This window comes from Cydia strobilella, chromosome 24 (assembly GCF_947568885.1).
Source record: "Cydia strobilella chromosome 24, ilCydStro3.1, whole genome shotgun sequence".
Taxonomy (NCBI): Eukaryota; Metazoa; Arthropoda; class Insecta; order Lepidoptera; family Tortricidae; genus Cydia; species Cydia strobilella.
Window position 1 is genome coordinate 9,291,349 of NC_086064.1, and position 142,327 is coordinate 9,433,675.

General features: G+C 43.6%; 8 protein-coding genes across 9 annotated transcripts in view; 5 read left to right on the forward strand and 3 right to left on the reverse strand.

Moving 5' to 3' along the window:
- Positions 1-3,860: 3,860 nt before the first annotated feature.
- LOC134752016 (thioredoxin-related transmembrane protein 2 homolog) lies at positions 3,861-9,943 on the reverse strand. The gene is made up of 4 exons (XM_063687573.1): positions 9,606-9,943; positions 5,091-5,351; positions 4,753-4,887; positions 3,861-4,178 (listed from the first exon to the last, which is right to left on the reverse strand). The coding sequence occupies exons 1-4, from the start codon at positions 9,896-9,898 to the stop codon at positions 4,058-4,060; spliced, it is 810 nt and encodes a 269-aa protein (XP_063543643.1). The 5' UTR covers positions 9,899-9,943; the 3' UTR covers positions 3,861-4,057.
- Positions 9,944-11,475: 1,532 nt separating this feature from the next.
- LOC134752521 (uncharacterized) lies at positions 11,476-13,072 on the forward strand. Its single transcript, XM_063688215.1, has 2 exons — positions 11,476-11,610; positions 12,756-13,072. The coding sequence occupies exons 1-2, from the start codon at positions 11,541-11,543 to the stop codon at positions 13,070-13,072; spliced, it is 387 nt and encodes a 128-aa protein (XP_063544285.1). The 5' UTR covers positions 11,476-11,540.
- Positions 13,073-15,330: 2,258 nt separating this feature from the next.
- LOC134752522 (uncharacterized) lies at positions 15,331-17,788 on the forward strand. The gene is made up of 4 exons (XM_063688216.1): positions 15,331-15,397; positions 15,785-16,060; positions 16,244-16,708; positions 17,400-17,788. The coding sequence occupies exons 1-4, from the start codon at positions 15,331-15,333 to the stop codon at positions 17,777-17,779; spliced, it is 1,188 nt and encodes a 395-aa protein (XP_063544286.1). The 3' UTR covers positions 17,780-17,788.
- A 2,015-nt stretch (positions 17,789-19,803) lies between these two features.
- LOC134752002 (uncharacterized) lies at positions 19,804-28,092 on the forward strand. Of its 2 annotated transcripts, none has more exons than XM_063687553.1 (6): positions 19,804-19,975; positions 20,485-20,793; positions 21,541-21,966; positions 23,054-23,152; positions 25,041-25,367; positions 26,669-28,092. In XM_063687553.1, exons 1-6 carry the CDS (start codon positions 19,921-19,923, stop codon positions 26,851-26,853), a joined length of 1,401 nt encoding a protein of 466 aa, XP_063543623.1. In that variant the 5' UTR covers positions 19,804-19,920; the 3' UTR covers positions 26,854-28,092. The 2 variants fall into 2 exon arrangements, with proteins under 2 accessions (XP_063543623.1, XP_063543624.1); XM_063687554.1 differs by having other exon boundaries at positions 21,541-21,960.
- A 1,965-nt stretch (positions 28,093-30,057) lies between these two features.
- Positions 30,058-43,666, forward strand: LOC134752110 (zinc finger protein 724-like). The gene is made up of 3 exons (XM_063687672.1): positions 30,058-30,346; positions 31,705-31,896; positions 40,786-43,666. The coding sequence occupies exons 1-3, from the start codon at positions 30,289-30,291 to the stop codon at positions 41,523-41,525; spliced, it is 990 nt and encodes a 329-aa protein (XP_063543742.1). The 5' UTR covers positions 30,058-30,288; the 3' UTR covers positions 41,526-43,666.
- Positions 43,667-52,847: 9,181 nt separating this feature from the next.
- On the reverse strand, positions 52,848-62,147 carry LOC134752231 (uncharacterized). The gene is made up of 6 exons (XM_063687858.1): positions 61,967-62,147; positions 61,207-61,512; positions 58,321-58,701; positions 57,139-57,231; positions 56,100-56,423; positions 52,848-54,433 (listed from the first exon to the last, which is right to left on the reverse strand). The coding sequence occupies exons 1-6, from the start codon at positions 62,019-62,021 to the stop codon at positions 54,018-54,020; spliced, it is 1,575 nt and encodes a 524-aa protein (XP_063543928.1). The 5' UTR covers positions 62,022-62,147; the 3' UTR covers positions 52,848-54,017.
- A 208-nt stretch (positions 62,148-62,355) lies between these two features.
- Positions 62,356-67,506, forward strand: LOC134752472 (zinc finger protein 583-like). Its single transcript, XM_063688166.1, has 3 exons — positions 62,356-62,606; positions 64,816-65,025; positions 66,262-67,506. Exons 1-3 carry the CDS (start codon positions 62,546-62,548, stop codon positions 66,951-66,953), a joined length of 963 nt encoding a protein of 320 aa, XP_063544236.1. The 5' UTR covers positions 62,356-62,545; the 3' UTR covers positions 66,954-67,506.
- A 3,379-nt stretch (positions 67,507-70,885) lies between these two features.
- Positions 70,886-142,327, reverse strand: part of LOC134752025 (spectrin beta chain) — a 180,012-nt gene continuing 108,570 nt past the window's right edge. The window contains exons 59-85 of the mRNA XM_063687585.1: positions 141,522-141,634; positions 140,394-140,467; positions 138,965-139,091; positions 137,736-137,910; positions 136,702-136,803; positions 135,881-135,991; positions 134,359-134,533; positions 134,094-134,282; positions 131,446-131,573; positions 123,341-123,480; positions 119,319-119,467; positions 117,306-117,514; positions 109,151-109,312; positions 108,486-108,634; positions 104,508-104,694; positions 104,054-104,189; positions 103,794-103,934; positions 91,573-91,695; positions 90,655-90,763; positions 90,069-90,235; positions 89,341-89,561; positions 88,511-88,656; positions 84,314-84,392; positions 82,002-82,087; positions 81,112-81,438; positions 75,178-75,286; positions 70,886-74,505 (exon numbers count right to left, since the gene is read on the reverse strand). Coding sequence (XP_063543655.1) covers positions 74,394-74,505; positions 75,178-75,286; positions 81,112-81,438; positions 82,002-82,087; positions 84,314-84,392; positions 88,511-88,656; positions 89,341-89,561; positions 90,069-90,235; positions 90,655-90,763; positions 91,573-91,695; positions 103,794-103,934; positions 104,054-104,189; positions 104,508-104,694; positions 108,486-108,634; positions 109,151-109,312; positions 117,306-117,514; positions 119,319-119,467; positions 123,341-123,480; positions 131,446-131,573; positions 134,094-134,282; positions 134,359-134,533; positions 135,881-135,991; positions 136,702-136,803; positions 137,736-137,910; positions 138,965-139,091; positions 140,394-140,467; positions 141,522-141,634 — 3,946 coding nt within the window. The 3' untranslated portion in view covers positions 70,886-74,393. The remainder of the gene's footprint in view (positions 74,506-75,177; positions 75,287-81,111; positions 81,439-82,001; positions 82,088-84,313; positions 84,393-88,510; positions 88,657-89,340; positions 89,562-90,068; positions 90,236-90,654; positions 90,764-91,572; positions 91,696-103,793; positions 103,935-104,053; positions 104,190-104,507; positions 104,695-108,485; positions 108,635-109,150; positions 109,313-117,305; positions 117,515-119,318; positions 119,468-123,340; positions 123,481-131,445; positions 131,574-134,093; positions 134,283-134,358; positions 134,534-135,880; positions 135,992-136,701; positions 136,804-137,735; positions 137,911-138,964; positions 139,092-140,393; positions 140,468-141,521; positions 141,635-142,327) is intronic.

Genomic DNA, 142,327 nt, shown 5'->3' on the forward strand with positions numbered 1-142,327 from the left:
TTGGACCTTAAGGCCGTTCCATCGGTTTGCCGCTGTCTTTGTCACATTTCGCAAGAAAGAACGGGAAAGAACATACGCGCCAAGTGTCAATTTGGATCGAATTTTGTCGGTTTTTATTTATTTTAAAAACGTTACCTTACAACATCGAAATTCTAAAGCTATGAAATTACTATTTATGTTAAGATTGTTTTTTCTTCTTTTTTTGTTTATAGTATCACATAATTAATAACCGAGTAAAGTAGGATTGAAATTCCAAGTTAGAGGTTACTTTGGGAATTAATTGTATCGAGCGAAGTGTCATAATTCGTGTATCGGAAGCTATGTTGTTAAAGATAATATAGTCAAGAACTACATATATTTTTTCCACGTCTACGAATATTAACGCCTCTTAGAAAAACATGATCATATAAGGAGATTTTTCGCCTTCTGGCTCAGGGAACCGCCTTAATGTTAATAAAAGTCGTAATAGACAATTTTACTTTATGCTCTAGAGCATAATAAACAACTTTAACGACTAAATGTCAATTTTAAGAGCATGAGAAGTGAAATAGTAGATTGTTAACCAAGGGATGAAAGGCACTCATTTCTGCCGAGGTATTTTGGTGCTCGAACGCAGTGAGAGCGCCAATAGTCCGAGGCAGAAATGATGCCTTTCACCCGAGTTAAACACTCTACTTTTCATTTCGAATACGAGGAAAGTAAAATGCATGTGTTTTTTTTAAAACATGACAAGTATACATTTTTATAGTATTTCTTGAGGGTACTTTCAATTAACAATTCAGGCAAAAGTATCGTTATTTATGGAATGGAGAGTCAAATATTAGAATGGAAATTGTATAACAAATCCATTTAAACTCAAATTTCAATTGCGTATCGTAAAAAAATTAAAAAAATCGTACTTCGAACGTAAAATGCTCTAGTGCAGACACGTATCATTTTCTGCACACCTTTTAGAACAACAATGACCCTCTTTCAGAGCATGAGAAATGAAATAGTTATTTACGATAAGTGAAGTGCGGAATAGAGGAAATTCGAAACGAGCCTGCGGTATTTCCGGACCGATATGACCTTCAAACCTTCAAGAAAAGAGCGTACTCCCATCTTAAAGGCCGGCAACGCACTTACAACCCCTCTGGTGTTGCGGGTGTCCATGGGCGGCGATAATCGCTTACCATCAGGTGATCCGTCTGCTCGTTTGCCTCCTGTTTCATAAAAAAAAAAAAAAAAACGAGTGGCGATCAATTAAAACACGACCGCAGGGAGTGTTTTAAATCGACACGTGTTGCGAATTACCTATACGCACGTGTATCGCACAACGTTTTACAGTACATATGGCCCTTTATACTTTCGACATATGCACGAAAAGTGCTGTTTTACGCACTAGTGCGAGAAAGCAGCACCATGTGTACTGTAAATGCAATGTACAGTCGAAGGCAATGATATCGATCCAGATCCAGACAAATGGCTCAAAAATATGTGAACACGACTTTATTGTCTAAGGTGTAACAGCGTACACATATTTTTGAAACTTAGAGAATGTATACACGGTGTTACTTGAGCCACTGAAAACCTCAGACACCCCAACAGTTTTTATTTATTTTGAACTCATCTTTAGTATTTATTTTTTAATCCGATAAATATTTAAAAAAATAATTAGTTGTTTAGTTTTATCAACAATTCTATTCGACTGGTAATTCTACACAAGATGCTTCGTCGTTTTAGTGACATCAGACAATTGCTAGTTACCATCGTAAACACTGTTAACAGACCATTTGCATACCTTACTGCAACGAGATAAGGTTTACCAATGGCCAGTTAAGGGTGCTCATTGACAAACAACGTGTCAAATGCTAGTTATTGATATTGTTGCATTACAAACCTGCAGAATGGGCATGTAAAAATAATAAAAAATTACCCCCATTAAAACATAGCGCGATCGATTCTCCTATCGTTTCTGAACAAACTGTTTTTAGGTTTTCAGTGGGTCATGAAACACCGTGTATATATTTATGCCCTCGACTGTACTTACGACCAGGGACCGGACAACCCTTTCCGCGATAAAACCCTTTCAATGGGCGACACTTAAACACGGCTAACACATTGAAAGACTTTCCCTTTTGAACTGCAAGCCCATTCATACCCTTACCTTTGACTAACCCTTACCGAATAGCTAACCAAAAATAAGGCTAGCTCTTAATAAGGGTTTCCCCTATCTTTAAGCGCTTTTTATAAAGGTTTCCCTTTGCGTGAAAGAGACAGGATTGGTATATATCTACGGTAGTGTATAAAAAGGAAAGAAAATACGTGCCTAGTCAAAGAACGCCGCCGTCGCCGCCGACGATCGCTCGGATTCGAAGTAATGTGTGCTTTATGAACAAGGTAGACGACTTAAATTAGCACTCTTATATGCTAAAAGGGAGGCCCTTTATAAGGCTAACCCTTATAAGCAATATGCAAGGTGTTGGTGAGCGGATTATAAGGGTTTTGTAAAGGTATTTGGGCTACCGATTACTCAAATGTGGTAGCTTTATATAAGGGTTTTTAAAAGCAAAACAAAGGGTTTCGTCTGGCAAAGGGTATGGTGAGTTAAGCCTTATGCAATACCCTTATAAAACCCCGATAAGGGATAGCGGGCCGGTCCCTGCTTACGACGACTATTACATTACTCTATATTAAATATATGTATCTTCCTCGCGTTGTCCCGGAATTTTCCACGGCTCATGGGAGCCTAGGGCCCGCTCCGCAACTAATCCCAGGAATTGGCGTCGGCACTACTTTTTACGAAAGCGACTGCCATCTGACCTTCCAACCCAAAGGTTTAGGCCTTATTAGCATTAGTCCGGTTTCCTCACGATGTTTTCCTTCACCGAAAAGCGACTGGTAAATATCGAATGATATTTCGTACGTAAGTTTCGAAAGTCATTGGTACGAGCAGGGGTTTGAACTCGCGACCTCCGGATTGCAAGTCGCACGCTCTTACCGCTAGGCCACCAGCGCTTATTAAATATATGTATAATAAAATTAATAAATAAAGAATGCATTCGCTGGTGTATATAAAAATGGCACTTAAAATTAAACTTTCATTCTTTTAACTGACTTATATTAAGCTTAGAATAAATTTAAAAGTGGAGACATTACTGTCTTGGGTGAGACTTGAATTCACGGCCTCTGGATCGATACTCCAGCGCTCTGCTATCTGAGCCACCAAGACCTCATCCATAGCCAGCGAATCATTCCACCATATGGGTCTAGGTCAGATGCCGTGAGTTCAAGTCTCACCCAAGACAGTAATTTTTCCACTTTTAAATTTATTCTAGCATCGTTTCGCAGAAGTTTCTGCTTGTTAAAAATTAAAATGACTTTTATATAATAAGTCAGGTGAGATAATTTAAATCACTGGACAAAAAAAGAAGGTAGAGTTAGCCCAAGCTAACTAAAAAAAATAAAAAAAAACGTAACTTGGAAAGTACAGTGCTCTAGAGCGGAAACGTATCATTTTCTGCACTCTTTTTAGAACAACAACGACCCACTTTCAGAGCATGAGAAATGAATATACTTTTTCTGCTGTGGTCTAGGGAGCGTTCAAATAATACGGAACGCAATTTGGGGGAGGGGGGGGGGTCTTATAAAACGTTACGATGCGTTACAGGGGGGGGGGGTTCGAACAACCCGTTACGTAACATTGTTTTTTATTTGAATTTTAAACTAGGGAACGCATTCACACGCATATATTGTTTTATTATTTTCCGCAAACGCGATTAAAATAATAACAAAAGGTATTTTAGCGACTTTCCGGTATTTTGCGCAAGGTAATTGTAACTTTTAGGTAAAAAAATGATCACTAAGTGTTACGTAATGTTTAGGGGGAGGAGGGGGGGTCCAACTAAACGTTACTGTGCGTTACACGAAAAATCTTCAAAAATTGTGTTACGTAATATTTGAACGCTCCCCTAGTCACATCACATGCTGATTTTCAAAAAACTACTTTTTATCGATCGCTGCAGTGTTAGCTTGGTCCAACTCCAGCAGATACACACTATTCTGACAAGTTTTCTGTCTATTGTGTCTTCTTGTCTTTAATCTTGTCTTTGGGTTTGGCGGCGAGTTTCTCCTTGCACTGCTGGTACAGAGCGTCCATATCGAAGGCTGCTTTCACGTTGTCTTTGGAGAATAGAAATCTGTGAAGAGTTGAAAAATAAATATAAATAAATATTATAGGACATTATTTGATTAATTGACTAAGTCCCACGGTAAGCTCAAGGAGGCTTGTGTTATGGGTACTCAGAATTATAATAGTTTTTCTTTTAATTTAAGCTTTTTAATAAATCTTTCTTTGTACCATGTATGTTGTGAAAATAACTTAGTGTTTATTTATCTATCTATGAATACACTTTAAAAAACCGGCGAAATGCGAGTCGGACTCGCGCACGAAGGGTTCCGTACCATTACGGAAAAAAACAGCAAAAATATCACGTTTGTTGTATGGGAGCCTCATTTAAATATTTATATTATTCTGTTTTTAGTATTTGTTGTTATAGCGGCAACAGAAATACATCATCTGTGAAAATTTCAACTGTCTAGCTATCACGGTTCATGAGATACAGCCTGGTGACAGACGGACGGACAGCGGAGTCTTAGTAATAGGGTCCCGTTTTTATCCTCTGGGTACGGAACCCTAAAAAGCAGTACGATTGCATACTGACGATTAATCGGGGCATTTTATAAGATGATAAAGATTAGTTGATTACTCACTTCTGTAGCTTGCCCTGGGTGTCCGGGTGCGGGCGGCGCTGGGACTCCGCCCCCTCAGTGAACAACAGCACGGTGGGCAGCTGCCGACTGGTCGGCCCGTCTTGGATGCGGTACTTCGCTGCCGCCTCGGGGTATCTGCATATATAGTGTGTCAAAGGACTGTCTCATTTCAAACATAGACAGAGTCATACTATCTTTCACTAGACATATTGACCGGAATATAGACCGTGATTATCTTTTGAACTGTTTATGAGCTCCCGATATTTCGACGCAGTTACATGCATCTTGTTCACGGGTGATGCATGCAACCTTCATTTTATAATATAGAAGGATTTTACCTGCCAATATCCATCTTCCCAAACTTCAGATTCTCCAAGCTATAGCTCGCCGACAACTCAGCGAACACCGGAGCAAAGTTGACACAGGCCGGATGCCACGCCGCATACAAGCACACCAGCCAAGTATTCCCTTTGTGTCGGAGCTCCTCATCCAGTGTGGCGACTCCGCGGAAGTAGGTTATGTGCTCCGGGCCCATGTAGGTGGGTTCCGGGAGGAGGAGGGCAGTCAGGATGAGCAGAGCACCGTATGGTAGGCCATATCTGAAATGAAAGGAGAATCAAAATTAAAAAAATGTATTCTGCAAGTATTGTACAAGTCAATACAACATGTCACTGACAAACATGAAAAATACGTTGCTATGTATTGGTTGTTAGCTGTTGTATTTTTTTATTTGTATAAAACAGTATTTTTATGTATTTTTTTCCTTTTCCTCTACATATTATGTAAAAGTCGGTGTGACTTATTTGTTGTTGTAATTTTTATTTATTTTCTGGATTGTTCTGTGTACCTATGTCATTTCTGTATTTGAATATTTTGTGTGTATTGTGGCAAACAAATAAACAGTTTATCTATCTATCTATCTATTTATAAATACAACAGCCAATACCTGGTTAAACATTATTTTATTATAATCTTTAAATACATAACTATACTAAAATATCTCTATACATCAGTTTTCTTACCAAAACCCGGGTTATTTTCGTAGTCGACATCTAGCGTCAAATAGCGAATTTATCAGTACTGCTAGTTGACAATAGATGTCGCGACGAACGAAAAGTCTAATGCTCAACAATTTTCAGCTATTATCGTGACCACAGCTAGTGCAACCTGGCTGAAAAGTCAAAAAAAAAGGTAAAATAATGAAATTTAATCGCATTAGACCCGTTAATGATATTAATTATAATCAAGTGCATGGTAAAGAAACATCCTGAACCAATTAGAACTACAACCTTGCTTGCAATGTTAATTTAATTAACATTATGAAATAAAACTATGAAAACGGATTATATCGCGTATATTGAATTTATAATACATTCCGACGTTTCGAACCCTTTTACAGCGTTCGTGGTCAACGGGTGACTGAGGAAAAATTACAAAGTGCAAAAATACCCACATACTAAAATAATGAACAATCATAGACTATAAACTTTAAGGCTGGTTGTACATGCAAAATCGGTTCATAAGGCTAGTTATACACTACAATTATTTATATATATACCTATATATATACGCGATAAAAACTACTATTATTAATTATTATTTTTTATTCATTACATTTCACAGCATAACAGTGATCCAAAGCACTGTGAAACCAATAGACATTTCATACACATAGTACACAAATCTAAATTAACATATAACAGAAGAAGGCCGTTCATTCCTCGTCTCGCAGAACCTCAAGCATTCATAACACACGTCCAACCATCCACTCGCAAACACATCACAGTTTGGTGCTGATTCGAGGAGCGAGTTTAGCAGGTGCAAGGCTTGAACAAGCGGTGATTTACGGCGGGACACAGTTCGTACTGGTGGCAGCGCTAACAAATGGCGACAACGCGGTCGAAACAGAACTCTAGTCGGTGAGGGAACATATAGACGCAGCAACTGAGCTACTAGTTCGGGGCAGTCAGAATCCCCACGTAAAATTCTACTGGCTAAAGTACACAGTCTGTAATTTCGCCTCACCTCAAGTGAGTTAAAACCTAATGTACCCTGCAAAAAAATTGTAGGGTATAAAAATGGGTAATATCCGTACATTTTTTTGTAGAGGGAGCGTAGAAACGCCTTTTGCACTCGCTCTAGCAGCAGGATATAGGTTGTTTCATAGGGGTTCCAAACAACACAAGCCGCTTCAAGCTTTAATTAATTAACATTATACCACATCTTAAGTCATTATATTTGTAACCGTCAGCTCGTAAGATCTGTTATATAATCTGTGCCGTCAGCGATCATTAGCAACTTATTAGTGTCACAGGGCTGTGAAAATTTTGCATCATGTGATATGTGTATCTTGTAATGTTAACCAACTTTATAATGTACTAGCTTTTGCCCGCAACTTTGTCTGCGCGGAATCAGTAACAGCAGCTAGAGTAAGTTTAAATAAAATAAATGAAAAAAAAAAAAACGTTTATTTCAGATCTGCATTGATCCATAACGGTGTTAGTATAAAAAAAACTAAAAACTATGTTAAGTACTAAATTAATTAATAATATTACAACTAAAAAAAAAAATAGAAATAGCGGTCAATCAATTTGAGCACATTGCTTCATTGCTTGACATTAATTATCAGGAACTTTATTTATTAATAACTCTTTTTTTTTATGTAAATCTTTCTCATTTAAGTGAAGTTTTGTTATATCTTCTTGAGAAATAAAGATTCTTAAAGCTGAACTTCATTAAATCTCTCAATTTCACCCCCCTTTTCAGTATCTTTAGGGATGATTTCCGAAATAAAAACTATTCTGTCTATGCACTTCGCGATCAGAGGGCCTACCACGAAGACCGAAATTCGCAAATTGCGGGCATCTCTCTCTTTTACACCAATTATGGCGTAATTAGGGTGGCAGAGAAAGATGCTCGCAATTTGCGAAGTTCGGCGTAAGCCCTCAGGCATTCCGTCTCTTTACATAAAATTTCCCGGTCGGTCGGAAGGATCAAAACGTGATGAGTGCATACCGCGGACCTGTTTGAACTTGTTTTCAGCTTTTTAAGCAGTTATAGCCCGACCGAATATCGGTTCGGTATGAGCTGAACCGAATGTTCGTATTCGGCGAAGTCCATATTCGGTCACCTTGGCCGCTCCGATATATCTGATGGTAACTGTGTGTATAAACTCTTCATTGTAATAAAAAACCGGCCAAGTGCGAGTCGGACTCGCGCACAAAGGGTTCCGTACCATTAAGGAAAAAAGACAGCAAAAAAATCACGTTTGTTGTATGGGAGCCCCATTTAAATATTTATATTATTCTGTTTTTAGTATTTGTTGTTATAGCGGCAACAGAAATACATCATCTGTGAAAATTTCAACTGTCTAGCTGTCACGGTTCATGAGATACAGCCTGGTGACAGACAGACGGACAGCGGAGTCTTAGTAATAGGGTCCCGTTTTTACCCTTTGGGTACGGAACCCTAAAAAACACAAATATCAAATATGGCACAGATAATTATGGCAAATATAATTATTTATTTTCTTTCTTAGGTTAGGTTAGATTATTTATAATGTATAAAATATAAAAACACATACAATAACAATCGTCTAAGAGGCCACAGCTTAAAGATTATCCGAGTTCCCAGCACAAGCCATCCTAGGAAGCACTTTCTATCAAACCGCGTCCTACGCGAGTGGAATAAATTACCAGAAGCAGTGATATGTGCGCCTTCAGTGAACACCTTTAGAAACAGACTTGACAAACACTTACACACACACACACTTAAAACAACTAACAAAATGAACACTAATAGACCTAATAGCAAAGATAGATATAACTCCGTAATAGATGGATACAGTCTAAGGAAAAAACGTGCCTCGAAAATCAAGAAAATTTGATTCTCGTTCAGAGGGCGCTACTAGCTTTGGCCTACAGTCGTATAGATGGCGTTGACGGTTTCGTTTGTTATTTAACAATTTTAACGCATATCAGTGAAAGAACATGGGTCAAAATCATAAAAATAATTAATGAAAAAAAAAAAAAAAACATTTATCCATATTTAAATACATTTTATCGTATTTTTATAAATCTTCATTTTTAGTTTTAAAGTGTGTCGACAGATGGCAGTAAATTTACTGGGGTTACAAAATTTACTATGACAGTACCGCTCTAGTATAAGTTACTCTATGCTAATAGTAAAAAAATAATAATCGGCCAAGTGCGAGTCGGACTCGCGCACAAAGGGTTCCGTACCATTAAGGAAAAAAACAGCAAAAAAATCACGTTTGTTGTATGGGAGCCCCATTTAAATATTGATATTATTCTGTTTTTAGTATTTGTTGTTATAGCGGCAACAGAAATACATCATCTGTGGAAGTTTCAACTGTCTAGCTATCACGGTTCATGAGATACAGGCTGTTGACAGACGGACATCGGATCCCGTATTTACCCTTTGGGTACGGAACCCTAAAAAACAAGTGCAGTGATATACACGCATCTGCTTTCAGCTGCTAGTGTATCAAACAATATAATAATAATATAATAATACAAAATATATAAGGAGTTTGGTCCAAGCTTTAACCACTCTGTTGCTTATGAAGTGTCTATGAGGATTGTTGTGGGACCTGCGAGAGGAGATAGTTGTAAGCCTAGTCAAAACTAATTATCAGAAAAACATTGGTGATGTACTGTCCGCGCGCCAATTCCGTGCATTCGAAGGTCGAGGAAGTGCGCCCGTACGTACAAAATGACATCACTCGGACATGACGCCCAACATTCCTAACATTACTCAGCCGTGCATGGAATTCGCGCACGGACAGTATCTAGTGGTCACTCAAAAATAATGGGTCAATTACATATACATACCTCACATCAGCATATAACCACAAAATTAGGTTAGCAATCTTCGTATAAACGAACGAAGACGACAAATAATTGACCATCGTAACACTTCCCGCCTTCCGAGTCCGCAGCATCACGACGATAATTAGGAAAAATAGAATTTCCGTCTCTCGACTGTCTAACTCGCAATCTACATCGGGGAACAAAAAGTTGCAAATTACACCCGTCCTTTTAGCCGTCACGTATGAAATGCTTAGTAAAATGTTGACCCAGTAATATGGCTTTAGTAATTGACGCAAATCTTGCTTGAAAGACATGATTTTTTAGTTTAATTTGGATTAATTTTTGGGACACAGCCCGTCTATACGATGTACAATTTGACATTGACGTTTTGTTTTTATTTTTCGTTCGATGGAGCTGTTCAAGTTCCAGTTATAGCCCACTGTATTACTCCAACGCTTATGACGCCATCTAGTGACGAGTAGCAAAAAGCCATCTTAAACTAATCCATAATCCCCAATGGGGTTGGTATGGCAACTGTCAAAGGTTTGTAGAAATGGAGACATCATAGCTTGCCCTTTTTTCTATGAGATTTGGCTTAAAGGGCTGGCATCCAGGGCATTAAAAAAACAAAAAATTGCCACAATTCTAGGAGGGCAAGCCATGCTGTCGCCATCTGCTAATTATTTCGACTGGCCAACCCCATTTCATCTTTACTAAAATGACATTAAATAAATACATAATTAAAGTTCTAATTTAATCACCGAAGACGAGGCAGGGCCCTCCACACTCATGCGCGAAGCCGCGAACGCAAGTCTGGAGCCTAGTTCGCTAATCAGCAAACTAGGCTCCACACTCGCGTTCGCGGCTTCGCGTCGCGATTCGCGCATGAGTGTGGAGGGCCCTATAGACCTAGCATTACATAGATCAGCTATACACGTGCGTCCGTGAGGGACAAAACATACGCAATGCGACAATATGATTGGTCGAGTAGATTTGTAGCCCACCATAAACCATACTAAATTTACGGTGGGGAATTAAAAAAAATGTGAGACTGTGACACGGACAAACAATAACAGCGCTTTCTCTGTTACTCCTACTGTAAAATACATAAGACTATCCCGTTCGATCATTTCCCCCCACCCCTCACGTACGATCCAGTTTTAAGGCTTAACACACCGTCGCACCGCACCAAGGTCATTCTCTTTCTCGCTTTTACTTATGGGTGCGTCGCACAATGACCTTGGTGCGGTGCGATGATGTGTTACGGCCATTATACTAGATTCATGCAGTATGGCATAAAGACCCGGACGCGGACCCGGGTATGTCCTTAAACTACGTCCAAAAGAGAGGTATGGGCACTGTGAATGACATCTCGCTTTGTGTGGTGGGGCACAGGACAGCGGATGTCATTCCAGATCTAGAGCAGAGCCCAACTGGGGAGGTACCTCCACCTTACAGAAAACCGCAGCCAAATAACACTAGACCCTACTAATAGTGTTGTGTTCCTGCCGGTGAGTAAGGTTGCCAGAGCTCGAGGGAGAGGAGTGTTAGGGTCGGCAACGCGCATGTAACTCCTCTGGAGTTGCAGGCGTACATAGGCTACGGAGTCTGCTTAACATCAGGCGGGCCGTATGCTTGTTTGCCACCGACGTAGTATAAAAAAAAGGGCCCTCCACACTCATGCGCAAATCACGGCGCGAAGCCGCGAACGCAAGTGTGGAGCCTAGTTCGCTAATCAGCGAACTAAACTCCACACTCGCGTTCGCGGCCTCGCTCCGCGATTCGTGCATGAGTGTGGAGGGCCCTATGGTGTTAGCCTGTCCAGAAGGATGAATTAAAAAAAAATTTCTTGATACCCACAAACAAATAAACAATTACAATCATATGTACCATTACCATCGAAGGACGAGACGAGTTTAACTTTGTGATTTTCAGCTGCAATTGTTTTAAGGAAACATGCAGGCTCCTGACAATGGATGGGAGAAGACGCGGCGGCGCATATTCTGGGACTTCCTGGAGAACCCTCGTGAGTGAACCCACTCGACTTTTTATTTTAATTTTAATTCTATAAAACTTACACTTTTGGGGGTTAGCTTGCCGACCGCCATCTTGTTGATTCGGGTCGTGATAAATTTTTGTTTTTGCTCATTATTTATTGAATAATCCATTATATTCTGTAAAAGTATATGGAAATGACATCTAATATTATCAATAGTTAATTAATTACATGATATGATATTGTTTACTTATTATTATATTGTAACGCCTTGTACTTTAATTTGACGACCATTACGATATCTCTTAGGTATACCTATAAGTAGCCATATTGACATCTTTTTCGTAACCACGCTATTATCATCATCATCTACCTCGCGTTGTCCCGGCATTTTGCCACGGCTCATGGGAGCCTGGGGTCCGCTTGGCAACTAATCCCAAGAATTGGCGTAGGCACTAGTTTTTACGAAAGCGACTGCCATCTGACCTTCCAACCCAGAGGGGAAACTAGGCCTTGTTGGGATTAGTCCGGTTTCCCCGTAACCACGCTATTATGAAATAAATAAATCTAAATCTAAATCATTAACGTTGATTCTTTTTATTTGTATTAATTATTTTTATATGATTTTGACGCATGCTCTTTCACTGATATCATGATATGCGTTAAAATTGTTAAATAACAAACGAAACCGTCAACGCCATCTATTCGAGAGTAGGCCTATGGTGGTAAAACGTAGTGGCGCCATCCGTTCGGGAATCAAATTTTCTTGATTTCCGAGGCACGTTTTTTCCTTAGACTGTCATCCATACAATACGGAGTAACATATAGTCTTTGGTACAGGGAAAAATCTCAAAACTATAAATTTATTGGAAGAAAAGAACTTAAATTTGTACGCAACGAGGCCGACTCGCACCTCGCACTTGTCCGGTTTTTAGGGTTCCGTACCCAAAGGGTAAAAACGGGACCCTATTACTGAGACTCCGCTGTCCGTCTGTCTGTCTGTCACCAGGCTGTATCTCATGAACCGTGATAGCTAGACAGTTGAAATTTTTACAGATGATGTATTTCTGTTGCCGCTATAACAAATACTAAAAAAGTACGGAACCCTCGGTGCGCGAGTCCGACTCGCACTTGGCCTGTTTTTTTATGTTTTACTGATAATTAGTTTTCGCTAGGGTTCGAACTATCACCTATACCTGAAGAGGACCCCGCGTCGCCGGACACGGACACGGACAGCAGCTTGCCGGACCTGATCGTGGAGCCGGAGCCGGACCGGCATGACCACCCGCCGTCCTTCTACGTCGGTCTATCACCTATACCTGAAGCGGACCGCGCGTCGCCGGACACGGACACGGACACGGACAGCAGCTTGCCGGACCTGATCGTGGAGCCGGAGCCGGACCGGCACGACGACCCGCCGTCCTTCTACGTCGATCTAGAACGACGGATGAAGCGGTACTATCGCCAGCTCTTTCATCCAGGTAAGTCATGATAAAAAGTGTAATTACATTACTAACGTAACGCTTTCCTGTGAGCTGTAAATTGGCTACACGACATAATAGTACATTATGATATAAGTGTGCTAAGTTGGTCATTACACACGATGTATGTGTGTAATGACCTATGCACACGCGTTTCATACGACGTTGTTCAACACACTTGCGAGAAAAAAAAAGAAACTCATATTAATCAAATGTTAATAGTTTTTACAGTTAGTATTGTGTGTTTCATCTGTCATACTCGTACTGCCGGCCGGCCCTCGCTCGCCCCGGCCGCGGGCGGCGGGCGGGCTGCGGCCGGGGCGGGGTGCGGGGCGCGGGGTGAGGGGCGCGGGCGGCGGGCGGGCTGCGGCCGGGGCGGGGTGCTGGGCGCGGGCGGCGGGCGGGCTGCGGCCGGGGCGGGGTGCTGGCCGCGGGCGGCTGGCGGGCTGCGGCCGGGGCGGGGTGCGGGGCGCGGGGTGAGGGGCGCGGGCGGCGGGCGGGCTGCGGCCGGGGCGGGGTGCTGGGCGCGGGCGGCGGGCGGGCTGCGGCCGGGGCGGGGTGCGGGGCGCGGGGTTGAGGGGCGCGGGCGGCGGGCGGGCTGCGGCCGGGGCGCGGGGTGTGTTGAAAAAGAAATGTATAGATCTTTAAGACATATTACATGAAGGACACACCCTTTGGCGGACATATTTGTATGTAACAAAAATGATAAACAATAAAGAACTTTCTATTCTATTCTATGTAATTAAAAAAAAATTAGTTTAAAATCACTAGAAAAACACGCTTTAATAAATGCACGTAAAAACCAATTACGTGGCCTTTCTCACAAGTGCAAACACGACTATGATACGATATTCCATCATGGAATGCCAGTGCCTATCTTCCGGCTTCATCATCAGACCTTGAAACCTAATCGTGGTCAAAGTTCATTACAAGACTTTTCTAACAAATCCAAACACAGCTACGACGCGATGTTCCATCATGAAGTTCCAGTTTATATCTTCCGGCTCCATCATCAGATCAATTCGACAGTACCATATTATTGTATTGTCATCAGAACTACATACAGCTGCCAATTTTCATGACGCTACGATCCTTTGAAGATGGTTAAATTAGTTACCTTAGATTCCATTACATAGTTACTACCGTGTACAGGTCAACCTAATAAAAGCGTTTTAAAAAATAGCCTTTATTACTGAAGTTTTGTGTGTGTTTTGTGTTTTGGTTTGTTTGTCTTTGTTTGTTTTGTTAGTCTCTTTTCGGTGAAGGAAAACATCGTGAGGAAACCGGACTAATCCCAATAAGGCTTTACCCTCTGGGTTGGAAGGTCAGATGGCAGTCGCTTTCGTAAAAACTAGTGCCTTCGCCAATTCTTGGGATTAGTTGTCAAGCGGACCTTAGGCTCCCATGAGCCGTGGCAAAATGCCGGGACAACGCGAGGAAGATGATGACTGAAGTTTTGTAACATTTACTCTTATCTACTTAAAAATATACCTTATTTTACAATCTTTTATTTAATATTGTCTTCGGTTACCGCGATAGTTACTCATGAAATAAAACTATGAAAACGGATTATATCGCGTATATTGAATTTATAATACATCCCGACGTTTCGAACTCTTTACAGCGTTCGTGGTCAACGGGTGACTCGACTCGGGTTGACCACGAACGCTGTAAAGAGTTCGAAACGTCGGGATGTATTATAAATTCAATATACGCGATATAATCCGTTTTCATAGTTTTATTTCAATCTTTTATTTATTATTATTCACAACGACGGGACTTAATCGCGTAAAATAAGAAGTAGAAGTAGAAGATGTTGATGTCAACTTTAGCCAGTCTTCTCCGAGACCACGGGGACAACGCCGTCCTCGAAACGTCCGAGGTAAATTTAAAACTTATTTTACGCGATTAAGTCCCGTCGTTGTGAATAATAATGAGTAAAAATCGTGAGTTTAAATCTTTTATTTAACTTGCAATGTACCCATGTAAGTAAATGTGACGTTTTCAACCAAAAGGTACCACATTGTCGCGTGTTGATAAGATTGATTTCTAATTGGAGCTATATGGAAATAGCGCCTTACTGACAAGCGACAATAAGTACCCTTTTGGTTGTAAATGGCACAAATATGTATGTAGTTATGTAACTATGTATGTACAGGTCAAATTTTGCAAGTTAAATTTGATCCTCTTCCCGTATTCCGATTAAGCTGAAATTTTGCACACGTCACACGTAAATGCAATATTATGATACCATCGAACAGATCTGATGATGGAGACAGAAGGTGGCCATAGCAACTCTGTGATAAAACAACGCAACCTGTGCAACTTGTGTTTGGGTTGGTTAGAAATAACTAGATGAGTAATAAACTGAAATAGATATCATACACTAAAGAAAAAGTGACCAAGTCCACCGGTGGCCGAGGCGGGAATCGAACCCGCGTCTTTAGCTTTATGGGAGCCCCACATAAACATATATTTTATTCTGTTTTTCGTATTTTTGTTATAGCGGCAACAGAAATACATCATTTGTGAAAATTTCAACTGTCTACCTAATCTAGCTATCACGGTTCATGAGATACAGCCTGGTGACAGACGGACAGACAGACAGACAGCGGAGTCTTAGTAATAGGGTCCCATTTTTACCCTTTGGGTAAGGAACCCTAAACACGAAAAGAAGATGTGTTATTTGTTGATTATTTAACTTAGTATTTTACATGTTTCAGGTATGCACGACAGTGAAGATGACAAATCCGACTTTGAAGGAATCGACACAAGGAAAGATGCCGAAGAAGAATCTGCAATAATTGAAACTAAATCAGTTTCAGAAGATTCAACCCAAATTTGTCATAGAATATCGACTACAATTGCAGAAATACACGACTCGCCAAGAAGACGTCCGGTACAGTTTGATAATAGGAGCCCTGTGTTGATACCACGTGTGCCAGTGCGACGATTCGGTCGGTTATCTGGTCGGGCCATGAACGTTTTAGAAACTTCTGGTAAATAGAACACAGCACATTTTTATTCTGAATTTAGGCTGTTACCAGGAATTAACGTACGTTGGGTCTTGTAACAGTATATAGGAAAATTCCATTTTAAATTTAACTGTATGAAATGCCTGAAATAAAATCAATTTATTTTATTTTTATTTATTCTTTTGTAACATTTATTTTACTTTCCAGGTGAACGTATAAATCAAGTCCCGACACACATAGCTGAACAGTCAAATAACCAAGATAACTCAATCGTAGAACCAGATACAGACGGGCAAAGACTACTAACAGCCAGTGAACTTACAGTAATTAGAATCAATGAAACATCTAACACAGAGGTAGTAAACACTAGCGGAACTGGCCATCAAGAAGATGCTGTTGAAGAAGGAGAAACTGAAATAACCGACATACAAAAAGTATCTAGCGATTGTAATAAAGAGGGTATGGGCGTTGCAAGCAAAGAACGTAAATTTCCCTTCCTTATTCCCGATGAAGAGTTGTTCGAACCTTTAGCTCATAGTTCAGAGAAGTCCATCAATGAAGATTTGGAGCCTGTTGAGGAGATGAGAGAAGCTCGGGGATCTGGAGTTAATGTGTCCGGGCATGGAGAAACGGAGCAAACAAGTCCTGTGCTAGCATTTGAAACAAGGAAAAGTAAGTTAAATCATGATATATCCTTAAGTTAAGAAAATTAGTTTTAGTAAAGTAATCATATTACACACATTGTAATTCAGACTTACATATGGGGGCGCCTGAGTCGTCGTATATTTTTACAATTATTTTGGACTTTTTATTGTTTATATTCTTAATTATTTTGACTGATTTTTAGTGTTTACCTTCCTATTTATAGAAAGTGGTTTTATACACAATGAATTTTTACTGTTTTATTTTCTTTTGATTATTTATTAACGGACATTATTTTATTTTTTAGATTATTATTCTTTGTTAAATTTGATCCTTAATTATTGTTATTGATATTGTGTTGCGACGATCTTTTTGTGAATGCATTTTATTTTCACATGTATAGGTCCCTCCACACTCGAATCGCTAATCAGCGAAGTCGAATCCACACTCGCGTTCGCGGCTTCGCGCCGCGTAGTCTGAGCGGGCTTAATATTAATGTACATTTTCAATGAGAAATAAATGAATCTAATCTAATCTAAGCTTTGCGCGCTCTGTCATATATATACATATATATGGCGCCCTTCACACTATACTAATACACAGTGTACTAGATAATGTTCTGTGTCTGAGCACTAACCTTCTGGACGCTTCTGGCCTTCGGCCCTACGTGGAGCTCGGCTTATCTTCTAAACTGACTTCATATTAAGTTGTATATTTCCAGGTGCAGATAGACTTGAAAATGTTTCCTCTGACTCCACTGAAATCAACGCTTCCATTGAAGGAGAAAACGGAACGAGCGTAGAACATAACATTCAAAATCTACGTCGTGCTAGAATTTTAGATGAGTTTTGGTCCGTGTCGCCGATGGAGGTAAATATTGAAGATTTGCCAAAAAATAATTCAAACTCGAATAAAAGAAGAACAGATTCAAGAGATGAGGCACCGTCGAGAAAAAAGAAAAAGATGAAAGATGCAGCCACCCACATGACTAAAGAGGATAAACAACATTTTAAGAATGTTAGAAAGGGGCTATATCTAATAAATCCGCTCGTCTTCAAATTGTGTAGGTGTCGTCGAGCTCCGGAACATGTTTGTTCGTGATTCTTTTTCTATTAACCCTATGCATAGTGATGTATGCAGCCTACAAAGCACAAAATAACACTGATTTAGATTTTGATTGATTTTATTTATTCATATTAAGTTCTTGTCTTAATTATGTACCCAGAAGCTGGTAGATAGGTACTGAATATTTTTATTTTATTTTTAAATCAGTTTACTGAATATTTTTGTTGTTTTTTTAAATGAGTTTTGTTATTTTTGTTATTAATCGTTATAATTATTTTTTTATTAAATATATTACCAACTATGCAGTGTTATATTTCTTTACCCTAAACCGACAAGCGTGTATGAGGAATGTCATGAAAGTGAAGGAAGCGAAAGAGGTATGTCAGGATCGTAGCAAGTGGAAATCCATGGTCTCTGCCTACCCCTCCTAGGCGTGATTATATGTATGTATGTATATTTCTTTACTAAATATATTTTTAGTAGAATACATGTTTTTTGGACTAAGAAAAAAATCCGCCTCGGCCGATGTTGATTGTACCAAATAATAGTAGAGATGCCACGAATATTCGGCATCTATTCGGTATTCGGCCGAATGTTGCACCTACCTGAAAAGAAAAATTACACAATAAAAATAACCAATACTAGGTATATTTAATATTTCAAATGTATTCTTGGAAAGTTGTTAAATACGAAGACCTTTTTTTGAACATTTGTTGTTTATTTATTTATTTACATACAAGATATAAACAGTGGTATATATATACCACGTAAACGAAATTAATAATTAGCTTAACTCTAAAATAGGCCCTTGAGGCATTGTACCAAGGATGCTGGCGGCATTTCCTCGCTGTATCGCAAGTTTTTGTTGATTAGGTACTTACAAAATATTTTGTTTTTATCATTAGTTTTCATCATATATAAAAAAAAAAAAATTAGACTGGCTTTATAATTGAGGTCGTCGCCAAAAGGGCCCTCCACACTCGTGCACGAATCGCTGCGCAAAGCCGCGAACGCGAGTGTGGAGTCGATTTCGCTGATTAGCGAACTAGACTCCACACTCGCGTTCGCGGCTTCGCGCCGTGACTCGTGCATGAGTGTGGAGGCCCCTACAGAATATTAATTAATGTGAAACTATAGTTGGTCGAACCAAAAAACTATACTCATCCTTTTCTTTTGGGTGCTAGTAGTACTAGCCTAGTACTAGTGTAAGACAAAGATAGTATGATTCTCTCTGTCTATGTTTGAAATGAGACAGTCCTTTGACAAACTATATCTTAAATATTGTTGGAGGAAAACCACTTGAATTAGGTAAAAAGTTTGTTTATTCCGTGAATGACATATTTGGAGTGTTAGGAACAGTCAAAGCATGGAGACTATATAAAGGAGCCAAATCTCTATGTATGAAAAGTGTCCATCAAAAAACAGTAATTAGGCGGCGCCACCATACACCGAAATACTACCAAAAACAACCTACGTAATTTGATCGGATTATTTGTTGCCTTATATGGTTCATGTTATACTCATGTCCCAGAGCCTAACTAGCGCCACCGGAGAGATTAGGAACTATTATTTAAAGCTGGAAAGCGGTCACTTTTGCAACAATTCTGCCATAAGAGATTAGCATCCTTTCTTTACCATCCATAAGTCAAAGTATTCAAAAATACGTTGCTATACAAATACAAACAACCAGTCAATGCGTAATCTATAGGTCCCTCCACACTCATGCGCGAATCACGGCGCGAAGCAGCGAACGCGAGTGTGGAGCATAGTTCGCTAATCACTAATCAGCGAACTCGCGCATGAGTGTGGAGGGCCCTTATGATATAGAACATGTAGTTTACATAGGTTCCAACAAATATCACCATAAATTGAAAATTGGTGGTTAAATTGGTGGACCCCATGAAGTTATTAAAATCTAAATCCGTGGTGGACCCTAATTTATTTCTGATCAAATCGATTGTCTTGATCAGACCGTCTGGACTGGCCTTGTGGAACGTCAATCAACTGTCAGATCAGACTGTCACTACTGTCAGTCAGTCATGTCATAGCATAAATTTTAGGTCTGTGAGTTGCATAGTGAGCTGAAGGTTATGTTATCGTTAAAGTTTTATATTAATATTATAATATTGCCTTTTATGTTATTTATTGGCTTACAATAAGTTAATAATTAGGCCACCATGTCGCTAAAGGCGGCGCGCGTGAAGGAGGAGTCCGATACGATGGCAGACGCAGGTGAGTTTTACGATATTCGCTGAGTTGTTTTGTACAGTCGCCATCAGATATATCGGAGCGGCCGACGTTCTCAAAAATATCTGGACACGCACTAACGCCTTGACAATAAAGGCGTGTTCAGATATTTGTGAGCTCCTTGGCCGCTCCGATATATCTGATGGCGCCTGTACTTTTAGTGGTCTTATTTTCTTAGAAAGAATGTGCTTGTAGGTTTAAAAATTAGAAAAATAAATACCATTCACGAAACAAAAACAAATATGATCTTCTTTGTTGTAAAATTACGATTACTAATCTCTGATATGATCTTTAATCTTCAATATTTTCGCAGTTATTTAGATCAGTATGGTTTCACTCACTATTATTTTTAGGCGGACACTCGTGCCTGAGGAAGGGTTCCCGACGAATTCGAAACATGTCGCCAAAAACGACTAAAGATAAGTGTAGTGAAACCGTACTGATTTAAATACTTTGAAATATGTCTCACGATAGTTTAATTTCGATTGTTGCAGTTGTCATTAAGGAGGAGGAATTAGAACCAGATTGTGTGGAAGTTCCGTATGTAGCAATTGAAGCAGCTATTGTGGATGTAGAATTGGACCCACCAGTCCCACCAGAGGAGCTATACAGCAAAGACTTAAGCGAGCCAGCGGTGTACTTGGATGGGCAGGATGAGCTCCTGAAACCGGAGTGTGAGGACATGTCCTTGTGTTTGGAAGCAGATGTGATCAGTCAGTATGCTGAAAATATAAAGGACGAGCTTGTACTGGAACCAGAGTGTATTCAACGGGTCAACACAGGCTGTACCAGGCTATGCAAGGGTATGTTACAAACTTACGATTTATTATTTTTCACAACGACAGGACTTAATCTCGTAAAATAAGTTTTAAATTTACCTCCGACGTTTCGAGGACGGCGTTGTCCCCGTGGTCTCGGAGAAGAATCGACTGCCGTCCTCGAAATGTTGGAGGTAAATTTAAAACTTATTTTACGCGATTAAGTCCCATCGTTGTGAATAATAATGAGTAAAAATCGTGAAAGTTTAAATCAGTGTCTTACGATTTATGTTATTTAAATTTCGTTACTTTAGTGTGTCGTTTTAAAATAAAAGCTTAAGTGCGTTTGTATGGGAGTGACTTTTGAATGGATGGCCATGGCATGGCACAGTGGATGGCCTTCATAGTAACGGTTGGACATTTGGGATTTAAATAATGATATTTTTTGGAGGAAATATACTTAATATTGTTGTTCGGTAACTGATCTGTTATTAAACAGAAAGTATTTTTTCATGTATTTATATCATTCACTTGCGATACTGAATCGGCATGCATCTTAATGCATCATACAGTTAAAAAGCTTGTAGTGTTGAAGTAACATAGAATATACTAAACGCTGTTTTACATGTCCAACAGTTACTATGAAGGCCGCCCACTGTGTGATGGGTTCGTTGGCGAGCAGCTATATTTTTATTTTCCATTCCATATACAAAATTCATTACATTCAATCAAACTACATTTGTACTAAAATTGATCGCATGAACTTTTATATGGCATTTGATTTTGTTACAGAGAAATTTAATCCCATTTTGACCGACTGTTCGGTCCGAATAGAACGCTGTGCGGCCGCAGAAAAAGCGCTAAAGGAACAAATGGCAGAATTATATGGCAAAGAAACTAGAATGCACTCACAAATGAGAGACGGACAACTTTTTTGCGAAAAGTGTAAACGGAACGAAAAATACGAGTTCTGTGAAGCGTGTAAGACGAACATGAGAGCTCTAAACCAGTTAAGGAAGTTGCGCCGAGAACGAAGTGAAACAGCATATATTTGCAAACTACGTAAAAAAGGATTCACTTGCAAACAACGTGAAAAAACATTTACTTGCGATATATGTTGCAGAAAATTCCAAGAAAGACCCCATTTGTATCAGCACAAATTTCTTATTCATGGAAATGTAAAATTTCTTCAGAAGATAAATAATCCAACAGGTAAAGGTAATTATTGTTGTGTGCTTTATCGCGTATATCTTTACTTGAAAATAGTTGTATTGTAACTAGACTAAGGCCAGGATTACACTTGTAAGTTTTACTTACGTATGTAGAGACAAAGCTATTTGCTAGAATGAGATAACGATATTCATATCTCATTCTGTAGTACTGGCCTTGAACGGATTTTGCATGTACAACCAGCTTGTTATAATTTACGTAAATAAATCTCACAGAACTTTTGTAAGTTTCACTAACTGTAATTTTATTTTTAGGTGTAAACGCAGTCGTAAGTTACTTACATAAATTTTACGTTAGAAACTTACAAGTCTAAATCCGGCCTAAAGATTATAGTTTATTATGGTTCATTATTTTTGTATGTGGGTATTTTTGCACATTGTAGTTTTTCTTCAGTCACCCGTTGACCATGAGCGCTGTAAAGGGTTCGAAACGTCGGGATAAATTCAATATACGCGATATAATCTGTTTTCATAGTTTTATTGCATAGGTAAATATAATAAAAAATATAGGAAATTTCGAAATTTGAGGGCAGTATTGGGACAGAAATACGTGCACTGTGAAACAGAAACATATACCTGCGAAATATGTAAAAAATACTACACACAGTTAAGACGAAAGTGGAGGACCCGCGCGAAATCGCCTTTTCATACAAACGTAGTCCTCATTTTCCTCCCTGGATATTAACATTATTGAAAATATGTGGTATTTTCTAAAAAAAAGGGACCTTATTGTCGATGGCGCTTACGCCATTATAAATGATGCTCCGATATAAATACAATGCCGCGCGACGCTGTGCGGCGTAAGCGCCATCGACAATAAGGTCCCTTTTCATAGAAAATGCCCCATATTTTTAGACAATTTGTTGTAAGTATATCAACCACAGCTATGCCCCTACGTTTAATTTCTTTCGAATTTTTATTTATTATAAGAGTTAGAAGCATTTAAAAGTTTGTATGAAATCTGTATTTCGCACATAATTGATCGCACAGTATGAGGATTCCATACAAGTGATAGTCTTACCCCACATTAAAGTGAGCTTTTTAGCTGTAACAGATTCCTAAATAAACATTTTCAGAATTCTACAGCGGATACTTGTCTCGTGTGTATTCGGAGAAGACCATTTGCGGAAGCACCCCCAACTTGCTAAACATAAACACTACCAAGATCAGTACGGGTAAGTGTGACCGGCCTTTACATTGGGACCTGTTTACACATTTATTTATTACACATTGGGACCTGTTGGGATGTCAGCGAGAGATGAATGATGACGAAGATTAATGATACTTGATGAATGCCAGAGCTAAAACGATACAATTGATAAAAATACAACTAATAGGAATGTAGTGAGGTTGACTGTGACACTTTCCAATTCAAATCTGACTGACGGTTCCTTTCAGGATGCCAGCCCCTTTCGGGCTGTCATCAGAATCAGCCAGGAACCAATTCATTAAAGCAGCTGTTCGGGTCATTCAAATAACAGTCACTGTATCGCAGCCAAACACACTCAAGCATAGACAACTTCAATACTTGACATTCCATCAAACGCAGCCGTCATAAATTCATAATAGACGGGCTGCGACGTATTTATTACACATTGGGCCCTGTTTCCACCAGGGACCGGACAACCCTTTCCGCGATAAAACCCTTTCAATGGGCGACACTTAAACACGGCTAACACATTGAAAGACTTTCCCTTTTGAACTGCAAGCCCATTCATACCCTTACCTTTGACTAACCCTTACCGAAAAGCTAACCAAAAATAAGGCTAACTCTTAATAAGGGTTACCCTTATCTTTAAGCGCTTTTTATAAAGGTTTCTCTTTGCGTGAAAGAGACAGGATTAGTATATATCTACGGTAGTGTATGAAAAGGAAAGAAAATACGTGCCTAGTCAAAGAACGCCGCCGTCGCCGCCGACGATCGCTCGGATTCGAAGTAATGTGAGCTTTATGAACAAGGTAGACGACTTAAATTAGCACGCTTATATGCTAAAAGGGAAGCCCTTTATAAGGCTAACCCTTATAAGCAATATGCAAGGTGTTGGTGAGCGGATGATAAGGGTTTTGTAAGGGTATTTGGGCTACCGATTACTCAAATGTGGTAGCTTTATATAAGGGTTTTTAAAACCAAAACAAAGGGTTTCGTCTGGCAAAGGGTATGGTGAGTTAAGCCTTATGCAATACCCTTATAAAACCCCGATTAGGGATAGCGGGCCGGTCCCTGGTTTCCACATTTATTACTATTTCCGTTTACTATCTTTTTGCAAACAACTGACTGCGAATGCCGTAATTTCCTAAAGATTAAATGACTCGTTCATCAATCGTTTACATCAAGCAAAAAAATCTCTTAAATTTAGCGTATTATTTATTTAATCGTATGGCATGCATATTTAGGCAATCAGAGTACAGCTTTGAGGTTGTTAAGCCAGGTAACCACGTCGGGTGTCAGGGCAACCAGGTCCTCAGCTGGGCCACGATAGGAGTGAAGCGGGCAGCGCCGAAATATGTGCTCAGTGGTTTCTTCAGTGGTCTGGTTTGGTATTTAGCGAATGATATACCTACACAGTTCCTGATACAGCCTACCCCTATTTTTTTCAATTAGGTATGTCAATCGGGTCCTCTGAAAATCTTCAGTCAATTATCATAATTAGTTTAGGTATAGGTATAATTGTTAGGCTTAGGTACTAACCCTTTTGAAACTGTTTTTTACTAACAAAATGTATGTGTCACAGTTACATGAAATAAATGATTTAATTTCATTTCATAATCATAATATATTGTTGTTGTATTATATTTGTTCCTGAGTCATGGGTGTTTTGTATGTATTTAAGTATTTATATATTATATATATCGTTGTCTGAGTACCCACAACACAAGCCTCCTTGGGCTTACCGTGGGACTTAGTCAATCTGTGTAAGAATGTCCTATAATATTTATTTATAATAATTTATTTATAAAACCAATTTACACATAATTGATAAATAATTGGTAGTATTACCTACCAGTCAGTGGTGTTACACAGTAAGTGTAAACAATCTCACGTTGCCTTCCATTTCGTTTCAGAAAAATCGATTCCGATCAAATACAAGCCCGAGACCAGAAAAGTACAGCGGTCTAAAATTGTTGTCGACTCAGTAAACCCAAAAAAAATCGTACCTATCGACCACAAAAATGAGAAACAATCCTATTGCTGCAAAATGTGCAACAAGGCGATGATAGCAGACAAACTCTGTGATGATTGTGAGAAAGAAAAGGCTTTGAATCAATTAAGTAATTTGTATGTGACTAAGGTTAGAGTAAGAGATGATAAGTTTGTAGACAAGAAAATGATATCATGGATCGAGCGACCACCACGTTTGCCCAGAGGAAAGCGTCAGATGCGCCGCACAAGTGAGTATTGAGTACAAAACACTAATTTTTATTACAGTGGAACCTCGATAGCACGAATCTTTAGGCTACGCCAAAAACTTCGTTTTAACGAGGTTTCGTGTTATAGAGGGCATCGATTTAGAGAGGTTCTAATTCTAATACCATGTATGATATAATAACGCGCTTATGTGTTATTAAATAACATATAAGCCCCTTGGTTATAGACTGTAAGCTTATTTGTGAATAAATTGAAATAAATGAAAAAATGGGTTCATGTTAGTCTTAAAGAGGTTTCGAGTTACAGAGGTGAAACGCAGAAATTACAGTCTTTATTGTCTGTTGTGAGTTATTACAGCGTATGGATGGTATAGAAAGGATCGCAATCTCTTATGGCTGAATTGTTGTAAAAGTGACCGCGTTAAGCTTTAAATAATAGTTCCTAATCTCTCCGGTGGCGCTAGTTAGGCTCTAGGACATGAGTATAACATGAACCATATAAGGCAACAAATAACCCGACCAAATTACGTAGGTTGTTTTTGGTAGTATTTCGGTGTATGGTGGCGCCGCCTAATTACTGTTTTTGATGGACACTTTTCATACATAGAGATTTGGCTCCTTTATACAGTCTCTATGTTACAGCGGTTTGTTAGTAAATAACTTCGAGTTATAGAGGTAGTAAAACAATACGACAATTTTTTCGACTTGAGGTCAAATTTCCTTTTTTAAGCCTAACTACTAATTAAGCCTACCTTACCTGCTGAATAGTTGAGGAGTGTCTTTTCAAAAGGGTTTATTTCTCTATGAAAAAACATACAAAAATAAGCCTTGTGAAACCCACACAAGGCTTATTTTTGTATGGTTTTTCATAGGAAATAAACCCTCTTGAAAAGACACTCCTCAGTTGTGATTGTTGTGAAAGGAATCGCTGCATTATTACTTCATATTAACAACACAACACAAGCTTATTGGGAATGTGTAAGGACCTGACACTCTTTGATAGAGAAGGATAGTCTTATTGCGATTCCTATAAAAGGAAAGAGAAAATAGTGCCATGCTTTGTCCTTATCACCGACCGGGTTTTTTTTCATGGTCGGGTTATGGCAGCATAGGTAGGAGGCGATGGCGAAAAACCGAAATTTATAAGAGTAAAAGAGAAAAAGGATTATGCTGGTCAATACATGAATATGTCTTTCTCTTACCCCTGGTCGCTCGGTTTCATGTCTATAACTAGTATAACTACTATACTATGTCTATGGGAATGTGGGCCTAAAGTCGGTCTCTATGTAAAGTCCTGTAATATTAAAAATACATATTTGTTTCAGAAAAACAAAAGCTTATAACACGCGAATGCTTCGTTCGGCTGGAGCGCTGCGCGGCTGCCGTGGAAGCCCTACCACTCAAAATTGTCGCCGTGAAATCTGAAATTGTTGCTGAAAATACAGAAATCATGCTACCCGAACACAATTTGACATCTGACAAGAGTGAAGAACATTACCACAGTCTATGAAACAATACAGTTTTTCAACGAAGCCGTCTAGACAAGGCCGTGCGGGGTGCGAGGGGTGGGTCGCGCGCACCCGAGCTGCATACATCGCCATTGTTAGTAGCTCGGTACTACTTACAGGGCTATCGTAAGTTCGGCTCTCATTTTAAAACTTGCACATGAGGTATATCTAGGTTTATAATTAGTTCATATAGCTTCAGTTTATAAAATAAACGAAATACAGCAAGAACAAGTTTTTGTATGAAAAACTTAAATTCGTTTTTTTTTTTAACTATGGTATCTGAAGCTACATAAACTAATTACAGACATAGATATACTTTATAATATTGTAAGTACAAAGTTTCAGAGCAATCTAGCTAGTCGTTTAAAAAGGAGAGCGGAACTACGTTTGTATGGAGACTGCAATGTTTTTAACTTTTTAACCGGCAACGTTGACTTTGCCGTCCATTTTTGAGAAAAAGTCTGTGACAACCCTACTGTATTCTTGTTACTTTCTATACTGTGACATTACTGTAAAATGTGTAAAACGAAGACACATAATACAAAATTCTGTAATAAATGTGAAAGGGAATACGTACAAAGTTCATTGATTTCTATGCTTGTAAGACCAAAATAGTAAAGGGTATATTTCTTAAAGTAAAACAGTACAGGAATAATAGGAATATGCAATGTGAACTGAACCTCCTCATATTCCTTGTTTTACAAGTTCCAAGTTAAGTAGAATATTAATCTTGTATATATATACAGGGTGGTTAAAAATAAGTGCATTCCGTTGCCAGGGAGGTTTTGGGATTATACTAAGTAACTTTTACTATGGGACCAACTCCGAAATCGCGATAAAAAATTTACCCTCCCATAGAAAATGGACGAGCCAAAATGTATGAAACAGCCTAATTTTTTTACGCGATTTCGGAGTTGGTCCCATAGTAAAAGTTGCTCAGCTAGTATAATCCCAAAACCTCCCTGGCAACGGGAATGCACTTAATTTTTAGCCACCGTGTATATTTCGGGGATCTCGGAAACGGCTCTAACGAATTTCGATGAAATTTGCTATACGGGGGTTTTCGGGGGCGAAAAATCGATCTAGCTAGGTCTTATATCTGAGAAAACGTATTTTTGAGTTTTTATGTTACCGAGCAAAGCTCGGTCTCCTAGATATTTAAGATAAATCTAAGACTCTATTTATAACAACTAAGTACTAAATTAAATAGGTGTGTTTCACACAAAATGTGCAGTGCCATTTGTTACCTAAATATAATAAATGCAATTTTGTTATAATGTATATTGTGTTATTTATTAAATCCATAACGTCGCAGCCGCGTTACTTCTGGACGCTCTGATTTAGTTGTACCGTTTTTGAAAACGTCGTTTTTGTATGGAGAATGTTCTCGCACGAGAACATTCCCCATACAAAACGGAGAACGAAGAACAGAGCGGCTCTGACCACTGTCCGCCATCGCTCTCACAGTGTCAGAGCTCACAGTGGGGGCGACACTCCTCCTTTCGGGCTTTCTCGGCTCCGTTCGGCTCAGCATTGCTCCGAGCAATTATCAGGGTTGGCATAACTTGACGTCCCTTGGCACGTGTACGACCACAGATAAGATACTAAATAGCCGAAAGGGCAGCGTGATTCGTCCCTGAATCGCTATCAAACTTCGGTTTTGTAGGAAGTGTCCTTTCTGTACGGTAGTACTATTACTTATTCTGTGCCAAGTTGAAACCCTCGCAACGCTCAAGATACCATTTTTCGAATCATTCGCTTGCTCGGATGTCAATATTAGCACGAGAGGTTAAACAACAACTTTGCCCCCTTGTAAAACAAATAACTATTCTCGGTTCGAATATTAAAAACATATTTTCAATAGTTATTTGTGCAACAAGAGAGGAAAGTTGTTTTTTCTTGCGAGTGTTTATTTTGAGTCCCGAGAAAGCGAAAGATTCTAAGGTAGAATCTTGAGCGTAGCGAGGGACTCAAAAACACGAGATGTAAAATAACTTTGCTCTCGTGTTGCACACATAATTTTTCACCTCAGTAGTGAGAACATATTAAAGGTTAAAATGTATTTCGAATTACACAGAATAAACAGAAAAAAAAGTATTATAATATGTACGATACGATAAGATACGATACGATACGAGACGAGACCGGACCGGACCGGACCAGACCGTACCGTACCGTACTGTACCTTACCGTACCATAAAAAAATGTAATAAAAGTATGAAGTTCATGGCCTTTACTAAATTAAAAAGTTACATTGTTTCACTCCCTGGAGTGAGGAAAGTCGCACTTTCCTCACTCCAGGGAGTAACGAAAGTAGGCTTGTTCGAGCTGCTGAGGTGAAAAATAAAATGCAAAGTTTGGGACAATAAAACTATCAAAAAATGTATGAAGTTATTTATTAGTAATATCAGTTACAAGTTCTTCACAATTTGGTTTTTTATATACATATTAAACGCAAGCACCATTCACTCTAGCTCTCTTTCCCATGTCATCGAGATCGGATATTCACGTAGACCGTACGGCGTACGTGTACGTACATGTAAGTCCATGCGTACTGTAACCAGTGTATCAAACATAACCACGCCCGCATACCAATATACTATACTCGAGAACATGCATATCATTCGTATATCCTAATAGGATCCCATACGACCATAGACCCCTACATATTTTTTTAAATATATATATATAGGCACCATCTCTCTTTTTTTTTTAATACTACGTCGGTGGCAAACAAGCATACGGCCCGTCTGATGTTAAGCAGTCTCCGTAGCCTATGTACGCCTGCAACTCCAGAGGAATTACATGCGCGTTGCCGACCCTAACACTCCGCACCCTCGTTGAGCTCTGGCAACTTTACTCACCGGCAGGAACACTACAGTATGAGTAGGGTCTAGTGTTATTTGGCTGCGGTTAACCGTTAATCCATACCACTATTCAATATACTCTATGAACTGCTCCAAGGTCGCGGTGCGGTGCGATGGTGTGTTACGACCTTAACGCCCCAGACTACGCGGCGCGAAGCCGCGAACGCGAGTGTAGAGTCGATTTCGCTGATAGTGAGCTAGACTCCACACTCGTGTTCGCGGCTTCGCGCCGTGATTCGCGCATGAGTGTGGAGGGGCCTTTACATTCTCTTATTAGTCTATGGACTCTATGGTGTCATTGACGTCATTGTCATGTTTGTTTAGTGGCGTGCTAGTTATTTGTTTTCATTTTAATTATTTTAATCTCTGGGAAAACGCGCACTTGAGTTTTTATATATTCTCCGAGTCTCCCAGGTATTTATATCAATATAGTTGGATTTCCAGTAGTACTTCAAATAAAGTGTAATATTGGTAACTATACAGTGAACTAACGTAAAAGGGCACACTTTTTACTTATAGTGTAAAACTTGGACTTGTGAATTGATACTGTGTGAGCTCCGGCTGTAAGCGATGGAGGACAGTGTTCAGCACGTTAAGGAGGAACCTGGCTGTGACGTCATGGATTATGGTGAGTTTACGGACAATTCCAATTCCAATTTAATATTACGACATGCCGTTACCTGAAGTATTTGCCACACTGGATGCGTTCTGCGGTCATGAAAAACATTGAAAGCGACCTTTGAAGTTGAAGTTTGACCTAACCGCTGCCCGCAGAACGCATCCAGTGTGGTGTTTGAATGTTTATTGTGAAAAGAAGAAAATGCAGATACAGCTTCAGCTGTTCTATGTTAATGCAGCTGGCAAATGTTCAATATTAGTTTTATTGTTTATTGTAATTTATTTTACATGTACATTGATGCGTAGAAATATATGGTGTTATACTAAATAGTTGACGATCATCATAATATAAATTTGTATGGATTTAAATAATTTATAATGTAATTTCATATTATGAAATAAAATAAAATAAAAAATAAAAACCGGCCAAGTGCGAGTCGGACTCGCGCACGAAGGGTTCCATACCATTACGCAAAAAACGGCAAAAAAATAACGTTAGTTGGTTGGTTGGGACTACCTCCACATAAATATTTATTTTATTCTGTTTTTAGTATTTGTTGTTATAGCAGCAACAGAAATACATCATCTGTGAAAATTTCAACTGTCTAGTCTAACGGTTCATGAGATACAGCCTGGTGATAGACAGACGGACAGTGGAGTCTTTGTAATAGGGTCCTGGAACCCTAAAAAGCATTGTATTTCTGAGTAACAACATAAATATAAAATTATTTGCAAACAGTCTAGGGTTCAACCTATATTTAAAGAATAAATAATCAATTATATGTAAAGAATAAAAAATCACACCAGAACCCTCTTATGAGGTATAGGCTTCTTCCAGAATTTTCCACCTCTCTCGATCTTGGGCCTCCCATACCCATACCCAGTTGGCCCCCGCCACCTTTAGCCCAGCGTGCCAATGGCTGTCTTCTTTTTCTTTTCCCGTCTTTCCAGGCTGTCGCTTGTAAGGTCCATCTCTCGTCCTGAAGTCTGGCAACGTACATACAAAACCTACAATTTTTTTACCTGACCATGTGTTTGACCGATAAGTGTTGTTACGTACCTGTACAACTACATTTTATTTATTTGGCTCACAAAACAAGTTACAGACATTTATATAAATTACATTAATGGCTTACAGTTCATGTCTGGACCATAACTCTAAACATGTGTGCACAAAAGGAAAAGAACATTCAGATTAAAATATAACGCTAGAGGGAGGAGAAATCCAGGAAAACTATAAATAGTAGTAAGATCTTATTCTACGTATACGTAATTAAGTTATCTACTACTTAAACTAGGTCTAAAACTAAGCAAGACAGAATGTTCACTCCAATTATTTACATAAACATAACTCTTTTTTTTTATCAGGTATCATTAAGAAGGAAATGGAACCAATAGAAGTAGAGATACAAATTGTGAAGGAGGAGCCAGCGTACGACGACAGTGCCGACACGAGCGAGGCTGCCCTGGCCGGGCTGTACGCGGACCACGTGGTCAAGGACGAGCTCGTGCTGGGGCCGGAGCACCCGCACCGCCCCAACGGCGGCCTCGTAGTGCGCGGTAAGTTGTTTACTAGTAGAGAGTGTCCAGTGGCAGATTTCAAATCCAAATAATTTTTAAACGCGTAGTGACAGGAGACGCAGGGGAGTTTTTAGGGTTCCGTACCTCAAAAGGAAAAAACAGAACCCTTATAGGATCGCTTGTACGTCTGTCTGTCCGTCTGTCACAGTCTATTTTCTCCGAAACTACTGGACCAATTAAGTTGATACTTAGTACACATATGTAAGTTTGTGACCCAAAGACGAACATGTAACGTAAACAAATGAATTTTAAACATGGGGGCCACTTTTGGGGGAAATGAGAAAATTTAAAAATAAAGTTTTTTAAACAATATTGTGTTACATATCAAATGAAAGAGCTCGTTGTGAAAATCTCAAACATATATTTTTTGTTATTTTAAAATAAATAGTTTAGAAGTTATTTAAGCAAATAGCCAAAAAAATGACCGCCCCTTTTTCTCCGAAACTACTGGGTCTAAAATTTTGAAAATAATTGTTTTTTACCTATACATCAAAGTAAAACATATTTAAAATGTGCAGTCAAGCGTGAGTCGGACTTAATTATTGAGTTTTTGATCCGACCCCTACGGATTTGTAAAAACATTTCACTCACGTTACACTTAAAAAATACATCGTTAAAAATTGTGTAATGTACGGAACCCTTGGAACGCGAGTCTGACTTTTTTTTAGTTTCGTGAGTGTTGCGGATTGATTAGTGTCAATGGATCGCTGGCCAGCAGTGCAGCGTGCACAAGTATGTGGACCAAGTGCGACTCGGACTCGCCCTACGAGGGTTCCGTACTTTTTAGTATTTGTTGTTAATAGCCGAGTCCACACATAGCGAGCAGCCTCGCGAGGAAATTTCCTCGCGCACAAAACGGCCAGTGTAGACGTGCCTCGGCCGAGGCGGCGCGCGCGGTTTCCTCGCCCGAGCGGCGGCGCCGACGTGTTTGTTTATGATGCGTGTGATTATTTTGTTCGTCAAACTTCTACACTACACTACTTACGTCAAAAGTTGTCAAAACACGGAGAAACCCCCAAAATCTCCTATGATTCTTTCTTTTCTTTTGAATTGCTTTAAAAAGCAAAATAACAGAAACGCAAGCCACGGCAGTCGGTACGTGCGGCGCCATTTTGAACAGCTGACTGAATGACGCCACCTTGCCGAGCAAATTGGCTCGGGTGAGGCAAACATGCTGAGGCAAAAGTTACACGAGCACGCGGCCGCGCGAGGCCGGGCGTTTGCCGCGCGAGGAAATTTCCTCGCGAGGCTGCTCGCTATGTGTGGACCGGGCTATTAAAATTTTAACTATCTAGCTATCACGGTTCATGAGATACAGCCTGGTGACATACTGACGGACAGTGGAGTCTTAGTAATAGGGTCCTGTTTTTACCCTTTGGGCACGGAACCCTAAAAACTGGGTTTTTTCAGCACTGCACTACTGCATTTCATTTTCATTTTTTCTTCTAAAACTGTTACGGAATTGAAGTGTCAGCTGACAATAGTCATTTTTCTGGGCCAAATTTGGAAATCGGAAATCTGCCACTGGACACCCGTATTTCACTGTTCAAGTTAATAATCAAGATTGGCAAAAAAGAGTAGAAATGGAACTAATTTTTTTATCATGGCAACATTTACTGTTTTTATACAAAAGAGACGTCAAAGTGACTCAATAGTTGCCATATGCAAGACGTTTTACATAGACAGTGGCGCCCCTATTATTTTCTACTCTTTTGCCAAGCTGTACGTAGAATTAATGATTAAACGAACTTACCTGTAAGTGAAGTTCGATCATAATTATACGAAGGGTTTCGTCCGAAGATATTAGTAATTTAGAATTATAGAACACATTTTAGTTACGCGAAAGTGTAACCACTCATCACTTGTATAAGGGAAAAAAGTAGCCAGTACTGGCAACCCCTTTTTTTTTTTTTTGATTTCGCCAACCTATCCATGTCAGACCCACTTCATTTAGTTTAGAGCCTTAGAGCTCAAATTATGATATTTCCTAGGGGCCTGGGCGGGCGGGTATGCATTACTAATATCTTCGGACGAAACCCTTCGTATAATTATGATCGAACTTCACTTACAGGTAAGTTCGTTTAATCATTAATTGTACTCGAGTTTCGTCCTCGATATTAGTAATTTAGAATTATAGAACACATTGTAGATCAACATCTACAATGTGTTCTATAATTCTAAATTTCTCCTTCCATGCTCTCAACAGAGCATGGAAGGAAATATCAGAATTGATAAACCTTAGTTTACTCATTTACTTATTAAGATTAGTAAATAACATAACATCTTTTGATTTGTGTTCCATATACTTATCTGATTAATTTAGACTACTAATCATAGGTACAATTGAAATTAATGGAATACTTCAATGGGTGCTTTATCATTTACGACAAACATATGGATCTAGCAAGTGCCATATTATCACTATTAACGTAAACAATTGTTCTGTTATATAGAACTTGGCAAAAGTATTTAGGTAGGTAGTGGAATTGCCACTCCATCCTGTCCCAAATTTACACCCGCTTTGTAAGCAAAATATGTAGAAGCATGTCTTGTACTATGCGAAGAAAAGATGGAAATGTCAATTCCGCAAAGTAGGAGACTTAACACAATTGTGACTTGTGAGCCTTATTGAGCCCTATAAAAAGTAAGTCAGATTTACTTAAGTCTTTTTAGTTCTATTAATATAGGCAATTTACATGTTCGTACATTACTACATACTTGAGGGCGCTCCTCGAAAGGTAAGTAAAGAGATGGCTGGTTGACACCCACTCTAGATGTTTTTATAATTTCAGATATTTTAATCATGATTTTATCAGTAAGATATACCACATATATTACTGATACAATTTTTTTTTTTTTTTGTTTTGCAGCGTCTGCAGCTCTGCGCTCTGTGCACTGTCACAAGAGCAAGTAAGTTTACACAATACACATTTCAGTGAAAGTTGATTGAATGGTTAACTTTCATTTGGACCAAATGATCCTAAATAATTGGGAACATTAGCCGCATCCCATGCTACTTTATACCGTGGCATATGCGGTCTAAGCTTAAGCTTAAAACCCCCTTACAAAAACATTTAAACACGATCATCATCGAGAGAGCAGATCTGTGGCTGTCAATTGTGCCGTATTTTCTGCCCGAATTAACTATTTCTGTTAGAAATACTATAGTCATTGGAAGGTACTGAAGGACCGTATACATCAATTTTATTCTTTAGACAAAATTAAAACCGTCGTACTGCTCAATTTAGCTGTCGATAACGACGCAAACAGGATATTCACTGCGTACCGTTGAACGTATCGCTGCAATAGCGATGTGCTTACAAAACTCCGGCAACACATATTATTGCGTGTTTTGGGATCTTTCATAATGTTGATATTAAAAGGCGCTTAAATAAGGGGTACCATGGTTGTATAGGCCAATCGGGGACAACCATGATACCCTCAGCCTTTTCAGAAATGATTTTTCTCAGAGCTTTTAGTATTACTGCAGACACTGGCGGGGAATGCGTAAAAGAAAAAAATCAGCCCATTCTGTAAACGCGTCATACGCGTACGCATCTGGGACTGTTCCAAGAAATGTACCTGTCACAGTTTCTGTTAATAATGCAACTTGCAAAAAGACTAAGCTAGGTTGTCCAAATCCTGTAATCAACACAACAACAACAACAGCCCGCAAAGGAAAGTTCACATTTCACATCTGGGTGAGAACGTCTATAATCTTGGCACGCAATAACTTTTTGGTCACTTTATTGAGATGGGGTTATTGGATACCCCCCCTAGGATTTATATAAGATATAGCTGTATCACAGAATAAATAATAGTACAGAAGGATAGTAGGTACAGAAGGATCACTCTCTAACAAAACGCGTCTATTACGAGAGATATGACTGCAAGGCGGCGCAAGCGTGAGCAGGCATTCGTTCCGTAGCGGTGCGCGGCAAGCGGCAACTACTATATTGATAGCACATGGCTAGACACCAGAACTGGTGTGGGCCACATGTACTTGTAGCGACACAACAAGATTGCGGAGTGAGCCACGCCTGGCTGTAGTGTTGTCGACTCGTAAAATTATTTGGCATTAATAACTATCTTTGGTAAAGATTTTTAGGTCGCCGGTCGCCGCACGCTGATGCGCCCCACCCCGTCGTAAAAGCGTCAGAGAAGATTTCGATAGAAATAGGTCATCTCGGATACGGTGGCTTGAATCGCGAATAGCATTAATCCACCAATCCAAATCTGAATGGAGAGAAAGGTGTAGAAATATATCTATCCAAATGTTCATGACCTCTCAAATTTAAATACTTAACACGTTTCATTTGTTTCGTGTACAACCAGCAGTGTTACACGGCTGGACAAGAAGAAATTAATAGCCCAATTAATTGCCCAAATCTTCTGATTTTGCAATGATTTAAGAGCTTAAAGGATTCTAATCCATATTTTATTCGATTTCTCTTTTCGACCGGCAATCTTACTTGCCATTTTTTAGAATGTATTATATAACGGAGATCTTTACAAGAAGCAGCTGGAATTCAACTCTGATTCATTTATGATGAATCCCAGGGACTGGACAGTATACGGAAACAGTGATTCTGTGGTCTATAAACTATTTATACATTCCCGATTTCGATATGATTCACCTATCAGGTAAAGGTCGTCAAGATAAATCGATGATATGAGGTTTTAAGGTCAGGTTCCATCAATTTGGTAAATACATTAGGCACCCTAAGGTATTTTCTAGAGTAGGGATGAATTTTGATCAAAAAATATGCATCCTCTAAATCCAGTGTGGACATGAAACCGCCTTTAAAACGAATTTCAAAACCGTGCGTAATCTTCAAGCTTAAATATGAAATCAGCGAGTCTGCCAGCAGCATATTTTGTACGTTATAACGTACCGGGTCTAGCGCCGGCGATTGTGCTTGGCCTGATGCGATGCGACGACCTGTGCGACGAGCTCCCCTGGCCGTAGCGCCGACTGCTCGAGGCTGTAGACTGATGTTTGTGTGTCGGACCCTTCGGCTGTTGCAAGCTGGGGGTCCCGTCCGTCTTTCAGGTTTAATTTGTTCTGTTGAACCACCTTAGTATATGTACTTGATTTCGATACATCTTTAGCTGTATTTAAGGTCTCTGGCAAATCTTCACCAAACATAATCTTCACTTCATCTTTATCCATCATTGTATTTGCTAATTAATCTCTAAATCCTCTTTTAGTGAATATAACGTGAAGTTTCTTGCGAATTGACGATTCGACTGTATAATCGCATAGTAAGCGTGCAAGATCCATCAGCTGTTTAGAAATTCTGTTGTTTTATCCGTGGACTTTAATTATGACGTCAGCATACGACCTAAGCCCTATAATTGTTTCTGCGATCTGCTTTTGCCTAAGCTCAATAGCTTTATCTCTTTTTACGACAGCTTCAATTGATGCTGCTTTTATCTCAGCATTTAGCTGCGGAAGCAAGGAATTCTTGCAATTGGAAGGCACTAGGAATTTATCTAGTAGTTAGTTTTTCTAAGCCGGATGTGGCTATGTGCTTAAATCTGCTAGACACTTCTTTGTTAATGTCTTCGCCATTCTTTACTCAGCGATGGATCGGTTCCCAAGATTTCCAATATTTATATTGGTAGGTAGCAGATTGGCATACATCGCATCTGATGGACCCGCGATCGGCTCTATTGCGTGTGATGGACCAGCAATCGGCTCGGCTTCATGTAATAGGTCAGCGATGTGACGGACAGGCCATCGGCTCTACTTCGCTACAGTGGCCGGTAACCTGTGCTGTCGGCTCGGCGGCGGCAGCGTGTTATCGCAAGCCCGCGAGGGCGCATTTCTGACTAATCAATCAGCAAATGAATACATTAATTGCATACTAACAAAGGCGAAGCATGTGGCGAAACAGTCCCGCAGACTGATCTGAGTACATGCATCTTAAAAATGCGGCGGAAGTGTCCTATAGACCCCCTGAATGTATTATTTTTGAGCGGCAAAAATAGCATGAACCTTGTGGCGAAACAGTCCCTCAGACTGATCTGGTTACAAAGGTTTTTCTTTTACTGTGGGACTGCGGCGGAATAGCCCTATAGACTACCCTGAATGCAGTATCATATTAGGCAATACGATTATAATGCGACGAAATAGTCCTTTAGACTACTCTGAGTGCACTATATTCGACAAAAATACCAAGTTTATTTTAACAAAAATAAGTAGGTAGTTGTTGCCTAATCAAGCAGCAAATCGATACGTTAATTGCACACTCACAAAGGCGAAGCATGTGGCGAAGCAGTCCCGCAGACTGATCTGAGTACATGCACTTTAAAAATGCGGCGGAATGGTCCTATAGACCCCCTGAATGCATTATTTTTGAGCGGCAAAAATAGAATAAACCTTGTGGCGAAACAGTCCCTCAGACTGATCTGGTTACAAAGGTTTTAGTTTTATTGCGGCGGAATAGTCCTATAGACTACCCTGAATGCAATATCTTATTTTGCAATATCATTATAATGCGACGAAGTAGTCCTATAGACTACTCTGAGGGCACTATATTCAATAAAATTACCAAGTTTATTTTAACAAAAATAACTGGGTATTTTTAAGTACGAACCATTTTGGTAATCCGGATTCATTGGCGCGGCCTCCGACAACGTTGAACTTGACAACGAACTGTGAACACGTGGAGCCCGAAGAGGACGAGGAAGAACATATTTGAATTTGACATATTATTTGAGTTGCTTTAGACGTTTCGCTAACAACTCGAGTTCCTCCCCGTTGTCAATTATTGACACAAGTGGAGTGGTTGAGCACTAAAATGCGAATGAAGTGGGTCTGACATGGATAGGTTGGCGAAATCAAAAAAAAAAAAAGGGGTTGCCAGTACTGGCTACTTTTTTCCCTTATACAAGTGATGAGTGGTTACACTTTCGCGTAACTACAATGTGTTCTATAATTCTAAATTACTAATATCGAGGACGAAACTCGAGTATAACTTATCAGGCAGTTACACGCAGGCACGCACTGTGTTTCCGCATGAGTACAATCTGGGGCTCTTCAAGGCAAGAGTTAATAGGTATCTCATAGGTAAGCGTGCTCCACCGTAGACCGCATCATCACTTACCATCAGGCCCCAATATCACCACGGCACCAGGCATCCATAGGCTACGGTTACCGCTTACCATCGGGCGGGCTGTATTCCTGTTTGCCACCATCATTATAATATTTAAAAAAACTTTATTATATCGGCAAAAAACAGGTATGTTTATGACGATGATGATGACAATTGTCACAAGATTTATAAGAATTTTCGGTAATTCTTGACAGGAAATAAGTTCTGTGTCGGAATTTTGCTACAATTGTCGTGTTTCTTGTGACAATTGTCATTAGCATCGCAAAATAAGTACTTATTTATTAGCGATATAATGGAGTTTTTTATTATTAAAGTGTTGGTGGCAAACAAGCACACAGCCCGTTCGATGGTAAGCGGTTACCGTAGCCTATAGAGGCATGTGACGTCAGTAATAGTGATTTCGACAATTGTCGCACCTGTCACCGTGGTGAAATTGGGGCCAGGTGGGATCGTGGTCAAACGCCTGCCTATTCATCATTAAAAAAAGGAAAAAAAAAAAGGCAAACACAAGATGGGTCATAGTTATTCAGAATACGAACGAAGTCAAAACCAGACTCATCTGTTGACCAAGTACGCAAGCAATTTTCCTATTACTAATAACAGTGACAACATAAGAGTATCCAACTGTTTTTTTTTTCATAAACTTATAGGGATCACTAGACTTATATTGACCGGGATATAGACCGTGATTACCTTTTGTATTATTGACCAATGATTGTGAACGCGACCGGACCAACAAGTGTGAATGCGACCGTTGGTAACGTTGAAAGTGAACGCAGCCGACGCGCAAGAATGAGGGTAGACAGAGCGCTGTCTACACAACTTTGACACCCACCCGCTATCTTCAGTCACCCGTGAACATGATGCATGTAACTGCGTCGAAATATCGGGAGCTCACAAATAATACAAAAGGTAATCACGGTCTATATCCCGGTCAATATAAGTCTAGTGAAACTAACCGTGAATCATTCAAAACTCTAACTTATAGGGATGTTTTTATTTTTATTTTATTGTATAGTCGCCATCAAATATATTGGAGCGGGCGAGGTGATCAAAATATCTGAACACGCACTCAACCGCCTTGACAATAGAGGAGTGTTCAGCTATTTGTGAGCACCTTGGCCGCTCTGATATATCTGATGGCGACACACTGTACAATAAAGTAGTTTTTCGTTAATAACTTGTAAACGAACTTACGGCACAACATAGTGATACAATGATTATGTGAGACCTGTACTTATGTACCTTACCTATGTTGAACAAATAAATGCTTTTGACTTTTTGACTTTGACTTTTGACGGTAGCCCATAGCGAAAAATAGCATTTTACGTAAATAATTTGTATAAAATTTCCTACAAAATAGATATACAGGTTGTCCCAAACATATCACGTCAAACTGACACTGGAGGTAGGTTGTTATTTTATAAAATTAATAATTAAATATAGGTATTAGCTATATATATATATTTTAAGTATAGTTCATATTTTGTGGAATTAAAGGTTTTTTTATTATTATTTCTTATACCGGATCTGAAATGATTTGATGATGATGATCGGATGGATTTAAGGTCTGTTTTTTTATTCCGTAGACTAAAATGACGTTTCATGTGTAAGACATGACATTTCTTAGTACCACATGAAATGTCATTGTAGTCTACGGAATAAAAAAACAGAATATAGACTATAAGAATTCCCAACATCATCCAACCTAATAATTAATGAATTATTTTTTTCTATGTCATCGCAGATGAAACTACACCGCCGCAGAAACACGAGAGGAACTACGTGTGCGATTGCGGGGAGGTATTTCAACAAAAACATGATTTAACTATGCACATCAAGTCGCAAGACGAAAAAGGTTTATCTATAATTAGTGGATGCAGCAAAATCACTAGCAAACCATATGTCTGCAACATATGTCAAAAAGGGTTTACATCCTTATCTAAATTAACGATACATGAACGCATTCACACGGGTGACAAGCCGTATTACTGTGAAGTGTGTAAAAAGACGTTTAGGCATGCAAATACTTTGAAACAACATCGTAAAGTTCACACTGGCGAAAAACCATATCAATGCGAAGTATGTAACAAGCAGTTCAGGGATTATAGAACTGTAAAGAGACATAAAGTTATACACACTGATGAAAATCCCTATCGATGCGAAATATGTAAAGAGCAGTTCTGTGATTCTATTACTGTAAAGAGACATAAACGAATACACACTGATGAAAAACCCTATCAATGCGAAGTATGTAAAAAGCAGTTCAAAGATTCGGGTTCTGCAAACAGACATAAACGAATACACACTGATGAAAAACCTTATCAATGCAAAGTATGTAAAAAGCAATTTAGTGATTCCACTACTCTAAAGAGACATAAACTAATACACACCGGCAGAACTATATCAATGCCGATTGTGTTAAAAAAAAATATTTTCGTACTAGGTCATCTAAATTCACATAAACGAGTCCACACAAGTGAATAATGCCATTTCATCGAACTCGTTACATGGTTCTGGTTCATGGTTCGTTACAAAGCTCGCCTTTGGGAGAGTCTTTCCGTCAAAATTAAACAGTGTCCGAACAGGTTTGCCAAAGGTGTGGCGCCATCTATTCGAGCATAACTTTTTTTATTTATTTTCTAGGCACGTTTTTTCCTCAGACTTCTTATCTTATCTTTGCCAAATGTATCATCTATACCACATATTTTTGCACCGCCACCGCCTAAAACTTAATCTGCTTATGGCATTAAGTTCGCCGTTTGTATAGTGTGTTTTCGTATGTGCAATAATAATTAAATAAACTATAAAAAGTAATTTATTATTATTATTCTCTTTATTTATTCTTTTTCTTACGTTAGGTTTTTTATAATATGCATATAAAAGTAAAATATAAAAACACTTATAAAACAATACAAAATACATATAAACAAATTATAAAAAAACCTAACCTAGAGTGCCGCCAGCAGCGGGGCAGGGCTCAAGCTGCCGGTGGTCAGGGCCGCAGAGAGAGGAACCGGCGGACTATCCGCGCCGTGTCCAAGATCGAGTGTTGGTCGAGACTCTCAAGGTGTTGGTCGAGACTTATTATTATTATTATTTCGTTTTAGACAGGCAGCTGATGCTGGTACATCTAAATCATAGTTCACTTAGCACGATTTCACAGTTTAGATAGTTTTAAAGTAGATTAAAAGTAGTCACTTAGCACGATTTCACAGTTTAGATAGTTTTAAAGTAGATTAAAAGTAGTCACATGAAAGAACTTATTTCGGTGAATAGTCAAAGTATTGCAAATTATATGCATTATAGACTCAATTTCCTGAAGCATTATAAAAAAGAAATACGCAAGGGGGGTATTTAAATTCGAAACGCAAAAATTGCTACTACATGGCCTGCTTAATCTATAACTCCATATCAAAACAAAAAACAAATATGGATTATAACAGCTTTTGCAAAAAAAAACTATGGTTGAAAGAGCAATGCTTTTACTCAGTTAAGAAATTCTTAAAAGAAACCAACTGTATAGGTAGATTTAATAATTATGCGAAATAAAGGGCTGTAAATTTAAATTTAATTGTATGTAAAAATGGCTGTACCTAATTATAACCACCATAACACAAGCTTCCTTGGGCTTACCGTGGGACTTAGTCAATTTGTGTAAGAATGTCCTATGATATTTATTTATTTATAATTTAATTATTGCAATGTAAAGTATTCTGTAGGACATCAGTTAATATACTCATATTGGTAATATACAATTTATAAATATTGACATTTTTATTGAGTAATAATAAATAAATAAATATTACAGGACATTCTTACACAGATTGACTAAGTCCCACAGTAAGCCCAAGGAGGCTTGTGTTAATAATGAATCTATGAAATGTAAATATAGAGTAAATGCATGTTAGTAATTAAGTATTTAATATATTTATAGTAACCCGTAAGTCGGCAGAATTGTGTTGGACTAATATTTCGATGTAACATCTGTGTTAACCATGATTCTAGCAAATAAATAACAAATTACAAATTAACAAGTTTTGGAAACAAATCAAATTATTTTGTTAAATATTTTGATTTGTGTTTTTTAAGTAGTCACATTACTTACTTACTTACTCCTCTGGCGCAGCGACCCAAAGTGTATCTTGGCCTCCAACACGACAGTTCGCCACTGATCCCGGTCCTGTGCAGTTTCTCGCCAGTCTTGGACCTGGAGCTCGCGCAGATCAGCGTCCACCACATCCGCCCATCGGTACCTAGGTCGCCCGACCGGGCGGCGTGCTGTCGGTTTTCCCTCAAACACTCTTTTCACCGCCCGATCGTCTCCCATTTGAAGTAGTCACATTACTATATGTTATGGCAATAAACTTTTTTTATCTTTATCTTATCTTTTATATAAATTATAAACTGTAACAGATGTCATATATTAAAGAAAAAGCCACCCACTCCACACCACTGGAGGGCTTCGTCACTTTTTCTTTAATATATGACATCTATTACAGTTTATAAATTACAAATTAAATAAAGACAAGCAAGTTAAATATATTAATAACGGGTCACTCACGTGTTTTAAGTCGAAAACGCTCGGAGGGCTGCGGCCCGCAGTCTGCGTCAGTCCGTCACCGTCGACGCAAGCTCCTGATGACGCTCCTCGGTACGGAGTGAAACATGTCGAGCGTTTTCGACTTAAAACACGTGAGTGACCCGTTATTAATATATTTAATATGTCTGTGTCTCACGGAAGTTTTGTTATTAAAACAAGCAAGTTAACTCAGGAGACAATTCTTCTTGAAAAATCATTCATATATATATGGGTATAATTGTGTAAGATTTTATAATAAACTTCCAAATATCATCACTGAATTGTCTGTTAATAAATTTAAAAATTATGGAAAACGTAAGCTTATCTCTGAAGCCTATAGCACACAAGACTACATGAATGATAAAACTCCGTGGGATTAAGTGTGATTGAAAATAAATAATTATTTATTATTATGTTAATATTTAGATTAAGGTAATATTTGTAAAACTTGACAATTTAAAAGAGCTTTTTGCTAGGCCTATTTGAATTAAGAATATTTTGACTTTGGAGTGAAACATGTCGGCGTTTTTCGACTTAAAATACGTGAGTGACCCATTCGCAATATAATCAATATGTGATGTTGTAACTTGTAATCTAATTGACTCTGACATAACAATATCCTACTGGCTCTAAAACCTTGGAATGTTCGTATGTTCCGTCATCACACGGATGGATGTAAGTAGTATTTAAAAATTGCCAAGCATTTTTCTGAATTTGGATTAATACCGAGCTGATCTGATGGAGTTGATAAGCCATAGGAACTTTGTTTTAATAATGGTTTAGGTTTAATCTACTTTGTGTCAATTTACTATTGATAAATAATTTGTAATGAAACAATTAATTGTAAATACACAAATTGTAAATAATTTGTAAATGTGATAAAATGTATTGCTAATAAATAAATTTATAAAAAAAATATCAGTTATTATTTCCAAGCTCCACTTTATTTTTTTATTTTTTTTACTTAAGACGAGAACGAAGCTTTCATTTATGTTATCTTATCGATAAGATAAAAGATATTTATTCATGACGATCACAAAACTTGTACGAACATGTACAGACAACAACAGCAAAGAAAGAAGAAATCATGAAGTGTGCATCACGAAATGAACCCAACTCAGCATAAAGCCAGCGCTAGTCTCCCGTAGGGCCCATTCGGTGATGCCACGAAACATAAAGATACTTACATATTAAAACATTACAAAAATACACAAAAGGCATAGTTTTTGTTTATTTTTTTTTATTACAAAAAGGCAAGCATTTGACCGCAATCTCACCTGATAGTAAGTGCCGATGCAGTCTAGGATGGATCATGCTTACCTAAAAGATGTCTATTCACTCTTGATTTAAAAAGATCCAAGTTATAGTGGACTGGGAATATATTTGCAGGAAGTGAATTCCACTCCTTAGCCGTTCGCATGATAAAGCTGGATGCATAGCGCTTAGTACGAATCAGTGGCAGAGTAACGACGTAAGGGTGAAACGCAAGTCCGCGTCTAGTCCCACGGTGGCAGAATGGAGATGGGGGGATTAAATTATGTAATTATGGGGGGATTAAGTTAAGAAAACAAACAATCCAAACATATATATATATATGTATAGAGAAATCATTAAGAACACAAATAGACAAGAAAAAACCAACATCAAGAAACAAACAAATCAGTATCATAGACAATTTATAATTATGAACGCGACCATATCATGCGTCAAAACCAGCTTGCAGCTGCTCGCTTATCGCGGGCGGCAATGTTCGATAAAACAAAAGACTCCGTAGATAACGACCTGTTGCAAACCTGTTGTGCGACACACACACACACACACACACACACACACACCAACCCCCTCCGAGGCTAGCGAGGCTTCGGCGTGGTCATTTCACAGATAACTAATATTATATTTAGTATTTCATTGCTAGTCCATTCGTCGTTGTGTAAAGGTGTGAATACTAGTTTATAAATAAATATTAGAAAACATTTAAACGGTTGTTCAAGTATTGGATGGTGTGTTGTGAGTAGTTGACACTGTGTGAGCGATGGCGGGCAGTGGTCAGCGCGTCAAGGAGGAACCCGGCCTTGACGTCATGGAGGAACCCGGCCTTGACGTCATGGATTATGGTGAGTTTCTGGACATTTTCATAAGTATTTAACAGATTATTAGTATTACAACCAGATGGATAATTTTAAAGAATGCCGTAAAAACAGTTTAAAATAAGTATAGGTTATATTGTTTCAAAACTTAAGACATTACGATACAAGTGCGAAAAGTAGAAAATGCGAATTACCTTTTCACACGTGTATTGTGCAACGTTTTACAGTACATATGACTGGGGCGGTAAAATAGCACCATACCTATGTACTGTAAAAGTATTATTAAGTGATTAATACGTACATAATTGTCACATTTTCATTTTTTCAAGTGGGGTATTTTATGTTATGTATCGAAAGTATATTAAATTCTAAAGGGTCCTCCACACCAGCGATTGCCATTATTTGAATAATTTTTTATCGCAATAATCATTCGAATAAAAAATAATTCACGATTTTTTTATTCACGAATAATTTACTGGCGAATAATTTATCCGCTAATAAATCAATCGATCGCTTTTCAAATGACGAATGATTTATTCGTTATTTCATTCGCATAAATCCACGAAAAATATTTAATGTATTTGGGTTATTTCATTCAAATAAATAACACGTTGGACTTATTAAAGATTGTTAAGGGTTAAAGGATAAGCCCAGGTAGTATAATAAACAAAGGATTAGCGGGAACAATGAATCACTCACACACAAAGTTAGTAACTTTCTGGTCTGGACAAGAAAGAAATAGCTATATATAATAGAGTGAGACAACCAAACAACTATGCTAACTATTTAGTTGCAGTGCATTGCGTATCACAGTTGTCAAATCTTTCTAAACCTAAACACTGAATTAAACTTTCACGATTTTAACTAATTAATCTCATTATTATTCACAACGACGGGACTTAATCGCGTAATATAAGTTTTAAACTATAGCATAGGGTTGTTCAAAAAACTCGCGTGCCTAGAAGATAAACGCTAACAACATCTGTCATATTTGTTTACATTATTTGCAAGTTCTATTGACGACTTAGTTATTTATAAAGTTTAAGTTTCATGACTGTTTGGATTTATGTATCTGTAAGGTCATGAAAATTGGAATAAATAAATAATTTTTTTCTTGATAAATGTTGGTCGTAAGGTCTATCTCGTTAGTACTAATATTTAGTCTAAACAGATCCTTTTTTGTCAGGTATCGTTAAGAAAGAAGTGGAACTAATAGATGAAGAGATGCAGGGTTTGAAGGAGGAGCTAGAGTACGGCGACAGCGCCGACACGAGCGAGGCTGCGCTGGCCGGGCTGTACGCGGACCACGTGGTCAAGGACGAGCTCGTGCTGGGCCCGGAGAGCCCGCACCGGCCCGACGGCGGCCTCGTGGTGCGCGGTAAGTTATTAGAACTGATATGTTTTGCGTTTTCCGGACATACACAGGCTGGAAATTAAACGATGTCTCCTCTGAGCCAAATTTCTGAGTCCGGCTTGCATCATGCTAAACCCAAACCAATATGACTGGTTTCCGGTTTATCTAAACTATGGGTACTTGTGATGCCGCCATTACTACGGCTGAAGACCTACAAGAATATTCTTCTAAAAGCAGCCCGCGAAGAAACTTAAAATACAGAAACATGACAACTGATAATGAATGACATTTGAAATTTATGACAGTCTATGACAAACGCACACAAAATTTTATACATACAATATTTTATCTTATACAGCCATAGAAATGACGTCACACTTCCAGTTAACACTGTTCGCGAACATCTAAGAAATTAATGGGGAAAAAAACTTATTATTTCAAGAAGCACACTTAATGTATACATTTTTTCTTGATAAACATTGGTCGTAACGTCTATCTCGTTAGTACTAATATTTAGTCTAACAGACCCATTTTTGGCAGGTATCGTTAAGAAAGAAGTGGAACGAATAGATGAAGAGATGCAGGGTTTGAAGGAGGAGCCAGAGTACGCCGACAGTGCCGACACGAGCGAGGCTGCGCTGGCCGGACTGTACGCCGACCACGTGGTCAAGGACGAGCTCGTGCTGGTGCCGGAGCGCCCGCACCGCCCCGTCGTCAGCCTTGTGGTGCGCGAGCGCTGCGAAACCACATCACACTACAAGTCAGGGGGGACCGCGAGCGCGCCATTGCTCGCTGACGAAACTACACCGCGCCTGAAATACCCTGACACACAACACGAATCGAACTACGTGAGCGATTGCGGTAAAATATTTCAACTAAAACATAATTTAACTAAACACATAAAGTCGCAACACCTAATATGTTCCTCTATATATGAACCTAGCAAACCATATGTCTGCGACATATGTCAAAAGGCGTATACGTGTTTGTCTAAATTAAAGGCGCATATACGCATTCACACGGGTGAGAGGCCGTATTCCTGTAAAGTGTGTAAAAAAACGTTTACGCTTTCAAGTTCTTTAGAACGACATCATAGGATACACACTGGCGAAAAACCATATCATTGCGGAATATGTAAACTGCAATTCAGAGACTGGTATACTTTAAAAAAACATAAACTAATACACACTGGCGAGAAACCATATCATTGCGAAGTATGTCAAATGCAATTCAGAAACAAGTATAATTTACAAACACATGAACTAATACACACTGGCGAGAAACCATATCAATGCGATATATGTGAAATGCAATTCAGAAACAGGTTTACTTTAAAAATACATAAACTAATACACACCGGCGAAAAACCACATCAATGTGAAGTTTGTAATAAACAATTCAGAGACCCTAGTTCTTTAAGGAGGCATAAACTAATACACACTGGTGAAAAACCATATCAATGTGAAATATGTAAAAAGCTATTCAGAGCCTCTAGTACTCTAAGGAGACATAAACGGTGTAAAAAAGGCATTTCCACAATGGAGTAACCTAAATTCGCATAAACGAGTTCACATTACGAATGCTTACATTTTACAGATTATAACAAGAAAGAGGTTGATCATGTGTGTAATAGTCCAGCAAGATAATTACGATCCAAAGTTAATTAAGTACCACAGAAGACAAGCAAACTCATTTTTTTACCCTCCTGCAAAATTTGTAATAAAAAGTTCGCGCAATGTAACAATTTACAAAGTCATTTATGGCCGATCGCGTTGCGGCGTCGCGGCGGTTTGTAATTTACCACAGAGATTAAATAAATAATATGCGACAATCTCACGCAAATCTAGTACTAGACGACGATAAATACAATAGATATAGTTAAATACTTTCTTGTAATAAATTATCTGTTAAATATATCCATCCATAAACAAATGTTTCAACCAAAAAGTACCACATTGTCGCTTGTCAATAGGGTTAAAGAATAAGAATAAAGATCATTTATTTTCAGCTAAAGGTTACAGGCATTCCAGGGGTCTCCGCACTAGGCAGTGCCTGTATCGCGGGGAACCAATTATAATTTAAATATCAGACTTTGTTACAAATAAAAACTATCATAAATGTATGTCTAAAGTAAGAAACTACTAACTACAAACTAAGGCTTAATCTAGACACAATATTGAAACTAAATTTTGTTAAATATGGCTTCTGTCTCGGCATAATTTTCTGAGTGCAGCAGTTTGAAAAGCAGTTTTTTCGCTTCCATTTGTGTGCAATCCCTGAGGTTATAATGAGGTTGATTTCAAATTGAAAGCTATATGGAAATTGACATGATGACGCCTTATTGACAACCGACAGTAAGTAACCTTTTGGCTGAGAATGGCACAAATAGACCCACTTCATAGGCAGGGTTACTACCGACTATTTATAATCACGTTTGTTATAATACTCAGTCTTGTTTTATAGGTTACTGTCAATATTTGTGTTATTAGGCTTATTTTAGTGTCACGCGGACCGTCCGTGCGGATTGCTCCGCACCGCCAAATTGTATAAGAAAGCTGTCCGCGCGGACGGTCCTCGGCGCGGACCACTCTAAAACGCTCCCTGAACTTAACACATATTGGTCCGGTGCGGAGCAATCCGCACGGACGGTCCGCGTGACACTAAAATCAGCCTTAGTGACATCTGTGTACCTAGTAAAATACCTAGGGAATCCGTGCACACTGAAGGAGGCAGTTAGCAACCTGAAGACCTTGCTAGGTTTCGTGGACGAGCTGGGGTGGTTAGAGTAGCGCTACCTCGCTTCACGCAGAATAGGCACAGTGGATGTTGATTTGCGGAAAATGTCCAGCAAAACGAACTAAATCACGATTGTTATAATACTCAGTCTTGTTTTATAAGTTACTGCCAATCACAATATTTGTATTATTAGCGTTTAAGTGACATCTGTGTACCTAGTAAAATACCTAGGTAATCCGTGCACACAGGCAGTTAGCAACCTGAAGACCTTGCTAGGTTTCGTGGACGAGCTGGGGTGGTTAGAGTAGCGCTACCTCGCGTCACGCAGAATAGGCACAGTGAATGTTGATTTGCGGAAAATGCCCAGCAAAACGAACTAAATCACGATTGTTATAATACTCAGTCTTGTTTTATAAGTTACCAATCACAATATTTGTATTATTAGAGTTTAAGTGACGTCTGTGTGCGGTACCTATTAATAAAATTAATAATTACTATAATTCATTAGGTTCCTAATTAATGTATAAAATATGATTAAATAATTTGACGGTTTATAGACTTACTTATTTTTAGTCACTCGCGCGACATGTTTCGGAGAGCCTAGGTCTCCTTTCTCAAGCACTAATAGTGCGAGCAGCGTTCACGACGACCGTGTATCGCATACTGCGGCGTATAAATATGTGACATTTTCAAGCAAAGGTACCATTGTCGCTTACCATAAAGATGAAATTTGCTTGTATCTTTATACGAATAACCTGTCAAAGCGCCCTTATGGCAAGCGACAATGTGGTACCTTTTGCTTGAAAACGGCACATATGATTTTTTAACTTTTAATTCAATTAAGTACCTAATACCTAACGGACTCTGACATGACAAAATCCTACTGGCCATGAATAACCTATTTTTACAGCATTGCTATGCTCGTATGTCTGTCATCCCTAACTTGTATGTATGTAAGTGTGACGTTTTCATCCAAAAGGTACCACATTGTCGCTTGTCGATAAGGTTGATTTCTAATTGAAGCTATATGGAAATAGCGCCTTACTGACAAGCGACAATAAGTACCCTTATGGTTGAAAATGGCACAAGTTATCTTTAGTGTGTCAATCTTCGACACAAAATTAAAAAAAAATGGTTGGCAACTTTTATCCTGTGAGACCTGTGTGCCTGTGACAATGCAGTAATGTTGACATCGAGCTAGGGTTGCCACCTTTTTTCTATACACATATATAGTATTTTTGTCAAAATATTGAAAAAATATAGTATTTACTGGGAAATTAAAAAATATATATAACGCAGATTTGAGGCGAATTAAATATCCAAGTCGCATACGATGCTATATCGGTGACATTTGTATACCCCATTCTTGAGTGATGAACATATAGTATTTTTTGTACTATATTGTTTTTGTATAATATATAGTACAAGTGACTAAAATATAGTGCGATACTATATAATCTAAAAAGACATTTAAAAGTCACTTTAAAGAAATACTTCTTGAAAAACAAACCGCTGGGATTCCATTCGGCTATGTGGTTGCAGATTTCAGGATATAACATGGTGGGGCTGATGCCACACAACTAAAATGTCACACAACTTGGAGACTTACACACAGTACACTACACACGGGTCATTTACCTACTGTCTTAATATTTAATCAAGTAATTATCACACGACATGCACATATAATCACACTTTACACAGTACATTTCATTCCGCTTACGTAAGCACATCGTATATATATTATCTGTTGTGACCTGGGTCCCGGCAGAAAATCAGTGCTTTGCTCCAAAGAGCGAAGCGTATCACTGAGCCGTGACCCTTTTGTCCTGCTGCAACGCACACAGTTTGCACATAATTTTACACCATTTCTGTTTCATTTTTATTAGGGTATTTTCGTTATAATTTTATTTCTTTGTTAGTGTAAGTAGTAATTAGTTTTTTTCTTCTGATGTGTTAGTATTAATATTGTGTGTAATTGTAGCTGTACAAATAAATCTTTTATCTATCTATCTATCTATATATTATAGTATGGGTGGCAACCCTACATCGAGCTGAACTGATGATGGAGCTCGGATGTCGCTATAGGAACTTTTTCAATTTTTTTAGCATTTAATTACATTGTGTCGATTCACTATTGTTAATTTTTTTATATACGGTGGCAAACAAGCATACGGCCCGCCTGATGGTAAGCAGTCACCGTAGCCTATGGACGCCTGCAACACCAGAGATATTACATGCGCGTTGCCGACCCTAAATTAATTAATATTAATTCGACGAGCTAATAAATGACTTTATAATATATATATATATATTTTTTTTTTTTAAACAGGTATACATGGGTTTTAGGTGTAGGTATACATTGAGCACTATGTTTTGCCGGTTGGCATACAAATGTCAAAGAGAGCGAGAATCTAATTAATATTGAAATGCGCAAAATGTTATCTTATAAAATAAATAAATAAATAGCAGGTTTAATGAAATGTCCCATATAGACATTTAATTTAATACTAAAAACAAACCTGATCGACTGATACTAATAATTTAAGAAAAATATTCAAGCCTATTGTCTATTACCTTTGTTCCGCACACATTCTGCTTAACACAAGTGTGTGGGGTTGCCTCAACCTTTATTACAGCAAAGATAGATATAACTCCGTAATAGATGGATACAGTCTAAGGAAAAAACGTGCCTCGAAAATCAAGAAAATTTGTACTGTGTCTACTAGTTTTGGCCTACAGTCGTATAGATGGCGTTGACGGTTTCGTTTGTTATTTAACAATTTTAACGCATATCAGTGAAAGAACATGGGTCAAAATCATAAAAATAATTAATGCAAATAAAAAAAATCATTTATCTATATTTAAATACATTTTATCGTATTTTTATAAATCATCATTTTTAGTTTTAAAGTGTGTCGACAGATGGCAGTGAATTTACTGGGGTTACAAAATTTACTATGACAGTACCGCTCTAGTATAAGTTACTCTATGATTACAGGAATGCGTCGTGAACGGGGACTTAAAAAAGAGAAAAACATCAGTGAAGTAGATAAAATTTAATGAAAATTAATGAAAAAGTAATTTAATCTTAAACATAAAGAAAGGACGCTTTCCACAAGGAATTTTGTACATTGACCCGCCTGTTTCTATTTCTATCGCACGCGCTTAATAGGTTATTCCCCTACTAGTTAAATCAGTTTCTTTTTTAGAACTGTCAAAACGATTTGCTAATATGGAATTTATATGAAACATTACACAATCGACGTGACGGTCAACTCCCCTACTTTTTAGGGTTCCGTACCCAAAGGGTAAAAACGGGACCCTATTACTAAGACTTCGCTGTCCGTCTGTCACCAGGCTGTATCTCGTGATCTGTGATAGCTAGACAGCTGAAATTTTCACAGATGATGTATTTCGGTTACCGCTATAACAACAAATACTAAAAACAGAATAAAATAGAGATTTAAGTGGGGCTCCCATACAACAAACGTGATTTTTGACCGAAGTTAAGCAACGTCGGGCGGGGTCAGTACTTGGATGGGTGACTGTTTTTATAGATAATGGTACGGAACCCTTCGTGTGCAAGTCCGACTCGCACTTGGCCGGTTTTTATATTTCCATCCGATTTATTAAATAGACATTGTATTTAATTTAATGGATGCTGTAATTAATGGATGAACCCTAATTAAAAAATCTAATAAAGGTCACCCGAAAGTGCATAGGTATAGTTAATGTACAATATAATAATATATATATATATTTTTGTTATATTTTTGATATCTAATCTTAACAATTTATTACCACCAAAGATAGATATAACTCCGTAATAGATGGATACAGTCTAAGGAAAAAACGTGCCTCGAAAATCACGAAAATTTGATTCTCGATCAGATGGCGCCACTAGTTTTGGCCTACTCTCGTATAGAGGGCGTTGACGGTTTCGTTTGTTATTTATAATTTTTAACGCATATCAGTGAAAGAACATGGGTCAAAATCATATAAAAATAATTAATGCAAATAAAAAAATCATTTATCCATATTTAAATACATTTTAACGTATTTTTATAAATCTTAATTTTTAGTTTTAAAGTGTGTCGATAGATGGCAGTGAATTTACCGTGGTTACAAAATTTACTATGACAGTACCGCTCTATCTTATTATATCCTCTTTGTTACCACTAAAATGGCTACACTCTTTCTTCATAATGTGAACAAACCTACTTTTTGTCATAATATCCCATTTTTAATGCAATTAATATATTTTCTGCGTGTTCCTTTTCACAAGCTTCACACAATTCGGAAGCTACTGGTGTCTTCACTGTCTTCATTTTACACATACTGCAGCAAAATCCCATTTTCAAACGAATTAATGATTTTTCCGCCTGTTCCTTTTCACATGCTTCACAGAATTTAGCACCCACTGGCGTCTCCGTTTTACAAATATTGCAGCAACGTTCTTCACTCGTCTCAGATGTCATGTTACTCGTAGATTGGGATGGCCACATTATTGTATTTTCCACAATTTCAGATTTTACGCCCTCAATTTTGATTTGCAAGGCTTGCTCGGCGACTTCGTTCCGCTCGAGCCGAACGGAGCATTCGCGCGTTTTTGTTTTTCTAAGATTTTGTTGTTCTGAAAAAATATAATTTAAATAATTATTATGGAACTAACTTTTTTTTTTTTTATGATGAATAGGCAGGCGTTTGACCACGATCCCACCTGATGGTAAGTGATGATGTGGTCTACGGTGGAGCACGCTTACCTATGAGATACCTATTAACTCTTGCCTTGAAGAGCTCCAAATTGTACTAATCTTACATATATAGTCCTACGGTAAGCTCAATAAGGTTTGTGTTGTACGATATACAGGCTGGCTAAAAAATAAGTGCATTCCCACCAGTGCCAGGGAGGTTTTGCGATTATACTGAGCAACTTTTACTATGGGACCAACCCCGAAATCGCGGAATTTTTTACCCTCCCATAGAAAGTGGACCTGCCAAAATTTTTTTTGGGATTTCGGGGTGGCTCCCATAGTAAAACTTGCTCAGTATAATCCCAAAACCTCCCTAGCAAAGGTGAATCCACTTATTTTTTAGCCACCGTGTATATAATTAATATATATATCTATGTTCGTTTTAAACACTCAAATTGATTCAGCTAAGTAATTTGCTAAAGTTTTTTTGGACCACCCTTTAGAGCAGGGTCTCTTAAAGTGAGGTCCACGGACACCTTAGGGGTCCGTAGCATGTTTATCAGGGGTCCGCAGTAGATCAGTTACCTACTATAAACATACTTTTAGGAAAACTTGTAGTAAACTTGACACCTGTGTAATTAAACTTATAACAAAAGTAAATATTAAAATATAAATAAGGGTTTTATTATTTTCCTAAAATATTTTTTGACGGTCCATGGTTTTTTGGTTGGTTTAGTCAGCAAACGAGCAGACGAGCCGCCTGATAGAAAGCAGTCATCGTCGCCCATGGACATAAGCAACATCACAGGAACCACTTAAGTATTGCCGACCCTTGAGAACCCTAAATACCCGCTTCTTGAAGAATCCCATGTCGTAGCGCAAAGGAAATACCTTAGGAGGCAACTCATTCCACATTCTGCACGTTCTGGGAAGAAACGAGCGAGATGCCCGCTTATTCTTGGTGTGCCATGTATCTAAGAAGGATGAGCTTTGCTTCGCTTTTTGGATTTGTTTAAATTGTGAAAATAGTCCGTAAATGCAAAAAGTTTAAGAAACCAGGGTTTTTAGACTTAGACCCAGGTAGCATTTACACGTCATTATGACGTATAAATGACATAATTATGACGTCGCTGACGTCACCTTGGTACCTGGGAGGCAGGCTCTCCGGCGCGCGTGAGTGACTAAAAATACGTGAGTTATTAAACCCATTATAATGTTAGTGTGAAGCTCAAGGCAATTAGAGTTTTGAATGATTCACGTTTAGGTTCACTAGACTTATATTGACCGGGATATAGACCGCGATTACCTTTTGTATTATTTGTGAGCTCCCGATATTTCGACGCAGTTACATGCATCATGTTCACGGGTGACTGAAGATAGCGGGTGGGTGTCAAAGTTGTGTACACAGCGCTCGGTCTACCCTCATTCTTGTGGTCTATATCCCGGTCAATATAAGTCAAGCTCAAGGCAATTTAAACCCGACACAAGAAAGAATATATATTTTTATTTATGAATTTAATGTTACTACTAAGTACAAATGGACAATCGAGGTCATTTTACACAAATTTTCAAACAATGTAGTTTTTAACTGATGTTGTTACTCACTTCTAAGGCTCGTCTGATTCTTCTCTTTGTGCAAATGTGGTCGCTTGATTCTCAATACTGTTTCTTGGTCTACAAACTTATTTTCAACTTTAGCCATTTTCACGTACATATTACCTATTAGCCTTTCTTTCAGACATTCATCGCAGAATTTTTCGTTCATGGCGGGTTTCTTACACACTTTGCATTTATAAGGTTTTACCGTACGTTCACGCTTTATTTTGGATTTAGGTACCATATTTCCTAGGTTTAAAACGTCGGTAACAATTTTAGGATGCATTACTTTTCTGGCCTCTGTCTTGTCGTATTCGATCCGAAGCAATTTTTCTGAAACAAATTGAAGGCAACATGAAACGAAAGATTATTTACCCTTATAGGGAATAATACGCGAAATTTGAGGGTCTATCTTGAAACATGAAAGTCGAAATTTCGTTATTTAACATCTCTGACACTTGCATATTCGAGCGATAAAGAGGCAGGTAGCGAAATTTCGGATTCGCGTTTCCCGGTAGGTCCTCTGTAAACAAACCACCATGATGCATCAATGTCATATTTTATTATCTCTGAAAACTCGTCAAGAAACTGTTAAAAGGCACAGTATGTATAAGTTACACCATGGTTTACTAAAGGGGCTAGGCTAGTGTTGCACATTGGTGGCAGAACATTGCAGTAATACCCCCTAGTAACGGGAGATTTATTAGAGGGCCCAAAAACTGCAAGTAGCAAATGTATGAACTCGCAATAAAAATGGTTGGGTTTATTTTTTATGAAATAGGAGGCAAACGAGCAGACGGATCACCTGATGGTAAGCGATTACCGCCGCCCATGGACACCCGCAACACCAGAGGGGTTGTAAGTGCGTTGCCGGCCTTTAAGATGAGAGTACGCTCTTTTCTTGAAGGTTTGAAGGGCATATCGGTCCGGAAATACCGCAGGCGACAGTTCATTCCACAGTTTAGCTGTGTTTAGAGTTCTAGAGAAACGCACAGTTGAGGACTGCCAACCATCTAAGTGAGTTCATAGAATGTCTAAATCAACTCACCCGTATTGACGTTAGTAGCGTTTGGCAAGTTGGAGGTGCTTCCACAAATGGTCTTCTCCGAATACACACGAGACAAGTATCCGCTGTAGAACTCTGAAAATGTTCAAACATCAAACATTTATTCAGCAAATAGGCCACAGGGGCACTTTTACATGTCAATTTTTACATGAAATTAACCAAAAATTACAAAAAACAATTTTACAAGTATGAAATCAATAAAATATTAGATACTTTGTTAGATGTATCCAGTCTAAATGTCGAATTACACAAATAAAAACGAATAAAAAAATATACAAACAACAGACAAGTACTAAAATTGTTTGGAGATGTACAAGTCTCTAGATGTCAGAGATAAAATATATATAATAAATAAAAAAACGATCATCAAATTATCCTTAAGAAGTGTTCATTTAGGAATCTGTTACAGCTAAAGAGTTTACTTTAATGTAAACAGTGTGGAAAAAAAATATGGGAGGAAAGTATTAATGGTATTAACTTAAAAACTTAAGTTAGCTCATTTTACTTAAAGGAAACATTCTTTTATTTTTAAAAAGAAACAAAACTACATTAAAAGATTTTTTATAATTTGCTTCCCTCGTCCGGGCATCGAACTGACTAAAGATTAAAAAAATACTAAATATTCGATTTTATGAATATTTTGTACGATAGACTAGTGTAAGACCTAATGTTTCTTGGAGAAATTTTGACATTAACATGAACTGTATCGACTAGTGGAATAAAATAGCAGAAGTTTTTTTTTAAATCTTTAGTCTGTTTGATTCCCAGGCGATATAAGCGAATTTATATTCTCGAACAGATGGCGCCACCACGTTTTTCCACTTTTGGCCTATTCTCGACTAGATGGCGTTTGTTATTTAACAATTTTAACGCATATCAGTGAAAGAACATGGGTCAAAATCATATAAAAATAATACATGCAATCATTAATATATAAATTTTATGGTATCATTAACCATCTTCATTTTTTGTTTTAATAGTGTGTCGATAGATGGCAATGAATTTACTGTGGCTACAATTACTATGACAGTACTCCTCTATCCTATATATCCTCTTTGGTTTCGCAGGTAAATGTTTCTTTTTCACGGTGCACGTTTTTGTGTCCCGAGAGGGCACTCAAATTTAATTTCACTTTACATATTTGACAGGAGTTTTCATCCTTACCTGTTGGATTATTCATCTTCTGTAGAATTTTAAAATTTCCATGAATAAGAAATTTATGCTGATACAAATGTTTAATTTCTGCGAATTTTTCGCAACATATTTCGCAAGTTTTATATTTTTTTCCGTTAAAATTCAAATTTATATTCCTCAACTGGTTAAGAGCCCGCATCTTCGTGATACATGCTTCACAGAACTCGTATTTTTCGTTCTTTTTACACTTTTCGCAAAGAAAGTCTTCGTCGCCTCCCATTCGTGTTTGCGTTCTATTTTCTTTAACATATAATTGATATAATTCTGCCAATTGTTTCTTTAAGGCTTTTTCTGCGGCCGCACAGCGTTCTAATCGGACCCAGCAATCGGTCAGAACGGGATTAAATTTCTCTGTAACAAAATCGAATCCCACATCTAAGTTGCTCAAATCAATTTTAGTACAAAATCCCTAAATACAGACGTAAAAATACAATCAGTAAAAATAATAAAAACTAAGAAATGTAGGTACTATTAATAAAACTAAAACTAAACTAACCTATAAAAACTAATCGAATAACCCACCCCGCGTCGCTCCTGGCGAAAAGGTCCCCATCAAGCTAGCCGCGTTGAACCTCGATGTCAACCTCTGCACTAGGAACGAAACGGAGCGGGGGGTCGAGACCCCTCTTCTGCAAGCGACGCCCCAGCTCCCCGACAATATGGAATATAAAAACACAGCTTCTAGCCAATCTAAACTAAGAGTCTAACGAACCATTGCCAAAAGCAACTTCCGTATACAATCGAAGTTATGCTTTTATTTTGACGACCGGTCTGGCCTAGTGGGTAGTGACCCTGCCTGCGAAGCCGATGGTCCTGGGTTCGAATCCCGGTAAGGGCATTTATTTGTGTGAGGAGCACAGATATTTGTTCCTGAGTCATGGGTGTTTTCTATGTATTTAAGTATTTATATATTATATATATCGTTGTCTGCGTACCCATAACACAAGCTTCCTTGGGCTTACCGTGGGACTTACTCAATCTGTGTAAGAATGTCCTATAATAATGTTTATTTTAAAATGACATGCTAAAATAACATGAAATGTGGCATGAAAATTTAAATAACATATATCTATGTCCGAAACATGTTTTTGTTTCAGAACATTGTTATTTATATAGCCTCCTGCATAGACATATTATATACAAGTAGTTATAGACGCGCCACCGAGCGACCGGGGGTAAGAGAAAGAATATTCATATAAAATTTGGGCAGCATAGGATTTTTTCTCTTTCACTCTTATACATTTCGGTATTTCGCCATCGCCTGATGCCACCCGGTCGGTGATGGACAAAGCATGGCACTATTTTCTCTTTCCTCTTATAGGAATCGCAATAAGACTATCTTTCTCTATCAAAGAGTGTCAGGCCCTTGGCCTCCTGAGAGTCCTGAGTCCCTAAGGCCTTTATAAAGGATTTTATTCAAATTTAATTTTAAATTGAAATGGAATAGATACAAGAAGTTTCCAAATTCTAAACTGCAATAATGACTTGGGTGACGGGTACAAGTTTACTCTCTCTATTCTCGTAACTTGTAGAGAACGCTTTAAGACACTAAGATTGCCTTTTGTACATTTACTTTGTCTTGTGCCTTGGTTAAAAAGCTTAAATAAAATCCGTAAAATCCTAACCATATGGGGCATTTTCTATTAAAAGGGACCTTATTGTCGATGGCGCTTACGCCACACAGCTTCGCGCGGCATTGTATTTATATCGGAGCACCGTTAATAATGGCGTAAGCGCCATCGACAATAAGGTCCCTTTTTATGGAAAACACCACATATTTGAAGGGCAATGTTACACTAGCAATACTTTGCTATTACCATTTAAGTAGGGGTTAACGTCCATAGTCCAACAACCAGATTAGTTATAAAACTTGAACAGAAACTAAAATAATTAGATAGTATATTGAGGAATTCTCTCATTTTTATGACTGATATACACCCCAGGCTTGAAGTATGGAAACAAGCTAATATGACAGTATAAAACTGTGATTTTCATGCGATAGATTTTTATGCTACTCATTAACAATAAGAAAACAAAATAGAAATGATAATAGAACATTTTAAAAGTAAATAACTCAAATTTTGATAATTCCTAGTTCAACATTTTGTAAGGTAATTAATAAGGGTGATATATCTTTTTCCAAATTAAATATATTATTTTATTTACAATATATATAGGATGTTTTAATACCTAGGGTGTATTATTAAAGATTTATTTTAAGGTTGCCTGATGTAAGTTTTTGGTTATTAAATAGAAACATGAAGTATTAAAAGCAATGTTGTTTCATTATGTTTCAAAGATACCCTAATATTAAAACTGTAAACTATATTTGAATATACCTTAATTAGTTGTTAAAATAGTTTAAAAGGTGTAGTGACAATTAAACAAAAAGATAAAAGAATATATCTTTTTTTTTTTATAGTCATCATAAACTATCGCCATGCATGTTCGCTTTTCGGATAGTATCTAAGTTTAAGTTTAGTTTAAGTTTAAGTTTAGTTTTTTAAGTGCATACATGTTTAAAATGTAAAAATGAGCGCTATCTCGCCAACAAACTGCAATTGCAGTTTGGCGAGGAGTATAATTATAAGAAAATTGTTGTGATGTACATTGAGATAAATAAATAAAAAATAAATAAAAAAAAACCTTTGGCCTATAATATATTAAAAAGACAATGGAAACCGCTTCTGGTGATTTGACTTATAATAATTTATTTTTATTTTATTTTATTTTATTTATTAGGAAAACTTACAGCTGAAGTAACACGTTAGGTAATAACATAGAAGCAGTGAGCCAATTACAAGTTTCCACAGATAGAAGATAATAGATAATATGTAAATAAAGTTTGTAACTTACCCCTAGGTAGGCTGGTTATGGCTGTGTTAGGCCGCTGAATACAATCCGGTTCCAGAGTCAGCTCATCTTTAACATCAGCATACTGACTGACCGAGTCTGCTTCCAAACACGAGGACATGTCCATGCACTCCGGTTTCAGGAGCTCATCCTGCTTGCTCAAGTACACAGCTGGCTCACTCAAGTCTTTGCTGTATAGCTCCTCTGGTGGGACTGGTGGGTCAAATTCTACGTCCACAATAGCTGCTTCAATTGCTACATATGGGACTTCCACACAATCTGTTTCTAATTCTTCCTGCTTAATGAAAACTGCAACAATGGATTTTATTTCATATATCTTTATATCAAGATAACTTATTGCCCTTAATCAACACAGTACAGTGTTCCAACAAACAATATTATATACGTTATAACAGTAATGAGAAATCTTAATTACAAAGCAACAATAAATCATTTTGTATTTGTTTCGTCAATGGTACTTGTTTTTCTTATCCTTAAACCTATTAAACGGATTATTTCTAAGAACATTAAACCTCTAAAAGTACAAAACAGGAGCACGGCGGACACGCCACAAATCAAAAATCTCGTTTCTATGTGTGAACGGCACGTCTGCGTCATTGTGTGAGTTGCTTAAAAACCGAACGTTCGCCAAAAGGTCGTCAATCTGGTGTCGCGGGGCGAGGTAATTCGAGTCGGGGCGGGGCGGTGCGTGGCCGTTCTGTATGATACACTTATTCTGTGACGAGAGTATCGTAAACCTCACCTTCATCTGCCATCGTATCGGGCTCCTCCTTCACGAGCGCCGCCTCCAGCGACATGGTGGCCCAATTGTTGTAACCCAATAAATAACTGTTTTTTACGATCAAAGGCAATGAAAAATATAAAAATTAAACAATATTAACGATAACATAACCTTCAGCCCACAATATGACATGACATGACTCGCGCTGTGCTACCTACCACAGATAAAATACACCTTATAGTCTTACACACTACCGCACCGCACCTAGGTCACATAAGTGAGGGCGAAAAGTAAATAGTAAGTTTGTCAAACTTGAGTGCAAAAATTATTATTATGCTGGTCACACTGAATTAACTGTCAACAGTGTCAACTGTCAGTCGTAACGTCAGACGTCAATATGAAAATTGGGTTATGTTATGTTTAGTATTTTGCATGCAACGATCTAATTCTCTTTTCTGTGTTACGATATGATTTACTATTACGACACGATTCAATTGCATATTCCATCGTCTTATCGTACTCCTGAAGATCTGAACATTTGCCTCTTGTAACCCGTTTAATACTTGTGCCGTTGTGCCGCGCTCTATACGAGTTGGCCAAATGGAGCCAGTTTGGGTAAAAATGGAGCCCCTGGGCGAGGAGGACTTGCGCGAGACCGCGGGTGAGTCACTAAGTTCTTATCTAAACTTGTCTAAAGTTTAGTTTTTTAAGTGCATAAATGTTTAAAATGTAAAAAATGAGCGCGATTTCGCCAACAAACTGCAAAAGGAATATAATTATAAGAAAATTGTTGTGTTGTACTTTGAGATAAATAAATTAAAAAAAAATATATCTAAATCTTGACATTGCGAATACTAGAACCCGCAAGTGGTGTAGTGGTGGTGGTAAGTGGTGGTGGGGTGGTATTCCACCTATAAAATTCTTTGTCCAATGTGTATTGCGTCTCACATTTTGCTTAATGAGAGAGTGAGACGCAATGACATTGGACAAAGAAATTGGGCACCCATACCAGCCGGGCTAGCACATGTATCTCGCCGCGACATAGACTATCCGTCCCTCTTTAATTCATACAGTTAGTAAATGACGGGTTGTCTAAATCGCGGCGAGATACTGTCGCACCAATCATGTGCTCGGCCTACAGGCGTGACTCACTCCGAAATCGCGTCGCTACAAGTACATACGGCCGCACCAATTTTAGTGTCTAGCCATAGTAATTGCCGCGCACCGCTATGGAACGGACATGCTACCAAATTTTGAGATGAAACGTTTCGAAAAAAGGTACCTAGGTAGTGTGTAGGGCCCCACCTTTTTTGTTAGTCTTAGCAAAGTAAATACAGTAATTAGAAGTTTAATAAAGCTTCTATTAACTCTAATTCAGTGGTTCCCAAAGTTGACTGGGCTCCGACCCACCTAACAAAAACTGCCAAGTTCGGGACCTACCTCTTGGCCGTCTTAAATAGGGACCATGAAATATTATTAGTACCTACTGGCGGTTAAGCCGATCATGGCCCACTCAAATTTCGCTCACGACCCATAGTTTGGGAAATGCTGCTGTAATTTATTTGTATTACAATTTATAAGAATGGAAAGTACTTAGTACCAGAGTACTTTTTTGTCATCGATGCGGATGCGGATGCGGTTTCTTAAAGGCTCACATCCGCGGATGCGGATGCGGATGTCGAGATTAGGCACTTAAAAAACGTCAAGTATTACACTTTAGTAATTTTTATTTAAAAAAAATCGAAAATTTTAGTATTTGCACAAAATATAGGTGCCCCACAATCGCATTAGTATAGTAAAGTCCAAATAAAACAAACTTTTCACTTCTTATCGCTGTCAGTCATAGGCTAAAGTGTTCGATCGACGAATCACGAAAACGAAACGAGATTCCTATTGGCTAATGACGAAATTACCTAGCACTTACGCCGCCGCTAAGACGTTCTGTACCTACCTGTTCCACATCCGCATCTGCATTAAGCTCTGCATCGATTTTGTGCGGATGCGGATGCGAATGTGGAAAATAAAGCGGAAGTTCCGCGGTTGTGGATGCGGATGCGTATATTAGCAACATCCCTGTACCAGACATAGATATTTGTTACTTGAATGTTCATGTCATTTTCATGTTATTAAAAAAAAATGAGACTGTAACTTTGTATGGCAGCGGTTAGGTTAGTGTGACTCTTAAACTGTTATTTTACTATCTAGGATATAAAACACAGCTTACCTATTAGTACCTTAGAAACATCCCCTAATTACATTATAGTGGCACAGTCTATAAAACAAAACAGTCATTCCGCAAAGCCGTCTAGACAGGGCAATCGTGCGGTGTGCGAGGGGCGAGGGGTGGGTCGTGCGCACCCGAGCTGCATATATCGCCATTGTTAGTAACTCGGTACTACCTACAGGGCTAACGTGTTTTATTTAAATATTTGTAATTTTTGGGCGATTGTGTAAAAGTCTGTGACAACCCCACTGTGTTCTTGTGCGGTGTCGGCATTTACGCAAACATCAAAAACGTTGGTCCACTGTTACTTTTTACACAGTACTGACATCTCTGATAAGATGTTTCGAAGGAAAGTGAGCTAATTTTGAAAATTGCTAATATCTATTAAACTAGAAGCACTGCCTTTTTTTATACCACGTCGGTGGCAATCAAGCATACGGCCCGCCTGATGCTAAGCAGTCACCGTAGCCTATGGACGCCTGCAACACCTATATTACATGCGCGTTGCCGACCCTTCAAAAACCTGTACACCCCTTTTTTGAAAAACCCCATACTGTAGCCCCTCGGGAAAACCTCGGCAGGGAGCTCATTTCACAGCCGAAGCCTACCTACCTACCTACCTAAAAAGCTTTTGTTTTTTTTTCAGAGCATATCGCAGAGGCAGCCGTGTCTCAGAATGAGGCACTTATTGAAGTGAAGTTAGAGCCTGTTGAGGAAGTTATTGATGTGAAGTTAGAGCCTACTGACGAAGTAATTGATGTGAAGTCGGAAATCCATGTGAAGGGATGGGAGCTGAAGATGGAACATAATGTGCAGGAGGAGCTTCAAGATGGAGACGGAATTTCCAAACGGCAAGGTAATTTTACCTAATTTTACGGTTTAAATGTCAAAGATGATTTGAAAAGGGGGTAATTTCATGTTTTATTAAGTCGAATAAACGCTCGATATACTTTGATCCGTTCTCAAAAACGGATTAAAACATGTCGAGCGCTTATTCGACTTAATAATTAATAATAAAAAAAACGTTTATTCAAGTCTTACGTACAACTAAATGTTCACATATGTGTAGAGAGAAAATTGGTGGGGATCACATTGAGAGACCGTAAAACAAATGAATGGCTGAGACAACAGAGCAAAGTCAATGATGTTATAAAACGCGTAGCCAATTTGAAGTGGGAATGGGCTGGTCATATAGCACGGAAGACCGATTCGTGGAGCAAACGACTACTCGAGTGGCGATCATGGGGGGAAGAGCGTCCTCAAAGTAGACCCCAGATGCGTTGGGACGACGACATTAAGAAGACTGTGGGGAAACAGTGGCTCCAAGTCGCACAGAACCGCGACGAATGGCGCAAAATGAAGGAGGCCTACACCCAAAGGGTAGAAAAAGGCTAAAGAGAGAGAGAGATGTTCTTCTGCCAAACCACACAGCACTGCATTAATCATGTATTAATTTCGCGTTCGCTTCAAGTTGGCCGTTGGCGACCGTTACATAACGTCGCAAGTACAATTACTGAAGACAAAAAATAATTTCGTTCTTTATTTTGAATGCTTACTTTATTTCATAATTTTTGTCATTGTATTAAATAATAACAATTCAGCCTACATACGTCCCACTGCTGGGCACAGGGGTTTAGTCCCCACGATAGTCCAAGGCGGATTAGAAACTTCACATTATGTATACATGACATGCACAATCTGACAATGCAATAATATAGGTAGGAGTCCTGTGGTATGTTTCTTAGGGTTCCGTACCTAAAGGGTAAAATCGGGACCCTATTACTAAGGCTCCGCTGTCCGTCTGTCCGTCTGGCCGTCTGTCCGTCTGTCTGTCACCAGGCTGTATCTTATGAACCGTGATAGCTAGACAATTGAAATTTTCACAGATGATGTATTTCTGTTGCCGCTATAACAACAAATACCAAAATAAATAAATAAAGTAAATTTATTATGTACCTATGTTACAACTTCTTGAATAAACGTCTTTTATTATTATTATTAAATACAAAAAAGTACGGAACCCTCGGTGCGCGAGTCCGACTCGCACTTGGCCGGTTTTTTAGACTCATTTCTCGTCTCTATTTTGTTTTAGACGACAGGAACGCGGAACATAACATCCAAAGTACGAAGAATATCAAGCACATCACTAAATTAAAAAAGGCAATAAAACCACGAAAAAAATCACACGCATGCGAACTATGTAGCACGGCGTTCACAGCCAGGAGCAGTCTAAACGAACATATGCGAATACACACTGGGGAAAGACCGTACACGTGCGAAATGTGTCAAAAGAGCTTCACAAAGTCTAACACTTTAAAGAGGCATATCCAAACACACACAGGTGACAAGACTTACTTTTGTGAAACGTGTAACAGAGGATTTTTATTTTTACACCAATTGAAACAACATGAAAGAATGCACAGTGGGGAGAAACCGTTCACCTGCGACATCTGTAAAACGAACTTTGCAAGACTGAACACTTTAAAGAGCCATATATTTACCCACACTGGAAATAAACCCTATTCTTGCAATATGTGTGAAAAGGGCTTTGCACAATGGAGCACTTTGCAAGGTCATATAAGAACGCACACTAAAGAGAAACCGTACGAATGTAAAATATGTAAAAATAAATTCTTAAGATTGTTTACTTTAAAGACACATGAAAGAATACATACAGGTGAGAAGCCATACTCGTGTGAGATTTGTAAAAGAGGGTTTGCAGCGCATAGCGGATTAAGGCATCATATGGCGCGGGTTCATGCAGAAAAGACGAATGGAGCTTAAGTGCAAAGTTCAAGCGTAAAGGATATGGTGATTCACAACATAAGGACAATAAGGATGGCAACTGTCAAAATGGAATTACAAATGACGATTTTTGAAAAAGCTAAATTTGTATGGTGGGAAGTATTTCTTTATTTTTTGACAAAAAGACAATGTACGAAACATACTCCTACTAAAACTCCTGAACAACTCCGAAATGAGTATTCACTGCTTTCCAGTAATCTGAAATTTAAGGTTGTATATTAAAATAAAATAAAACAAATAAAATTATAGATTGGACTTTATATGGAACTTTACATAGTTTCTTCGCTTGGTGACTATTTTCGTTGTGAAAATCAATCCTAATTTTTTATGTTATGATGAAATGTAAAAGAAAAAAACTGAACGTCTTGGACAACAGTTAGCTCTTCCATATCTAATTACAATTATTTAGTATTATACTATTCTTAAAACTATGTTTCTTTATTAATTGTGTGTGTGTGTGATCCATTTGTTTGATTTTAATCGGGATTGTACTGTTTTGAGCGGAAAATGCTTATCGATTAAAGGTATAATATATTGTACAATTCCTGTAATTTATTATTACAGTCTTAATTGTGAACTGAATGCCAGTCGATGCAAGTAAGTTCGTTTTAAGTGTTCAATTGGCCAAACTTATATTAACACTATTCGCAATGATTAAAACGTATAAATGATTAACAATAAAGGTATTTTCTCTTTTTATTATTAATAAATGTATGTAATAGTTATAGGACTATTCACTTCTGTGAGTTTGTCTGTGTTTCTTTGAGTCATTTAAATAAGCAAAGTTTTTCTTGCATATTTCGCAGGAATAAGGCTTTTCGCCGGTGTGAATTCGTCTGTGTAACTTTAAACAATCTAATCGCGTAAACTTCTTTTCGCATATTTCGCAGGAATATGGTTTTTCACCAGTGTGGGTTCTGTTATGTGTTATCAAGGTACTAATCGACGCAAAATTCTTTTTACATATTTGACAATGAAAAGGTTTTTCTCCAGTGTGGGTTTGTTTGTGTTTCTGGACACTGTCTAATCGCGTAAACGTCTTCTTACATATTTCACAGGAATACGGTTTTTCTCCAGTGTGAGTTCGTTTATGCAACTTGAAAGAAGCCAAATGCGCAAACTTTCTTTTGCATATTTCGCAGGAATAAGGCTTTTCACCAGTGTGGATTCGTCTGTGTATTTTTAAATGAGCTCTAGTCATACATTTCTTATCGCATACTTCGCAGATAAATAGTTTTTCACCAATGTGGATTCGAATGTGTCTATGTAACCTACCCGATTGAGTAAATCTTTTTTTTTACATATTTCGCAAAAATAAGGTTTTTCGCCAGTGTGTGCTAGTCGGTGTATCTTTAAACCAGCTAACTGCTTATAAGTCTTTTTGCATAGTTCGCAGGAAAACGGTTTCTCAGCAGTGTGAACTCGTTGGTGTGTCTGTAAATCGGTTAATTGCGAAAATTTCCGTTCACATGTATTACAAGGATATGTTCGATGGTGCACTTTAAAATGGCGAATGAGATGGTGTTTCCGTTTATATAGTAAGTAGCCACAGGTGCCACAGATTTAAGTATTTGTCGCGGCATTTTGAAGGGTGTTTGTGATTATCATATGTGGTTCAGTTCAGCGCTCGCCGTCTTGAGACGAGTTGCGGTTACGACACTCTTCTCGTGTGCCACGCTATTTGTTTGCCCTAGAACAAAATTTGATTATCAAACAAAAATAATCCGACTTACGAGCTGAAAGTGCAATCCCAACCAGAAAATATCATTAAATTTAGAATGCATGTAGCTTATATAGGTGTTAACTTGCGTTAACAGCGCCATCTATGGGACTTCCTCTATCCTCGATCGAACCCTAGATAGCTTACCTACATTACGCACCCACCAGGGTACGTAGTTCGAAAGACGGTCCATAGGTGGTGCTATAATCAATAGACATAGGTTTAGGATAGATATAAGCAAAGAGGATATAATAAGATAGAGCGGTACTGTCATAGAAAATTTTGTAACCACTGTAAATTCACTCCCATCTATCGACATACTTTAAAACTAAAAATGAAGATTTATAAAAATACGTTAAAATGTATTTAAATATGGATAAATGATTTTTTTATTTGCATTAATTATTTTTATATGATTTTGACCTATGTTCTTTCACTGATATGCGTTAAAATTATAAATAACAAACGAAACCGTCAACGCCCTCTATACGAGAGTAGGCCAAAGCTAGTGGCGCCATCTGATCGAGAATCAAATTTTCGTGATTTTCGAGGAACATTTTTTCCTTAGACTGTATCCAAATTATAAAACTTTACTAGAGGAACCGAAATCTTACACCTGCGAAACAGGAAAAAATATTCAACCGAGCAGTTTAAGAACACACAAACGAACCAGCATTGCAGAAAAGCTATATTCCTGCCAAATATGTCAAAAGAATTTTAAGCGATCTGCTAATTTAAAAGCCCACATACGAATTCACACTAAAGAAAAACCTTATTCATGTGGAGTATGCAAAAAGATGTTTAGTGATTTGAGCAGTTTAAAAAAACACATACGACTCCACACTGGTGATAAGCCCTATTCCTGCGAAGTGTGTGAAAAGAAGTTTACGACATCAAGTCAATTAACCGAACACACGCGAATCCACACTGGTGATAAGCGCAATTCCTGCGAAGTATGTAAAAGGAAGTTTGCGCAGTCGAGCAATTTAAAAACCCACATACGAACGCACACTAGAGAAAAACCGTATATCTGCGAAGTATGTAATAAAAAGTTTGCGGTATTAAGATATTTAAAAAAACACATACGACTCCACACTGGAGAAAAACCTTATTCCTGTGAAGTCTGTAATAAGAAGTTTATGCGAGGCGATGTTTTAAAAAACCATATATTAATCCATACTGGTAATAAGCCCTGCTGCTACGTATGTAAAAAGAAGTTTAGTAGTTTGAGCAGTTTAAAAACCCACATACGAATCCACACTGGTGAATGGCGCTATTCCTGCGAAGCATGTAAAAAGAAGTATAGTGATTTGCGCAGTTTTAAAAAACATTTACGAACCCACACTAAAGAAAACCTTATACCTGCAAAGTATGTAAATGGATGTTAACGACATCAGGAGAATTAACAAGATACCATTGAATCCACACTGGTGAGAAGCCTTATCCCCGTGAAGTATGTAAAAAGAAGCTTATTATTATTTACTAATACGGGACTTAATCGCGTCAAATTAAGTTTAAATTGACCTCCGATGTTTTGAGGATGGCGATGTCCCCGTGGTCTCGGAGAAGACTGGCTGAAGTTGACATCAACATCTAGCTACGCAAGTTTTCGGACTACCTGCGGGTAGTGCAAAAAGTGCGCTTGGCCTTGTTTATCAATTTGCATGTTGAATATACTTGGAACATATGGATGTCAAAACTACCGAACAAACTAAAATAAATAAAAATATACTACATCTACTTTTATTGTTGCTCCTATTCTCGGTTCGATCCCGGTAAAAGCATTTAATTTTAATAATGAGCATGATAATTATTTGCCGAGTTATGGATTTTTGATATGTGCACCTATTTACATATTATGTTATGTATGTAGGTATATCGGCGCCTAATATTCGTAACATTGGCTTTACAAAGTTGGGTCCCTATCTCGATTTGAATTAGTTTGTCCCTAAAATCCTGGTGTATTCCCATTTGTTCCCGCCCCACGTGACCGCCGCCATACATGAGGCGGGGACAAAATTTAATTGAGTCTTATGAAGGCTCAATGCTATCAAAATTACATTAATACAGGTGTAAAAGTTTTGCGTGTGGTGTGGGCACAGTTTTTGTCTTGGCGTTTGAAGTGAATGTAATTAATAACCAATGTCAGTTACAGGTTACAGGGTACAGTTAATGAAAGAAAATACACTAATAATACATAAAAATATATTTCACATTAACAACTAGAAGCTTAAATGTAATAACATAAGAAAAATACAGCAGAGTTTTAATATTAACGTCCAGTATTCATAAGAATGCATTTTCATATAGTATTGGTTTTATATTCGGATCGCAGAACGTGTAAACACAGTATAACTCTAAAAATTAAGAAATCTACTAGTTTACAGGTTAAATAATTAATTCTGATTTGAATTCTAAATCAGACATGTAAACAACACGAGGACTTTTAACAGTAGAATAAAAATCTATACTCATACCTTTATGGGGTTTTAGTACAAACATACTTTCTCTCAAGCATACTTCTCTAAGATTATAAGCTGATTTCTTTGAAACTTACTGCGCAATATGTGACGTTTTCAACCAAAAGGTACCACATTGTCGCTTGTCGATAAGGTTGATTTCAAATTGAAGCTATATGGAAATAGCGCCTTACTGACAAGCGATAAGTACCCTTTTGGTTGAAAATGGCACATATTGCGCGACACTTCAACACCGCGTAACGTTACATTGTCAAAATAACAGCGATAAAATTGTAAAAATCAACGAACATTTCTATAATATGAAAGGGGAAATAGGATTGTAGGGTATTGTTGAAACACGCATAGTTATTCAGTGCACGCCGTCAAGGCTCCAACATACAGTTTAAAATATCCGAATATGAACTCTAAAGCCTTGACAATAGAGTCGAGTTCAGATATATAAAAACTAAGGGCGGTCAAACCTGATAAGTCTCAATATTTTGTCACTTAAATGAGAACTACGCAAGTCACACATAGTTCTAATTTCAAAAACCCATTTGCACGACTTATCGGGTTTTACACCTTGCACGACTCATCGGGTTTTACACCTTGCACGACTTATCGGGTTTTACCCCGCTACGATATCTGATGGACTGTACATAGTATCTCTTATTACCTGTGCGTGATGTATGGACGACAAGGTAAGTTACGCTAGCATTGAAATTGTTGTATGAAAATGCATTGATAGTACAAACGGCAACACTCGTAACTGTCCATCGGTGGAACTTATGCCTTTTGTAATAAGGTTTTGGGATCAGTTAACAGTGTGGCCGATGGTATCTAAGCGAAACACCTGAGCGAAGTATAATAATATCAAACACCTATGTAACTCCGTATAAGATGAATACAGTCTAAGGAAAACACGTGCCTCGGAAATCAAGAAAATTTGAAGAATGATTTTCGGATAGATGGCGCCTACACCTTTGGCCTATTCTCGGCTAGATGGCGTTGACGGTATCGTTTGTTATTTAACAATTTTAACACATATCAGTGAAAGAACATGGTCAAAATCATACATCCATACATATGTACATTATGTACGATCATTTTTAGTTTTAATCGTGTGTCGATAGATGGCAGTAAATTTACTGTGACTACAAAATTTACTATGACATTAACCCCCTATCCTATAATATTCTCTTTGATAATATACACTCATGGACACATTTAGAGAAACCAAAAAATAGGTTTAATTACTTTTTTTTTTTTCGTTCCTCTAAATTGGTCTAAGGGTATATATCATGTTTCACTTCAAATACCTATTTAAACTTTTTTTAATTTATTTAGAACACAAACAGTCATAATATGCATGTTACATATGTTGTACACAATGTACAAAACTTGCTCGGAATATTCCATTAAGTACTATATCTTCGCTCAGGTGTCATGATTTTTCATGTACATTTAAAAACTTAAATACTAAGTGTTACTACGCGAACCGACACGACTAATCATATTCTTGATAATGTCTTTAATAAAAAAAAATACTGGCTGTATATACTCAGTATACTACTTGTTGTAATAATAGGCGATTAAAAAGACCAGATCTGGTTTGGTTCGGACCGCGTCGGCCGGTCATGTCCGCTCGTATAGCAACACTAAAAATTATGCATACATATTACGTGATTTAAATACGAAATAATATCTTATTAATAAAATTATTGTCGATTATTGCTTGGAAATACATTTTTAAAACCGACATAAATATTGGTCCCATTTTGTGACAAATAAAAACTTGTTTTTTTTTTATTTGGTCCCTGATGTTAGTTTTTTTTAATAACAGCAACACAAATTTGTTACTGCATTTTTTGTATATGTAAAAAGATACCAAATATGGTATCTCAATAATAATTATGTAAATAGGCACGATTTTGACGTTAAGTAATTAACAAAAAACTATATACACGATTTAACGTTTCATTGTCAACAAAACTTTTTTATAAAGTAACGACATAGATACAGATGTGGCACATAATTGTTTTTCATCGTATTTTCACGGAAACATACGAACATGTCTCGCTCTTTCAGTCAGTCTCGGTACAAAAAGTACTGTGGATGAATGAAGTAGCATGACGAAAGTACTGTGGATGAATGAAGTAGCATGACGAAAGTACTGTGGATGAATGAAGTAGCATGACGAATAGGAAAGTTTCCGAGAAAATACGATGGAAAACAATAATGCACTACATCTGTAGGTTATAGCGCAAGCATCCAGCCTCGAGAACAAAAACTTGTGTCAAAAACATAGCGTTAAAAGCGAAAATATCTAATTAAAATTATTTTAAATGGTCAGTTAAGGTTACGTTTATTATTGTCACCAAATCGTAAACGTTTTTACAGTACATATGGTGCTACTTTACCGCACTAGTGCGATAATTAGCCCGTTACGTAACTATGTCGAAAATTTAAAGTGCCATATGTACTGTAAAACGTTGTACGATACATGTGCGAATAGGTAATTCGCAACTCGTGTCGATTTAAAACACTCCCTTCGGTTGTGTATTAATTTATCGCAACTCGTTGCGAATTTTTTATTTTACGCACTTGTAATTATACGACTTGTCTTCAAATTCTTTTTTTTTCTCCAATCGTATCGCTATATTATTATCTGTAAAATACATGGTGAGCGCCAATAACCCAAAATAGTTCAAACATCCATTGCTAATGATATTATGAGTAAAACTGTGTCATCATTGGTGTTGTTAGTGAGTTTTTTTTCTGGAAGAAATAAATTAAATTTCGTTACAAGCTTTTTGTACACAGCACCTGTTCGCGCTACGGTAATAACATTTGGCAACCGACAGTGAAAAGTCACATCCGATTGATTAAATATAATGATTTAGAGTTTTTCATTTCCTAATTTAAGTAAATTAGAAAAATCTCGTAGAGTAATCAATTTTTACGTATACAAGCAAAAAATACACATTACAATTTTTCAACTCCAAGTAGTCAGGGTAAAGCCTTTAAGAAGTACATACTTGGAAAAATTCGACCTATGCCGCCGTGGCCCGGTGGCCGAATGGTACAGGCATCTGCCGCGATAGCAGAGGACGCTGGTTCAATTCCAGCCTGGGGCACTGGAGGCCTTGGTCACTTTTTCTTTTTATTATTATTTCAGTTTAGAGTAATCTAAATTAGTTATCGGGCCCACCCTGTATAAACACGGGGTATATTGGTTGACTACATGTAACTGCTGCGCTTCTTGCGGCTGAAGAGGCCGCCGAAGACTCCCTTCTTGTCCTTCTTCTCCTTGGAGACTCCGCTGACGGACAGCTCGGACTCCCCCGATGATCTGCCGAGGAACATTACATTTTAGTCATTTACACGTTTTCCTGCTTGCCATGTTCTTTTTAGGGTTCCGTACCCAATGGGTAAAAACGGGTCCCTATTACTAAGACTCTGCTGTCCGTCTGTCTGTCACCAGGCTGTATCTCATGAACCGTGATATACCAACCACTATAACAACAAATACTAAAAACAGAATACAATAAATATTTAAATGGGGCTCCCATACAAAAAACGTGTTTTTGTTTGCGTAATGGTACGAAACCCTTCGTGCGCGAGTCCGACTCGCACTTGGCCGGTTTTTTAGCATTAGAAAGGAGGTCTTGACGTGTCTTTTTACTAAAAATCACTTTTGAAAAATAAGTCACAGCAAATATGTTACAATTATAAATCATACACGATCTTTAACATTCTTTTGCTTTAATCGAATTTGAACTGTTGTGAGACATACTAACATTAACTCGCACTATTAGTGCTTGAGAAAGGAGACCTAGGCTCTCCGAAACATGTCGCGCGAGTGACTAAAACAAGTGAGTCTAAACCGTAAAATGATTTAATGTTCTTTTGCTTTCATAAGTAATATAAACAAATTTTTTCAAAGCGTTTTTCAAGATTGTTTACCTTTTTTCTAATGCTAAAAAAACGAACTATAGTACAGTGTTGTGTTGTGTTGTGTTACCTGGAGGCCGGGCGCTGATCTAGCGCGGGGGAGCCGCCCGCCACGGACGCGGGCCGCGACGAGCCCGCGCCCGCGCCCGCGCCTGCGCCTGCGCCTGCGCCGCCGTACGCTGCAAAACAAAAGAACAAGTTAGTCTATAGGTAAACATGTCTAGGTGTAATGACAACACAAAAAGACAGAGAATGTCACCAGTACTACTATATTTCCTGTAAAACCTACTACAGATGTAACGCATGATTGTCTTCCATAGTATTTTCTCGGAAACGTTCGTAATTGTCATGCTACTTCAGTCAACCTTTTACTTTTTGTACCGAGACTGACTGAAATAGCGAGACACATTCGTGCGTTTCCGTGAAAATACGATGGAAAATAATTATACACTACATCTGTAACATGGAGACTATTTAAGCTAACTCTACACACAAATTGCAGTAACAAAATGTACAAGAGCCATTTAATTTAAAGTCGGAATTTTTATATTATCACTCTCGATCCTAATAGGAGTAATAGTGCCAAAAATTCCAAACAATTTTTGTTCCTTCAGTTTCGTTACCGTAAAACAAAGTTGACGATAAATGGTAACGGAATAAAATTTTTGAGGTCTAAGAGGTCTCCTAGAAATGTATCCTCACAGAACGGTTGCTTTTACCGGTTGTTTCCGATATCTTGCGACCAAATGCTGGAATGATATTCCTCCACCTGTAAGACGGCTCAAATGTAAGCAAACTTTCAAACACAATTTTAAAAAGTTATTACTCGAAAAACAAACAGGGATACCATATGGCTTTTTGGTCGCGGATTTTAGAATATAATCAGTACTGAATCAAGCCTACACACTTTTAGATTTTTATTTTATGGTCACTTTTACTGTGAGTTATTCTGTTATGTTGTCTCTATTATGTATAATTTGTTTTCTTTAATATTTTGTAAAATAACCTACTAATTGTGTATCTTGTTAACTGTGTATTACTAATGTTTGTCAATTGATTTCAAAAATTGTATGTGTATGCAGCAAACAAATAAATGTCTTATCTATCTAATTGTTAGGAAAGGCCATTTTTTCTATGCCATGGCCAATAACCATATCAGTCACCCTACACTTTTTTCTCCTATTAGGTTCGAAAGACTTCGTGATTAAAAATAGAAATAATATAAAAAAACTGGTGTAGTTGTACAACTTAAAATAAAATGGCCCCAAGTGCCACTATTAATATTTTCATAGGAATTTCATACTATGGTGGCACTGTTACACTTTGTTACTTACCACAACGTTAAAAACGATAAAAAACGCACTATTATAATATTTATAAAATCTTATTACACAGAAACTTAAACATGTCAAGATCAAATTGCTGAAATACAAAGCTGAAAAACAAAGCACAGACAAGCAAACCGCCACCGCAACAGACAAACACACAAACCCACAAACATACATATATAACGTATATCTAGGCAGAGTTACAGGCAGACATATAGGGTGAGCCATAAATACGTTGACATTTTTTTTTACTGAGGAATATTGCTCATAAGTTATAAGTTTAAGTTATCGGGGCGGCCGAGGTGCTCAAAAATATCTGAACACGCACCTAGCGCCTTGACAATAGAGGCGTGTTCAGATATTTGTGAGCACCCCGGCCGCTCCAATATATCTGATGGCGACTGTACAGAACTGCCAAGACCGTACCTAATACAGCGAATATTTCCACCATATATGAGCCATAGTTAAGCTCTAATGACATCTACCGTAAGTGTTACACTTCTTAAACAAGTACCGGAGTTCCAAGTCATATCGGAAATTCACCAGCAACGATGCGCTATCCCATACTATAGTAGATTGTGTCACAAGGGAGCAAAATTACATATTTACGGCGAGGGCGTACAATTGAATCCTAAACGAAACGAAGCCTCGCTACTCTCGCTACTCTCGGAATCCTGAGCGTAGTGAGGGATTCAAGTGTGTTACGCCCAAGATGGAAATAATTTTGCTACCATGTGACACATATTGCTTTTCACATCACCTATGACGTAATTATAATGTTTAAAAATATTATTTAAGCTAAAAAATAATGCGCAAAAAATGTAAAAATAGTGTCCTAGAACAGAAAAGTGTTACTTTGATCCCCCCTAGCAGGGAAGAAAAAGCCCTTTTTCGAATTGGTGATGTGAAAAATTAATTTTGTGTAAACTAAAAAGGTCTGCGAACGATGCTATTAATTTGCGGTCTTGGTAGCTCAGATTGCAGAGCACTATACAATTGTTCCAGTGGTCGTGGGTTCAAGTCGGTGGGACTTGAACCCACGACTTGACATGACAACGAATTTTTCCACTTTTAATTTTTTCTAAGAAAAATATTCCTAAAAAAAATTGTCAACGTATCTTGGACCATTATATATAAGTCTAGAACATACATTGGACTCTATGAAGAACATACAGAAGATGGCTGGATCCTGAATGCATGTAAAATATATAGAGAATATACTTAAATTAAATATTAAAGTATATATTTAAATTATCGCAAGGCAAAAATATGCTTCAAGATTAATACTTTTGCCATGCTTTACAGTTTTCATTATAGATGACAGCTGCCATTTGCAGCAAGCTACGAGGAAATGCATAATATACAATAACCTTATAAGTTAATTATATAACAGTTAACAGATCTATAATAAAAGAGGAAGAAAGAAGGCTCACTACAATACGTATACCTGTCGAGTCAAATGATGGTCCCTTTTACATTTTATATTATATGAAATAGCTGTCACGAAAAATGTATGTAGACATTTTTAGACGCTCAGCAAATTTATTTATTTACAAATGTACGCGATTAAGTCCCGTGTTTTTTTATTGTTTTAAAATTATGAGTGAAAATCGTGTTAGTTTAAATCAGTAACATTTAAGTTTTAAAAATACATTAAAAACATGTATTTTTTTATATTATATTATTATATATTATTATTTTTATATTTACGGTCAAGGGGAGAGGCCTTTGCCCAGCAGTGGGACACTTAGTAGGCTAAAAAAAAAAAAAAAAAAAAAAAAAAAAAAAAAAAAAAAAAAAAAAAAAAAAAAAAAAAAAAAAAAATATATATATATATATATATATATGACGAAGGAATTATGATAGAACCCACCATTAGACGCGAGAGCTATGTATAAGCCTTAAAATACTAATAATTAGTATCTATTTATTACTAAAAAAAACAGAACAATATAATTAGGACTAAAGGCGCTTTACAAGATATTTACATTAATTTAATACATTAAATAAGTAATTGAGCCCAGTGCTAAATCATTATTTAAGGATATTTCCGAGCGCCTTGTAGACGCCTCTGGTGACCAGAGGGCTGGCAGCTACTTCGGCCAGAGACTAAGTCTGGCCATCCAAAGAGGTAACGCTGCCAGTCTTCTGGGCACCATTACACATGATAGCGACCTGGGGAGCATTTTTTATTTATAAGTTTATTTTAAGTTTTATAAGTTTAGTTTAGTTTTAGAAATAAGTAATTCACTTTTCTACAATTAAAATTAGCCCAGTCTATTAATATTGTTCTGATCTGATTTATTACAAAAATACTAGTAAAGAAAATCAAAGTTACAAACTGTTAGTAATAGAACTAAATCGTTAAACAACCATAATTTAGAAAAAAATACTACCATACGGTCTCCGGCATATCACATAAAATAAAATAATGATATTAAGAAATTGTGTTTCTCACAAATTTTTGCCTATAATAACAGAAGTGTTTCAAAAACTATAGAATAATGGCGGTATTCATAAACGCGTTACTGGTCTGAATTAGCTATGAATAGTTTTTCTTTATCTGTCATTTTGACTTATGTATTTGTAGGGATAAAACATAACTAAATCAGGCCTGTAAAGTTTTATAAATAAGGGGGTAATATGTTTACAAGAAAATATGTAAATATACCGGAAACTTAGCTTTTGGCAAGAGAGAGGATTCTAGAAGCTTAAAAAGGGCTCCCGGCTACCACACAGGCCTTCAACATTTCATATCATCATGAAGCAACAATGACACGAAAATGTCAAGAAAAGACTTCTACAAGGTTGAACAAATTATTGTTATAAAAATGTCTACTATCGTATTATATCGTCTTTTGAAGACAGTGAAAAATTTGATTGTTATTTTTATTATATCATACAGTCTTGATTGGTGTGGTATAATTACGCTTTGAATTAAATATCTGTCTAAAATAGTAGTATAAAAAGTGGAACCCCTCACAGTGCGGGACAAATGCTAGGAGGGTGATGAGTGGTCTAAAATGGGCATTTTTTTCTGTAGTGATGCACTGGACTTTTTTTTAGGATATGTTAAATTTAATGTTATTTGTGACCAGAATCATGAGCTGATGCCATGCTCCTAGGAAAGAAACAATGTCCCAAAATTTTCATACATTTTACATATTTCCATTTCGTTACCGCCGTACTCGGCCGTGCAGTGTTTGAAACATGGTAACGGAATGAAAAAATAAAACTTGGAACGTTTTTTTCCTCCTAGTAGGAACGAAGGGGCTCGTGATTCTGAGTAGGAAAAACATTAAATTTACCTATTTTGATTAAAAAAAATTCCAGTGCCTCACTACAGAAAAAAATCCCCAAATAGTATCGACAATGCTACAAACAACAAAAGATAAGCGTATTATGTTAGCAAAATATAGTTTACTTGCCATTAAAAGAAATAGTTATTTGTGCAACAAGAGAGGAAAGTTGGTTTTTCTTGCGAGTGTTTATTTTGAGTCCCGAGATGTAAAATAACTTTGCTCTCGTGTTGCACACATAATTTTTCACCTCAGTAGTGAGAACATATTAAAGGTTAAAATGTATTTCGAATTACACAGAATAAACAGAAAAAAAATAATTATAATATGTACGATACGATATGATACGAGACGAGACCGGACCGGACCATACCGTACCGTACAGTACCGTACCGTACCGTACCATACCATAATTTTTTTTTTAATAAAAGTATGAAGTTCATGACCTTCACTAAATTAAAAAGCTACATTGTTTCACTCCCTGGAGTGAGGAAAGTGCGACTTTCCTCACTCCAGGGAGTGACGAAAGTAGGCTTGTTCGAGCTGCTGAGGTGAAAAACTATTTGTAATACAGGGACACGCCCTTTTTTACGGTTCCGTACCCAAAGGGTAAAAACGGGACCCTATTACTAAGGCTCCGCTGTCCGTCTGTCTGTCACCAGGCTGTATGAACCGTGATAGCTAGACAGTTGAAATTTTCATAGATGATGTATTTCTGTTGCCGCTATAACAACAAATACTAAAAAGTACGTAACCCTCGGTGCGCGAGTCCGACTCGCACTTGGCCGGTTGTGTTTTTACCATGATAGTCTATGCTACTAAAAGCTAGATACGTGTCATCTTTTCTTGACAATTGTCATCGTAGTTGATTTTATGAAAATGGCCAGGCATACTACTTTTCGGCGTCTGATCGTGACAGTTTGGGTAGATTTAAAATGACAGTTGCATTTGTAACATCAATATGCATCATACACAATCCCCAAATGGAATGCGAAATAGCTAGGCGAAGAAGAAGAGGCATCTGGCTGCACCACGAGCAATTTATTTTTTACATCAGATCGAAATTATAAAATAATATCACGCCATTAAAAAAAAATCATTTAAAATCTATGTATGCACCGATCTGAATAGATACAAGTGAGAGTGTTATTCCTAACGGTCATTTTTTTATAGAAATTTGACATTAATGACGGCATTGCCGCACTCTGTAATTGCAAATGTCTTGTTTATGTATTCAAAATAACGAAGAAATAAAATAAATGAAAGTAATCATCAAAATTCGTAAAATATTTTTAAGAAACACTTGAATTTGATGCCTCTGTAGTCTGTATGTACCAAACTGCACGACCAGCATCCTACTCGTACAAGCCCACTAACCCAGCTCGCTCGCCGAGTAGAAGTGCGACGTCTCGACGCCCCAGTTGTTGTTGGTCCTCTCGTAGCCCCACTGGTTGCGGTTCTGGTCGCGGGCGCGCTGCTGGTAGCTGTTCACCAGCGCGGAGACCGGCTGGCGCTCGGTGGCGCCCGCGTGGCGCTCGCTGACGCCGTGTTGGCGCTCGGTGGCGCCGTGTTGGCGCTCGGTAGCGCCCGCGTGGCGCTCGGTGGCGCCGTGTTGGCGCTCGGTGGCGCCGTGTTGGCGCTCCGGCAGCGCGGGCGGGCGCTCCGGCGGCCCGGACAGCGGCAGCGGCGGCGCGCCATCGGCTACTAAGTTTTTAGGTTATGTTTTAGCGCGTATACTTCAATATTACGTCGTTTACGATTGAAATTAACCCTTAACGGGAATAAGGGTCTCTGAAATACAGTTCAAAATCATTGTGGGAAATATATTCCCTTTACCTTATAAAGGCTTAAAAGTTCCAAATAGTGTTTAATATATCAGTATATGCGCTTTGAAAACTAAAAACATATCAGCAGTATAAAATAAAACGAAAATAAACGAAACATAAAGCTCTTATAAGCTTGACGACACAAAAGCAAAAAATTTAAACTGAAAATTCATATTTGAATACAATTTAAAATGGCTGTCAAACACAACACATATGCTGGTGATTTTAACTTTCCTGTAATAAAATAGTATTCTATCATCGTTCACACAGTCACTGACAGATAAAATGTCAATCCTTATATTATGTCACCTACATGTAATAACTTTACATAGGTAGGTATTGAAATGACCTTCGATTTTCGAAGGACCACACGTTCATCTCACTATATTCACCTCTCGTTCTTCGTAACATGTTTGTGTGTGTGTGTGTGTGTGTGCTTACCATCGCGCTGAGACTTGATGAACTCGGAGTTGATGTCGCGCCCGTTGGAGAACCGCGAGCGGCCCCACGACGACGAATCAGAGTTCCTGTAACATACACATTATGTGTACACATTTACAGTATTTACCTCTTGTTTATGATAAGGACCGCTTGTCTTCCTTGGTGCAGTTGCGTATGCTAAAAGGAACGTTGGAAGACCGTTGCTGCGCTTTAAAGACTGTGTCAAGCGAGACATTTCAGCATTCGAAATCGAAACCTTAGCTGAGGACCGTGATGGATGGCGCAAGCGTGTTGTGGAGGGGAGAAGGCTACGCGACCAAGTCTGGTTTAATGCGTTAGATAGCAGAAGGTGTCGCAGAAAGCATACCGGGACTGGAACCTCGGTCCGCTCACGCATCGGCCTCCACAGTCACCAAACCCGCTGTCTAAACAGCAATGCATAAATCGTCTGCAATAGACGCAAAGGCCTGTGATGATGATAAGGACAGACTTGACCAAATATTTAGTGGTATTTTTGCATTATTTCCATAAGGGTTCATCCATTAATTACGTTACACGAATTTCTAGGTTTTTTGACCCCTCCCTCCCTGGTGTGACGTCACATTTTGTCAACGAAATTGGCAAATCGAATGAAGTATTATTAATATTTTATCAAAATATTTTTGTCAGAAGAAATATTAGTAATTTTATTTATTTATTTATTTATTTATTTATTTATGTTAAGGAGAACCAACAGCTATACACTTACAATAAACAACAAGATTAAAACAGGAAGCCAATTACAGGAACTCACAGGTAGTAACAAAATATTCAATTTTAAACTAATGCTAACACTTACGCACACACACATGCGTACAAAAAAGAGAGAAAAAATAACATAAAATAAAAAACATACCAAATTGAAAATTAATGGCGATGGAAGCCTTACAATAATCCTAAGTTTTGAACACTTAGTTCATTAGCCCCTCTAGGGGCTTCTACTTATAGGTATACTTATTCAATAACAACAGAGGTCACATAGTTCCAGATAAAAAACACTCTAAAGTAAAATTGATCAGATTCAAATGAAGAATACATATTTAGTGACAAGGCGCCAATACACTAAGTTGATAAATTCCATGCATTTCATCGCGTAATGAAAACGAAACAAAAAAAAAAAAAGAAAAAAAGATTACATCTATGAGTAACATTACATTAATAGAAATGTCGCTCACATAAAACACCGCTCAACCAAACTATGCCTCACATTAGGAACTTTACAGTTGAATATATCGATATCAAGTTCTTTCGATAGCTCATTTAGCCTTCGACTCGCGCGAACCAGGAAGCTATTCTGTCTATATTTGGAGGATGCAGTCTTAACAGATATTGGGGGATGGTACCTTTTAGAGCGATAGGGGGTAATAAAAGAAAGTTTACTAAGTAGCTCGGAACAGTCAGTTACACCACTGGTGATGTTCAGGAGAAAGGTAATATCAGATATGTCACGTCTTTTTTGCAATGGGACTAGATGGTGTTTCTTACAAATACTTAAATAATTAGATGAGCTATAGGGATATTTCAGTTTAAAGCATAAATATTTTATAAATTTTTTTTGAACGCGTTCGATTCGGTCAACGTAAGTATTATAGCAGGGGTTCCAGACCTGTGACGCGTACTCCAGTTTACTCCGCACATATGCGCAATAAAGCACTTTCAGGGTTTTAGCTTGGGTGAAGTATATAGAATTTCTCATTATAAAGCCTAGCGCTTTTAGTGCTCCACTAATAATACTATCTATGTGCTTGTCAAATATAAGTTTAGAATCGTGAATAATACCCAAATCCTTCATATAAGTTACTTTCTCAAGCGGGTGACCCTTTATTGTATATGATGTGGAGGTTACATTGCGTTGACGGGAAAATGTAATTGAAAAGCACTTTGAGGGATTAAGCTCTAACTTATTCACTTCACAGTACTCATCGAGACGTTCAAGATCGGACTGCAATAATATTGAGTCATGGTTGCATTTTATCTCGTTAATGATCTTCATGTCATCTGCAAAGCAGAGAAGTTTAGAGTGCAAAAAACACTTGCCTATATCGTTAACAAAAATGTTGAATAATAACGGAATTTTATAACCTAAAACTGATTCGGAAAGTAAATTAAACGAATATCGTTCCAAAAACATGTTATTTAACTGTACAGCGAATAAAATAATTAAAATAAGTTAAATAAATAAATAAAAGGTGACGTCACAAAGTTTGTGACTCCCCCCCTCCCCCCTGTCACAACATGTCACATTTTCTTGAAGAAGTTAGTGATGATATTACCTCATAACGACATCGGAGACGTCCTCCTGGCTGGCACCCGGCTGCTTGCGCGGTGGCAAGGACGGCAACACTGAAGATTCTGAAATACATAATAATATTATATTTAAAGGCTCCTACATTTCTAGAAACACATATTCTACACATTCTACATATTCTAGAAACTCGTGTGCAAATTATCCTGTATGGCATAGTAGGTCTTTAAGAAAGATTTTGAAAGAAAAAAGAAAATATCATAAATTATGGAAATGTTATGGTAACCCGTTAGATTATGAAAGTTTTAAAATTTTAAGAAAAAGAGCTGAAAAAATAGAAAATGAGTGTTATAAAAATTATATAGAAAGTTCCGAGGATAAGATAAATTCACATGTAAAACATTTTTGGAAATTTATTAAGTCTTCAATGTCTAATAAAGGCATACCTCAAACAATGAATTACAAGGGTGTTTCAGCATCAGACGGTGAAAATATTTGTAATATGTTCAGTGATCATTTCCAGTCAGTCTTTGAAAATTCCACCTTGCCACCTCTGGACATCGACTGTCTGGATCCACCGCCAAAGCCAGTTTTTAACTTCAGTACAATTATGTTAACAAATGAAATGGTCCTTAAGTATCTGAAATCTGTAGATATAAATAAAGGCGCAGGACCTGATCGTATACATCCTTTACTTATTAGAAAATGTGCTGGCATTTTGGTGGTTCCGGTCACCAAATTATTTCAGCAGTCTATCAAGGAGGGAAAGGTTCCGCAAATCTGGAAAACGGCGTGGATTACACCTATACCCAAGGGTTCTATAAGCCAGGACGTCGAAAAATATAGGCCTATCTCTAAGTTGTGCCAATTCGGTAAAATATTGGAAAAAATTGTCACTGATCAATTATCATACGCTGTACGGCGTCATATCAATCCGAGTCAGCACGGGTTTTACAGGGGTCGAAGTGTGGAGAGTAATCTTTTGTCTTTTAGTGAAGTCATACGAGATGCAATGGATAATAAGCATCAAGTCGATGCAGTCTACACAGACTTCGCCAAAGCGTTCGACAAAATTTCTTACAATACGCTTCTGGTGAAACTCTGGAACCTTGGCATCCATGGGGATCTTTTTCGATGGGTGAAATCTTATATTGAAAATAGGTCCCAAAGTGTTGTACTCGGAGGTTTTTCATCGGCTTTCAAAATAACCACCTCAGGTGTCCCTCAAGGGTCCCATTTGGGTCCATTATTATTTATATTATATATAAATGATATCACGGAGTGTCTGACAAATTCGAAAGCTCTTTTATACGCTGATGATACTAAAATATTTCGAGTCATTGAAACAGACGCTGACTGTGCCCTACTGCAGGATGATCTAACTAGTTTTGAAACATTTTGTATTGAAAATAATCTGTTTTTAAATAGTGACAAATGTTCAGTTATTACTTTCACTCGGAAAAGGGATCCCATTGTATTCAGTTACCGGCTGTGCGGCAGTACTCTAACACGACAACATATTATACGTGACCTAGGGGTGTTAATGGATGCAAAACTAACGTTTAACCCTCATATAGATCATATTTTAAACAAAGCATACAAACTACTGGGTTTCGTTCTTCGTGTAGCAAAACCTTTTCGAAGACCTCTCACTTATAAACTTCTTTATAATAGTTACGTTCGCAGTAGATTGGAATTTGCTTCTGTAGTGTGGAATCCTCTCTTTAATGTCCACAAGACCCGAATTGAAAGACTCCAGAAAAAATTCGTTAAAGCACTGGAATTTCGAGTGGGTCGTAACTATGTAAATTACGCTTCCTCGGCTACACATCATAATATCCAGCCACTTTCACTTAGACGGTCCTGTACAGATTTAGCATTTTTATTCAAAATTATTAATAATGTGGTAGATGCCCCCGATTTATTACATAAAATTTGCTTTCGTGTCCCCCGTAGGAATGAACGTAGTTGTCGCAGTAAGGCATTATTTAGCATTCCTAACAGCAGAACAAAACACGCACGGCATTCGTATATTGGGCGCGCGTGTAGGCAGTACAATGAAAAGTGTATGGACGCAGATTTGTTTAGCAGTTCATTAGGCTTGTTTAAAAGAACTGTATATTCTTTATTAAAATAAGGGTGAAATGTTGCAAGCAACCCGATAGTAAGTACTTGTAATCTTAGTAATTTAAGTCTAAGTCTAAGTGAAAAGTGTAAGTATAAGTCTTTTCTCTTGTTTATACATTTATATGCTATTGTATTAGTTGGTATACTATTGTTTTGATTATGTACAACTACTAGGTACTACAAGTTTGCACTATTTATCATTACTCTTTAATTGTACCTCTATATGTGAATTAGGAAACTATAGGTCTATAAAAAATCAATTTGTAGCTATTAGCTAAGTTGCTTATGTTTACTTTAAGACTGTTTGTTTCTCAATAAAAAAAAAAAAAAAAAAAAAAAAAAAAAAAAAAAAAAAAAAAAAAAAAAAAAAAAAAAAACAAGTACACACTTTGCCGGCGTCCCGGCCGGCGGTCATGCCGCCAACAAGCCCAGCGGGTATTTGAGCCGGGCTTGCATTTCAATTCAAAAATATAGTGTTAGTAAGTACAACAAAACTTAAAATGAATTAAGGTTAGTGACATTGCCTGCCAGGCCTGATTATGTCGGCGGCATACCCGCGCGGCAAAAATCCGCCGGCTGTGCCGCCGGTATAGTGTGTAGGAGCCTTTACGATGAAATTACGCGTAGTATCTATACGAACAGGGAGCCTAACTATAGATAAAGGATGACAATTATTAATAGAAAACGTATCGTATCTGAATTGGTTACATACGTGACAGGCTACGCCTAGTGTAGGAACCGGTACATCCTTAATTGTAAATACATAAATAAAAAAAACACCATTCGGAACTTAAATAATGAAGCGACTGTCATCTGACTTTCCAACCTAGAGGGGAAAGTAGGCCTTTTGGAATTTTTATAATATTTTCATATTATTTCGACATTTTACCTATATTTCTCTCCTGTGTGTCGACACTCCTGCGTTCCTGGCTGGGCTGCTTGGCCTGGCTGTGGCGGTGTAGTAGGGAGTGTACAATGTTACCTATATTCCTCTCCTGTGTGTCGCCACTCCTGCGGTCCTGGCTGGCCTGCTTGGCCTGGCTGTAGGGGTGTAGCAGGGAGTGTACTATGTTACCTATATTCCTCTCCTGTGTGTCGCCACTCCTGCGGTCCTGGCTGGCCTGCTTGGCCTGGCTGTAGGGGTGTAGCAGGGAGTGTACTATGTTACCTATATTCCTCTCCTGTGTGTCGCCACTCCTGCGGTCCTGGCTGGCCTGCTTGGCCTGGCTGTAGGGGTGTAGCAGGGAGTGTACTATGTTACCTATATTCCTCTCCTGTGTGTTGCCACTCCTGCGGTCCTGGCTGGCCTGCTTGGCCTGGCTGTAGGGGTGTAGCAGGGAGTGTACTATGTTACCTATATTCCTCTCCTGTGTGTCGCCACTCCTGCGGTCCTGGCTGGCCTGCTTGGCCTGGCTGTAGGGGTGTAGCAGGGAGTGTACTATGTTACCTATATTCCTCTCCTGTGTGTCGCCACTCCTGCGGTCCTGGCTGGCCTGCTTGGCCTGGCTGTAGGGGTGTAGCAGGGAGTGTACTATGTTACCTATATTCCTCTCCTGTGTGTCGCCACTCCTGCGGTCCTGGCTGGCCTGCTTGGCCTGGCTGTAGGGGTGTAGCAGGGAGTGTACTATGTTACCTATATTCCTCTCCTGTGTGTCGCCACTCCTGCGGTCCTGGCTGGCCTGCTTGGCCTGGCTGTAGGGGTGTAGCAGGGAGTGTACTATGTTACCTATATTCCTCTCCTGTGTGTCGCCACTCCTGCGGTCCTGGCTGGCCTGCTTGGCCTGGCTGTAGGGGTGTAGCAGGGAGTGTACTATGTTACCTATATTCCTCTCCTGTGTGTCGCCACTCCTGCGGTCCTGGCTGGCCTGCTTGGCCTGGCTGTAGGGGTGTAGCAGGGAGTGTACTATGTTACCTATATTCCTCTCCTGTGTGTCGCCACTCCTGCGGTCCTGGCTGGCCTGCTTGGCCTGGCTGTAGGGGTGTAGCAGGGAGTGTACTATGTTACCTATATTCCTCTCCTGTGTGTCGCCACTCCTGCGGTCCTGGCTGGCCTGCTTGGCCTGGCTGTAGGGGTGTAGCAGGGAGTGTACTATGTTACCTATATTCCTCTCCTGTGTGTCGCCACTCCTGCGGTCCTGGCTGGCCTGCTTGGCCTGGGTGTCGCGGTGTTCCTGCAAGATCTCGGCCTGCGTGCGCGCGCGCCGCTGTGGCTCGGGAGACTCGTTCGAAGACGATGACGCGCTCCTACACAAAACATACAAACAAACATTAGTATGATGACATATTAGAGAAACTGTGAAATGTACGCCGTAATACATTAACTCGTTCGTTTGTTTCCATGTTATTGGCTACGCTCGTAGTGCGTAGCTCGCGCTGGCTGTGAGTGTGTTAATATTACGATGAAATTTCAAATTATAACAGTTAAATAGCTTCCCACTGGTTTGGGTCTTTTTAAATGAATTTCAATGAAAATAAATTAGTTCAGTCAGTCACTCACGGTAATGTCACGTCACTCGGAAATGGTAGCCGTTGTAATGTAATTATTGACCGACCGAAGCGAAGCGTTACCGTTGCAGCTAGGGCGATTTACTTATTACAATATTTTCAAAATGGCGGTTTGCGAGGTCTATAGCGAGAGACATTAGAAGACTAACGTTAGTGTCAAGTGTGTCTGAAACTTTAAAATTGAGTAGTGTTCATGTAAAATTATGTTTTTGTTTTTAATAACGTTGATTGAGCGTATTAAAAGTGGTTCTTGCCAATTTTTGATTGCATTTTTTCCCACTAACCTTTGAAGTTTTCTTTTAAGCTCTATATATTTTTATTTATTTAGTAATTAAAACTTAAATCTATCATTACAGGTTCTCACCTGTATGATAATTTGAACTGTGTGTGTTATGATAATTTGAACTATATTTTCGCTCTAACCTCTGCAGCCTCCTCTTGAGCTCGGCATTGGGCGAGTCCGGCGGCGCGTACGGCGTCAGCTGCAGCTCCGGCGGGAGAGCGGCGTGGAATGACAGCTTGGCCACCCACTCCTGCATGAGCGCGGGGGTTGGGCAGCCGAACAGGTACTCGGCGCCGTCCGCGCACGTCAGCCGGAACACGTTCGCGCGCTTCGTGTAGTCGCCGGCGGGGTCGCAGCGAGCCTGCGGGGAAATGGGTTACTCGTAGTTATCATTTTAATGACTACGCTCCGTAGACGCATTATTTATTGAACGAAACAGCAAAGTCGCCTCAAAAAAGGTCAAGGGATATCTCTGTCAATTTCTTTAATGTTTGTGTATGTTGCCACAGCTAAAAAAAAATAACATTTATTTCAGGTCTTAAAAAAACCCATATTTTAGCACATTACAAAAATATAAAATGAAAAATATAAAATAACATTGATAAAAATTAAAAATTAAAATTATACATTAACCCTAATAAAAAATAAGCTATAATATTTTTTATTATATAGGTAGATTCTGCTGTGCTAATTAATACCTCATAGAAAATCAAATAGCAATGAATCATGGTTAGCTCGTAGGGAAGGCAACGCGCCTGTAACTCCTCTAAAGGTATCTAGTGGAGTTACAGGCGCGGCTGCGGTGGCTGCGTAACATGAAGCGGGTCGCATGCATGCTTGCCACTGTCAATAAAAACGGTAGACTCACGTTGAGGATGGCCTGCGGCGGCGCGGCGGCCTTGGCGGCGCTGAAGTCCAGCTCGTCCCTGAAGAAGCACAGCAGCTGTCCGCACAGCACGCAGTAGTAGGAGCGCCACGAGCGCACGGTGGCGCGCTTGCCGCCCACTCCCGACTCCTGCTTGCGCTCCAGGTAGCCTGCACGATACGAGAGATTGTGAATAAGATCTGCTTTGACCGACGGTTGACTGGGATGTTGTGTAATAAAGGTGAGTGTGTATAACCCCTCATGTAAGTAGGGGTAAACTAGTCGTGAAAGTAACTAGCGTCTTTTGAGAGTCGGCGATTAGTCAGCGCTATGGAAAATGGCGTCGCTGCGCAGTTGCACCAACGTTGCGCCGAGCAGCAGCCATAGAGTTAACTAGACGCTCGGTGGACGCTAGTATGGGGTGGCCCTTAAAGCCAATTGTTAGCTGAGCAAATTGTAACTCTTTACTGAAATAAACAGTTTTTTTAAATGTTAATCCCTTGTGAGTGAAAAGTGAGTGAGTTCAAATCCTTCGTGTAAGTAAGTGATGTACAAAACAGTGTAAATATCAAAGCAAGTATTAATTTACCTTCGATCTCGACAGGGGGCAGCTCGACGTCGCCGCGGCGGTGGCGCCGGAAGCTCTGCGTGCGGCGCCGCGTCGTGAACGACGGCGTGCGCTTCGGCGTCTTCATCACCTGACACACGAACAGTTCTCAGTTAAATGTATGGCAAATGCAACGTCGACTAACGTACGGATGCTAAGCACGAAGAAGTAGAGGTTCATGTTAGATAAGATAAAATAAGATAAGATAGTATTAAGAGTAAATAAGAGCGATTACAGCGGCAGTTAAGAAGGCAGGTAAAAAAAAAAAAATTGAAATTGAAATTGTTCGCTGTCATAGTTTTTTAGAATGTATATTCTATAAGTGAAAACCTATAATTGGCTTTCTAATTCTATTATAGTTTTTTGATATGTATAGCGCTGTTGGTTTTTCATGTACCAAAATAAAAATAAAAATTAAAATATACTTTGTCTTAATAAATAAATGTAAAAAAAATTATAGGCTACGGTGGCCAAAATCGATAAATAAAATTGTCCAAAATTGAATTTAGCTTGAGTAAGTACCAGGGCCTCATGAGTTACGAGGAGGTGTCGTTGACCAACCCGCCGGGCCCCGGCGGCCGGGGCGCGTACAAGTATGAAGGTATCGCGGCTGCGCGTATTTTAGCTGCATGTTTTTGGTCGTTTGCGTATATGATTCTACTAGTTTAAAGTATTATTTTTATTGATTCGTACAAAAAGTATTGTATACAATAGTGATATAGTCAAGCTTTTCAATCTCGTACCCAATAAGGCCACTCAGCAAGCTTCGCTTAATTTGTAAACTAGACTCGAGGTACGGAACGACTTCCGTCGATAATGTCTTGAGATCTGCCGTTTAGTAGACACTAAGCTAATTAATAAAATGAAGGTATCAAATACCGAATAATGTAATAAACTCACGCTCATGCTCTCTGCGCGCTTGACGGGCTCGCCGCGCGGCAGGCGCTCGAACTGCGGCGCCGGCGACAGCGTCTCCTCCGAGGACGCCGCCGTCGGCGCCGGCTCCGTCGACCCCGTGCTCACCTGCACACACACACAAACAGTCACGAGAGGGTCACAAAAATACACACAGTTACTCGAGGGTACATCGACGACGGACAAACGAAAAGTCAAAATAAATGGGGATGACAGATGCTACGAAGTCACGGAACTATTTCCTCACCTATCGACACACAAGGGTTACTCCAGTGGCCGGCGCTCCCGGTGCCGTCACAGAGAAACAGTGTAAATACCTGTGTTTCTAATATAGGAGCGGTGTCTCTCCTTCTAAGTTCAGCGATGCGTTCGACCTCGCGCTGGCGCTGTCTCTGCGCGCGCTCGGCGGCGTGCGCGGCCGCGGTGGAAGCACGAGCAGCTTGCTCTGATTCTTGCTGTCGCTTGAAGGCTTGCTGCTGCAGTAGGTACCTGTGTCTCCAGTATAGGAGCGGTGTCTCTCCTCCTGAGCTCGGCGATGCGCTCGACCTCGCGCTGGCGCTGTCTCTGCGCGCGCTCGGCGGCGTGCGCGGCCGCGGTGGACGCGCGAGCAGCTTGCTCCGATTCTTGCTGTCGCTTGAAGGCTTGCTGCTGCAGTAGGTACCTGTGTCTCCAGTATAGGAGCGGTGTCTCTCCTCCTGAGCTCGGCGATGCGCTCGACCTCGCGCTGGCGCTGTCTCTGCGCGCGCTCGGCGGCGTGCGCGGCCGCGGTGGACGCGCGAGCAGCTTGCTCTGATTCTTGCTGTCGCTTGAAGGCTTGCTGCTGCAGTAGGTACCTGTGTCTCCAGTATAGGAGCGGTGTCTCTCCTCCTGAGCTCGGCGATGCGCTCGACCTCGCGCTGGCGCTGTCTCTGCGCGCGCTCGGCGGCGTGCGCGGCCGCGGTGGACGCGCGAGCAGCTTGCTCCGATTCTTGCTGTCGCTTGAAGGCTTGCTGCTGCAGTAGGTACCTGTGTCTCCAGTATAGGAGCGGTGTCTCTCCTCCTGAGCTCGGCGATGCGCTCGACCTCGCGCTGGCGCTGTCTCTGCGCGCGCTCGGCGGCGTGCGCGGCCGCGGTGGACGCGCGAGCAGCTTGCTCCGATTCTTGCTGTCGCTTGAAGGCTTGCTGCTGCAGTAGGTACCTGTGTCTCCAGTATAGGAGCGGTGTCTCTCCTCCTGAGCTCGGCGATGCGCTCGACCTCGCGCTGGCGCTGTCTCTGCGCGCGCTCGGCGGCGTGCGCGGCCGCGGTGGAAGCACGAGCAGCTTGCTCTGATTCTTGCTGTCGCTTGAAGGCTTGCTGCTGCAGTAGGTACCTGTGTCTCCAGTATAGGAGCGGTGTCTCTCCTCCTGAGCTCGGCGATGCGCTCGACCTCGCGCTGGCGCTGTCTCTGCGCGCGCTCGGCGGCGTGCGCGGCCGCGGTGGACGCGCGAGCAGCTTGCTCCGATTCTTGCTGTCGCTTGAAGGCTTGCTGCTGCAGTAGGTACCTGTGTCTCCAGTATAGGAGCGGTGTCTCTCCTCCTGAGCTCGGCGATGCGCTCGACCTCGCGCTGGCGCTGTCTCTGCGCGCGCTCGGCGGCGTGCGCGGCCGCGGTGGACGCGCGAGCAGCTTGCTCCGATTCTTGCTGTCGCTTGAAGGCTTGCTGCTGCAGTAGGTACCTGTGTCTCCAGTATAGGAGCGGTGTCTCTCCTCCTGAGCTCGGCGATGCGCTCGACCTCGCGCTGGCGCTGTCTCTGCGCGCGCTCGGCGGCGTGCGCGGCCGCGGTGGACGCGCGAGCAGCTTGCTCTGATTCTTGCTGTCGCGTGAAGGCTTGCTGCTGCAGTAGGTACCTGTGTCTCCAGTATAGGAGCGGTGTCTCTCCTCCTGAGCTCGGCGATGCGCTCGACCTCGCGCTGGCGCTGTCTCTGCGCGCGCTCGGCGGCGTGCGCGGCCGCGGTGGACGCGCGAGCAGCTTGCTCTGATTCTTGCTGTCGCTTGAAGGCTTGCTGCTGCAGTAGGTACCTGTGTCTCCAGTATAGGAGCGGTGTCTCTCCTCCTGAGCTCGGCGATGCGCTCGACCTCGCGCTGGCGCTGTCTCTGCGCGCGCTCGGCGGCGTGCGCGGCCGCGGTGGACGCGCGAGCAGCTTGCTCTGATTCTTGCTGTCGCTTGAAGGCTTGCTGCTGCAGTAGGTACCTGTGTCTCCAGTATAGGAGCGGTGTCTCTCCTAGTGAGCTCGGCGATGCGCTCGACCTCGCGCTGGCGCTGTCTCTGCGCGCGCTCGGCGGCGTGCGCGGCCGCGGTGGACGCGCGAGCAGCTTGCTCCGATTCTTGCTGTCGCTTGAAGGCTTGCTGCTGCAGTAGGTACCTGTGTCTCCAGTATAGGAGCGGTGTCTCTCCTCCTGAGCTCGGCGATGCGCTCGACCTCGCGCTGGCGCTGTCTCTGCGCGCGCTCGGCGGCGTGCGCGGCCGCGGTGGAAGCACGAGCAGCTTGCTCTGATTCTTGCTGTCGCTTGAAGGCTTGCTGCTGCAGTAGGTACCTGTGTCTCCAGTATAGGAGCGGTGTCTCTCCTCCTGAGCTCGGCGATGCGCTCGACCTCGCGCTGGCGCTGTCTCTGCGCGCGCTCGGCGGCGTGCGCGGCCGCGGTGGAAGCACGAGCAGCTTGCTCTGATTCTTGCTGTCGCTTGAAGGCTTGCTGCTGCAGTAGGTACCTGTGTCTCCAGTATAGGAGCGGTGTCTCTCCTCCTGAGCTCGGCGATGCGCTCGACCTCGCGCTGGCGCTGTCTCTGCGCGCGCTCGGCGGCGTGCGCGGCCGCGGTGGACGCGCGAGCAGCTTGCTCTGATTCTTGCTGTCGCTTGAAGGCTTGCTGCTGCAGTAGGTACCTGTGTCTCCAGTATAGGAGCGGTGTCTCTCCTCCTGAGCTCGGCGATGCGCTCGACCTCGCGCTGGCGCTGTCTCTGCGCGCGCTCGGCGGCGTGCGCGGCCGCGGTGGACGCGCGAGCAGCTTGCTCTGATTCTTGCTGTCGCTTGAAGGCTTGCTGCTGCAGTAGGTACCTGTGTCTCCAGTATAGGAGCGGTGTCTCTCCTCCTGAGCTCGGCGATGCGCTCGACCTCGCGCTGGCGCTGTCTCTGCGCGCGCTCGGCGGCGTGCGCGGCCGCGGTGGACGCGCGAGCAGCTTGCTCTGATTCTTGCTGTCGCTTGAAGGCTTGCTGCTGCAGTAGGTACCTGTGTCTCCAGTATAGGAGCGGTGTCTCTCCTCCTGAGCTCGGCGATGCGCTCGACCTCGCGCTGGCGCTGTCTCTGCGCGCGCTCGGCGGCGTGCGCGGCCGCGGTGGACGCGCGAGCAGCTTGCTCTGATTCTTGCTGTCGCTTGAAGGCTTGCTGCTGCAGTAGGTACCTGTGTCTCCAGTATAGGAGCGGTGTCTCTCCTCCTGAGCTCGGCGATGCGCTCGACCTCGCGCTGGCGCTGTCTCTGCGCGCGCTCGGCGGCGTGCGCGGCCGCGGTGGACGCGCGAGCAGCTTGCTCCGATTCTTGCTGTCGCTTGAAGGCTTGCTGCTGCAGTAGGTACCTGTGTCTCCAGTATAGGAGCGGTGTCTCTCCTCCTGAGCTCGGCGATGCGCTCGACCTCGCGCTGGCGCTGTCTCTGCGCGCGCTCGGCGGCGTGCGCGGCCGCGGTGGACGCGCGAGCAGCTTGCTCTGATTCTTGCTGTCGCTTGAAGGCTTGCTGCTGCAGTAGGTACCTGTGTCTCCAGTATAGGAGCGGTGTCTCTCCTCCTGAGCTCGGCGATGCGCTCGACCTCGCGCTGGCGCTGTCTCTGCGCGCGCTCGGCGGCGTGCGCGGCCGCGGTGGACGCGCGAGCAGCTTGCTCTGATTCTTGCTGTCGCTTGAAGGCTTGCTGCTGCAGTAGGTACCTGTGTCTCCAGTATAGGAGCGGTGTCTCTCCTCCTGAGCTCGGCGATGCGCTCGACCTCGCGCTGGCGCTGTCTCTGCGCGCGCTCGGCGGCGTGCGCGGCCGCGGTGGACGCGCGAGCAGCTTGCTCTGATTCTTGCTGTCGCTTGAAGGCTTGCTGCTGCAGTAGGTACCTGTGTCTCCAGTATAGGAGCGGTGTCTCTCCTCCTGAGCTCGGCGATGCGCTCGACCTCGCGCTGGCGCTGTCTCTGCGCGCGCTCGGCGGCGTGCGCGGCCGCGGTGGACGCGCGAGCAGCTTGCTCCGATTCTTGCTGTCGCTTGAAGGCTTGCTGCTGCAGTAGGTACCTGTGTCTCCAGTATAGGAGCGGTGTCTCTCCTCCTGAGCTCGGCGATGCGCTCGACCTCGCGCTGGCGCTGTCTCTGCGCGCGCTCGGCGGCGTGCGCGGCCGCGGTGGAAGCACGAGCAGCTTGCTCTGATTCTTGCTGTCGCTTGAAGGCTTGCTGCTGCAGTAGGTACCTGTGTCTCCAGTATAGGAGCGGTGTCTCTCCTCCTGAGCTCGGCGATGCGCTCGACCTCGCGCTGGCGCTGTCTCTGCGCGCGCTCGGCGGCGTGCGCGGCCGCGGTGGACGCGCGAGCAGCTTGCTCTGATTCTTGCTGTCGCTTGAAGGCTTGCTGCTGCAGTAGGTACCTGTGTCTCCAGTATAGGAGCGGTGTCTCTCCTCCTGAGCTCGGCGATGCGCTCGACCTCGCGCTGGCGCTGTCTCTGCGCGCGCTCGGCGGCGTGCGCGGCCGCGGTGGACGCGCGAGCAGCTTGCTCCGATTCTTGCTGTCGCTTGAAGGCTTGCTGCTGCAGTAGGTACCTGTGTCTCCAGTATAGGAGCGGTGTCTCTCCTCCTGAGCTCGGCGATGCGCTCGACCTCGCGCTGGCGCTGTCTCTGCGCGCGCTCGGCGGCGTGCGCGGCCGCGGTGGACGCGCGAGCAGCTTGCTCCGATTCTTGCTGTCGCTTGAAGGCTTGCTGCTGCAGTAGGTACCTGTGTCTCCAGTATAGGAGCGGTGTCTCTCCTCCTGAGCTCGGCGATGCGCTCGACCTCGCGCTGGCGCTGTCTCTGCGCGCGCTCGGCGGCGTGCGCGGCCGCGGTGGACGCGCGAGCAGCTTGCTCTGATTCTTGCTGTCGCTTGAAGGCTTGCTGCTGCAGTAGGTACCTGTGTCTCCAGTATAGGAGCGGTGTCTCTCCTCCTGAGCTCGGCGATGCGCTCGACCTCGCGCTGGCGCTGTCTCTGCGCGCGCTCGGCGGCGTGCGCGGCCGCGGTGGACGCGCGAGCAGCTTGCTCTGATTCTTGCTGTCGCTTGAAGGCTTGCTGCTGCAGTAGGTACCTGTGTCTCCAGTATAGGAGCGGTGTCTCTCCTCCTGAGCTCGGCGATGCGCTCGACCTCGCGCTGGCGCTGTCTCTGCGCGCGCTCGGCGGCGTGCGCGGCCGCGGTGGAAGCACGAGCAGCTTGCTCCGATTCTTGCTGTCGCTTGAAGGCTTGCTGCTGCAGTAGGTACCTGTGTCTCCAGTATAGGAGCGGTGTCTCTCCTCCTGAGCTCGGCGATGCGCTCGACCTCGCGCTGGCGCTGTCTCTGCGCGCGCTCGGCGGCGTGCGCGGCCGCGGTGGACGCGCGAGCAGCTTGCTCCGATTCTTGCTGTCGCTTGAAGGCTTGCTGCTGCAGTAGGTACCTGTGTCTCCAGTATAGGAGCGGTGTCTCTCCTCCTGAGCTCGGCGATGCGCTCGACCTCGCGCTGGCGCTGTCTCTGCGCGCGCTCGGCGGCGTGCGCGGCCGCGGTGGACGCGCGAGCAGCTTGCTCCGATTCTTGCTGTCGCTTGAAGGCTTGCTGCTGCAGTAGGTACCTGTGTCTCCAGTATAGGAGCGGTGTCTCTCCTCCTGAGCTCGGCGATGCGCTCGACCTCGCGCTGGCGCTGTCTCTGCGCGCGCTCGGCGGCGTGCGCGGCCGCGGTGGACGCGCGAGCAGCTTGCTCTGATTCTTGCTGTCGCTTGAAGGCTTGCTGCTGCAGTAGGTACCTGTGTCTCCAGTATAGGAGCGGTGTCTCTCCTCCTGAGCTCGGCGATGCGCTCGACCTCGCGCTGGCGCTGTCTCTGCGCGCGCTCGGCGGCGTGCGCGGCCGCGGTGGACGCGCGAGCAGCTTGCTCTGATTCTTGCTGTCGCTTGAAGGCTTGCTGCTGCAGTAGGTACCTGTGTCTCCAGTATAGGAGCGGTGTCTCTCCTCCTGAGCTCGGCGATGCGCTCGACCTCGCGCTGGCGCTGTCTCTGCGCGCGCTCGGCGGCGTGCGCGGCCGCGGTGGACGCGCGAGCAGCTTGCTCTGATTCTTGCTGTCGCTTGAAGGCTTGCTGCTGCAGTAGGTACCTGTGTCTCCAGTATAGGAGCGGTGTCTCTCCTCCTGAGCTCGGCGATGCGCTCGACCTCGCGCTGGCGCTGTCTCTGCGCGCGCTCGGCGGCGTGCGCGGCCGCGGTGGACGCGCGAGCAGCTTGCTCCGATTCTTGCTGTCGCTTGAAGGCTTGCTGCTGCAGTAGGTACCTGTGTCTCCAGTATAGGAGCGGTGTCTCTCCTCCTGAGCTCGGCGATGCGCTCGACCTCGCGCTGGCGCTGTCTCTGCGCGCGCTCGGCGGCGTGCGCGGCCGCGGTGGAAGCACGAGCAGCTTGCTCTGATTCTTGCTGTCGCTTGAAGGCTTGCTGCTGCAGTAGGTACCTGTGTCTCCAGTATAGGAGCGGTGTCTCTCCTCCTGAGCTCGGCGATGCGCTCGACCTCGCGCTGGCGCTGTCTCTGCGCGCGCTCGGCGGCGTGCGCGGCCGCGGTGGACGCGCGAGCAGCTTGCTCCGATTCTTGCTGTCGCTTGAAGGCTTGCTGCTGCAGTAGGTACCTGTGTCTCCAGTATAGGAGCGGTGTCTCTCCTCCTGAGCTCGGCGATGCGCTCGACCTCGCGCTGGCGCTGTCTCTGCGCGCGCTCGGCGGCGTGCGCGGCCGCGGTGGAAGCACGAGCAGCTTGCTCTGATTCTTGCTGTCGCTTGAAGGCTTGCTGCTGCAGTAGGTACCTGTGTCTCCAGTATAGGAGCGGTGTCTCTCCTCCTGAGCTCGGCGATGCGCTCGACCTCGCGCTGGCGCTGTCTCTGCGCGCGCTCGGCGGCGTGCGCGGCCGCGGTGGAAGCACGAGCAGCTTGCTCCGATTCTTGCTGTCGCTTGAAGGCTTGCTGCTGCAGTAGGTACCTGTGTCTCCAGTATAGGAGCGGTGTCTCTCCTCCTGAGCTCGGCGATGCGCTCGACCTCGCGCTGGCGCTGTCTCTGCGCGCGCTCGGCGGCGTGCGCGGCCGCGGTGGAAGCACGAGCAGCTTGCTCTGATTCTTGCTGTCGCTTGAAGGCTTGCTGCTGCAGTAGGTACCTGTGTCTCCAGTATAGGAGCGGTGTCTCTCCTCCTGAGCTCGGCGATGCGCTCGACCTCGCGCTGGCGCTGTCTCTGCGCGCGCTCGGCGGCGTGCGCGGCCGCGGTGGACGCGCGAGCAGCTTGCTCCGATTCTTGCTGTCGCTTGAAGGCTTGCTGCTGCAGTAGGTACCTGTGTCTCCAGTATAGGAGCGGTGTCTCTCCTCCTGAGCTCGGCGATGCGCTCGACCTCGCGCTGGCGCTGTCTCTGCGCGCGCTCGGCGGCGTGCGCGGCCGCGGTGGACGCGCGAGCAGCTTGCTCTGATTCTTGCTGTCGCTTGAAGGCTTGCTGCTGCAGTAGGTACCTGTGTCTCCAGTATAGGAGCGGTGTCTCTCCTCCTGAGCTCGGCGATGCGCTCGACCTCGCGCTGGCGCTGTCTCTGCGCGCGCTCGGCGGCGTGCGCGGCCGCGGTGGACGCGCGAGCAGCTTGCTCTGATTCTTGCTGTCGCTTGAAGGCTTGCTGCTGCAGTAGGTACCTGTGTCTCCAGTATAGGAGCGGTGTCTCTCCTCCTGAGCTCGGCGATGCGCTCGACCTCGCGCTGGCGCTGTCTCTGCGCGCGCTCGGCGGCGTGCGCGGCCGCGGTGGACGCGCGAGCAGCTTGCTCTGATTCTTGCTGTCGCTTGAAGGCTTGCTGCTGCAGTAGGTACCTGTGTCTCCAGTATAGGAGCGGTGTCTCTCCTCCTGAGCTCGGCGATGCGCTCGACCTCGCGCTGGCGCTGTCTCTGCGCGCGCTCGGCGGCGTGCGCGGCCGCGGTGGACGCGCGAGCAGCTTGCTCTGATTCTTGCTGTCGCTTGAAGGCTTGCTGCTGCAGTAGGTACCTGTGTCTCCAGTATAGGAGCGGTGTCTCTCCTCCTGAGCTCGGCGATGCGCTCGACCTCGCGCTGGCGCTGTCTCTGCGCGCGCTCGGCGGCGTGCGCGGCCGCGGTGGAAGCACGAGCAGCTTGCTCTGATTCTTGCTGTCGCTTGAAGGCTTGCTGCTGCAGTAGGTACCTGTGTCTCCAGTATAGGAGCGGTGTCTCTCCTCCTGAGCTCGGCGATGCGCTCGACCTCGCGCTGGCGCTGTCTCTGCGCGCGCTCGGCGGCGTGCGCGGCCGCGGTGGACGCGCGAGCAGCTTGCTCTGATTCTTGCTGTCGCTTGAAGGCTTGCTGCTGCAGTAGGTACCTGTGTCTCCAGTATAGGAGCGGTGTCTCTCCTCCTGAGCTCGGCGATGCGCTCGACCTCGCGCTGGCGCTGTCTCTGCGCGCGCTCGGCGGCGTGCGCGGCCGCGGTGGACGCGCGAGCAGCTTGCTCTGATTCTTGCTGTCGCTTGAAGGCTTGCTGCTGCAGTAGGTACCTGTGTCTCCAGTATAGGAGCGGTGTCTCTCCTCCTGAGCTCGGCGATGCGCTCGACCTCGCGCTGGCGCTGTCTCTGCGCGCGCTCGGCGGCGTGCGCGGCCGCGGTGGACGCGCGAGCAGCTTGCTCCGATTCTTGCTGTCGCTTGAAGGCTTGCTGCTGCAGTAGGTACCTGTGTCTCCAGTATAGGAGCGGTGTCTCTCCTCCTGAGCTCGGCGATGCGCTCGACCTCGCGCTGGCGCTGTCTCTGCGCGCGCTCGGCGGCGTGCGCGGCCGCGGTGGACGCGCGAGCAGCTTGCTCTGATTCTTGCTGTCGCTTGAAGGCTTGCTGCTGCAGTAGGTACCTGTGTCTCCAGTATAGGAGCGGTGTCTCTCCTCCTGAGCTCGGCGATGCGCTCGACCTCGCGCTGGCGCTGTCTCTGCGCGCGCTCGGCGGCGTGCGCGGCCGCGGTGGACGCGCGAGCAGCTTGCTCTGATTCTTGCTGTCGCTTGAAGGCTTGCTGCTGCAGTAGGTACCTGTGTCTCCAGTATAGGAGCGGTGTCTCTCCTCCTGAGCTCGGCGATGCGCTCGACCTCGCGCTGGCGCTGTCTCTGCGCGCGCTCGGCGGCGTGCGCGGCCGCGGTGGACGCGCGAGCAGCTTGCTCCGATTCTTGCTGTCGCTTGAAGGCTTGCTGCTGCAGTAGGTACCTGTGTCTCCAGTATAGGAGCGGTGTCTCTCCTCCTGAGCTCGGCGATGCGCTCGACCTCGCGCTGGCGCTGTCTCTGCGCGCGCTCGGCGGCGTGCGCGGCCGCGGTGGACGCGCGAGCAGCTTGCTCTGATTCTTGCTGTCGCTTGAAGGCTTGCTGCTGCAGTAGGTACCTGTGTCTCCAGTATAGGAGCGGTGTCTCTCCTCCTGAGCTCGGCGATGCGCTCGACCTCGCGCTGGCGCTGTCTCTGCGCGCGCTCGGCGGCGTGCGCGGCCGCGGTGGACGCGCGAGCAGCTTGCTCTGATTCTTGCTGTCGCTTGAAGGCTTGCTGCTGCAGTAGGTACCTGTGTCTCCAGTATAGGAGCGGTGTCTCTCCTCCTGAGCTCGGCGATGCGCTCGACCTCGCGCTGGCGCTGTCTCTGCGCGCGCTCGGCGGCGTGCGCGGCCGCGGTGGACGCGCGAGCAGCTTGCTCTGATTCTTGCTGTCGCTTGAAGGCTTGCTGCTGCAGTAGGTACCTGTGTCTCCAGTATAGGAGCGGTGTCTCTCCTCCTGAGCTCGGCGATGCGCTCGACCTCGCGCTGGCGCTGTCTCTGCGCGCGCTCGGCGGCGTGCGCGGCCGCGGTGGACGCGCGAGCAGCTTGCTCTGATTCTTGCTGTCGCTTGAAGGCTTGCTGCTGCAGTAGGTACCTGTGTCTCCAGTATAGGAGCGGTGTCTCTCCTCCTGAGCTCGGCGATGCGCTCGACCTCGCGCTGGCGCTGTCTCTGCGCGCGCTCGGCGGCGTGCGCGGCCGCGGTGGACGCGCGAGCAGCTTGCTCTGATTCTTGCTGTCGCTTGAAGGCTTGCTGCTGCAGTAGGTACCTGTGTCTCCAGTATAGGAGCGGTGTCTCTCCTCCTGAGCTCGGCGATGCGCTCGACCTCGCGCTGGCGCTGTCTCTGCGCGCGCTCGGCGGCGTGCGCGGCCGCGGTGGAAGCACGAGCAGCTTGCTCCGATTCTTGCTGTCGCTTGAAGGCTTGCTGCTGCAGTAGGTACCTGTGTCTCCAGTATAGGAGCGGTGTCTCTCCTCCTGAGCTCGGCGATGCGCTCGACCTCGCGCTGGCGCTGTCTCTGCGCGCGCTCGGCGGCGTGCGCGGCCGCGGTGGAAGCACGAGCAGCTTGCTCTGATTCTTGCTGTTGCTTGAAGGCTTGCTGCTGCAGTAGGTACCTGTGTCTCCAGTATAGGAGCGGTGTCTCTCCTTCTAAGTTCAGCGATGCGCTCGACCTCGCGCTGGCGCTGTCTCTGCGCGCGCTCGGCGGCGTGCGCGGCCGCGGTGGAAGCACGAGCAGCTTGCTCTGATTCTTGCTGTCGCTTGAAGGCTTGCTGCTGCAGTAGGTACCTGTGTCTCCAGTATAGGAGCGGTGTCTCTCCTTCTAAGTTCAGCGATGCGCTCGACCTCGCGCTGGCGCTGTCTCTGCGCGCGCTCGGCGGCGTGCGCGGCCGCGGTGGAAGCACGAGCAGCTTGCTCTGATTCTTGCTGTCGCTTGAAGGCTTGCTGCTGCAGTAGGTACCTGTGTCTCCAGTATAGGAGCGGTGTCTCTCCTCCTGAGCTCGGCGATGCGCTCGACCTCGCGCTGGCGCTGTCTCTGCGCGCGCTCGGCGGCGTGCGCGGCCGCGGTGGACGCGCGAGCAGCTTGCTCCGATTCTTGCTGTCGCTTGAAGGCTTGCTGCTGCAGTAGGTACCTGTGTCTCCAGTATAGGAGCGGTGTCTCTCCTCCTGAGCTCGGCGATGCGCTCGACCTCGCGCTGGCGCTGTCTCTGCGCGCGCTCGGCGGCGTGCGCGGCCGCGGTGGACGCGCGAGCAGCTTGCTCCGATTCTTGCTGTCGCTTGAAGGCTTGCTGCTGCAGTAGGTACCTGTGTCTCCAGTATAGGAGCGGTGTCTCTCCTCCTGAGCTCGGCGATGCGCTCGACCTCGCGCTGGCGCTGTCTCTGCGCGCGCTCGGCGGCGTGCGCGGCCGCGGTGGAAGCACGAGCAGCTTGCTCTGATTCTTGCTGTCGCTTGAAGGCTTGCTGCTGCAGTAGGTACCTGTGTCTCCAGTATAGGAGCGGTGTCTCTCCTCCTGAGCTCGGCGATGCGCTCGACCTCGCGCTGGCGCTGTCTCTGCGCGCGCTCGGCGGCGTGCGCGGCCGCGGTGGACGCGCGAGCAGCTTGCTCCGATTCTTGCTGTCGCTTGAAGGCTTGCTGCTGCAGTAGGTACCTGTGTCTCCAGTATAGGAGCGGTGTCTCTCCTCCTGAGCTCGGCGATGCGCTCGACCTCGCGCTGGCGCTGTCTCTGCGCGCGCTCGGCGGCGTGCGCGGCCGCGGTGGAAGCACGAGCAGCTTGCTCTGATTCTTGCTGTCGCTTGAAGGCTTGCTGCTGCAGTAGGTACCTGTGTCTCCAGTATAGGAGCGGTGTCTCTCCTCCTGAGCTCGGCGATGCGCTCGACCTCGCGCTGGCGCTGTCTCTGCGCGCGCTCGGCGGCGTGCGCGGCCGCGGTGGAAGCACGAGCAGCTTGCTCTGATTCTTGCTGTCGCTTGAAGGCTTGCTGCTGCAGTAGGTACCTGTGTCTCCAGTATAGGAGCGGTGTCTCTCCTCCTGAGCTCGGCGATGCGCTCGACCTCGCGCTGGCGCTGTCTCTGCGCGCGCTCGGCGGCGTGCGCGGCCGCGGTGGAAGCACGAGCAGCTTGCTCTGATTCTTGCTGTCGCTTGAAGGCTTGCTGCTGCAGTAGGTACCTGTGTCTCCAGTATAGGAGCGGTGTCTCTCCTCCTGAGCTCGGCGATGCGCTCGACCTCGCGCTGGCGCTGTCTCTGCGCGCGCTCGGCGGCGTGCGCGGCCGCGGTGGAAGCACGAGCAGCTTGCTCTGATTCTTGCTGTTGCTTGAAGGCTTGCTCCACCTGCGAATAACTTGCATTTTAATAAGGTATGTGCTGCTGGTCAAATGAGATTGATCGAGATGAAATCATGGTTGTAAAAAAGTGCGTGATTACGAAGTATCGAACTCCACTTTACTTACCAGCGTTATCCTAGTGAGGGCTTGCGCGCGATCCTGCTGCGAATGTATGGCTTGTTCGAGCTCCGCGTGGCGAGCCAGCAGCTCTTCCACTTGTGCCACGCTCTCGCCCACTTTTCCGTCACGGACTAGAGGAACCCTAGAAAACACAAAATGAACTAACTGTTGCAAAAGTTTTAACTAACAAAATATAAACCAATTTTAATTTATGCTTTCGCTAAGTCGATCCATATCACGGGGTAGCGTGTCCGGCCAAGTTCAGAGAAGCCGTGTGTACTACACGAACCGTTTCGAGTTGCTTTTTGACCCCTTCATAACTCAAAACCTATCAACTTCTCTAGTAAACACTATAGGGCATCTAGATGTTGGTGGTAGAGGGTGTCTCTTGCCGCTCGGGCCGCATCGACCTGCGCTCGGCGAGCTCGCAGCGTAGCATAATCTCGCATTTACAACTTACTTGTTAGTTATCCAGTTGTCTAGTGCATCAGCGTCTCTCCTGAACACTAAGGCGTCCAAATGCTGATGGTATATTGTGTCTCTCGCCGCCCATGCCGCATCAAGTTGGGCGCGACGAGCTCGCAACGCCGCCATGCGCTCGGCGACGTCGGCGGACATGAAGTGGCCTTCGCGGACTAGTTTTTCGCCTGTTAACAAAACCAACGTTTATTCTAATCAACTTGTATAGAAGCATAAACTGAAATAGATGTAATGTACTAAAGAAAAAGTTACACCAGTTACTGCTGCGATCACCTTATACCGGCTCTACAGAATACGAGCACATACCATCGGCATAGAGGGCGTTGAAGGCGTCGTCCTTGGCCTGCACCTCGTCCCCCAACTCCTTGTGTCGCGCCAGCAGCCGCTCGGCGCCGGGCACGTCGTGCGCCAGCTCCGGGGCTGTTACTGCTGCGATCACCTTATACCGGCTCTACAGAATACGAGCACATACCATCGGCATAGAGGGCGTTGAAGGCGTCGTCCTTGGCCTGCACCTCGTCCCCCAGCTCCTTGTGTCGCGCCAGCAGCCGCTCGGCGCCGGGCACGTCGTGCGCCAGCTCCGGGGCTGTTACTGCTGCGATCACCTTATACCGGCTCTACAGAATACGAGCACATACCATCGGCATAGAGGGCGTTGAAGGCGTCGTCCTTGGCCTGCACCTCGTCCCCCAGCTCCTTGTGTCGCGCCAGCAGCCGCTCGGCGCCGGGCACGTCGTGCGCCAGCTCCGGGGCTGTTACTGCTGCGATCACCTTATACCGGCTCTACAGAATACGAGCACATACCATCGGCATAGAGGGCGTTGAAGGCGTCGTCCTTGGCCTGCACCTCGTCCCCCAGCTCCTTGTGTCGCGCCAGCAGCCGCTCGGCGCCGGGCACGTCGTGCGCCAGCTCCGGGGCTGTTACTGCTGCGATCACCTTATACCGGCTCTACAGAATACGAGCACATACCATCGGCATAGAGGGCGTTGAAGGCGTCGTCCTTGGCCTGCACCTCGTCCCCCAGCTCCTTGTGTCGCGCCAGCAGCCGCTCGGCGCCGGGCACGTCGTGCGCCAGCTCCGGGGCTGTTACTGCTGCGATCACCTTATACCGGCTCTACAGAATACGAGCACATACCATCGGCATAGAGGGCGTTGAAGGCGTCGTCCTTGGCCTGCACCTCGTCCCCCAGCTCCTTGTGTCGCGCCAGCAGCCGCTCGGCGCCGGGCACGTCGTGCGCCAGCTCCGGGGCTGTTACTGCTGCGATCACCTTATACCGGCTCTACAGAATACGAGCACATACCATCGGCATAGAGGGCGTTGAAGGCGTCGTCCTTGGCCTGCACCTCGTCCCCCAGCTCCTTGTGTCGCGCCAGCAGCCGCTCGGCGCCGGGCACGTCGTGCGCCAGCTCCGGGGCTGTTACTGCTGCGATCACCTTATACCGGCTCTACAGAATACGAGCACATACCATCGGCATAGAGGGCGTTGAAGGCGTCGTCCTTGGCCTGCACCTCGTCCCCCAGCTCCTTGTGTCGCGCCAGCAGCCGCTCGGCGCCGGGCACGTCGTGCGCCAGCTCCGGGGCTGTTACTGCTGCGATCACCTTATACCGGCTCTACAGAATACGAGCACATACCATCGGCATAGAGGGCGTTGAAGGCGTCGTCCTTGGCCTGCACCTCGTCCCCCAGCTCCTTGTGTCGCGCCAGCAGCCGCTCGGCGCCGGGCACGTCGTGCGCCAGCTCCGGGGCTGTTACTGCTGCGATCACCTTATACCGGCTCTACAGAATACGAGCACATACCATCGGCATAGAGGGCGTTGAAGGCGTCGTCCTTGGCCTGCACCTCGTCCCCCAGCTCCTTGTGTCGCGCCAGCAGCCGCTCGGCGCCGGGCACGTCGTGCGCCAGCTCCGGGGCTGTTACTGCTGCGATCACCTTATACCGGCTCTACAGAATACGAGCACATACCATCGGCATAGAGGGCGTTGAAGGCGTCGTCCTTGGCCTGCACCTCGTCCCCCAGCTCCTTGTGTCGCGCCAGCAGCCGCTCGGCGCCGGGCACGTCGTGCGCCAGCTCCGGGGCTGTTACTGCTGCGATCACCTTATACCGGCTCTACAGAATACGAGCACATACCATCGGCATAGAGGGCGTTGAAGGCGTCGTCCTTGGCCTGCACCTCGTCCCCCAGCTCCTTGTGTCGCGCCAGCAGCCGCTCGGCGCCGGGCACGTCGTGCGCCAGCTCCGGGGCTGTTACTGCTGCGATCACCTTATACCGGCTCTACAGAATACGAGCACATACCATCGGCATAGAGGGCGTTGAAGGCGTCGTCCTTGGCCTGCACCTCGTCCCCCAACTCCTTGTGTCGCGCCAGCAGCCGCTCGGCGCCGGGCACGTCGTGCGCCAGCTCCGGGGCTGTTACTGCTGCGATCACCTTATACCGGCTCTACAGAATACGAGCACATACCATCGGCATAGAGGGCGTTGAAGGCGTCGTCCTTGGCCTGCACCTCGTCCCCCAGCTCCTTGTGTCGCGCCAGCAGCCGCTCGGCGCCGGGCACGTCGTGCGCCAGCTCCGGGGCTGTTACTGCTGCGATCACCTTATACCGGCTCTACAGAATACGAGCACATACCATCGGCATAGAGGGCGTTGAAGGCGTCGTCCTTGGCCTGCACCTCGTCCCCCAGCTCCTTGTGTCGCGCCAGCAGCCGCTCGGCGCCGGGCACGTCGTGCGCCAGCTCCGGGGCTGTTACTGCTGCGATCACCTTATACCGGCTCTACAGAATACGAGCACATACCATCGGCATAGAGGGCGTTGAAGGCGTCGTCCTTGGCCTGCACCTCGTCCCCCAGCTCCTTGTGTCGCGCCAGCAGCCGCTCGGCGCCGGGCACGTCGTGCGCCAGCTCCGGGGCTGTTACTGCTGCGATCACCTTATACCGGCTCTACAGAATACGAGCACATACCATCGGCATAGAGGGCGTTGAAGGCGTCGTCCTTGGCCTGCACCTCGTCCCCCAACTCCTTGTGTCGCGCCAGCAGCCGCTCGGCGCCGGGCACGTCGTGCGCCAGCTCCGGGGCTGTTACTGCTGCGATCACCTTATACCGGCTCTACAGAATACGAGCACATACCATCGGCATAGAGGGCGTTGAAGGCGTCGTCCTTGGCCTGCACCTCGTCCCCCAACTCCTTGTGTCGCGCCAGCAGCCGCTCGGCGCCGGGCACGTCGTGCGCCAGCTCCGGGGCTGTTACTGCTGCGATCACCTTATACCGGCTCTACAGAATACGAGCACATACCATCGGCATAGAGGGCGTTGAAGGCGTCGTCCTTGGCCTGCACCTCGTCCCCCAGCTCCTTGTGTCGCGCCAGCAGCCGCTCGGCGCCGGGCACGTCGTGCGCCAGCTCCGGGGCTGTTACTGCTGCGATCACCTTATACCGGCTCTACAGAATACGAGCACATACCATCGGCATAGAGGGCGTTGAAGGCGTCGTCCTTGGCCTGCACCTCGTCCCCCAGCTCCTTGTGTCGCGCCAGCAGCCGCTCGGCGCCGGGCACGTCGTGCGCCAGCTCCGGGGCTGTTACTGCTGCGATCACCTTATACCGGCTCTACAGAATACGAGCACATACCATCGGCATAGAGGGCGTTGAAGGCGTCGTCCTTGGCCTGCACCTCGTCCCCCAGCTCCTTGTGTCGCGCCAGCAGCCGCTCGGCGCCGGGCACGTCGTGCGCCAGCTCCGGGGCTGTTACTGCTGCGATCACCTTATACCGGCTCTACAGAATACGAGCACATACCATCGGCATAGAGGGCGTTGAAGGCGTCGTCCTTGGCCTGCACCTCGTCCCCCAGCTCCTTGTGTCGCGCCAGCAGCCGCTCGGCGCCGGGCACGTCGTGCGCCAGCTCCGGGGCTGTTACTGCTGCGATCACCTTATACCGGCTCTACAGAATACGAGCACATACCATCGGCATAGAGGGCGTTGAAGGCGTCGTCCTTGGCCTGCACCTCGTCCCCCAGCTCCTTGTGTCGCGCCAGCAGCCGCTCGGCGCCGGGCACGTCGTGCGCCAGCTCCGGGGCTGTTACTGCTGCGATCATTTCGTTGGTCCACGCTCTGGATGAAAAAAGGAAGTATGAGAAAACAAGTTTAATATGTTAGTTAAGTTTTAAACTAGACGGTGAAAATGTATTATGCAGCCCAAGCTTTTCGCTGATATGATAGACTAAGCTTTTGGTAGTCCATTATAATCAGATTGCCCATATTCACAGCAGGTCCTGGTACTGCTGGAAGTAGGCTTGCAGCTGTCTGGATAGCTCCAGCTGTTGCTGGAAGCTGGCCGCACGTGACGTCAGAGTGCAGAGCCTCCAGGCCTTCAGAGACACCTAGCGTGTGAATACTCACAGCAGGTCCTAGTACTGCTGGAAATAGGCCTGCAGCTGTCCAGACAGCTCCAACTGCTGCTGGCAGCTGGCCGCACGTGAGGTCAGAGTGCAGAGCCTCCAGGTCCTGGTATCGCTGGAAGTAGGTTTGCAGCTGTTCAGACAGCTTCAGCTGTTGCTGGCAGCTGGCTGCGCGCGAAGTCAGAGCCTCCAGGGCTTCGGGGACATCTCCTAGTGTGTCAATACTCACAGCAGGTCCTGGTACTGCTGGAAGTAGGCCTGCAGCTGTCCAGACAGCTCCAGCTGCTGCTGGCAGCTGGCTGCGCGCGAAGTTAGAGCCTCCAGCGCTTCGGAAACATCTTCTAGTTTAGATGTGACGTGCTCGCGGGCGTCGGGGAAGGCTTCACCCAATCTGTAGTAGGTAAAAGAAGTTTAAAAAGGCGTCACACGGGAGATGTAGCTTTCTTATTGAAACATTTGCACATCTGGCATTTTGGCAAGCACTTCTTTTGTATAACAAGAAAAGGAGACTGATGGCACCGATAACTATTGTATAATAGTACATTATGATACAAGTGTGCTAAGTTGGTCATTACACAGGAGGCGATATTGTGCGCGCGAGCTGTAAGCGAGCGCGCAATAAGAAAGGCGATGTGTGTAATGACCAATGCACACGCGTTTCATACGACGTTTTTCAACACACTTGCGAGAAAAAAAAGAAACTCATGTTAATCAAATTTTAATAGTCAAAACAGTTAGTATTGTGTGTTGCATCTGTCATACTCGTACTGCCGGCCGCCCCTCGCCCCGGCCGCGCAGGCGGTCGGGCGCGCCGGTGCCCGCCAGTCCGACCAATTAAAGAAGGCTCCCTTTCCATGCATATTATTAGTAATCAGTTACCTTCTTAACTCAGTCGGATAATATAATGAAAAAGCACGAGTGGAATAATACACTGAAAGAGCACGCGTGTTTAATATCTAAGATTATGAGCCAAAAATCGGTGGAATAAAAACGTCGTTTTGAGCAAGTGTGTTGAAAAAGTACAAGCATGACATTTAGCTTCCATATACCTATAATTTCCCCGATCAACAGACTGTTTGTATATTTGCCGAGAGCCCGGCGCTCAGGTACACTAACCCTTCAGCCTCTGTAATGAGTTTCTCGTGCCGGTCCCGGATGGCGTGCAGGTCGTCCCGGAGCGCGGTGAGCCGCCTGCGCTGCGCGCGCAACGCCTGCAGACTGCGGCCGGCCTCGGCGCGCAGCGCGGGCTCCTTCTCCAGTACGAGTATACTAACCCTTCAGCCTCTGTAATGAGTTTCTCGTGCCGGTCCCGGATGGCGTGCAGGTCGTCCCGGAGCGCGGTGAGCCGCCTGCGCTGCGCGCGCAACGCCTGCAGACTGCGGCCGGCCTCGGCGCGCAGCGCGGGCTCCTTCTCCAGTACGAGTATACTAACCCTTCAGCCTCTGTAATGAGTTTCTCGTGCCGGTCCCGGATGGCGTGCAGGTCGTCCCGGAGCGCGGTGAGCCGCCTGCGCTGCGCGCGCAACGCCTGCAGACTGCGGCCGGCCTCGGCGCGCAGCGCGGGCTCCTTCTCCAGTACGAGTATACTAACCCTTCAGCCTCTGTAATGAGTTTCTCGTGCCGGTCCCGGATGGCGTGCAGGTCGTCCCGGAGCGCGGTGAGCCGCCTGCGCTGCGCGCGCAACGCCTGCAGACTGCGGCCGGCCTCGGCGCGCAGCGCGGGCTCCTTCTCCAGTACGAGTATACTAACCCTTCAGCCTCTGTAATGAGTTTCTCGTGCCGGTCCCGGATGGCGTGCAGGTCGTCCCGGAGCGCGGTGAGCCGCCTGCGCTGCGCGCGCAACGCCTGCAGACTGCGGCCGGCCTCGGCGCGCAGCGCGGGCTCCTTCTCCAGTACGAGTATACTAACCCTTCAGCCTCTGTAATGAGTTTCTCGTGCCGGTCCCGGATGGCGTGCAGGTCGTCCCGGAGCGCGGTGAGCCGCCTGCGCTGCGCGCGCAACGCCTGCAGACTGCGGCCGGCCTCGGCGCGCAGCGCGGGCTCCTTCTCCAGTACGAGTATACTAACCCTTCAGCCTCTGTAATGAGTTTCTCGTGCCGGTCCCGGATGGCGTGCAGGTCGTCCCGGAGCGCGGTGAGCCGCCTGCGCTGCGCGCGCAACGCCTGCAGACTGCGGCCGGCCTCGGCGCGCAGCGCGGGCTCCTTCTCCAGTACGAGTATACTAACCCTTCAGCCTCTGTAATGAGTTTCTCGTGCCGGTCCCGGATGGCGTGCAGGTCGTCCCGGAGCGCGGTGAGCCGCCTGCGCTGCGCGCGCAACGCCTGCAGACTGCGGCCGGCCTCGGCGCGCAGCGCGGGCTCCTTCTCCAGTACGAGTATACTAACCCTTCAGCCTCTGTAATGAGTTTCTCGTGCCGGTCCCGGATGGCGTGCAGGTCGTCCCGGAGCGCGGTGAGCCGCCTGCGCTGCGCGCGCAACGCCTGCAGACTGCGGCCGGCCTCGGCGCGCAGCGCGGGCTCCTTCTCCAGTACGAGTATACTAACCCTTCAGCCTCTGTAATGAGTTTCTCGTGCCGGTCCCGGATGGCGTGCAGGTCGTCCCGGAGCGCGGTGAGCCGCCTGCGCTGCGCGCGCAACGCCTGCAGACTGCGGCCGGCCTCGGCGCGCAGCGCGGGCTCCTTCTCCAGTACGAGTATACTAACCCTTCAGCCTCTGTAATGAGTTTCTCGTGCCGGTCCCGGATGGCGTGCAGGTCGTCCCGGAGCGCGGTGAGCCGCCTGCGCTGCGCGCGCAACGCCTGCAGACTGCGGCCGGCCTCGGCGCGCAGCGCGGGCTCCTTCTCCAGTACGAGTATACTAACCCTTCAGCCTCTGTAATGAGTTTCTCGTGCCGGTCCCGGATGGCGTGCAGGTCGTCCCGGAGCGCGGTGAGCCGCCTGCGCTGCGCGCGCAACGCCTGCAGACTGCGGCCGGCCTCGGCGCGCAGCGCGGGCTCCTTCTCCAGTACGAGTATACTAACCCTTCAGCCTCTGTAATGAGTTTCTCGTGCCGGTCCCGGATGGCGTGCAGGTCGTCCCGGAGCGCGGTGAGCCGCCTGCGCTGCGCGCGCAACGCCTGCAGACTGCGGCCGGCCTCGGCGCGCAGCGCGGGCTCCTTCTCCAGTACGAGTATACTAACCCTTCAGCCTCTGTAATGAGTTTCTCGTGCCGGTCCCGGATGGCGTGCAGGTCGTCCCGGAGCGCGGTGAGCCGCCTGCGCTGCGCGCGCAACGCCTGCAGACTGCGGCCGGCCTCGGCGCGCAGCGCGGGCTCCTTCTCCAGTACGAGTATACTAACCCTTCAGCCTCTGTAATGAGTTTCTCGTGCCGGTCCCGGATGGCGTGCAGGTCGTCCCGGAGCGCGGTGAGCCGCCTGCGCTGCGCGCGCAACGCCTGCAGACTGCGGCCGGCCTCGGCGCGCAGCGCGGGCTCCTTCTCCAGTACGAGTATACTAACCCTTCAGCCTCTGTAATGAGTTTCTCGTGCCGGTCCCGGATGGCGTGCAGGTCGTCCCGGAGCGCGGTGAGCCGCCTGCGCTGCGCGCGCAACGCCTGCAGACTGCGGCCGGCCTCGGCGCGCAGCGCGGGCTCCTTCTCCAGTACGAGTATACTAACCCTTCAGCCTCTGTAATGAGTTTCTCGTGCCGGTCCCGGATGGCGTGCAGGTCGTCCCGGAGCGCGGTGAGCCGCCTGCGCTGCGCGCGCAACGCCTGCAGACTGCGGCCGGCCTCGGCGCGCAGCGCGGGCTCCTTCTCCAGTACGAGTATACTAACCCTTCAGCCTCTGTAATGAGTTTCTCGTGCCGGTCCCGGATGGCGTGCAGGTCGTCCCGGAGCGCGGTGAGCCGCCTGCGCTGCGCGCGCAACGCCTGCAGACTGCGGCCGGCCTCGGCGCGCAGCGCGGGCTCCTTCTCCAGTACGAGTATACTAACCCTTCAGCCTCTGTAATGAGTTTCTCGTGCCGGTCCCGGATGGCGTGCAGGTCGTCCCGGAGCGCGGTGAGCCGCCTGCGCTGCGCGCGCAACGCCTGCAGACTGCGGCCGGCCTCGGCGCGCAGCGCGGGCTCCTTCTCCAGTACGAGTATACTAACCCTTCAGCCTCTGTAATGAGTTTCTCGTGCCGGTCCCGGATGGCGTGCAGGTCGTCCCGGAGCGCGGTGAGCCGCCTGCGCTGCGCGCGCAACGCCTGCAGACTGCGGCCGGCCTCGGCGCGCAGCGCGGGCTCCTTCTCCAGTACGAGTATACTAACCCTTCAGCCTCTGTAATGAGTTTCTCGTGCCGGTCCCGGATGGCGTGCAGGTCGTCCCGGAGCGCGGTGAGCCGCCTGCGCTGCGCGCGCAACGCCTGCAGACTGCGGCCGGCCTCGGCGCGCAGCGCGGGCTCCTTCTCCAGTACGAGTATACTAACCCTTCAGCCTCTGTAATGAGTTTCTCGTGCCGGTCCCGGATGGCGTGCAGGTCGTCCCGGAGCGCGGTGAGCCGCCTGCGCTGCGCGCGCAACGCCTGCAGACTGCGGCCGGCCTCGGCGCGCAGCGCGGGCTCCTTCTCCAGTACGAGTATACTAACCCTTCAGCCTCTGTAATGAGTTTCTCGTGCCGGTCCCGGATGGCGTGCAGGTCGTCCCGGAGCGCGGTGAGCCGCCTGCGCTGCGCGCGCAACGCCTGCAGACTGCGGCCGGCCTCGGCGCGCAGCGCGGGCTCCTTCTCCAGTACGAGTATACTAACCCTTCAGCCTCTGTAATGAGTTTCTCGTGCCGGTCCCGGATGGCGTGCAGGTCGTCCCGGAGCGCGGTGAGCCGCCTGCGCTGCGCGCGCAACGCCTGCAGACTGCGGCCGGCCTCGGCGCGCAGCGCGGGCTCCTTCTCCAGTACGAGTATACTAACCCTTCAGCCTCTGTAATGAGTTTCTCGTGCCGGTCCCGGATGGCGTGCAGGTCGTCCCGGAGCGCGGTGAGCCGCCTGCGCTGCGCGCGCAACGCCTGCAGACTGCGGCCGGCCTCGGCGCGCAGCGCGGGCTCCTTCTCCAGTACGAGTATACTAACCCTTCAGCCTCTGTAATGAGTTTCTCGTGCCGGTCCCGGATGGCGTGCAGGTCGTCCCGGAGCGCGGTGAGCCGCCTGCGCTGCGCGCGCAACGCCTGCAGACTGCGGCCGGCCTCGGCGCGCAGCGCGGGCTCCTTCTCCAGTACGAGTATACTAACCCTTCAGCCTCTGTAATGAGTTTCTCGTGCCGGTCCCGGATGGCGTGCAGGTCGTCCCGGAGCGCGGTGAGCCGCCTGCGCTGCGCGCGCAACGCCTGCAGACTGCGGCCGGCCTCGGCGCGCAGCGCGGGCTCCTTCTCCAGTACGAGTATACTAACCCTTCAGCCTCTGTAATGAGTTTCTCGTGCCGGTCCCGGATGGCGTGCAGGTCGTCCCGGAGCGCGGTGAGCCGCCTGCGCTGCGCGCGCAACGCCTGCAGACTGCGGCCGGCCTCGGCGCGCAGCGCGGGCTCCTTCTCCAGTACGAGTATACTAACCCTTCAGCCTCTGTAATGAGTTTCTCGTGCCGGTCCCGGATGGCGTGCAGGTCGTCCCGGAGCGCGGTGAGCCGCCTGCGCTGCGCGCGCAACGCCTGCAGACTGCGGCCGGCCTCGGCGCGCAGCGCGGGCTCCTTCTCCAGTACGAGTATACTAACCCTTCAGCCTCTGTAATGAGTTTCTCGTGCCGGTCCCGGATGGCGTGCAGGTCGTCCCGGAGCGCGGTGAGCCGCCTGCGCTGCGCGCGCAACGCCTGCAGACTGCGGCCGGCCTCGGCGCGCAGCGCGGGCTCCTTCTCCAGTACGAGTATACTAACCCTTCAGCCTCTGTAATGAGTTTCTCGTGCCGGTCCCGGATGGCGTGCAGGTCGTCCCGGAGCGCGGTGAGCCGCCTGCGCTGCGCGCGCAACGCCTGCAGACTGCGGCCGGCCTCGGCGCGCAGCGCGGGCTCCTTCTCCAGTACGAGTATACTAACCCTTCAGCCTCTGTAATGAGTTTCTCGTGCCGGTCCCGGATGGCGTGCAGGTCGTCCCGGAGCGCGGTGAGCCGCCTGCGCTGCGCGCGCAACGCCTGCAGACTGCGGCCGGCCTCGGCGCGCAGCGCGGGCTCCTTCTCCAGTACGAGTATACTAACCCTTCAGCCTCTGTAATGAGTTTCTCGTGCCGGTCCCGGATGGCGTGCAGGTCGTCCCGGAGCGCGGTGAGCCGCCTGCGCTGCGCGCGCAACGCCTGCAGACTGCGGCCGGCCTCGGCGCGCAGCGCGGGCTCCTTCTCCAGTACGAGTATACTAACCCTTCAGCCTCTGTAATGAGTTTCTCGTGCCGGTCCCGGATGGCGTGCAGGTCGTCCCGGAGCGCGGTGAGCCGCCTGCGCTGCGCGCGCAACGCCTGCAGACTGCGGCCGGCCTCGGCGCGCAGCGCGGGCTCCTTCTCCAGTACGAGTATACTAACCCTTCAGCCTCTGTAATGAGTTTCTCGTGCCGGTCCCGGATGGCGTGCAGGTCGTCCCGGAGCGCGGTGAGCCGCCTGCGCTGCGCGCGCAACGCCTGCAGACTGCGGCCGGCCTCGGCGCGCAGCGCGGGCTCCTTCTCCAGTACGAGTATACTAACCCTTCAGCCTCTGTAATGAGTTTCTCGTGCCGGTCCCGGATGGCGTGCAGGTCGTCCCGGAGCGCGGTGAGCCGCCTGCGCTGCGCGCGCAACGCCTGCAGACTGCGGCCGGCCTCGGCGCGCAGCGCGGGCTCCTTCTCCAGTACGAGTATACTAACCCTTCAGCCTCTGTAATGAGTTTCTCGTGCCGGTCCCGGATGGCGTGCAGGTCGTCCCGGAGCGCGGTGAGCCGCCTGCGCTGCGCGCGCAACGCCTGCAGACTGCGGCCGGCCTCGGCGCGCAGCGCGGGCTCCTTCTCCAGTACGAGTATACTAACCCTTCAGCCTCTGTAATGAGTTTCTCGTGCCGGTCCCGGATGGCGTGCAGGTCGTCCCGGAGCGCGGTGAGCCGCCTGCGCTGCGCGCGCAACGCCTGCAGACTGCGGCCGGCCTCGGCGCGCAGCGCGGGCTCCTTCTCCAGTACGAGTATACTAACCCTTCAGCCTCTGTAATGAGTTTCTCGTGCCGGTCCCGGATGGCGTGCAGGTCGTCCCGGAGCGCGGTGAGCCGCCTGCGCTGCGCGCGCAACGCCTGCAGACTGCGGCCGGCCTCGGCGCGCAGCGCGGGCTCCTTCTCCAGTACGAGTATACTAACCCTTCAGCCTCTGTAATGAGTTTCTCGTGCCGGTCCCGGATGGCGTGCAGGTCGTCCCGGAGCGCGGTGAGCCGCCTGCGCTGCGCGCGCAACGCCTGCAGACTGCGGCCGGCCTCGGCGCGCAGCGCGGGCTCCTTCTCCAGTACGAGTATACTAACCCTTCAGCCTCTGTAATGAGTTTCTCGTGCCGGTCCCGGATGGCGTGCAGGTCGTCCCGGAGCGCGGTGAGCCGCCTGCGCTGCGCGCGCAACGCCTGCAGACTGCGGCCGGCCTCGGCGCGCAGCGCGGGCTCCTTCTCCAGTACGAGTATACTAACCCTTCAGCCTCTGTAATGAGTTTCTCGTGCCGGTCCCGGATGGCGTGCAGGTCGTCCCGGAGCGCGGTGAGCCGCCTGCGCTGCGCGCGCAACGCCTGCAGACTGCGGCCGGCCTCGGCGCGCAGCGCGGGCTCCTTCTCCAGTACGAGTATACTAACCCTTCAGCCTCTGTAATGAGTTTCTCGTGCCGGTCCCGGATGGCGTGCAGGTCGTCCCGGAGCGCGGTGAGCCGCCTGCGCTGCGCGCGCAACGCCTGCAGACTGCGGCCGGCCTCGGCGCGCAGCGCGGGCTCCTTCTCCAGTACGAGTATACTAACCCTTCAGCCTCTGTAATGAGTTTCTCGTGCCGGTCCCGGATGGCGTGCAGGTCGTCCCGGAGCGCGGTGAGCCGCCTGCGCTGCGCGCGCAACGCCTGCAGACTGCGGCCGGCCTCGGCGCGCAGCGCGGGCTCCTTCTCCAGTACGAGTATACTAACCCCTCAGCCTCTGTAATGAGTTTCTCGTGCCGGTCCCGGATGGCGTGCAGGTCGTCCCGGAGCGCGGTGAGCCGCCTGCGCTGCGCGCGCAACGCCTGCAGACTGCGGCCGGCCTCGGCGCGCAGCGCGGGCTCCTTCTCCAGTACGAGTATACTAACCCTTCAGCCTCTGTAATGAGTTTCTCGTGCCGGTCCCGGATGGCGTGCAGGTCGTCCCGGAGCGCGGTGAGCCGCCTGCGCTGCGCGCGCAACGCCTGCAGACTGCGGCCGGCCTCGGCGCGCAGCGCGGGCTCCTTCTCCAGTACGAGTATACTAACCCTTCAGCCTCTGTAATGAGTTTCTCGTGCCGGTCCCGGATGGCGTGCAGGTCGTCCCGGAGCGCGGTGAGCCGCCTGCGCTGCGCGCGCAACGCCTGCAGACTGCGGCCGGCCTCGGCGCGCAGCGCGGGCTCCTTCTCCAGTATCCAGGCCACGGTCTCGTCGGCCGCGCGGTCGAACTCGTGCACGCGCCGCGCGCCCGCCAGCGCCTGCGCGGTCACGCAATAAATAACACGACTCAGACGGATACTACTCACCACCGATACCAAGACGAGCTCTTAGGCTAGGATTACACTCGTAAGTTTCACTTACGTAAGTAGGGAACCTACAGAATGAGATATGAATATCGTTATCTCATTCTAGCAAATAAATTTAATATAATTTTTTGTGACATGTGAATTGACTTTTGTTTTCTTTTTTTGTTTTTTTGATATTTATTTCTAATTTCGACCATGATTTACTTTATTTAATTTTTTGTTTTTGTTACACCTAATTGTATATTTATTGTTTAGATATTAATTTTAAGTTTTATCTCGATTTATATTTTAACTGTATTGTAATTATAAGTTTTTGACATGTAAATTGGTTTTATGAATAAAATGATTATGATTATGATTAGCTTTGTCCCTACTTATGTAAGTAAAACTTACGAGTATGGATGGTATAGAAAGGATGCCAATCTCTTATGGCAGAATTGTTGCAAAAGTGACCGCTTTCAGCTTTAAATAATAGTTCCTAATCTCTCCGGTGGCGCTAGTTAGGCTCTGGGACATGAGTATAACATGAACCAACAAATAACCCGACCAAATTACGTAGGTTGTTTTTGGTAGTATTTCGGTGTATGGTGGCGCCGCCTAATTACTGTTTTTTGATGGACACTTTTCATACATAGAGATTTGGCTCCTTTATATAGTCTCCATGCTTACGAGTGTAATCCTGGCCTTAGGCTATGTTCCGAATTACGCTCACAGCGCTCACAAAGCTTCCAGTGCTGGCTGCCGGTCCGAATTAGCGCACTCGAGGCCGCGTGAGTGTTTCGGACCGGTCATGAGTGTGTTTACTGTCATGTTCATGTCAACGTCAACTGAGGCCTTCCGGTTCGAACGCCATCTTGATAGTAGCCTCGAGATTAATTCCTTTGTTTTTTGCTCATTAATATTGTTTAAAGTGTAATATCGATAGCTTTATTATACAATAATCTAATGTGGTAGTGTGCAGTGAATGGAGAATTAATCTCAAAGCGTGTTTAACCACCATTTTGGAGTCAACGGCCGGTAGTCCACGTGCTTCTCGTAAAATCCAGCTATCGGTTTTACGAGACAACTACAACAACCACCGAACAGCGTCGTGCTCTAAGAGCAATTATTTTGTTCCTACCCTTTTACGTGACATTGGCTACGGGCAACACCGCCCTCAAGTCCATCAAGAAAAGAACGTCAACTGAATTTGAATTTTGTTCGTTAATCGTAGTATGGCTATGTTCCGAATTACGCTCACGATCGGACCGATTCACGCTCATAGCGCTTGTCATTGTCTAACGTCACCTTGACGTTTGCGCTCAAGGTGCTTACGCCTGGGAGTGTTAGCACCGTGAACGCCGTTTATTGACGTCATCAATGACGTCACGATATCTCTTGTAAGCGCTATGAGCGTGAATCGGTCCAATTGTGAGCGTGCTGTGAGCGTAATTCAGAACATAGCCTTATTCTCGAACTTAAAAAATCGTAAGACATATTTCAAAATATTTAGATCAGTACGGTTTTTACTCACTATTATTTTGTACGACGTACAACCGCCACGGACACTCGTGCCTGAGGAAGGATTCCCAAGGAATCCGAAACATGTCGCCAAAAGCGACCAAAAATAATAGTGAGTAAAAACCGTACTGATTTAAATAGCCTTATTGTATTAACAATAAAATCAGTGAACTAACTGAATCTTATAAAAGGACCCGGAAAACGGTCAACAACAATGAAAACAACAACACACAAAATTGTTCAAATCGAATACTACCTCTTGTCGCGCCAGAGCCAGTTCCCTGAGGTCTTCCCATAGGCCCTTAACATCGTCCACTCTCGTCCGGACTCGGTCGGCCTCCGGCGTGTTCTCTTCCAGCAGAGCCGCGCCGGCCTCGCACACGGCCTCGATGCGACCCTCGTTCGCTGTAGCACATAAAAGTTTATGTATATTACGAGACCCTTTACATCTCTGGATAATTTGATGATCTTTTTTATTATTATATACCTACATTTTATCTCTGACACCTAGAGACTTTTACATCTCTAAACAATTTTAGTACTTTTGTTGTTTATATATATATTTTTTTTTGTGTAATTTGACATTTATATTTATGTAATTGTTTTTTGTAATTTTAGGTTAATTTTATTGTTTGTAACAATTGACATGTAAAAGTGCCCCTGTGGCCTATTTGCTGAATAAATGTTTGATGTTGATGTTGATGTGAAAAATTTACCACGGTGCTCTGTAAGGTGTGTAAGTGACTGAATTCCCTGTCCAAATGCATGAAGATTTCATCTTTTTACGTATCGTCAACCGGGGTGAATGGGGATTTGGGGATGGCTGGGGTGAATAGGGACAAAACTTACAATGTAATTTACCTGACAATTTTGTCAAAAATACCCACACAAATAGTATAATACAAAATTTACTATTATTTTCAATCGAATGATACACCATCATCATCATCATCATGTCAGCCGATAGACGTCCACTGCTGGACATAGGCCTCCCCCAAGGCTCGCCACTCCGACCGATCCTGTGCCGCTCGCAACCACCGAATTCCCGCGACCTTCACCAGGTCGTCGCTCCATCTCGTTGGAGGCCTACCGGCAGTTCGTCTTCCGGTACGCGGACGCCACTCCAGAACCTTCCGGCCCCACCGGCCATCAGTTCTGCGAGCAATGTGCCCCGCCCACTGCCACTTAAGGTTTGCAATTCTGCGAGCTATGTCGGTGACCCTAGTTCTACTGCGGATATCATCATTTCTGACCCTATCACGCAGAGAAACCCTGAGCATAGCTCTCTTCATTGCCCTTTGCGTGACCTTGAGCCTTCTTATGAGGCCCATTGTTATCGCCCACGAATGATACAATTCAATTCAATTCAATTATTTATTTCGAATCATTTTGATCCATTTGATACAATTAGTGTGAGTAATTTTGAAGAAATTGTCAGGTAACTCTCATTTTAAGTTGTGTCCCTATTCACCCCCGCCATCTCTAATCACCCCGGTTGGCGGTATTGATGCATCATTTATTGGCATAAAAAATTAGCCTCGGCCATCTGCCGATCCACTCCTTTCCTGCACGAGCGTGTATCATGTGTATATAGTTACCGTGCACCTGCGCCAGGAAGTTATCGAAGGCCTGTTGTAACGTGTCGACATGTTCAACGTCCAGGCCCCAGTCCTCACCCATCTGCCGATCCACTCCTGGCCTGCACGAGCGTGTATCATGTGTATATAGTTACCGTGCAGCTGCGCGAGGAAGTTATCGAAGGCCTGTTGTAACGTGTCGACATGTTCAACGTCCAGGCCCCAGTCCTCACCCATCTGCCGATCCACTCCTGGCCTGCACGAGCGTGTATCATGTGTATATAGTTACCGTGCAGCTGCGCGAGGAAGTTATCGAAGGCCTGTTGTAACGTGTCGACATGTTCAACGTCCAGGCCCCAGTCCTCACCCATCTGCCGATCCACTCCTGGCCTGCACGAGCGTGTATCATGTGTATATAGTTACCGTGCAGCTGCGCGAGGAAGTTATCGAAGGCCTGTTGTAACGTGTCGACATGTTCAACGTCCAGGCCCCAGTCCTCACCCATCTGCCGATCCACTCCTGGCCTGCACGAGCGTGTATCATGTGTATATAGTTACCGTGCAGCTGCGCGAGGAAGTTATCGAAGGCCTGTTGTAACGTGTCGACATGTTCAACGTCCAGGCCCCAGTCCTCACCCATCTGCCGATCCACTCCTGGCCTGCACGAGCGTGTATCATGTGTATATAGTTACCGTGCAGCTGCGCGAGGAAGTTATCGAAGGCCTGTTGTAACGTGTCGACATGTTCAACGTCCAGGCCCCAGTCCTCACCCATCTGCCGATCCACTCCTGGCCTGCACGAGCGTGTATCATGTGTATATAGTTACCGTGCAGCTGCGCGAGGAAGTTATCGAAGGCCTGTTGTAACGTGTCGACATGTTCAACGTCCAGGCCCCAGTCCTCACCCATCTGCCGATCCACTCCTGGCCTGCACGAGCGTGTATCATGTGTATATAGTTACCGTGCAGCTGCGCGAGGAAGTTATCGAAGGCCTGTTGTAACGTGTCGACATGTTCAACGTCCAGGCCCCAGTCCTCACCCATCTGCCGATCCACTCCTGGCCTGCACGAGCGTGTATCATGTGTATATAGTTACCGTGCAGCTGCGCGAGGAAGTTATCGAAGGCCTGTTGTAACGTGTCGACATGTTCAACGTCCAGGCCCCAGTCCTCACCCATCTGCCGATCCACTCCTGGCCTGCACGAGCGTGTATCATGTGTATATAGTTACCGTGCAGCTGCGCGAGGAAGTTATCGAAGGCCTGTTGTAACGTGTCGACATGTTCAACGTCCAGGCCCCAGTCCTCACCCATCTGCCGATCCACTCCTGGCCTGCACGAGCGTGTATCATGTGTATATAGTTACCGTGCAGCTGCGCGAGGAAGTTATCGAAGGCCTGTTGTAACGTGTCGACATGTTCAACGTCCAGGCCCCAGTCCTCACCCATCTGCCGATCCACTCCTGGCCTGCACGAGCGTGTATCATGTGTATATAGTTACCGTGCAGCTGCGCGAGGAAGTTATCGAAGGCCTGTTGTAACGTGTCGACATGTTCAACGTCCAGGCCCCAGTCCTCACCCATCTGCCGATCCACTCCTGGCCTGCACGAGCGTGTATCATGTGTATATAGTTACCGTGCAGCTGCGCGAGGAAGTTATCGAAGGCCTGTTGTAACGTGTCGACATGTTCAACGTCCAGGCCCCAGTCCTCACCCATCTGCCGATCCACTCCTGGCCTGCACGAGCGTGTATCATGTGTATATAGTTACCGTGCACCTGCGCCAGGAAGTTATCGAAGGCCTGTTGTAACGTGTCGACATGTTCAACGTCCAGGCCCCAGTCCTCACCCATCTGCCGATCCACTCCTGGCCTGCACGAGCGTGTATCATGTGTATATAGTTACCGTGCAGCTGCGCGAGGAAGTTATCGAAGGCCTGTTGTAACGTGTCGACATGTTCAACGTCCAGGCCCCAGTCCTCACCCATCTGCCGATCCACTCCTGGCCTGCACGAGCGTGTATCATGTGTATATAGTTACCGTGCAGCTGCGCGAGGAAGTTATCGAAGGCCTGTTGTAACGTGTCGACATGTTCAACGTCCAGGCCCCAGTCCTCACCCATCTGCCGATCCACTCCTGGCCTGCACGAGCGTGTATCATGTGTATATAGTTACCGTGCAGCTGCGCGAGGAAGTTATCGAAGGCCTGTTGTAACGTGTCGACATGTTCAACGTCCAGGCCCCAGTCCTCACCCATCTGCCGATCCACTCCTGGCCTGCACGAGCGTGTATCATGTGTATATAGTTACCGTGCAGCTGCGCGAGGAAGTTATCGAAGGCCTGTTGTAACGTGTCGACATGTTCAACGTCCAGGCCCCAGTCCTCACCCATCTGCCGATCCACTCCTGGCCTGCACGAGCGTGTATCATGTGTATATAGTTACCGTGCACCTGCGCCAGGAAGTTATCGAAGGCCTGTTGTAACGTGTCGACATGTTCAACGTCCAGGCCCCAGTCCTCACCCATCTGCCGATCCACTCCTGGCCTGCACGAGCGTGTATCATGTGTATATAGTTACCGTGCAGCTGCGCGAGGAAGTTATCGAAGGCCTGTTGTAACGTGTCGACATGTTCAACGTCCAGGCCCCAGTCCTCACCCATCTGCCGATCCACTCCTGGCCTGCACGAGCGTGTATCATGTGTATATAGTTACCGTGCAGCTGCGCGAGGAAGTTATCGAAGGCCTGTTGTAACGTGTCGACATGTTCAACGTCGAGGCCGTAGTCCTCGCTGGCGGCGGCACCCATCTGCTCGCTGATCCACTCCTGCGCCTCGGCACATTCTTGCACGAACCTGAAATAACAATTAAATGGTTATTCCCTACTTTAAGAACTTAAGTTAAAATTCTTACTTAATTTTAATTTTAAGTTAAATATTACAATTATGGGCAGTCAAAATCAATAGGACAAAGACAAATATTATTGAACAGAAATTGTACAAATATGTACTTCTAAAAATTAAAGAAAAAAAAAATTAAAAAAAAATTGAAGATAATTTAGATGCGTTGTTTATCCGCTACTATTAATGCTGATTAAATAATAAAAACCAAGTACAAGCCGAAAGCAAAAATATCGATCCAGACAAATGGCTCAAAAATATGTGAACACGACTTTATTGTCTAAGGTGTAATAGCGTACACATATTTTTGAAACTTTGGGAATGTATATATATTTATGCCCTTGACTGTACGACGTCTATATTTCTATAACCTCAATTTTTAAATCCCAAAAAATGCGCTTCTGTTAGGAAGCTTCTGTTTGGACCCGGGTATGTCCTTAAACTGCGTCCGGACCCGGATATGTCCTTAAACTACGTCCAAAAGAGAGGTATGGGCACTGTGAATGACATCTCGCTTTGTGTGGTAGGGCACAGGACAGCGTGTTGTGTTAAAAAAACAAAAATCTGACACAATTCTAGGGATTGACAGGGCAAGCTATGCTGGCGCCATCTGCTAATTATTTCGACCGGCCAACCCCATTGTACTTTTCACTTGGAAGTTACTATTTTGTATACCTAAACTTGAAACTCATCATATTCTTAGCGTTGTCCCGGCCCACGTGGAGTGGAGACCTCTGGGGTCCGCACTAAAACTAGTTTCTACGAAGGCGGTTGCCATCTGACCTTCAACTTACCTAAAACTAAAAAAGAACAAACATTTCAAACTCGAAGATTTAAGAACTGCTTTAAAGCTGGTTTCTGAGAGATGTTTCATGAGTACTCTAGACCTAAAGGATGCTTATTTTTTAATACGTATACATGATAATTCACGGAAATATCTTCGATTCGAATTCTATACAAAATTGTATAAATTTAATGTATTACCGTTTGGCCTTAGTACTGCTCCCTTTGTGTTTACGAAAATAATGAAACCCGTCACCAAATTGCTCAGAGCATGTGGTTACCTGTCCTCTGTCTATTTAGATGACTTTCTCTTAATAGGAAGTACATTTGAGTCTTGTTTGGACAATATTAAAGCTACAAAGCAATTGTTAACATCTATAGGCTTCGTTATAAATGAAGAGAAGAGCAACCTAGTACCTAATACTAGGTGTAAATTTCTAGGTTATATCATAGACACCAAAAATTTCCAAGTTACTTTACCTGATGATAAAATAGATAAAATAAAGAAAGAATTGAATCATTTTAAGACTGTCCGACGGTGCAAAATAAGAGATTTTGCGCATTTAATCGGCCTGCTTAACTCGGCATGTCTTGCAGTAGAGTATGGCCGGCTTTATATTAAAGAATTCGAAAGACAAAAATACCTCAGCTTGATCAACGATCCAGATAATTTTGACAGCTATATGAACATACCTCGTACGCTGAAGTCAGAGTTTGATTGGTGGTGTCACGCCATTAATAAACCTACTAACAAAATTAAGTATGACGACTACTGCTTGGAAATTTTTAGTGATGCTTCAACCTCGGGGTGGGGGGCGGCGTGTGGAGAGAAATCTGTAGGTGGCTATTGGTCTGTGGAGGAGAGTCGCAACCATATTAACTATCTAGAAATAATGGCAACCTTTCATAGCTTACAAACTTTTGCTGAAGGCATGTCAAACTGTCAAATATTACTTCGTGTCGATGGAGGCGTGCAGTTTCCTCATCTCAACCGCGCTGCAAAGGATCTTTGGCAATGGTGTGAGGCACGGAATATTATTGTTTACGCCTCTTATATTAAGTCGGTAGATAACTCTGTGGCAGATGCGGAATCGCGTCGTCCACACCCGGATATTGAATGGGAACTAAATAATTCCGCTTTCAACGTTATTGTTAAACATTTTGGTTTGCCAGATATAGATCTTTTTGCCAGTTCTCTGAATAAAAAATGTTATGCATATGTTTCCTGGTACAGAGATCCACATGCACTTACCATAAACGCCTTCACCATTTCATGGAACAAATATTACTTTTTTTTTTTTTCACAATTTTCAGTGCTACGCCTGACACACGTTCTTATAATAAATAGATCTTTTTTCTAGCTAGAAATAAATTCTATTGTTTAATCATAGCGTACAATGGGTAAAAGAAAGCACAAGAGCAAAGATCGGGATTACGAACATTTGCTTCACAAAATAAAGAAGCTAGAAAAGGTTATTAAACGACACCGACATGATGATCTTGTGCAATCCCCGAATAACATGGAAGGTCAGTCCTTTAACATTTTGTACGAGTATCTTTTTCAGCAATAAAGAAAATAGCTACTTTTGCATAGATATTCCTACAATAACAAACAAAGTTTGGATATTAACGAAATTATGGATATTTATGACAAATAATTATTTATCACGTGTATGGTTCGTACTGCGGGCAGTTTTTGGGGCTGTCACTTTACTTACTGACGTGAATATATACCTGATTGAAGTTGAATATCTACAGTTTAACAGAATGTCTACTATTTAACATTTCCCACGTCCCACGTGTATGGTTCGTACTGCGGGCAGTTTCTGGGACTGTCACTTTACGTTCTGACGTGAACATATACGAGCAATGCGGGCAACCTGTGGGGTTGTCACTTTGCCGTAATTACAAGCCTGTCATATATTTACAGACGCGTCGCCAGTAGATGATGATTACTCGGTATCTGTAACAGAAGAGGACATACATCATGTTGAAACCGTAAGATCGACCGTACACATACCTGAACAATCGACAAAACCCGCCAACCCTCTCTGTTCACTATCCTCACCTACAGCATCAGGCATGCCGCCGCCGCGGGCACCTACTCAAACATCTGTGCAGCAAACAGTACCCCCCACCTTTTCCGTACAAAATGTTCCTTTATCGGATACACGGGAAGTACTACCAACGCAACCTGTAGAAACATCTGAGGAGACAGGAGACGTGATTCTAGACAGTACTCTTCTAGAAATACTGGGTGAGGATCCGTCATTAATCCAACAATATGGAAAGGAAATTCAAAACGACTTAGCAAAGCGACTACAGCATATTACGACTAATGGCTTGACCAAGGAAGTTCGTAAAGAGTTATGCGACAGGTACTTACCTCCTAGCAACTGTCCCTTGATTGACGCACCAGAACTCAATCCAGAAATAATAGCTGCGGTCTCAGACGCGGTAATGAAGCGAGACAAAGGCATTCAACTAAAACAAAAACAACTAGGACGAGCAATATCATGTGTTACTGAGGCTGTAAGTACTTTAATGTCCAAAGAAGACAAAGATGCACCAGTTATAAAGTTATTAATGGATGCCTGTCGTTTGCTTTCGGATAATCAGAACCAAGACTCGGTTACAAGAAGAAACTTTATCTTATATAATCTGAAAAAAGACACGAAGGCACAATTACAAAAAACTAACATAGATAAAATGCTATTCGGTTCCGAACTTGCAGAAACCTTAAAAACTGCAAAATCCATTTCGAAGTCCGGAGCTGATCTGAAACCACCGGCGTCATCTAATAAAGTTTCTGGCCCTAAAAACAAGCCTTACACACCGCAACAATACACAGGAGCCCAACCTAAAAGAAATAATTTAAACTGGAAGGCTCCTCCTCTAAATCGCAGGCATCAGGGGAGCCAGAGGAGCAGGGAGCCTGCTTCTTCCAGGAATCAGCACGCGAGCAGCTCGCGAACATCTTATCGAGCGGCACGATACAGGTACTCGAGCCGCCGCTAGATGGAACATCGGTGAGTTACACTGGTAGACTATCCCATTTCTACTATCAATGGTCATTATTGACCTCGGATCCGGTTATTTTATCATGGATAGCGGGATATGAAATAATTACACATCGTCCCGTGGTGCAGACTCATCCTCCTAAAAGCAAAACTTTCTCAATTAATGAGAAGCTTCAGATTTCAGAATCAATTGCAGACTTGTTAAAATCTGGCGCCATTTCTGAATGTGAACCTTGCAGTGGACAATATTTGTCGACAATTTTTTTAATTCCAAAGCCAAATGGTAAACACAGATTTATCCTTAATCTTAAAAATTTTAATAAATTCATTGACACGGAACATTTCAAACTCGAAGATTTAAGAACTGCTTTAAAGCTGGTTTCTGAGAGATGTTTCATGAGTACTCTAGACCTAAAGGATGCTTATTTTTTAATACGTATACATGATAATTCACGGAAATATCTTCGATTCGAATTCTATACAAAATTGTATAAATTTAATGTATTACCGTTTGGCCTTAGTACTGCTCCCTTTGTGTTTACGAAAATAATGAAACCCGTCACCAAATTGCTCAGAGCATGTGGTTACCTGTCCTCTGTCTATTTAGATGACTTTCTCTTAATAGGAAGTACATTTGAGTCTTGTTTGGACAATATTAAAGCTACAAAGCAATTGTTAACATCTATAGGCTTCGTTATAAATGAAGAGAAGAGCAACCTAGTACCTAATACTAGGTGTAAATTTCTAGGTTATATCATAGACACCAAAAATTTCCAAGTTACTTTACCTGATGATAAAATAGATAAAATAAAGAAAGAATTGAATCATTTTAAGACTGTCCGACGGTGCAAAATAAGAGATTTTGCGCATTTAATCGGCCTGCTTAACTCGGCATGTCTTGCAGTAGAGTATGGCCGGCTTTATATTAAAGAATTCGAAAGACAAAAATACCTCAGCTTGATCAACGATCCAGATAATTTTGACAGCTATATGAACATACCTCGTACGCTGAAGTCAGAGTTTGATTGGTGGTGTCACGCCATTAATAAAACTACTAACAAAATTAAGTATGACGACTACTGCTTGGAAATTTTTAGTGATGCTTCAACCTCGGGGTGGGGGGCGGCGTGTGGAGAGAAATCTGTAGGTGGCTATTGGTCTGTGGAGGAGAGTCGCAACCATATTAACTATCTAGAAATAATGGCAACCTTTCATAGCTTACAAACTTTTGCTGAAGGCATGTCAAACTGTCAAATATTACTTCGTGTCGATGGAGGCGTGCAGTTTCCTCATCTCAACCGCGCTGCAAAGGATCTTTGGCAATGGTGTGAGGCACGGAATATTATTGTTTACGCCTCTTATATTAAGTCGGTAGATAACTCTGTGGCAGATGCGGAATCGCGTCGTCCACACCCGGATATTGAATGGGAACTAAATAATTCCGCTTTCAACGTTATTGTTAAACATTTTGGTTTGCCAGATATAGATCTTTTTGCCAGTTCTCTGAATAAAAAATGTTATGCATATGTTTCCTGGTACAGAGATCCACATGCACTTACCATAAACGCCTTCACCATTTCATGGAACAAATATTACTTTTACGCGTTCCCTCCTTTTACGATGATTTTAAAGACGATAAGAAAAATCATAAGAGACAACGCTACAGGTATAATGGTAGTCCCCTTTTGGCCAACTCAGCCGTGGTTCCCACTATTTATGCAACTTCTTGCCACGGAGCCCTTATATTTTGAACGTAGTAGCGACTTGATCATATCTAATTCCAGCGATCGCAGTGTACACCGCCGACTTACCCTGGTTGCCGGAGTCTTATCCGGCAGTCGCTGCTAAGACATGGGACCCCTCCGTCATCCATCAATATAATGGTTGCATCTCTATCTGATAATTCTCTTAAGCAGTATGATTCTTGCCTAAAGAAATGGCACAGTTTCTGTACTATTAATAACGTTGATTTATTCACTTCTTCAATAGCAGAAATATTAACTTTCCTTACACAGTTGTATGAAGCTAATGCTCAATACGGTACTTTAAACAGCTGCAGATCTGCTCTGTCCCTAATTTTAGGCGCGCATATTGGTAACGATGATCGTATTAGACGTTTTTTCAAGGGCGTTTACAGAATGCGCCCGCCTTTACCTAAATATAATCAAACATGGAACACCTCAATAGTATTAGATAACCTAGCATCTTGGTTCCCCAATAAAAATCTTGATCTGGATAAGATAACTAGAAAACTTGTTACTCTGCTTGCTGTCGTAACAGCTCACAGGGCTCAGACATTAGCTAAAATTATTTTAAGTAATGTTGTATTTCATAAAAACGAAGTAACTATTAAAATTCCCGATCTCGTCAAAACCTCGAGGCTAGGTGCAGCTCAACCTATGTTAACCTTACCGGCATTTCCGGAAAAGCCAGAAATTTGTCCGGTTAAAACGCTATCGGTTTACATAGATAAAACTAAATTGTTACGTCACAATCACGATTCTCTCTTTGTGAGTTTAAAAAAACCTCATAAACCAGTAACTTCACAAACGATAAGTCGTTGGATTCGATTAACTTTAGGAGAATGCGGTATAGATATCACAATGTTTACCGCACATAGTACGCGACATGCAGCGACCTCTAAAGCGCATAGTCTGGGAGTAAACTTAAATGTAATAAGAAAGACCGCTGGATGGAGCGGGTCTTCAGTTATATTTGGTAAATTTTATAACAGATGTATTACAGAGACTGATAATTCAACCTTTGCCAAAACTATTATGGCTAATGTATTATAATTAATTGAGTTAATACTTTGGTAACCATTCAAGGTTTACAGACAATTTGTTTTTGGTTAAAGTATTAAATTTATTTGTTACTTTTAACTTGGTTTATTTATTTTTTCGATATTTCACTATTCCTCTCAAGGTCTACATTGTGTTTATTTCTAATCTAGAAGACGAAGCAAAGAGGATAATTAATGATTAAACGAACTTACCCATAAGTGAAGTTCTATCATAATTATCCGAGTTGCTTCGTCGAATAGATTAGAATCCCGCCCTCCCGTTTACACTTGCCCTTATTGTGAAATATCTTCAATAAATTAACATAAATAGGGGTATAAACTATATGCATACTTAGATGTATGCACTTATATAAAAGTATGTTGTATCTCTGAACTAAATGATGGTAATGTCAGACGTCAATACGATTTAAACTTTTTCTTTTTCTATTCTCTCAAATTTAGTGTTTCAGGTCATGCATTACGTGAAACTACATTGTGTTTATTTCTAATCTATTCGACGAAGCAACTCGGATAATTATGATAGAACTTCACTTATGGGTAAGTTCGTTTAATCATTAAATATTATTGAACAGAAATTGTACAAATATGTACTTCTAAAAATTAAAGAAAAAAAAAATTAAAAAAAAATTGAAGATAATTTAGATGCGTTGTTTATCCGCTACTATTAATGCTGATTAAATAATAAAAACCAAGTACAAGCCGAAAGCAAAAATATCGATCCAGACAAATGGCTCAAAAATATGTGAACACGACTTTATTGTCTAAGGTGTAATAGCGTACACATATTTTTGAAACTTTGGGAATGTATATATATTTATGCCCTTGACTGTACGACGTCTATATTTCTATAACCTCAATTTTTAAATCCCAAAAAATGCGCTTCTGTTAGGAAGCTTCTGTTTGGACCCGGGTATGTCCTTAAACTGCGTCCGGACCCGGATATGTCCTTAAACTACGTCCAAAAGAGAGGTATGGGCACTGTGAATGACATCTCGCTTTGTGTGGTAGGGCACAGGACAGCGTGTTGTGTTAAAAAAACAAAAATCTGACACAATTCTAGGGATTGACAGGGCAAGCTATGCTGGCGCCATCTGCTAATTATTTCGACCGGCCAACCCCATTGTACTTTTCACTTGGAAGTTACTATTTTGTATACCTAAACTTGAAACTCATCATATTCTTAGCGTTGTCCCGGCCCACGTGGAGTGGAGACCTCTGGGGTCCGCACTAAAACTAGTTTCTACGAAGGCGGTTGCCATCTGACCTTCAACTTACCTAAAACTACTAACTATAATATGGGAAGTGGGTACTCACTTAAAGTACTTGAGACTCTGTTCCAGCCTCTGCTGCCGCTTGGCGGACAGCAGTTTCATCTCCTCGTACATTTCTTTGAGGGACTCCGCCTGTTTAGATACTTCTGCCGCGTCTTCCGGGTCGCGTTCCTGTAAAACAGACCCAAAATAAAATATTTAGATCACACACTCACGCCAGGGGTGCGAAACTCCTAGCTTCGGGCAAACTCGGCTCCGTTCGGCTCAGCATTGCTCCGAGCAATTATTAAGGTTGGCACAACTTGATGTCCCTTTGCGTGCACGACCACAGATAAGATAATGACTTGAATTTTGACAATTCTAAATAGCCGACAGCAGAATTCGACTCTGAGCCGCTGTCTAACTTCGGTTTTGTAGGAAGTTTCCTTTATGTACGGCAGTACTATTATTTTTTGGTCATCAGAAGCCTCTATTTCCTAATAGAGGCTGATTTCAATTTATGTAACGTGCCTCTTGGGGCTGTCGCACTTCCAATCTGACTAAGGCTCAGTGAGGTGGCCACCACGCCACGTTCTCCATAAAAATTTAAATTGTCTGTATATTCTGCCAAGATAGAGAAAAAGTAAAGACTAATGATGGGAAAAATTTCTTAAAAGAAAGTTTATATAAAAAATAACTAAAAATTTATATTTATACCAATTAGAAACACCCCCCCCCCCCTGACAAAACTTTGTACAATTGACGCATGCTCGGTGCACAACTGCATATAGAGGTAATTTCGGAGGCGGTGTAACGCAAGAGCTGAATTTTCATCTTGATAAGTTGTCCCGGTACCTCTTATGAGAGGCAGGGCTCTCAGAAGGTATTTCTAAGTCCCGTGCACCTTCTTTAGCTCCTATCATGTTGCGAGTATACACGGTGGCTAAAAAATAAGTGCATTCCCGTTGCCAGGGAGGTTTTAGGAACTGTGAAATCGCAAAAAAAAATTTGGCTGTTTCATACATTTTGGATGGTCAATTTTCTATGGGAGTGTATAGGTAGTGTGCGCTACGTACGTTACACACACCTTCACACCATACCTTCATATCTCTATATATTCCGTAGGTTAAGGCTCATATTTCATTATTAAACTGTACTTCCAACCAACAAGTTGTATCAATTGATGCCATACCTCACATGGCGATCCCGCCAGTGCGGCGGTGCGGTGGGTGGTGTGGGTAATTTTTTTAGCGATTTCGTGGTCGGTCCCATAGTAAAAGTTGCTCAGTAAAATCCCGAAACCTCCCTGGCAACGGGAATACACTTATTTTTTTGCCACCCTGTATATGTTAAAAGCTGTCGTTATTCTTGGAATCTTGAGGGTTATTTGTGGAATCTAAAACCTAGTTGTTATTATTTTTGGAATAATATACAAAATATACAAGAATGTATTAAGATGATAAATTTTGAGGGTTATTTGTGGAATCTAAAACCTAGTTGTTATTATTTTTGGAATAATATACAAAATATACAAAAATGTATTAAGATAATAATGTATGTAGATTAGTAGTTAAGTTTTGTAAATATGCATGTTTTTTTTAAATGAAATAATAGTAGATTGTGTCACAAGGGAGCAAAATGACATATTTACGGCGAGGGCGTACAATTGAATCCTAAACGAAGCGAAGGATTCTATAATAGAATCCTGAGCGTAGCGAGGGATTCTAACATAGAATCCTGAGCGTAGTGAGGGATTCAAGTGTTAACGCCCAAGGTGAAAATAATTTTGCTACTATGTGACACATACTGCTTTTCACATCACCTATGAGGAAATTACATACATATATTAGGTTTCAAAACATTATTATTTTAAGCAAAGATCGATACGGACAAAGTGCCAAAAATATGTATACACGACCTTAGTATAGGTAGGTACATACTTCTGGCACTTTGTCCGTATCGATATTTTCAGACGTGACTGTACTGACAAATTAAAAGTACCTACAGCTCATAATTATGTACCTAATATCTTTTCAAAGACAGCAGCAAACACCTAAAAATGATACAATGAAAATCAAGTGCATTATTTTTGTAGATTTTTCTGGTAACAAATTAGCTCTTAAGCACCCTTTTGAACCAAATCTTCGGAAGAACACTATGAAGACTGATATCACTTATATTTATTATTATAAAGTTATTGATTTAAACTAAGTATTTACAAATTTATACACAATACAGAACCGCATAATTATGCTTTGTGAAATATTTGTACAAAACTTTTTAAATATAAACTTTTTAAATAGCATAGACAAGTATGGTTGCGTTTAAGGAGACCTAAAATGTCAAAATAAAAATTAAATTATTTAACTAATGTTCTTTACGTTTCTTTGTAAATATTACGCCAATTAATTAATTTACATAATTAAAATATGCTATTAATTAATTTAAAATACGCTAATTACATTTATTGTTTACAATTACAACAAAATATTATCTAAGTTATAAAATTGTATGCACGTAATCGATTATAAAGAAATTGTAATCGATTATATGCATACTAATTTCATATGTCTTTGTGTCAATATTTCATACTGGCAACAAAATGTCCTTGAACAGAAAAGTGCCACTTTGATCCCTCCTAGCAGGGAAGAAAAGTTCCCTTTTCGAATAGGTGATGTGAAAACAGTTTTTTTTTGTATAAAGAAAAGTTACCGCCGCGGCTTTCGCCCTCGCCAGCAACGCGTCGATATTAGGCTGGTCGGCCGTGAGCTCCCTCTGCTGCGCCTGCAGCCGGGTCCTCTTGGCGAGCGCCGAGTCCTCGTCGCGGCCGCAGTCCGCCGCCTCCAGCGCCGCGCGCCGCGCCGCCAGCAGCGCCCCCGCCTCGGACATCTCGCCGGACAGCTGGAAGATATACGAGTAGCTTTGGTTAATACTTACTTTAAACAAAGATAGATATAACAAAACGTAAGATACGTACCTGCAGCAGATCCTTCCTGGCCTGCAGCCTCGCCCCCCGGGCCCGGGCGGCTGCTTGTAGAGCATTGAGCGCGGCGCCCAGGTCCCGCGCGCGCGCCTCCAGGGCTCCGCCGGCGAAGTGTCCGCGCCGCGCCAGCGCCACCGCGCGCCCGCACACGCCCTGCACTGTCGGCTCTCTGAACAACAACAACAAACAACATATTATACAAACACAACCACAGTCACAGAACAGATTGTTTCACCGCACCAAATGTCGCTTTAAAGACGACAAAAAAAAAAACAAAATAATAAATAATAAAACGGCTAAAACAGTAAAAAAAATGTAAAATTCTTTTTTATACAAATTTAAATCCTTATTTAAAAAAAAAACTGTTGTATACTGAATTAAAGCCTGTCCAGGAATATATGATCATGCACCATGTTGCGGAATTTCATTGGAACTAATTTTTTTACACTAAACTCAACTGTCATCACATACATGAGAATAACAGCGCCCTCTTGACAATGATCACATATTTCTGATCGGGCTTTACATACTAACAGATAACTCACAACCTTAACCTTTAAAAGAACCACTAACTTTAAAATATTATAAACTAGTTATAAAGCTCCACTAAATAGTTTTTTTATTCGACCTTCAAAGTAAATAAAACTTAGATTAAAATTAGTTAACGACTTCTTCGCGAACACGGAATGCGAAGAAGAAAAATGCCGAGATTTTGAAAATATATTGGGTTTTGAAAATATATATATAGTGTAAGGGAAAGTGGACCCCGGTGACTGTCGCTCGCCGGCGGAGCTCCCTTCCCCCTCCCCCCCACCCCCCAACGTCCCCATGGCGCGCACGGACCGTCGACTGAGCCTTTGAGATTATAAATAATAATAATAAAATAAAAAAGCCTTTTATTCAACCATAATTAGTTTTAACAGTATCATTTACATGCATGATCTCTTTACTATAGAATATAATATTATGTATGTACAAAATGTTTCCATGAAGATTATGATTATGAATATTATGATTATTAAAGTTACATTGTATTTTTTTAAATAGCATTTCAGTTCGCTTTAATTATAAATTTTCGCTTCATTCTCAGTTACATTCATTTATCGTTTCTGTAGCATTACATTTTTTATTTGATTTTTTTTCTAACATTCTATTTTAACACATTTGACATTCCATTGTAATACATAATAATTAACAATTAATACTTTAATGCAATATGATATAACAATTTCAATATTATGAAAAAATATTTAAAAAGTATATAAATCTTATTATTTCTTGGATTAGTACGTTATGAAGTCGCCTCTTTGGCGTAGGCCTCCCCCAGTGTTTTCCACTTGCCTCTCTCTGTCTTTTCTTCTGGTTTCACAGCGTCCAAGTATGTCTCATCGCGTAACAGTTTTTATTTAGTGCATGCTTCTCAGTTGGGGGGATTTGAGATTACGTTAACTAAAAATAAATAATTTAAGTCCATGTTTTGTCACATTTCTGAACCCTCTTAACAGTAGTAACATACCGTGCCATCAGCTCGGCCTCCAGCGCCAGGTGTTTCTTGAGCAGCGCCTGCGTCTCCTGGAGAGACGAGCCGGTGTCCTGCAGCGCCGCTAGAGGCTCGCGCTCCACCATCCTGAGGTAATGAAAAACATTTAGCTCATATACTTTTTGACAACAACTATATTCAGGTTAATTTTCTGTCACTATTTATTATAAAAACGATCATTTACGTAAAAATATGAAGCATTTGAATTTTTATTTAAAGGAAAAACCTAATAATTCGAACCTAGTACTTTTGTTATTCAAATTTTTAATCACATATTTTTTTTATTATTTTACAAGACTATATATTCGTTTCAAAGTTCATAAATGCAAAGAGGATATAATAAGATAGAGCGGTACTGTCATAGTAAATTTTGTGCCACCAGTAAATTCACTGCCATCTATCGACACACGATTAAAAATAAGTAAAAATAAAAATATCAACAAATGTATTTATATATGGATAAATGATTTTTTTTATTTGCAATAATTATTTTTATATTATTTTGACCCCTGTTCTTATACTGATATGCGTTAAACAAGTTAAATAACAAACGAAACCGTCAACGCCATCTATACGAGAGTAGGCATAAGGTAGTGGCGCCATCTGATCGAGAATCAAATTTTCTTGATTTTTGAGGCACGTTTTTTCCTTAGACTGTATCCATCTATTACGGAGTTATATCTATCTTTGATAAATGTATCAATAGCAATTAAAGTTAACCACAGTAAAGTTATATTTTTCGTACAATTGACGGAGTATTTCACGTCTACGACTCAAAGAGGATATATTGCACTTACCATCTCATCTCCTCATCGGCATCGCGGTCCCAGCGGTGCAGTAACGCAGCATCTTCCAGATTATCTCGTCTTATCTGCATGGGCTCCTGCAGTTGCCGGTACCTAACAAACAATCAGTCATTACTACATGTATAAACAAAACAACAATTGTAAGTTTAAAACAAATGACATAAACGAAATCATAACCTCAAATTAAAATAAGTGTTCTTTAAAACACCTCATAATGCATTGTGCGTTCAGTCAAAATTCTTAACCTTAAAAGAGGTATTTTAATTTTACTTCATTCTGGTATGCAGTCGACCAATTGTCGACCAGCTATGGCAAGTATTTTCAATAAAGTTTAGTCGGCCAATTGTCGGTCACTTGAACTCACCGCTCGACTGAATATGTCTCGTGGGTAATGAAGTTTAGTCGGCCAATCGTCGGTCTTGTCGGTCAAGTGTACTCACCGCTTGACTGCCTCGTCGGCCTTGGCGATTATCTCCTGCGCCATGAAAAGTCGGCTGTCGGCGAGTTGTCGCGCGTTGTCGGCCAGTTGCGTTGCCGCGTCGCTCGCCCGCTTATTACACTTGTACTCACCGCTGAATATATCTTGTGCGTAAGAAAGTTTAGTCGGCCAATCGTCGGTCACGTGTACTCACCGCTTGACTGCCTCGTCGGCCTTGGCGATTATCTCCTGCGCCATGAAATGTTGGCTGTCGGCGAGTTGTCGCGCGTTGTCGGCCAGTTGCGTTGCCGCGTCGCTCGCCCGCTTATTACACTTGTACTCACCGCTGAATATATCTTGTGCGTAAGAAAGTTTAATCGGCCAATCGTCGGTCACGTGTACTCACCGCTTGACTGCCTCGTCGGCCTTGGCGATTATCTCCTGCGCCATGAAATGTTGGCTGTCGGCGAGTTGTCGCGCGTTGTCGGCCAGTTGCGTTGCCGCGTCGCTCGCCCGCTTATTACACTTGTACTGACCGCTGAATATATCTTGTGCGTAAGAAAGTTTAGTCGGCCAATCGTCGGTCTTGTCGGTCACGTGTACTCACCGCTTGACTGCCTCGTCGGCCTTGGCGAGTATCTCCTGCGCCATGAAGTGCCGACTGTCGGCGAGCTGTCGCGCGTTGTCGGCGAGTTGCGTTGCCGCGTCGCTCTTGCCGGCCACCTGCTGTTCCAGGCGTGTGTGGCGCTTCAGTAAGGCTGTTACTGAGGCTAGGTCCTTGCCTGCACAAAGATATATAGTTAGACAAAATATTTCATATTAAATCACATTTAAAATCGGATCTATCGCGAATTTATTTTGTTACCTTTGTTTAAAAAAAAAAACATACCATTAAAGATAAAGGTACAGTCGAGCGATATATCGGAACGGCCGAGGTGCTCATAAATATCTGAACACGCCGCACTCTAGCGACTTGACAATAGCGACGTGTTCAGATATTTGTGATAAATAAATAAATAATAAAACGAATTTAAACTGTTGTGAGACATACTAACATTAAATCATTTTACGGTTTAGACAGTTTAGACTCACTTGTTTTAGTCACTCGCGCGACATGTTTCGGAGAGCCTAGGCTAGGCTAGGTTTTCTCGGCGCGCGGCAGCGGCAGTACGCAATACACGGTCGTCGTGAACGCTGCTCGCACTATTAGTGCTTGAGAAAGGAGACCTAGGCTCTCCGAAACATGTCGCGCGAGTGACTAAAACAAGTGAGTCTAAACCGTAAAATGATTTAATGTAAATAAATAATAAATATTTGTGAGCGCCTTGGCCGCTCCGATACATCTGATGGCGACTGTATCAGCGCTTTTTCGAAAATTCATCATCAATTCATCGGATTCAAAAGGTAAAAAAAATTACATTTGTAGTAGTTTAAAAACGTAGTCATTAAATAAAGACTATTTACAACGTTTGTCGTAGATGTTGGTCACAATTTTCATACATGCAGTCACATTTTTTTTTACTATTATCCTGGTCACGGCACCAAATTGTAAACTTCACTTTAATTTCACTTATACATTTAGGTACTATCGTTGCGCTAGGACTCTATAAATGAAATAAACATAAGAATTTATTTACTAATTTTCGAGTTAAGTAGTCTAGTCACTCACCGTGGTCCTCCCTGAGTAGTTGTGACTCAACACCGTCAAGCCAGGCTGTGAAGTCATGCAACCCTCGCAAGTATACACGGGCTTGGTACGCCTCCTGCAGCCGCTCACGGCGGAGTTTCACAGCTGACTACAATAGTCCATGCGGATTGTAATGTTCAGTCACTCACCGTGGTCCTCGCTGAGTAGTTGCGACTCGACGTCATCTAGCCACGCCGTAAAATCGTCTAGTCCACGCAAGTATACACGGGCTTGGTACGCCTCCTGCAGCCGCTCACGGCGGAGTTTCACAGCTGACTGGAATGGAATTCACAAGTCAATAAGGCTGCATATTTAGACCAAGCTCTGTTTTTATACCCCAAATATTAAAATTACTGTTCGATTGGTCAATTTATTACCTAGTGTGGGATAAAGCTAAGTTTTCATGCCGGCGTCTGCGAGGCATTTATGTATTTTCCAAGTGTATGGCGCTCCTACGAGGCATTTAGTTACGCATTTTCAGTACCAAGCCGGTGCAAAATTAAAGTGGTCGAAGTCCTATAATCCAGCTTTTATACCAATTTTGTATTGAAATTGGGGAAATCAAACTGTCACATTTAGTTTAGAGCAGATTAATCCTGCAACTAGATCTCAGACTGACACACTGAAAGCAAACCGGGACTAACGAAAAGTTTAAAAAAAGCTGACGAGTAAACAATATATTTTCGAACTGGATATACGACAATGCTTCAGACCGACGGTACCCGTTCTTGGCGGGAAGCCATCTTGACAGATCGCTCCGATAACAGCAAGGGCCTGACACTCTTTGATCGAGAAAGATAGTCTTATTGCGATTCCTATAAGAGGAAAGAGAAAATAGTGCCATGCTTTGTCCTTATCACCGACCGGGTGGCATCATAGGTAGGAGGCGAAATACCGAATAAGAGTCTTCTTCTTCTTCTTTTCCTGTTACCCCCTGCTGGGGTGTAGGGCTCGAATCTTGTTTTTCCATTGACTACGGTCTTGGGCAGCTTGGGTAACTTCCTCCCACCCCATCCCCAATACACCCAGCTCTTGCTCCACAGAACGACGCCAAGTGGATTTAGGGCGACCATGTTTTCGCTTGCCGGGCATCTTCCAGGTCAGGGCCACTTTGGATAGGTGGGTGTCAGGTTTCCTGAGGATATGTCCAATCCAATGCCATTTCCGCGTCTGTATCTCCTTGTGTACGGGTGTTTGTCCGGTTATTCTCCATAAGTGAGCGTTTGTGATCCAGTTAGGCCAAAAGATGCGACGAAGCTCCAAGTGTTTGTGAACAAATGCTTAAGGCAAATCCTTCGCATCTTTTGGCCTAATTTATAAGAGTGAAAGAGAAAAATCCTATGCTGCCCAAATTGTATATGAATATTCTTTCTCTTACCCCCGGTCGCTCGGTGGCGCGTCTATAACTACTTGTGTATACTATGTCTATGGATAACAGCCGCGCTGTCAGTAGGGGCACGTTCAGAACTCCGCTAACAGTACAAACATCAACACTTTTAACTGTGCATCGATGGACCTTATGCCTTTAGCAATAAGGTTTACGATCAGTTAACAGTGTGGGCTGACGTGGGATGGTACCTGAAGTTCTCTCCACTGGTTCTCCAACTCTTCTACGTGTGTAGTGATCTCCTGCGACGCGTAGTGCTTCGCCTCTGTTCACAAATAATTTATTTTAGAGAATTTAGAGAAACAAATCTTTCCGAATACATAGTGTAAACTTGCATTATTTGGTGACACGCCTAATTCGGTGATACACGTTTTGAAGTATGACACCGAGGAAAGCTAGTGAATTAAGGCCTCTTAAATGGGCCTCACGGCAAAGCCGCCGAAGCCGTGAAGCCGTGAGGTCCCATTTGAAAGGCCCTAATTCACTAGCTCTCCTGGGTGTCATGCTTCAAAACTTGTATCACCGAATGTTTACCCTAAGTTATTTACGCTTGAACTACGGAATCGATTTAAGTATACTGTGTAAATCCAATACGGGCGAACATTTAAACGTTAGCATAGGACCTAAGATGTATATTGAGTTTTTTGCCTAAAAATACAATGAAAATATTAACCACATAAATAAATTCGACCCGCAATGTAAAGCAATACAAAGTGTTTTTATTGTATTTTTTTTGTTTTTATTGTATTTTGTTTGATTTAATTTCACTTCTTTTCAATTTATTATTAAGTTTATTGACATTCGTTATATAGTGTATAATACTAACCATATATTTAAGCTTTATGTGTACTAACAACAATGATCTCAGTTGGTCTATGAATAAAAATTAAATTTAAAAAAATTAAATTAAAATTAAAAGCTACGAGAGCTTTTTAAAGTAACTGTCAACGCTTCTTGGCAGTTACTATAAAAAGCACATATCTCGTATCTATGTCCTTCACATAGGATATTTTTAGGGTTCCGTACCCAAAGGGTAAAAACGGGACCCTATTACTAAGACTCCGCTGTGTGTCTGTCTGTCACCAGGCTGTATCTCATGAACCGTGATAGCTAGACAGTTGATATTTTCACAGATGATGTATTTCTGTTGCCGCTATAACAACAAATACTAAAAACAGAATAAAATAAATATTTTAGTGGGACTCCTATACAACAAACGTGATTTTTTTGCCGTTTGCGTAATGGTACGGAACCTTTCGTGCGCAAGTCCGACTCGCACTAGGCGGGTTTTATATTACATAACATAAGTAACATGATACCTATGAGCTCCTCGCCGCGGTTGGCGACGTCGTCTATACGCTTCTTGTTAGAGGCCAGCTCCGACTCGAAGGCGGCGTGCTTCTGAATCTTGCTCTGCAGGTTCGACAGTTCCCTGTACGCAAAAAATCGAGTTAAATAATTTTTAAGAAAAAAAACCGACTTCAATGGAGGATGAAGCTGAAAGTTCACTTATTACCGATAATATCGATTGGCCCTTCTGAATGAGCCACGTAAAAAGCAAAGAGCGCAATCGCACCATACATCACTGAATTTGCTTGAGTATTTTCAAAGATAGATATAACTCCGTAATAGATGGATACAGTCTAAGGAAAAAACGTGCCTCGAAAATCACGAAAATTTGATTCTCGATCAGAGGGCCCACTAGTTTTGGCCTACACTCGTATAGAGGGCGTTGACTGTTTCGTTTGTTATTTATAATTTTTACGCATATCAGTGAAAGAACATGGGTCAAAATCACAAAAATAATTAATGCAAATAAAAAAAATCATTTATCCATATTTAAATACATTTTATCGTATTTTTATAAATATTTATTTTTAGTTTTAAAGTGTGTCGACAGATGGCAGTGAATTTACTGGGGTTACAAAATTTACTATGACAGTACCGCTCTAGTATAAGTTACTCTATGGTATTTTTCTTTATATACTTATGTTAACATTTATTTTTAAACTTTTCCATCCGCAAGTGTATTACGTACACTAGTATAAGTAGATAATCTGGCGTTATGAGAACTTAGTTCACAAAATATTTCATTTTCGTGGTGTCTAAGTATTTAAGGCACTCG

What these genes read in the sequence shown, in the direction of transcription:
- LOC134752016 (XM_063687573.1), bottom strand. Translation starts at nt 9,898, where the DNA reads ATGTCTTTCAAGCAAGATTTGCGTCAATTACTAAAGCCATATTACTGG. An exon ending in TGGTTATATGCTGATGTGAG is followed by an intron (nt 5,352 to 9,605) that starts GTATGTATATGT and finishes CTTTCATTTCAG; the next exon opens with ATATGGCCTACCATACGGTG. An exon ending in ACCCAGGGCAAGCTACAGAA is followed by an intron (nt 4,179 to 4,752) that starts GTGAGTAATCAA and finishes AACTCTTCACAG; the next exon opens with ATTTCTATTCTCCAAAGACA.
- LOC134752521 (XM_063688215.1), top strand. Translation starts at nt 11,541, where the DNA reads ATGCAGGCTCCTGACAATGGATGGGAGAAGACGCGGCGGCGCATATTC. An exon ending in GGACTTCCTGGAGAACCCTC is followed by an intron (nt 11,611 to 12,755) that starts GTGAGTGAACCC and finishes AGTTTTCGCTAG; the next exon opens with GGTTCGAACTATCACCTATA.
- LOC134752522 (XM_063688216.1), top strand. Translation starts at nt 15,331, where the DNA reads ATGGAGACAGAAGGTGGCCATAGCAACTCTGTGATAAAACAACGCAAC. An exon ending in CCTGTGCAACTTGTGTTTGG is followed by an intron (nt 15,398 to 15,784) that starts GTTGGTTAGAAA and finishes TACATGTTTCAG; the next exon opens with GTATGCACGACAGTGAAGAT. An exon ending in AGCATTTGAAACAAGGAAAA is followed by an intron (nt 16,709 to 17,399) that starts GTAAGTTAAATC and finishes GTATATTTCCAG; the next exon opens with GTGCAGATAGACTTGAAAAT.
- LOC134752002 (XM_063687553.1), top strand. Translation starts at nt 19,921, where the DNA reads ATGTCGCTAAAGGCGGCGCGCGTGAAGGAGGAGTCCGATACGATGGCA. An exon ending in CGATACGATGGCAGACGCAG is followed by an intron (nt 19,976 to 20,484) that starts GTGAGTTTTACG and finishes CGATTGTTGCAG; the next exon opens with TTGTCATTAAGGAGGAGGAA. An exon ending in GCGTCAGATGCGCCGCACAA is followed by an intron (nt 25,368 to 26,668) that starts GTGAGTATTGAG and finishes TATTTGTTTCAG; the next exon opens with AAAAACAAAAGCTTATAACA.
- LOC134752110 (XM_063687672.1), top strand. Translation starts at nt 30,289, where the DNA reads ATGGAGGACAGTGTTCAGCACGTTAAGGAGGAACCTGGCTGTGACGTC. An exon ending in CTGTGACGTCATGGATTATG is followed by an intron (nt 30,347 to 31,704) that starts GTGAGTTTACGG and finishes TTTTTTTATCAG; the next exon opens with GTATCATTAAGAAGGAAATG. An exon ending in CGGCGGCCTCGTAGTGCGCG is followed by an intron (nt 31,897 to 40,785) that starts GTAAGTTGTTTA and finishes ATGTCATCGCAG; the next exon opens with ATGAAACTACACCGCCGCAG.
- LOC134752231 (XM_063687858.1), bottom strand. Translation starts at nt 62,021, where the DNA reads ATGTCGCTGGAGGCGGCGCTCGTGAAGGAGGAGCCCGATACGATGGCA. An exon ending in GAAGATGAATAATCCAACAG is followed by an intron (nt 57,232 to 58,320) that starts GTAAGGATGAAA and finishes GAACATTTTCAG; the next exon opens with AGTTCTACAGCGGATACTTG. An exon ending in CGCTACTAACGTCAATACGG is followed by an intron (nt 56,424 to 57,138) that starts GTGAGTTGATTT and finishes AATTTGTTTCAG; the next exon opens with AAAAATTGCTTCGGATCGAA.
- LOC134752472 (XM_063688166.1), top strand. Translation starts at nt 62,546, where the DNA reads ATGGAGCCAGTTTGGGTAAAAATGGAGCCCCTGGGCGAGGAGGACTTG. An exon ending in GGACTTGCGCGAGACCGCGG is followed by an intron (nt 62,607 to 64,815) that starts GTGAGTCACTAA and finishes TTTTTTTTTCAG; the next exon opens with AGCATATCGCAGAGGCAGCC. An exon ending in CGGAATTTCCAAACGGCAAG is followed by an intron (nt 65,026 to 66,261) that starts GTAATTTTACCT and finishes ATTTTGTTTTAG; the next exon opens with ACGACAGGAACGCGGAACAT.